Genomic DNA, 144,179 nt, shown 5'->3' on the forward strand with positions numbered 1-144,179 from the left:
GTTGGAACAGACCTTAAAGATCATCTAATTCCAACTTCCCTGCCATGCGCAGGTTCACTTTCCACTAGAGCAGGCTGCTCACTGCTGTTATTTGCAGAACTGCCACCAACGTGGTCGGGAACAGCACTGAGCCCAAAGAATTTCTTCTTGTGCATCTGGATCTGTCGCACTAATCAAAGTACAGAGCAAGGGGTGAGGCTTGCTGTAACACTTATTTATAGCTCCTGCTTGCTCTGGGAAGGACAAGCAGAGAGTAAAATGCGATATATCTGTCCAGTTAGGTAATCGATAACCCTTAGAGGAGGCAAAAAGAGAACACCACCTGGGCTGCTGAGAAAAGGACACAGCGTCTGAGTCTCCAGCAGGCCACCCACAATGAGGTGGGGGCTCTTTGCAGGCCTTCCCCGCTGGCCACCCTCATAGGAGTCATTTGAAGTTTCACATTTAATCATTTTGGACTGTTTAGTGTATGGCAGATTTTGATAAAAAGTTTGATTTCTGACATTCATCATTCATCCCCTCTTATTAAAGTGCTTTTTGGCATATCCTAACAGAAGCAGACTTGACCTGCAGGTCAGATTTTTATGTACCCAAGCCACTACCAAAGATACAGTAATCAGGATAAACTCTCCCCCTGCAATAAAAAAGGCTAGATAAAAGCAGATGTTAATAAAGCAGATGTTTAAAGTCAACATTGAGAAATAACAAACTGTTTCCTCTGTGTTTCTATTATGTAGCTCTCTTTAGTGATTGAAAGTCTACAATTTGAAATGATTAGCAGTGACATAGGAAAAGATATTTCATCACACTATATGAAGATCATCTCGGCAATATTTCTGCTATAGGATTATGAGAAGAGTCTGTTGTCACTGCTTTATGGGTCCTGCAGAGCGTCTAAAGAAAATGTAAGGCGTGTGCTTTAACCATGCTGAGAGTCATGACTCTATGCGGCACATAAACCAGACTCAATTCAACAACATATACCCTTCTGGCTGGATCCCAAAGCTGTTGCTCACTGTCATCACTTCTAGTTGGCCCTACAGCTTAACGTCCATAGTGCCTTTCCATCTGCTGAGAGGAATATAACATGCTGCATTCATTCTGGTTGCTGCTTTCTTTGGTGATACCAATCTGGGGGTCCCCCAACATGAGTGTTTGCCCCCTCAGTTTCTGGGTATACAAGAAAATACATAAGAGAATAACAGGGAGCCCTTGGGTTTGGTGTGGTTTTTGAAATCAGCTACTCCCAGTATAAACAGTTGCTCTACACTCCTCTATCTTGATACCTAGGGATGGAGAGCTTTCAAAAATGCCAGCAGCAGTTTTTCAGGGTGAAAATATGTCTGAGTATTTTCTTAGACGTATGTTCATAGCTCCTTCATTTTGCACAAAGGATTTCACCAGAAGAAGCTTACCTTTCTGCATATTTGCCCGCAGCAAATCAAAGAAGTTACAAATTCGAAGAAACTGCATGCATCAATTTCAAGTACCAGTGAACTTGGAAAGAAATTATTGCTGTGTATAGCCCACTCTCTGTTCTAAGGCAAGGAAAGTACCCTGTGGTCTTGTCTCTGATGTGGATGGCCAGTGGCTCTGTGCCCATTTTTCATCTTCACCATTATGCCAACCCACCTCACCCGGCTTCCGTCAGTTCACTGGGGCAACCTCTGTGAGAAGGTGATCTTCCCTCTAATCTCCTCCCAGGCTCTTTTATTGTCAAGAACCTGCATTGGATATGTGACACCTGGCCTGATTTTAAACATCTTGTAATAGGACACTGTTTTCTAATTCTCTAACTTTCCTGTTCTCTAACCTTTCACTAACATTTCTGTTTTATTTAAATTTTATATTGTGATGCAATACATGAAGATAAAAACTTTATGTTACAAAAATATACCCATGGTGAATGTAACTTGCAAGTGTACACGCAGAAGCATTTTTAGAAACAGGAAGATTTTATAACAGAAGTAGAAAACTAGGGGGAATAAGTTGAGCAAAGCTGAAGCAATATGATCCATAATATTATACTGCACTGACAGGATTGTCTTCTACATGTGTAATGAACAGTTCTTATTGCTAATTACTAGACTATAAGAGGTCATCCTAATATATTCAAATTTAGTACATCAAACAAGGAATGTATCTGCTGCCCTGTAGGGTTTTCTCTGTGGTTATAGGATCAGGTTCTAGCTATTTTATCACTAATTCAAAGGAATGACCTGAGTAAGGTGGATTTCCAATTGTCACTCCATCACAGTCAATCTTTGCAGCTAATAGTTTTCATCTCTAAGACACTGTAGTAAAGTTACAGATAATTACATCTAAGTGTCCCTCTGCAAGGTGTTAGGTGTCTGCCTGTAAATGACAATCAGGAGATACCAGACAAAGCTGGCTGAATTCACTAGGCACATATGATGCAACTCACAGAAAAGTTTGGTCTTGAGTGTTTTTCAAATGTGGAAGGAGGTAATAATTTTCCAGAGAAGAATAAGATACAATAGCTGTGGTATTATGTAAGTAAAAACGGGTTAGTTTCTACTCCCAAAGACATAATGTGCTTGCCATAGTTCTGAGTGAGCCTATTACATATTGTATTACTGAGCACAGACAAGAGCATATTGTTAGGGCATTCACTAGAGCAAGCTGTGTCTCTGAGCGCACTGCTAAAATCTGTAGGAAAAGTTTCCATGCATGAACAAAAACTATCATTTAGCAACTAGAGAACATAATTCTCCCTGCCATGCTTTGAGAAAACTGGATGCAAAATGTTTCAAAATCTGAAAGCCTGTACCTAATGGCCACAGTTTAGGAATATAAAAAAACCATCTCATACTAAAAACAGTGTACAACTTTGAGTCAGCTATGAGAAAAATATGTGTGCATATATTTGTGAAAAAAAAAGAGCACATTTATCAGCAAAATCCTTCAGAAACAGAAATTTAAAGGAATTTCATTATTGAAAACAATTATGTTTTTTAGAAAATGCATTATTCATAAAGAACTCTTACAGGTATATCTACTGTGCTTTAAAAATTTATTTGTAGGACTATATAATGGATATGTGTCTTAGCAAAAAACTGCAAGAAAGGAGAAAAAAAATAATGAACTCTATAAATGGAAATATTGTTTAGAAAAGGGGAATAACAGAGCAGATGACATTACTTCATCAAAGAAACATGATTGCATATTTTAAAGTAACATTTTCTTATTGCTGGCATGGAAAGCAATGCATGTAGGAAGAGGATTACATATGGCAATCTGAGAGCAGAGAAACTTTCTGGTACACAGAATAGGCACACACAGATCGTGTAAGTCTAACGACAGAAGGATCACAGGGTAATGGATATCTCACAGTATCTTTACACTCTTTTTAAAGAACAAATTATAGATTATTAAAAAAAAACCCAAGGAAATTAAGCAAACAGAACTGATATGTATAGAGACTTAACCCTCTGAATTAAGAGGGCTCCATCATTTAGATAGTTTTGAGTCACCGTAACTAGTTGAATTATTTGTGAAATTAGTCACTAAAATCCATGCTAAGGAGGAATCGTGTTTTCCTCTGTTTAGTGTTAATTTTTCTGATGAGGTTGATTTGTTTTTTATGAAAAGCCTGACTGATGCCACCACCTGCTAACTTGGGATCATTGTATCAGATTATTTCCTTCTACCACCTGCTATAGGAAAAGAACTGGAATTCAGCTGAAGTTTTTACATACCGATGACAAGATTGTAACAGTTTCTGTAAACTGTATTTTAATCTAGGAGTTTCCCTGGGAATATTCTGCTAATTTTAGCTAGTTCAAGATACTGAAACTACGAACTAAAAAAAAAAAAAATCAGAATCTGCTTACTTGGGTTTTAAGAAATACGCTTTTCTTACTCATAGTTTAGTTTGGTTCTCTAACAAATCCAAATACTGAATTCATGTTACATCTTTTACTTATTTTTTTTTTTACTCAATTTATAATTGTTTTGTATAGGGTCGCTAGGCAAGATGCCTAGCCATGAGCGATGGCATAATATCCATAATAATAAAATCTCATTATGTATAAATTAGGATGCAGGCTGTCCATGTATTCTAGAAACAGAAACAGGCAGCAACTTCAGAAATTGTTGCAACTACTCTTTTTTGCCTGAATGGTTTCACAGGAATGCAAACATGACAGAGCAGTGTGAAATTTCTCCCTGGGATTTGATGTGTCGAGTCTTAAAAGAAGGGCTACTTTCCAGGTAACTCATTAGATACACTTATCTCCGGTTCCATGTTTTGTAGCAGCAGTTTTCAGGAGGAAATTTGCACATGACTGAAGTACATTTCCCCATAAGCAGGCTGCATGCCACTGAAATTCCTTTAGGCTTCTAGTCAATTCTATGAGTGGGGAATGATCTATAGTTTTACTAAGCATTGAATAAAAGTGCTCAATATTGTCTCAAAGAGTAAGGAAATCATTATGCATATGTGGGAGAGTAACGTTAATATTACAGTGGAACTACTTAGGGCTTCTCTTTCTTTAGTAACAAATGCATTACTGGGTATAGAAACTTAATATTTCTCTGGTTTTAGAAATTAAAATGTTTAAAAGAAGAGGGATCTAGTCTTAGGAAGAAAAACAGGGAATAAAAGTGTGTTGTTGGCTCAAACTCGAAGTACTTTTATTCAAATATTGACTCTCCAAGGTCTTAAAGCAAATGACCTGGTGATTTTGCTTCAGGGCTTAGCAAACAAGGTCTACAACGCAACATCCTTTGCTTGGCAGGAAAGTCTTAGGATTGCCAATAATAGTTATTTGAGTTCTGTTAGTAACATTAAAGTTTGTGTCTCGGGTTACAGAAAGCACAACCAACCTCTCAGAACACTGATTTTAGCCAAATGCCTTGGTTTTGTACCTCTCGCTTGCTGGAAGTGAATTTATAAGTACTATAAGAAGGGGAGCAGTGACATCTCAGGAATACATTGTAAGCTTTTATTAAATCAGTTTTTGAAGCACCGATGGAAGTATTCTTGTACTTCTATAACAAACTCCCACAACTTACACATTTAGTACACTCGGTGACCTGTCCATTCATCAGTCTTACCTTCAAATTTGCCATGACCATAACTATTCAAGGCAAATCCCTTGGGTTCTGATTGGTGCTATATAAAGTTATTACCTTTTTGTTCAGTGGCTGAACCACATTACTATTTTAGTTCCTTTGTTCAGACCAAATCTAAATAACTTTTTCCCAAAACTCCTGACCAACGAATGTAAAAGGGAAAACTGGAAAAGCTTTCACTTTACTGTCATTTCTTTCATGATGCCAAAAGTAAGGCAGAGGAGATTACTCTAGCTATAAAGAAAAGAGTTCTGCCTAATAACCTCGAGCTTAGAGACCTCAACAAGAGCAATGTAGGATCCTTGAATTAATTTTCTGTTGCTGCCTTTATGACATATGAAACCATGCAACAGAAAGCTGATCTAACTGCTATACTGTAACAGGCTTTCCATTAGGGAAATGGAAAGTATGTAATATATAGTAGAACATCATAAAGAAAATGGATAGCAAACGTGCCCAGTTTACCCTACTGTAGAACCACAAGATCAAATCTCCTTTGGAATATATAGGATTAAACAAGGATTTTCTCCTGGATGAATTCTGTAACTGCTGGATAAAACAAATCTTCTTTATTAGTTTTGTAAATCTAAAAGTAAATAAAATTAAAATCATCTAGTGTATTTGGACTTATTTATCAAAATAAAATTTTTCCTGCAATCTCTTTGAAGATGTAATCAATTAGTCTAGTAATGGCACTGCTGATTTCTGCAAAGTCAGCATGTACAATCCACATATCAGGAGACAGCCTTTGAGATTCAATAAAGACAGAGGGGTAATATTTCCAAGCCTTACAGAATAATGGATTCCAACATAGGTTGAAAATATAACTGAAATGGATTAATTTTGGTAGGTTACTTAGTATTATATAAAATGGATTTTAAAAAAGTGTCAAAATAATATGTGACTTATCAAAGAAAAAAAGAATCTCAAGGTTCTTCCACCCATAACTTTGAATGTTGAGTTTATACAGACCTACTACAATAAACTTAGTTCTTTACATATAGCTTTGAATTGCTTTCTCATAGAAGCCCTCATCCAGGCTTTGTCTTGGTGGTCAGTTTGGTATTTTTCTTGTGAATGTTCCAGCTGGGAAAAGTATTGTATGAAGGAAGACTGAAAAACCAAAGTATCTGAAAAAAACCCAGAATGAAGATGGTAGCTTCTGGTGTGCTAATTCAGAGACTATCCACTGGCAGAGAGTTGACAACTCTTTTCCTAGAAGCTTCTTGAAAGATGTGAAGCATATATTGTCTCCAGGAATAGCCTGCTAATGCTATGCATGTTTTCACTCTTCTTTTGTCTTCAGCAACTGCACGGCAAAGCTTATGAATTCTAATATAAGAATAATATTCTAATAATGAATGAAAGTATCTTGCCCAGTGAGATACTACAAAGATCCATGAATTTCTAATGCTCCAGCATTCATATAATACGGCTGGAATGTCAGAACAGTGAAATTAGTACAAAACAAGCTCACATCTTCTCTGAAACACAACACTGCAGTATGAGGATATCTCATGATTCTGGTGTTGTGCTTTAAGCAATGTTTTTTTATTACTTCATGTGGCCACATATAGCAAAGTGGATGAGGTTTGGATGGTCCTGGATCCTTCCAATCTTTGTGCAGCTCACTTGGATAGACATAAACTTTAATACGAAATTTTGGTCTTAAGCTGTTTCATTCCTACTAAGGCAATCACTTCTAGACAGCACAAGATATCACTGAGTAAAAACATATTTGAGTTAACACAATTAAGAGCTATTTCACTTGCTATTAACAATTTGATACTCACATTTTTTGACTGTGGCCTGTGTCTTGCAATGGTAAATTTATATTCTCCTGTTGAGTTATTTCAGGGCACAGCCCAGAGTGGGGCTCTCGAAAAGGCTGGTAGCTAGGAGAGTGTTATGTGAGCCAAATTATCCCCAGCATAACTAACAGGGTTGATATGAGAGATGAATTGGGCCCTATGTCTCTTTACTGTAGGAAATACTTTCTCTTGAGCCAAAGTAGCAGCTGCGCTGTGCTCGTGACTTAAAAAAAAAAATCTTGCATTTTTGGCAGAGTGAGTGCACATGCCTTTGTCTTGACAGTAGAGTAATTCTTATTTTTCTGAATTATTTGTATGAGGACACTTGTACAGCTCAGGTTAGATGCTGTTTTTTTTCTATTGCATTCTTCTTTAAGAGTATGCAGTGACCTACACTTTCCTCTTCCTGAAAGCTGAAATTCCCCTGGCTGATACAACAGATGCACTGTGCTGATGGAGAGCAAATACAGGGTGAAGTTCAGAGTGGGATTCCTGCTCCAGGGTTATCAGAAAGCACAGAGCAGTCTGCCAGCTTCTGTCCAGCAACACTGAGCCACGGTACGTCCACGCCACTTGCACAATACTGTGTGTAACACCTGGTAGCTGGCATATGCCTCTTTGCTTTCCTTCCTAGGGGTTTGTAATGATATCAAAGTGCCTGTCTTCACTTCTATCACAAAGAAGTGACTTTAATAGATTGTAAGCTTCTTAAATGAGTAGCTATGACCGTCTGGTGCATATTTAATTGTTTGCAAATAATACTTTTTGCCGGTAAGTCAGTATTTCATAGACAATACTGCAAAAAATTATTCATAATAAAAATAAACCAGGATGTCTATAAAATCTTTCAGTCTGTTGATAAGCCTATATTTCACATATAAAACTTGGCAAAAGACTTCACATCAAATAATATAGAAGTAATGAACTTTCAGTTACCTTTTATTGAGGGAAGAATAAATGTGCAGACATTAACTTGAATAAGTCACCATTGTTCAAAAACTCTTCTAGCGTGACTGCAGGTAGTAGCATAAAAGTATACATACTGTAGGGAAAAAAACTCCACTTTTTTCAGAAGAGCTTTCGAATCAGCCTAAGAATGAAAACGGTCATTAGATCAAACAGTTGAATCCATTTATAATATGGTTCATAATGCCTATAAGTTTCTACTGGTTTCTATAAAATTTAATTGATTTCACTCCCTTTAAATTCTGTGGGTTCATGGGTTCACCCACAGGGTTACTCTGAGCTGCTCCACTGTACCCTGGTCTCCTCTGGAAATTTACTGCACACACACTAACCTCCTCCTGGGTTCCCTCTAGAGTGATCAGGCTGGTTGAAGAGACAGTCCACTCCAGCTCCACAGAGCGAGGGTGGATGAGACCATGCCAGTGTTAACGTTTCATTTCATCCAAGAGGATTTCCCACAGCATCCATGCTGTCCTCACATCTTCGCCTTTCTTTACACGTTACTCCAATGCTCACAGACCTTCACATCTCAGTATGAGAGAAGATGTTATAACTGTGTTATCTAGCATGGGTTGGTGTTTGTTTTTTCTTTACTTCATACTTGACCAGTGATAGTTGGTTTGGTTTATTTTAAAAATGCCTTTCGTTTGGATCGTATGGTTATTTAGCTCCTATTTTGCTTGGTGACAAGATTGTTATATTTCATTGCAACATATGCACTGTTCTTGTGTATTGTGGGCGTTTCATACCCAGATCTTCCTTTCAGTGGAGCTGCAGCTGGGCTAGTGGCTGGAAAGACACTCTGGGAGGGAAGCCGAGGACCAGGCAGGATGGTGTGGGGTAAGGTGAAAGAGGAGAGAGCAGGGTGGAGGATGGGACAAACAGCATTGAACCTATGTTGGCTTTAAGTTATTTGGAGTATGCTGAGTCCTTGCTGAAAGTCACCGTCTCATACTGTTTTGATGGATGATGCTGAGTTTCATGAGAAAAGCCAAAGCCTCCTGCAGTAGCAGTGGCTGAGCACACAGGAACAGCAGAGCTGCTACAGCGCATGGAGTACCAAATCACCAGCATGCAGCAATCTATCCAGCCATCTCCTTCCAACAGTCCCAGTTTCAGCAGCTGACTGCAGATGGATTTATGCAGGAAGCATGGTGAGGCACATATGGGATGGGTCATAGGACAGGCATTGAGCCAGGCTCGCTGCAAGGCTCAGTGTCTGTGCAAGGCCAGCCTGCTCCAGACAAGAGTAATTTTAATCAACAGGGATGCAAGCCACATTTCACCTGGTGCCATGGGCCAGGTGGCTCCATAACGTGTGTGTATATATATATATGCCACACAAATAACCTCTGGGACCTCTCAGGATAAGCATCAGTAAAAGTGATGAACAAGAGAAGTGACTGCAAACTGGGCAGATTTGTGTAATGGGTTTAGTGTCCTGACAAGAGCAGTAAATAAAGAGCCTGAAGGATTGATTTAAATTATAGTCTACAAGACAGAAAAATGCCAAGACATAATAATAAGGAAGTAAAATACATACTTCATATAGTCCTCTTTTCCAAATAAAATCCATTAATAAGTCTTACCTTTTATAACAATTTCACATACTGAAACATTGCCTTTGTCTTTTCTGAAGAAATGACTTCTACACAGCTACTATTTTCAACTTTGTGTTTTTCAGTGAAAACCAGTTGCAAAAGACCACTTTAAAAAAAAAGGAGGCAAAAACAAGTTAAAGGATTTAATAGCTAATCTGTGGTAGGTTGCACTGGACCTAAAGAAGGCATTAATTAACTATTAAATGTGCATTTTTACAAACGCTATTCTTTTATCTGGTAAGCCTTATCTAATGCAGCATGTTAAGCGTACAATACAAATATTTGAATGATCATGACACAATTACAATTCAGTTTGCCCATGCAATCCTAGCGAAACCCCAAGAAAGGCAAGTGGTTTCAGTGAACACAGAAGATCCTTGTATTTCATTCATTTGCAAAGTAATTGGCATAATATATTTCATTCCGAACATATCTGCTGAAAGAGATAAGTGAAAAGAATAAACAGCGTAAACAGGCGGAATTATTTCACTAATGTAAGAGGCGTTTTAAAGGCAACAGTTTAATAGCAAGCTTTAATGTCAATGCAGATTTAATGAAATCAGAATACATTACATTGCTGAGGACTGCATTTGCAGATGTAAACCGGTATAGTTCCACTACCTTAGCTGGAACTTTATCAGTCTATAACTTCTAGCCTTGAAAAATCGTATCAAATAGTCTTAGTTACTTCTCCTTTCTTCTTTATAGACTAAAACTATTTTCTCCAGATTTTTTTCCCCTATATCTCTAATTCTTTTAGTAGGTCTAATGGTTCTCTTCTCCTCTCTGCTTAGCCTCTTCAGCTTTCCCCAGGGACCTTCTTTTCATTGTTTCATAGAATAATCTTGGCTGGAAGAAACCTCTGGAGGTCATCTAGGCCAACATCCCACTCAAAGCGGGGCTTATTTCAAAGTTAGTCCAGGTTGCTCAGGTTGCTTGTGCAGTTGAGGTTTGAGTATCTATGAGGATGGAGACTGCACAACCTCTGCATCTTGCTCCAGTGCTCAGCAAGCACTCAGAACTTTTTATTCTATTATGTATTTTTGCAGTTGCTCTCCTTTAAAGAGCTTCCATAATTTTCCAGCTTTGTTTAATCCTTGTGCCTGTCTCTAACCTTCTATCTCGTAAAGTTTTAGCAAACATACTATTTCCATACTTTCTCAGTTTTCTGATGCACTTCTATTTCCCCATAATCAAAAGACACTACTTCCTTTGATACACAGGGTTATACTTAGTTCTCACAAGATTCAAACTGATGCCATATGGGTAGGGGTCAAGTTGAATGACCGCAGCTTACTGCTCAAAGCCATTCAGGTAACATGAATACTACTAGAACTGCCTACAACACCCCCTCCTCCCCCCTTATTCTCCTGTGCTGCTGCACAGCCATCCCAACTTGCATTTGAAAATGAGACTTGTGCCTAAAACCTGTAGATCCTCAGCTTCTGAAAGCGTAGTGGCTGCTAAGTAAGAAAAGGTGTTCATTTTGAATTCCTGACATTGCCTGAATCACCACATTCAAGTTTTTAATTATATTCTTTGTCTAGTATGAAAATTTAAAATATAATTTAAAAAAATCACTCAGTTTGCATTGGATTTTTAGCAGTAGTCCCATGGCACTCCCAGGAGCTACTGGAACAACACTGTCAATCTAAATAAATTATATCATTTTTAAATTGCTCTAAATAATCAGACTTTAGACAGTGATGGACCTTCAGTGTTTACTGTAGAAGAGCTGGTGTTCCATTCTGTTGCAGAACACAAAGAGCATAAGGCACATGAGATTTACGAAAAGCAATCTTATTGTGTTAAAATATTCACATTTTGAAGAAAATGTGCCTTCCCTAAAATATTGGAAATATATACATAAATGCATATATAAACTGTGAAAAAAAATAGTCATCTGCTTATATTTGTCTTGACATGATCTACAATGAAGCTTTGTGCTTGAAGTGAGAACACTGAACTTTGACTTCCCTGATACTTAATGCTACTGTTCATTTTTAGAAAAAATAATTTTGCAAATCACAAACAAGTGAAAGATCACATCATAATCAGTGAATACTTGCTTAAGATTAATAATGTAGTACCCATTTATTTCATCACTGATAACTGTTTAAGTTGACTAAGGAAAGATCTTGCTGCACTCTACTCTTTCAATAAGTGACATTCGAAAAAAGAGGTAAATTCTCATTTGCTGGAGAAGACTCAGGCACTTGCAACAGTGGCTCCTCTCAATTTAATTTCTTCCCATTGTTCATGCAATTTACAATAATCAGTAAAATTAAAGCATTCATCCTCAAGCTTTGCTCTGCTGCTATGTGAGCACCCTCTGTGTTAGCTTTCTGCAACGGGACATCTCAGAGTACTGAAAGGAGCTTTGTATCTTTGTGCTTCTGTGACGGTGAGGATGGAGCTCTCTCCACCCACCTCCTATTCTTTCTCTTTGCCCAATGCTTGGAACTGGAGTTTTGCTTACATATCATGATCAGTCTTCTCCAGTGCATGCAGTTTAAAAGAAATGGTTTGGAATTCTTGCTTCTTGTTGGAATATTTTGATATTCATGATATTTGGAGATACAGGCTTTCTGTTTGTTCTCAGTTTACAGAAGTCTTCAGATTTCAAATATTTGTTTCTTGTCAAATAACAGTGCTTATCAGTGGCCCATTTACAGAAAACAGTTTAATATGCGTCTGAGAACTGATCCCTTCAGAGTATTCAAGAAGACAACTCAGTATTCCCAACAAGACTCAATATTCTCAAAATTTAGCTGGATAGCGAATTACTTTGGAACAATCCAGACATCCCTTCTACAATCCTGGACTTTGACAAGGGATATCTGACTTTATTCTAGTGGTGAAGATTCTTCCAATACTATTCACCTTCATTCAAAGCCTGACCAGCTCATTCCTTCATTTCAGGAGAAGAAAACATGTCCTCTGACTCAATTTCTACCTTACAATATTCCTAAAATAACAGGTAAGTCAGATCACAAAACAGTCTTAAAACACAAAAGGCACTTCAAGTTCAAAGACCATCCTTTAGGCTGTTTTGCTTTTGACAGAGTGGTCACTGAGTCCTCTCGTACCCTGATAAGAACAGAGGAAGTGCCTGAATGAGCTCCGTTCCCCCTGTGCACGCCAACCATACAATGTTATCACTTCTCAAGTTGCTCATGCTCTCTTGGCCACCAGCACACTGATGAACAAATTCACTGAATCCAGTACTTGCCAAAGTTATAAACATTTCTGTTTAAACCCTTTATCTTACTTACTTTTTGTTGAGGCAAACAAGAAATCATTGTGAACTTAATAAATAGGACACAAAAGGAATATTTGAAAAAAAGTTGTATACACACTGCACATTTTCGGGAGAGCATTGGTGGCTGGATAGACAGGTCTCACTGCCTGTGTCGACTTAGATCCCCACCTAGCTTAGAATCCTGACTCACCATCGCCATCTACATTGTAGATATTTTCATTTAGACGGATGACGCTGAAAATCATTTCCCCATCTTTAACAGTGATTAGTCATTGACTAAATAGATTCTCCAGCTGGGGAATTTTCTGTGCAAGGCTAGATTCCTGCCCCTTGCCCACTTGCCTGAAGATGTAGGTTTAATCGTAGCTATAAAAACTAGATTTGGGGACCAAACAACAAAAAGTTACATTTCATTAAAACAGTTTCCAGAACTGCCTACTTTTTTTGAAAAGGAACCACTGTACTCGTACAGCAGTTGCCAGAATACAGCCTCCAACCAACCAGTTTTCAGTAAGGCTGCTAATCCAGAAGCTCTGTGTAAGATGCAGGGCTCCCTGAATGCTGGTACAAGCAGTTTTATGAGGACTTTGCCCAGACAGAATAATATAAGTGGGGGACTGAGTGTTAAAGGAAAACAAGTCGGTTGACACCATGGTGTCAGACTCTGCCTTGAGCTCTCGTTCCTTCAAAACTGTCTGTGGAAACATCTTTATCCTGGAGCGGATGTGAAGGGGAATGTGATCTGCGGGAACACATGGGTGACGCTGAACCTGAGGGGACATCTCTGAACCTTCAGAATACCCAGGGAGGTGGTTGAGCTACTGTGCCTGGAAGTATTTAAAAGATGGGTAGATTAAGTGCTTAAGGTTATGATTTAGTAGTGGACAGGTACGATTGGGCTTAATGATCTCAAAAGTCTTTTCCAACCTGGTGATTCTACAGTTTGCCCCCTGTATCAAGAAAGGGATAGAATGTGAAGAGCTGTCTTTGAAGAGTAACCACGAACAGGTTGAAAGCTTGTGGGACAGAATAAAAGACCGAATAGCCAAGAAGAACCTTGTGGTTGGTGTGTACTAGAGGTCACCCTATCGAGGAGAGCTGACTGATGAAGCCTTCTTCCTCCAGGAACAGGAGGCTTTGTGCTCGCAAGCTCTCATCCTGCTCGGGGACTTCAAACACCCTGACATATACTGGAGAAGTAGCACGGCAAGCTGCAGGCAATCCAGGAGTGCATCGAAGATAATTTCTTAGTCCAGCTGAGAGAGATCCCCACCCAAGCGGATGCAATACTAGACCTGATGGTCACTAATGCAAGTGAACTCATCAGTGACATTATGGTCGGTGGCAGCCTGGGCTGCAGTGATCACCCACTGGTGGAGTTCAAGGTCCTGAGGCATATGGGACAGGCGAGGAGAATAGTCAGGACCCTAAATTTCAGGCAAGCAGACTTCCAGCTCTTCAAGGAGCGAGCCAGTAGGAGTCCCTGGGACATGCTCCTCGGGGACAACGGAGCAGAGCAGAACCGGCAAACACGCAACACCACTTTCCAGGGCGCCCAGGAGCTCCGACCCCCCCTCCTCCAGCCCTGCCCGCGGGGGCGGTGCGCGCCGGGGCCGCCTCCGCCATTGGGCAGCGCCTGCCGGGGGGGCCGGGCCGCGGGGCCGCTTTGAAGCGCGGGTGCGGGCGCGGCGCTGGGGGCGCGGGGCGCGGCGCATGGAGGGTCGGCGCGGCGCGGGGCCGGCGCGGGCGGGCGGCGGGCGCTGAGGCGGCGCGGAGCCATGCGGGGGGCGGCGGCGCTGCTGTGCCTGCTGGCCGCCGCCTGGGCGGGTCACCGAGCGCCCCTCACCGCCCAGGAGTCCTCGGCCGAGCGCCTCTCCTCCTACGAGATTGTCACGCCCGTGCGAGTGAACGAGTTCGGGGAAGCCTTCCCTCCCGCGCGTCACTTCAGCAGGAGGAGGAGAAGGAGCTTGGAGCCCGCGGCTTCGCGAGCGCATTACCGGCTCAGCGCCTACGGGCAGGTCTTTCGGCTCAACCTGAGCGCCGATGCGGGCTTCGTGGCCGCCCGTTACCGCGTGGAGCACGCGGGGGCCCCGCGGGAGCCGCCCGGCCCCGACCTGCGCCACTGCTTCTACCGCGGGCACGTCAACGCGCAGGAGGCGCACCGGGCGGTCTTCAGCATCTGCGGGGGCTTGGTAAGAGAGCTGGGTCCTTCCAGAGAGCAGCGGAGCTGGGGAAGGGCTGAGGGAAAGGGGAGCGGCTGAGCGCGCTGGGGTTGCTCAGCCCTGAGGAGACTGAGGGGAGACCTTATTGCTCGCTACAACTACCTGAAAGGAGGATGTAGAGAGGAGAGCGCTGGCCTCTTCTCCCCGGTGACAGGGGGCAGGACAAGGGGGAATGGTCTCAAGGGGAGGTTCAGGCTGGCCATCAGAAAAAAAAAATTCTCAGATAGGGTCATGGGACACTGTCAGAGGTTGCCCAGGAGGTGGTTGAGTCCCCATCCCTGGAGGTATTTAAAAGACAGGTAGATGAGGTGCTCAGGGACATGGCTTAGTGGCAGATAGGAATGGTTGGCCTCGATGATCCAAGAAGTCTTTTCCAACCTGGTGGTTCTGTGATTCTCCGTTTGTGTCCTTCTCCTCCCCGGACGAAGTGTAGTGGGATGCCTTGTCGGCGGAGCTGAGCTGGAAGTTCTTGGGTGTCGCTCCAAGTAGTGGGTCATGAAATGTCTTGGCATTGGCAGTTTGTAGTGGTGATGATACTTTTATTGGTGGGATGGACAAATGCTGCTTTCAAAGGATCTATTGCTGGCCTGTAATAGAATTGGTTGATGTAACTCCTGACGTCAGGAGTTTTTTCTTCATGATGTAACCCTTGATGTCAGGAACGTCATGAAATGTCAACTTAAATTCACAGTAATATTTACAACATATTTTTTACAGTGTGCACATTATCGATATTTATCTTCATCAATTCAGTGAACAGTGATGGGGTAAAGCACCAGGTCGGAGCCATCTTATTTCTTGACACAAAACTGTAAAATTAGCAACACGGAACAAGTGTTTTGATAGACAGTTGCGTGACACTGTTTCTTCATTACCACTTTGGAAAACAGAAGGAATGCTATCAAGAGATAAGCAAAGAATGTATATCATTCATTAGAGTTTTTACTTGCTTGCTCAATTTAGTTCTTAAGAAGCATTTCATAGACACACTGAACCCACTGAAGTTAATAGGAGGCTTCCCATTCCCTTTTAACAGGAACAGGACTAGAAAGCATTGCTGCGCAGCTATTAGAACATGACACACTCCTACAACATCACTGAAAGCAGAGGCAGGAAAATATCAACACTAGTTCTTATCTCATCATCTCAAGTACTATTATTCCTCACTTATATATTCCATCAGGAGGAAAAAACATGCCTGTAAAAAAACACACTAAGCTATTGTTTTGATAAAATTATGCCATTAGTTGTTATCAGTTACATGTTTGTAGCTTTTGTAGTTACTGCATGGTTATAAGTGAGGAATGATAACTGTCTATCAAAATGCTTGTTCTGTGTTGCTATTTGTACAGTTTTGTGTCAAGGAATAAGATGACTCACACCTAGCACTTTACCCCATCACTGTTGATTGAATTGCTGAGGATAAATATCAGTAACATGCACCCTGTAAAAATATGTTGTAAATATTGCTGTGAATTTAAGTTGATATAACATGTTTTTTTCAGTCACTCAGGAAACGAAAGTGCAAGACTTTAATTTTTGGGAATTGAAAAGATCCGGTAGTATTGTAGTCTCTTTCTAGTAGCCTACAGAAAATGGAGTGGAGTTGGATGGATGCATGCAGGAGGGTGTAATGCATATTAAAAGAAGGTGATGTACATGATGGAAAAAAGGATCAGAAATAATTGGCACTTGAGAAAGACACTTCTGTCTAGTGATTGTTCTTGGATATGTGGATGTATGCTACCTTGTCTTTGGGTTGAGGTCTGTGGGCTTGGGATAGTCCTTGGAAATTACTGGAGAATCTAGTGTTTGAAAGCAGTAATTTTGTGTTTATCAAAGTTTTGCCATTTTTGCCTTAGAGCGACCTTCCAGTAACTGAAGGGGGCCTACAAGAAAGCTGGGGAGGGACTTTATACAAAGGTCTGGGGCTAGGGGCAATGGGTATAAACTGGAGAGGGGCAGATTTAGACTAGACATAAGGAGAAATTTCTTCACGATGAGAGTGGTGAGGCACTGGCACAGGTTGCCCAGGGCTGGAGGTGTTCAAGGCCAGGTTGGATGGGGCCTTGGGCAGCCTGATCCAGTGGGAGGTGTCCTTGCCCATGGCAGAAGGGGTTGGAACTAGATGATCTTTAAGGTCCCTTCCAACCCGAACTATTCTATGATTCTGTGACGTTGAGAATAGTATCATAGTCTATATGGGGTAAATCTAAGAAGCTTTAAAACATTCTTTTTCTCATAACTTTTGTTGCCTATTTTAATTCTGTCCCTGGAAACCATTACTTGCATTACTTTAAGGGACTACGTGCGCTGAAAATAATTTTTGCTGAAAAGCATGCACTCACTTCACTTAAAGGTTGTCTCAACTACCTGTTATTTAGCAATTTCCAAACTCTTCAGCACAAGACCCTCCTCTTCTGCGTAATAATTTGAATGTCTCACTTGTCTCTCTCTTTGCTTTGCTGGTTCATTAGCCTGCATCATGAATCCAGAATTCCACTCAGAAATCCTTGAGTGCCTTTAAACTCAGCCTTTGCCTCTTCCAGATGAGCCTTGTGAACTTCCACAGCAGCTTCCATTTGGATTTCATGTCCTCAGCTGTTTCCTGGCTGACACAGTGCCTAGTCTGAGCCACCAGCAAAAACCTTGTTGTCTGGGAATTTGTGGGTCCTTCCGGAGACCTTCTGTCATTGCTCATTTTACGTTTTGCCCCAGTAGACACAGCCCTGCAGAGAGTATGTAACATATCCATTGTGGCTACTTTCCCCTCACTAAAGAAGCTGGTGAGGTTGTCGGAAGGTGAAGCAGATCCTTCCATGGGTGCTGGTGCATGTTTTGTGGGAAATGCCTATTGTTCACAGGGGGGCGAAAAGGTGGTCATAGCCAACTGGTTGCCTGTATCTGCACAGAGTATCCTCCAGCCTTCTGCCTGTGTTCTTCCTCATTCTCATCGATCTAAAGTGTTCACACTCTTCATGTGACTGTGAGGGGAGACAGGTCTTTTTGCATGCAAGAGAAGAATGACTGTGAAAGGAGGGAGATAGAGGCCAGGTGGAATTTTCCTATGAGATCTTTTCCTCCCTGAATGCATTCTCTACTCCCTGTTGGGGCTACCCTCAAAAGTTAATAAGAAGATATTTGTTCTCAAGGTTTTTAAATTGTATAGTTTTGTGCATTCAACAAATGTACATGCAAAAATAAGCTAGTCAGTTATTGCTGTTTTATTGAACAGTACCAGACTTAATAAATGAATGCAATATTTAAGTGGGACTGCTGCCGAGGTAAGATACTGTTTATTGTGAGACACTAGAAACTAGACTAGTGATTCGGTAGCCCTGTATTGTATTTATTTTAAACAAAATCTCTCTTCTTTGTATGATCTCCAGTGCTGAACTTGATCTTTGTGTATGGAAATTGAAATAGAAGAGATTACTTGGAACAATTAGCTGTAATTTTATCGTCCAGCTTTGGATGTATAAGGCAGTTGCTGTAGACCAGTGCTCTGAAAGCTAGGGAGGAAAAAAGGACATTGATTTAGATAGAAAGGTGCAGGAAATTTAGCAGTGGAGTTTTAAAAATTGCTCTGAAGTTGTGCCTGAGTGATCTGAAGTTAAATCGGGTACTTGAGTTCACTTTATCCTATAGGCATCTGTCCTCAAGCTCTGCTCTGCCTCCATTCACAGCTTCACTCCTGCTCACTAAGTTCCTTCTTTTCTTTTTTTGCATTCTCAGGTTGTGTGTGCTGCCCCTCAAGCTTTGCTTTCTCTTTTCACCCTCAGTTAAGCCTTTTTCTGAGTGTGCCAAGAGCATGTACAAACCAGAGTATCCGTGAAGCATTGCTTAATGGCTCCTGACACCCTGTATGCAGTTTTGTTGTGTTACATTTCAGAACATGCCCTGGGTTCAGGGATGCAAATGGCAAAGGGAGGTTAGAAGGTCAGCGGGGAGTCTGTAGTAATTGCAAGGAGGGAGTGTGTAATTAGGGAAGTTTGGGATGCCATCAAAGGCAGAAGGTCATTTGGAGTGATAGCCTGGGTGCCTAGTTGAACATCTGATCACATACAGGGATATTGCTTGCATCTTTAGAGTAATTTTTGAAATTTCACCCTTCATTTCACTTTACTTCCTTAAGTTCTGCTTTTTTTTTCCTACTGCATTGGTCAATTATAGCTTTCTACAAACATAGGAAACAAGATCTGCTGAAGATGTCCCTGGATATGTGTAAGCTAAAGCGACCTCTCAAACATTATCCAGACAGCAAAACCAAGAAAGTGGAAAAAAAAATAAATAAAAAAATAATCATTTAACTTTCAGGAACATGTGCCTTAGAAGTTTATTAGCAAATCCCGGTGAATAGTGTCACCATTTATAACTCGAATGAGCCTTCAGTTCCTAGCAGACCCCTGTCTGAAGAAAGAAGCTTTATTTATATTTGTTTTACTCCTCAATGAATGCTATAAAACCAGGTTGTTTAGTCCCTTGAGGAGCCTGGTATTCTTTTGTGACGGTCAGGAATGTGTTGAGTGATGCTGAGGATTGTTAAAATCAGTTTTTGTGAGCTGGGAGAATGCCTAAGTGCCAGAGGTGGTTTATGTGATCTACTGTGAGAGAGGCAAAGATAAGAAAGGAAGAAATGCTGATCTTTTTGAGTCTGCAGTCTCTGCTTTATGGAGCGATTTCACAGGCTTACTGATGGGCAAAAGTTAGGAGTAGGAAAGTACATATGAATCATTGAATGGAACCACTAGCTATCAGCTCTCGGCAGTCTGGGAAGGTAAAACTGCCTTGTTCTGATGTGGCTTCTGGAGTGTAACAAGGTCTGCGTGACAAATTCCTTCCTTGGGAGCTCTAGGAAGCCCCTTGGTAACTCTCCTTTATTGCATGTCAAGCTTACTTTTGTCTGGAGAATGGCAAGAATATGAACCTAAGTGTGGATCTTCGAAATTGCCACAGTACAAGAGTCTGTGTTTATTTTTTTTTTTTTACTAATATGGGTCAGCAGATCACCTTTCTTAGAGAATTTTGAAAACAATTCTGTCTACTTTTAAAGAGAGTGCAGTGGTTCCTTCTCAGGAAAAAAAACAGGCGATCCTGGAATTTATTTTAATGAAATATAATTTTCAATTGTTTGGTTTAATACCAAACCAAAAAAACCCACAAATAAATCCATACCCCCTCTCCCCACTTGCTAGAAGCTAATGCCAGCATAGCCAGAATCTAGTTTCTTGTGGTGATCTAGCGCACGTGACAGACTCTAGATACTTGCTCCTTAGTTTTGTGTTGCTTAGTGCTAATAATTTCAATTATTTGCTTCCATTACTGCTCTTTGCATTTGTTCTGTCTCACCAGCACAAAATGGTTTCAAGTGCAAGGACTGACTCTGCGAGTAAAAGGTAACATGTTGGGGTTTTTTGACTATTGTGTTTTGTGCTAGGCATCGGGAATTAGACCGATGAAAAGTTCTAGATACAGAATTTTGTACTTGATTGCTTAATTTGTTTTTTTCATTTGATTTTTTTCTTTGCTGCTTTCTTCTCTGATTATTTATTCTTTTGCTCTTGACTAATATGACATAAAATTTTTATCTGATTTACTTTGGTGTGTTTTCTTATTAGCTTTTCCTCAATATACATTCTCAGAATCGGGGCCAATTTTTAAGTATCTCCACTTCTGTGATACTTGATCTTGCATTTTTCAACAATAGTCTATGTTAATGACTGCAGTTGCCTGAAATCTTCCTAGTCTTGCTGTGTTGGTCACAGGATGAATGACATGTATCTCTTAATATTGCTATCTCATGTCTTTTTAGCTTTGTAGGTGTCTTTTTCACATATATCTGGTAGTGGACTGTAACACTTGAATTTATTTGAATATGATCCTGTATCCCAGAGTCAATTTTTGCCTGCTTGCACTATTCATTGCACAGTTTGTTATAAAATAGTAAGACAGTGTAGGTCCCCCCTGCATATGCTACAAAAAAACCTCAAACATGCCTGATACGTTATCCCTATCTCTACTTTTCCTGAAAATATCTCCACAGACGCTATGCTTTTACACAGGGAACAGCAAAGATTGATGAATACAGGTGGTTATGGCAATTGTAAGCTGGGAAAATACATCGGGCTGAAAATTGTGTAGCTGAGGGCTGTCACAGAAAATATCTGTCGGAAGCAGTAGGGTCTGAGTACAGATCTACTTTTCACCAGCAGTTCTGCATGAATTGTCCTTAATGTGGGCACGTTGACTTCTGTTTAACATTTTATGCCAAGGGTGCTCAGCCATCACCGGCCAACTTCTTGCTCACATCCTGTGTCTGGTAGCCGCCTTCTTGGCAGCTGTTTGAGCACATGCTGTTTGCCAGATAAATTGCCCTGATGGCTGCAGCCTCTTCTTAACTACAGCCTTTATAGGAGATCCACAATATCTCTTTCATCATTTTGGGTTTATGTGACACGGGTGAACTTGCTGGAAAGCTGTGGGCAGCCCCAGGAGGTAAAATTATGTACACATATATATGTGTATGTATATACATGCATATATTCATTAAACTTCTAGGAAGTATGCAGAACATACTGTTCATGAATGCAAGTGATTGAGACGTCAGAGGAGGAGAGAGTATAACATATGGCCCTTTGCTATCACTAGATGAACTAAATTACTGAAATGGTGTGCAAAACAGCTCTCTTTTTTGGTCTTAAATAAATGCTTCCAGCCCTAGGTGGCAGTCAGCAGTTGTGGATCCTGGGAAACTTTGTGCTTTTGGGGAGTAGATAGGCTTCCCACATGAGATGATGTATCTGCACTAGTCTCAGTTGCCATTCTGTTTCAGGTGTACTCTTGTGTAGAAAATGGCAAGGTCGTGGTAGCAAATTCAGACACTGATAACAGGCTGTACCTTGTGGGAATAGTCATATTGGCGAAAGTACTCAAAGTAACTTACTTTGTGGTTGACTAAAACAGGTGAAAATCTAGCCATACCTTGCATATACTTGAGTGATAACTGCCTGATGGCATGTATGAGGTTGAAAAGACTTTTTTGAGCTGTTCATCTTCCAGTGAAAGAAGAAAGTGGTTCTGCATGTACTTAAAAACATCAAAGCTAGGAAGTTCTCCTTATACAGAGATAAGTTGCAAATGTACATTTGCTTGACATTTACCGAGACAGACAAGATTATATGATGGAGTTTCTTCTGGTATAGATCCCCTTAGATCTGTGTTCTATACTTAGCTTGATGATTACTTATACGTTAAAACCAAACCCCCTAAAAGCTAAACATCAAAAGCCAACCCTAGAAAAAACCCCAACCAACCAAAAAACCCCCTCTTTATGTATACTTACAATGCATTTCACTAGTTTCAACAGATATAGCTGAATAGCTACTTTTTGGTAATGAAATCTCCGTATATAAATCTATGACAAAAAATGTTAGGTGTAATTTTTATCTGACTTGTCTAGCTTTCTCACTGTGAATTGTGTATAAAGGTAAAAATAAATTGCCTCTCTCTTCCTTCCACTCCAATGAATCTTGCTAATTGCCATGATCCCTCCTCTTTCCAGCTGTCTTTTGAGACTGTTATTAGTCTCTCTGTTACAGTCTTTCAAGTTCTCTGCTATTAGTTGTTAGAAATTGTATTTAGAAACTCCCAGAATACACAGTGGAGCTTATGGGAAAGCTGTAGAGGGGCTCTTTATCAGGAAGGGCAGTGACAGAATGAGGAGTAACGGTTTTAAGCTGAAAAAAAGTGTGATTTAGATTAGATATTAGGAAGAAATTTTTTTTACCGTTAGGGTAATGTGGCACTGGAACAGGTTGTGCAGAGAAGTTGTGGAAGCTCCATCCCTGGAGATGTTCAGTGGCCAGGTTGGATGAGGCTTTGAGCACCTTCGTCTAGTGGGAGATGTCCCTGCCCGTAGCAGAGGGGTTGGAACCAGGTGATCTTTAAGGTCCTTTCCAACACAAACCATTCTATGATTCTATAGCATTTTTACCAGGGTTGAGCCAGATTTACTTGCCAAAACCAGCCTTACAAAGTGATGTTCAGGGTATCTAAGAGCCAGGATTACACTTCCTGCAAGGATGTTCTTTCCCCTATGCGTTATGGAAAATGGGAATACCTTGTGTATGTCTGTTCCTTGGTGAAAGTAAATTGGCAGAGAGGGCACTAGATCCAGCGCTACAGTTACCAGCACAGTTAGATCAAATGCCATCTAAACATACAAATAGGTAAGATCCCTTTAGGAGTTTATATGGAACTTAAATTCCAATCTCGAATATTGTAGTTTTATTTAACAAAGTATTAAATGGCTCTCCATACTGGGACGGTTCTGGGCACAGGTAGGTGCCTCTTGAGTTCTGTTAAAGATGTGATTAAATGTGCTGAAGGTGTGATTGTATCTGCTCATGAAATCTTAACATCACAGAATTTGTAAGAAGATCTAGGTAGATTGTAGTTAAACTTAGGACGAAAGATTATTTCCCCTATAATAAGTTTTTAGCATTTTAGTCTATTTCTTTCTAAGAAGTTCAAAACCAATGTTGTTTTAGTCACTTCAAACAGGTGTTCCACCAGGTAACACTTATGCATTGCTAGATATTTCTTACTTGTTGCTTAGCTACTGTATTATTTATTATTTTATTACTACTTTCTTATTTCTGTAATATTAGCTCTAGTTTAATTAAAACATTAGTTTGCATCCACTACCTTTTACTGTATTTCTAGCTGGATTATTGTCCAGTAGAAATATTTTTCCCAGATGTTGGCAGTATACCACGATCAGATAACCTCTAATACTTTTTTCTTTGGTGAACTAATTATGCTATGCATAAGTCTTTTATTAGAAAAAATAACAGTGGAGCAGGAAGAAAAGGGTGAAGGGCTTCTCACCTGATTCAGAAGAGCTTTCAATCGACTCAAGAGGGAAGGAGAGGAGAAGGGAAGAGAGTAATACAAAAGGAAGGGATTTTGTAATTTACTTTGACCATGAAAGTACTCTTGCTGGTTTCTTGCTGGAAATTACTTGCAGTTTTTTGAGTTTGTGTTAAGAAGTCATATAATGATGGCATAAAATTACTTGAATACATTAGAGGAGCTTACCTGGGAGGGAGCCTGCTGGTTTAGAATCCCATTTTCCAGGCTTCAGTTGTTGTTTTAGCATTTTTCTGAAACTTTTCCAATTTTGCTGTTGGACATATTAAGATTGATTCCACATTTCTGAAACCTGCTTTATATCCTTATGTTTTCCATGTGTTCTATGAGGTTGCCATGATACACAAGGATGTAATTTGTACATGGGCATGGTGCATACTTTAACCATAAATTCTGCAATATTTATTTCTGCTGCTCTTGGAATAGGGCAAATACATTGATTAAGACTCTACAGTTTTAAGCTACTTTAAATCACTAAGACATACCATATATAGCGAGTAGCTGTGTTGATCCATTGAACCTTGATTTAATATAAAATGTCTAACTCATCCAAAGTATTTTAAGTCCAAGAAATAAATTTCCTTTCTCATGTGGGTTTTCTCATAAATTTCTTCAAATCAATGCCTATGCATAGTCCTGGGTTGCACTTGCTCTTTGGGCCACTTATTTATGATGTGCAAGAGACTGTTTTCAATTTTGTAGTCCAGTTCCACTGAAGAGATCTCTTAAATGTACTTTTACCTCTTTATCTGAGAACAGAAATAGAATCTTTCAGGCGATTTCTTGTTACATGATTTGAGAGGCATCTGTATATGATAAGTAAATCCAGTTCATTTCTGATTTCATTTCCTGCAAATGCTTAGGCTCCTGTTTTAGCAACCTCCCTCTGTATATCTAAGTGACTTTGGTTTATTTCGTTTTTCCAAAAGTATTTTTCATTTGGATCTCTCAGACCCTTTCCTTGCGTGCCTAACTCACAGCAATAGCTCTGTTTATATCAGCAGTCTGTCACCTTAACCTGTATCACTTTCATGAATGAAAACCTGTAAAACACACAGTGTAGCTGGTGATTGAGGTTTTTGTACACACATGTATTTGGAAAACGACGACATAACCACGTGTAGCAATGAAAATCCAGCTTTAGTCTTCATAGAAAATTTAAAGGATTGGAACTGATGGCTTCAAGCTCAATGTCTGCTTAGGTTTTAAATGACAAGGAGTATACACCCTTCTTAAGACAGAGCACTGTTTTTTGTCTCTAGAAGCTGAGCACAGTTACTGCTACTTCTGAGTATTTTTTTAAAAGAGAATTGCCTGCCTTTTCCCTCCCTCCTTAAATGACTTCAGTGTGTCTTTCAGCACAGGATTCTGGATTTCAGTTAAAATACACGTATCTGTTTTTACTGAGGTACTTAGACTATAGAGTAATGAAAGTTGAGCCAGAAATGTTGCCAGGCATTTTATATTGTATTCATTGTTAGCCTCAGCTTGGTGTGCAGGTTTCCGACTTGCTTGATGGTCTGGCTTTACAGTAAACTTTTGCTGATATGAAGTTGATTTTTTTCTTTCCCCCAGGAAAAATTGTTCTCCCTTCCAGGTTACCGTTGCTATTTCAGCTGAAAAATCTTGAAAACGCCTTTCTTTGGTGTGAGGCATAGATGTTTAGCAACACAGAGGAGTTGATATACAGTCTGCGTGATTTCCATTGCTAGTGCATAAAAAAAGTGTGGTTAATGGACATCCAGACAAAGAGCAAGACAGGAGTACCACTTTCAAAGTATCAGCAGTCCTAGACTGACTTAGATCAGACGTGGTGCCTCATGTTGACTCCTCCCAATCCTTTGGATAGGGAAATGGTGCATAAATATGGTTGTGAATTCCTAGATAGGATTTTTCCTCTGTAAGCACTTGGTTGTTTAAGTATGGCATCAGAAGTTTGAGTGGAATTTTCGAAGTGATCAAGCTCACTCAAAGACATATGCCTTAGTGATTTTTTTCAATACTTTTTTTTTGTTTGTTTGTGTCTGTGAAATAGTAGAAAAACAAGGAGAAAAACACTTCAATGAAATGTCAGCTTTGAATTCCTGGAACTTGTTTCAAAGAGTTTAAAAAGAATATCAGGTTAGCACTGTTTCTAATCTATTGGCAAAGTGCAATCTTAGAAGAAAAATATTATATAAATGATGTATAGGACAGAAAGCAACAAATTGGCCTAAAATTTGGACAGAGGAAACACTGAATTTCTTGATGGCCTCTGCTTCCATTTGCACAGTTCCCATCCTGTCTTTCTTGATAATATGTATATACTCTTCACTTTTGTGATGTACTTTGTTTCATTAACTCTGTATAGTGATTACCTGTGATACATTGTTTATATGCAAGGTAGTCTGTTAGAAGTTATTCTGTTGGGACAAGTCTCTGAAAGCAAACTTCTCTTTGCTTGACCTTCAAACTTCCATCTGCAGCTTCCACTGAAGTTTCTCTGTCTCACGTGTAAATTTACTTTCATTAATTTCAAAATATTGTCATAAATAGTTATTATTTCAATGAAAACGATTTTCCCATCAGTATTTTTAGTGGAAAATAAATCAATTACTTCTCTTACTTTCAGATGGGCACCTTTAAGACACATGATGGTGAATATTTTTTAGAACCTCTGATGAAAGCGGATGGAGGTGATCATGAAGATGAGCATAACAAACCACATCTTATATACAGGCATGAAGAACTTAAAAAAAAGTATCAGAAATCTCATAAACCTTGTGAAGTTTCAGGTATAGTCATGCTTTAAATTTCACTGTGACTTTTTCAAATATCAGATGTTAAAAAAAGCAAGATTTAATTTTCGTAAATAATATTTGTCTGCAGATTGTTCCATTGGAACCTACACATTTCTTTCATGTGGGCTTGGCAGCCTTGTCTTTTCTGCCAGTGACTAATTCAAATATAGCACAAAATGTGCATTGAAAAAAAAAATCATAATATTGCAAGAACTTCTCTGTGGGTTTACTTTTACAGCTACGTTGTCCCATATGTAAACATTTAAAGAGTAGATTCAAGGGAGTTGTTGTTGCTTACATTTGCAACAGATAATGACATTGCAAGTCTAACAGATAATACAGGACATCTGTCTTTCTTAATAATGGAAGTATCTAATATTACTCACTAATGTAAATTTTTCTCCTTACGAGTTTTTTAACAATTTGTTCATACTACATAATACTTAGTTTTACTTAAAATAAAGGAAAGTGGAGTAGTTTACAAGCATACTGTTGGGATATGTGATGAATTGTGAATATGAAGTTATACTTTCATAGCATCACAATATATAGGTTAATCATTAAGCAGAGTAACTTAGGAGCAAAAATGTATGCAGTGAAAGTGGCCATGAAGGACAAAAAGCTTTATTAATACCATAAAGCAGTGAGTAGAAAGCATCGTGCTTTAGACTAATATGTTTTTTAGTGGAGCAGCACATTTTCAGTAGCTGGCTTTTTTCGTAGTTACGCATGCATCTTTGTAGTTGGAAAATAGCATAATGCAAGAAAGGCACCTGCAGCTACCATCAAAGTACAAAACCTAGACAAAAGAGCAGGATTAGAAAGGATTTATTTGAAATTGTAGGTGTCCACAGACTCATTCTAAACACTAAGATACCATCTGTTTTGGGATATAATGATGTAGAAGCCTTTGAAGATCCTGCCTGAGCAATGAACTTCTTAACCTTTACTATTATACCAGTGCCATTTAAAAAATATTTTCATTGTGTTGGAAACACAGGGTTTTTTTATGCCTTGTGACATAATAAATGCTTTTCTTTTGCTTTTGCTAGAAGCATATGGGCTTCATTTATTTGGCTTCAAAGGAAAAATAAATGAGTAGATATTCACAATAGGAGAAAGTAGCTTATATTTGGTTCAGCGTTGTATTTAGAAAAATCATGGCTAATTAAAATCCTGTGCCTCTCATGAGATTTAAACTTGCATTTATGAATTTTGCACTTCTGGAATGTTTAAGCAAGGCTGAGTGCATAAATATGACTATTTGAAGAAAGGGAAAATAATAAAATTTCAACTGAATTTTCTTAAGGAATATCTGTCTAGAAGCTTGAAAATATAAATTGCAAAAAAAATGGTGCAGCTTGGGTAGCTAGTTTTTTAATTTTGGAAATTTCTTAAAGTATAAATATACTCAGAAATGGTATGTTGAGAATTCTGCTTTTCCAACAAATTGTAATGAAAGGTATTGCTTTCCTTTAGCTCGATTTTAGGAAGCCTGTGCTGACATTGATTGCCGTTGCAGAACAATGTTTGAAAGTTCTTTGTTTGAAAATCAAGCAAGTTTTATTATTCCCGATTCTTCTTTTAAATGATGAATAATATGTACTGAACCAAAGTAGAGGCCTTTCAGTTTGTTTCTTTGGGTTTTTTTTTCTATGCTGTATGTTAGAATTCTATTAATATAAGCAACTTAGTGTGAGGAATAAGTCTCCAAGTATTAAGAATATGGTCATTTTCCCCCTTTTTATTTATTGGAGCAATTACAAATGATGGTGAGCCAGCAACTACTGTCATTTGGGGGGGAGTGAAGTTGCAGAAATGTTCATGCAGAAAACCCTTGTGTTATATTTCTGTCCTTCTAAAGAAAAGATTTGTCTCCTGTAATGCTAGTCTTCCTGGTTATTCATATCCTCTCTTCAAGGAAGTACATAGTAGATCTAGCAATACTTGTGGTCCTGAGAGTTTCTCTTTATCTGGTAAGTGAAACTTGAGAGAGGATATGGAGAGGCATAGCCTTCAGTACATCTTCTCAGTTTGAAATTGGACCATGATAATTGCTTCTAAAATTGTGTAACTGCTCTTTTTCTCACTTTGTATTCATTTCTTCTAAACTAACTCATTGATGAAAATTTAATTGGAAACCCTGATACAAACCTTACTCAAACCAGGACAGGACATCTGCTACATTTCCTCTATCCATAAATCCTATTTCCTTACTACGGGGAAGCTTATCTGATATTGCTATAAGAAGTTTTTGATAAACCTGATAGGTGTTACTCACCTGCTTGTTGATTTCTGGTGTTTATAAACAAGATCAATTTGATTTCTTCTGGTATTGACTTCTTTTTTGGCTGGTTCATAAATTTAGGTCTTCTTTAAACCCTCACTTTAAATATAGATGATGTTTCCCATTTTGCCAGTACTCTGAAATCTCAGACATCTTCTGTGACATAGTAACGATGTTCATATGGGATTGCTTCAGCCAGTTCTCTTCAGTGCATCAAACTCACTCAGTCTGAACACATCTAATATACGTAGCTATTAATGAACAAGTTCCTTTTCAAAGCCAGTCCCCAAATTCTCCCTTCGTTTATTGTTAATGCTGATAGTTTTTGTAATTGTTGTAGCTGTATTTTGTGACTGACTTTTAGACAATTACTCAGGAAACTGTAAGGTGCTTGCTGTTGGCCTGCTGTTTTCTGGCTGTTTTGTGCCCTGACTTTAAAGAGGACAAATTATTGCCCTATCAGAAGGAGCTTAAAGTTCAGATGAGAGCTCTTCCTTTGAAATATGGAATGCGTAGATATAAATCCTCTAAAGCTGAGAGTGACAGAAGTTGGAATCTCTGAATTCTTGACTCAGTGCTATAGTCACTAAGTCATTGAATAAAAGGATTAGGAGACATCCTTTGGCAGCTGCTTTTTAAGAGAAAATACAGCTACCAGAAAAAGAGTGGAGGTTTGTTCTGAGGTGGCTGAAGCCAGTTTAGCTGCTTAAGTTCCGGAGAGTAGTGAGAATTAAGATATGCTTCTCAGTTAAGTATTCTTATGTGGGCTGTTGCTGAGGAGACTCCCTGATTAATGTGTTGATTTTATGTATCGAGCATCAGAAGCCGCTGGTGGATGGACTATGCAGCATAACTGGATGTATTACTGTACTTAGTTTGGAGCTATCTGAGTAGATTCTGTATTTCCTTTAGAACCTGTTCCTACATAATGAATATTAACATAGTTGTCAAGGAAGTCACTGAAGGCTTTTGATGTGTGCTTGCTTATGAAGTAAACTCCATATTCGTATAGCATTACTTAGAGAAATGAAAAAGTCAATAGGGACTCTTGAATTCAGGAGTCAGACCTAGTCTCTGTTATGGTTTGGTTTTATGGGTTCTGTCAGAGTCAAATGTGTGTAAATAATATGTAGTTTGTTTAATTAACTTGCTTCCTTTGTTGCACTGCTTAAACTGTAGTGCTTATCTCCTTCCATCCTGTCTGTTTGGATTATACTGCATTCTAGGAAATGTTAATACTGCTATCTCTTAACTGATTTTTAGCAATGAATCTATATATGATAATGTAGAATACTTGTAATCTGATGTTCCTATTGCAGCCTTCCATGTTTAATATATTTTTTTAATTCTTGCACTGGTTCTCTTGGAAATAAACTCATAAATACAAGTTTGCTTCATATATTTTGGGCAGCCTTTTGCCCATTTTGCTTTCTAAATTTAGAAACAGCATTCAACAGTAAATCTTTTTACTTTACAGAAAAAGACATGAAGAGCACTTTGTTACATCCAACCTTCAGCAGTTTAAATGAAGACAGCAATGTTTTACAGAAGTCTCTCAGTTTAGAATATACTTTAAATAACCTATCTATAAAGGATGATGGCAATCCACATTCCAGGAAAAAACGTTTTCTTTCCTATCCAAGATATGTAGAAGTGATGGTTACAGCTGACACCAAAATGGTTCGTCACCATGGGCAGAACTTACAACACTACATACTAACACTGATGTCAATAGTAAGTAAACTTAACTGAAATTGCTGATAATTATTAATTTCTTTCTGTTCTGTTGTTTTCTCCTCTGCAACTTTCCTGTCTTCTGGTTTGATTGAATTCTGTATTAAAGCAAAGAGATTCTATAAACATAAAAAAAATAGTAGGGACTTCAGATTATGGATTTTTTCAGTTTAATGTGATGAGGTGTGTAGGTGAAATGCTGTGACCTATTTCCTGATTTGCTGTTGTGTTAGAAGAATTCTTAAGCTTCAGTGAGTTAAGCATATGGATTAATTACAGCAGACAGAGGTTAAGACTGAAAAAACGCTTTGTTATAGTAATCATAGTTTTTTGAGTAATATCAAATAAATATGGGTTGGACTTCGAGTTGGCATCGTTTAGCTGAGCTCTGTCTGTGGTGAATTCTTTCTTGAGCCAAGAGTCACTTCTCGTATTGATTAAGGATTCAGTAAAAAGCTCTGTAAAATCAAAAGGGTTGTCTATTGAACCAATTTTTAGGAGAAGGCACACTAGAATATTGTGCATAGTAATTATTTCTAGATTTCTGTCCTTCTGTCTATTCAAGAAGCTTAATTTATATGAAAATGTGTCTAACATCGAGCTTGCAGAATAGCTTTCTAGTTTCCACTGGGATCAAATATTTTGCTTCATAGAAATGTCCGGTGCCATTTAAGATGCCATTGGACATCTGATTGGCATCACCTGCTCCTTCACAAAGGTGTGCAGGTCTCCAGTAGATCGTTTGTTATATCTGCCAGTTCCATGTAGGTGTCTGATGACATATAAGCATATGAATTGATGTGAGATAATGTGTAGTTAAGCAACTGAACTGAGTTCTAATCACTCGAATGTCTAGATCTCCAGTTGATGGCAGTAGAGGTGCTGTCATCTATTACACAGACGTAGACACCAAAATGTAGACGATAGGATTTTCTTTAATTGGTTTATAAGAAAAATAATGAAATTTTAAGGGAGATCAACATACTTTAGTTTGATCAAGTCTTCTGAATTTTTCTGCTGACAGTGGTGTGAGGTTCTGAAAATTCAGGTATTGCAAAAAAAATCAGTATTGAAAGTACAGACTCAGTTTGGAATTCCTTTAGAAACAACTCATCCCAAAAATGCTGTTTTTATGAAGTCACTCTTCTTAATACCAAAATGAAGGTTTGATATTAACAACCAAAATGAAGTAGTCAAAACATTATTTTAAATTTGCAGCTGTTTTTTTACAATGCTTTACAAAAGATGAAATGAAACATTTCTTCTGTAATTTTCATGAGGCACTGTTGTGATTATAGCTAATAAAATTCCTGATGTTCTTAAGAACATTGTTGCTGTGTCGGTAGATGTTGTACGTTTAATCACTGTTCCTTACAGTGCAATGATTGTGTCTTTATTTACATAATTGGACTTGTACTAGATAAATAGGATATGCATTGTTTAATTGCTAGAGAGTCTATACAAACTGTTTTGAAGGTCTAGCATTTAACATATACATGTATGAGTGAAAGAATACCAGTTTGTTGCTAAAAACTTGTTATTTCATTCTTGCATTTACCTTTCTATACTGTAAAACTAGGACTTTGGGCAGTTATGGCTGGCTTTCAGGTAGTGACACACAGTAAAACACTACATCTTTAATGTGAATTTAATATGTTTATCTACTGTGGTATTCAGTAAGATATATAGCTGATATCTTCTGGCAGCTCTTATTCCACATGTACATCTGCTACTTCTGAAGATAATCCTGAAACAAAAGTTTGTTAGAACTTTATTTATAGAAATACTTAGCTTTATGTTCTGCTCTTTAAATGCAGATTTTTTTTAAAAAAAATATAAAATCAGATCTTAATTCTGAAAGATTTTCTTCACAATGCGTTTAACTTCTTCCCCACTGCCCCAAGAATGCATATCTCATCTCATATCCCTCCTCTTTGAAACATTTCAGCAATGTAATAGAATCACAGAATCATAAGTTGTAAGCAACTTTTGGATATAATCTGATCCAACCCTCTAATCACATATTTTATTTGTTTGACAAAGCAATGCATATGAAGACACAGTCTTCAGTCTCTTCTATTCATTCTCCTTCCCATAATAGTTATTTTTCTGTAAGCTAGTAATAAATATGAAAATAGGAAGACAAAGGACTGCCACTCTTTGCTGTGTAATCTGTATTAGTATTCACCAGTATGCAGATGAGTAACTTCTTGACCCACAGCCTATAAGTGTTTGAAATAGAACAATTTTAGTCTTATTTCATTACTCATAAAGGGAAGAAACTATTAAATTTTATCGTTTCTGCCATCATGCAGATAGCTTTGATTGTTAAATTTAACTTGTACTTTTATATGGTTAAGCAACTTCTTCTGTTACAGGAAACTGTCAGCTTGCTGGCATTTTAAATGAATCAAGCATTATACTCTACTCTTATAATCATTATGAAACTTTTAAGGATATTCAGTTTAGGCTTGGATTTTAAAGAAGCCTAACAAGTTGAAGCGTGTGAATTCCATTAAATTTTAATGAAGCTTAAACATCTAGTCCCAGAAGAACCTTTGAAATCTGGACCATTTTTCTTCCTTTTTTTGTTTTTGGTGTCAGCAAAGTCACCAAAGTAGACTTGCTGCTGTAAGATACTGGTTTATGAGTGGAAAATAAGAACTGAAATATGCCACTAAATATTTTTAGGGTTTTAAGTGTCTTGTCACCCATCCAATTCAACCTGAAAAGGCTTAACTCACAGCATGCAAATAATCCCATTGAACTGAAACTGGAATACATTTTCTTATTTATTTAAAATTGCATAAATCTTGGCAAGATAAGTGTTTACAGCATTTACACTATGTCTTGGAAATACTCGTTCTGATTGAAATATGAATTTAAAAGTAGAGTACTTTGCCATATAACTTTATAAAAACTTGTGTTGAAATACAATAGTGTCATTATTTAAAGTGAAATGGTAAATAAAATTATAACGAAGTCTGTGATTGCTTGACTCACAATGTACTTTCTTCTTCCTCTGAGTGTTGCATCAGCAGAGCAGGCAATAAGTGCGCCTTAATAGATTTAGTAGCTGGAGGACTCTGTCATAAGCACATTATGTTGGGACAGTTTGAAGTCCCTAACACAAAGGCTTGATCTTAGCGACTGAAATAATTCATTAAGACACTGGAGTTTACTGTAAAAGTACCAAACCCTCATCAAATTTGGTTCTATGATACATTTTTGAGGTACTGTCCTCATTTTCTGAATCAGGATTCCTGACATCCTTTTAAGAAATATGCTGCTTATATAGTTATTTTCATAGTAAGAAACTTCTTGGTCTGTCCTTAGACTATGCAGCAAGAACTACACTTGTTGCTTATCTTGACATATGGGTATCTGTATGGGCCTGAAAAAACCCTACTGTTTTTTAAATTGTGACTGCTCTTGTGTTACAGCTCCAGGGTGCCTGTATATTAAATGTCATAGTGCCTCACTACATCTTGAGGTCCACCAGTTAATACACAGGTGGAAATTTTACAGTATGTAGGCAGGTACATACTTGCCCATCTTTACTGTTCATAGTGCTATTTACTGCTGTTGTCACCTAAGTGGTGGTGGGCATGGTTGTTGATTAGGTATTTAATCATAGAATGCTTTGGGTTGGAAGGGAGCTTTACAGGTCATCTTGTTTCCCACCCTCCCCCCTGCAGAAGCAGGAGACATGTTCAACTAAATCAGGTTGCTCTCAGCTCCATCCAACCTGACCTTGAATGTTTCCAGCGATGGGGATGCCACTGTCTCTCTGGGCAACTCATTACAGTACCCTCATTGTAAAATCTTTCTTCCTTATATGCGGCCTAAATCTACCATCCCTCCGTTTACAACCATTACTTCTTGTTCTATTATAACAAGCCTTGCTAAAAAGTCTGTCCCTGTCCTTTGTATAGCCCCCCTTTAAGTTTTTGTCTTTGATTTTCTTCTCAGTACAACAGAACTCAAGGTCTGTCCCTATGGTGAAGCCTCAGTATTATTTAATTATACGAAGGTCTTTCTCTGAGCTACAAGGGAATTGTCTCATGTATAAGAAGGAGATGTTTTGCCAAGCAACACCCATACATCTTTATCTTAGTAGCTTCCAACGACTAGAGAAGCCTGACTATGGTTGTACCTTGTGAAATGATATTCTCAGTTAGCTCCTTTCAGATACTGAAGGGAGGATGCTTTTACATCTGAGCTGCGCATGATGCCATTTGATGTGATCAGATTATAGCCTTGGTGCATATTTTCATCAAGAGGTTGTGTATGATGATGACTCATCACCATTTAGAGAGTTACAGCAATATTAAAGGAATATCTTTGCAGCTGTCTCATTTCCAAGGTAAGAAATAAGACAGAGAAGAGATGTTCCTAATATGGTGACTCAGCCTTTAAAAGGAATGTATTCTTTCTTTTTGCTTCCACTAGGGCCCTATAGGGAGTCAGCTGGAACCTCTACTTGGTTAACTTGGGGGATGTTAGATTGGAGAGGACTTGGATGAAGGGACAGGAGATGACCTTAAACTGGTAGGAAAAAGGAGTAACTCTGAGGTCTGTAGGTATACTTGTGCAAATATGCATGAGAATTCTCTGCTGGCATTAGGTTTCACCATTGAAATCACGAATTTGTACAGAAATATGGATGGAGCAAAATAGGAGTAACACCAGCAGAAATAGCACAACTCTTTCTCATTCTTACAGTGAAGCAATAAATGCTGTGATGACTCTTTTTTTCATCTCATGACTTAAGACAATTCTGCTGTCTCACAACATATATGACAGAAGCAGGATATGGCAGTGGAAGAGGTGAAAGAGAAATCTCCCAGATCCTGGATATCTCACAGCCTTTCAGCACTACAAGGATAAATAAGAGATTGTTGGAGCCTGCAAAAGACATGTGAGCCAAGGGATGTGTTTCTTTCAAGGGATGTGAATATTCTCCTGCTACCATGGTTGTGTGTTACAGACAACACAAAAGAAAAAGCAGCCTTGTGATACCATATTTATGAGAAAAGAGCTGAAGAAATCCAATTTGATTTCAATTTTTACTTTTTTTGTTTGGATTTTTACATTTGCTTATCTTCCAGCCTCTATTTGTACTTGCTTGTTTGCTAGCCCCTTTTCTAAACAGGGTATTTTGCCACAATTCGCAGTCTCACTTTAATGGACAGTTAAAACAGGGACATCAATAGAAATTAAACTTTGATGTGACCAAGTTACTTCTAGTCAGCTGGCAGCCACAGCTGTGATGGTGACAAGATCTGACTTAATCCTTGAGAATTTCATGAAGATGAAAGCTGTGCTCCTTCCGCTGAAGGGTAACTAGTTTCATTTAAATATATATTTTTTCCCTTTCTTTTTTTCTGTGTGGTCTGAACTATTTTGTAGTGTGGATGCTGGTTTTAAGAGTGGAAACATCTCTTGAAACTAGTTTCCCTTTGTCTTCGCTGTTGCCTCCTACTCCTGTGAAGCCCAGATTTAGATCACTGTAAAGTAGATCTGGAAATGTTAAAGAAATGGTGTATTCTATCAAATTCCGATCCCATTTCATCATCCTTTTTCATGAACGCTTCCAATAAGAGACCATTGAAAGAGGTATCCGGAAGCACGGAATACTTGATTTTAATTAAAAAAGTAAAGGGATAAGTATCTCATATTCCATATCCTTCATACTTCTGTGCGTTGACCTGTCATTTCAAGTGTAAATTGATGATTTTAGACTGTACAGTTCCCTAGGTAAATCTTCAAGTTTGGTTTGTAGTTTTCAACTCAGGATTTTTCTCTTCACACATGTTCAGACACCCTGTAGAATATATCTTACTTTACTGGTTAGGGCATCTAAATATCAGCACAGAGTCTTGCTCTTTGGGCTTTTGAAAACAGTGGTGGTAAATGAATGTTTTGGAGGTCACGAAAGAGACCATATTTTAACCCAAATATAGGGTTTATGAGAGACTGTATACTTTAGATTCTGGGAATAGCTGCTGGCCTTGGGCATCCAACTGATATGATTTCAGGCCTCAGTAGCCTTTTTGACAGAGGTAGCCAGTTCAGATGGTGCATGAATATGGTGTTGAAGATCCTGCAAAAGATTCTCTTCAGGTATGCAGTGAGGTACAAATTCTATTTAGAAACTCCTGGAACACACAATGGAGCTTACAGGAAAGCTGGGAAGGTGGGCCTCTTTATCAGGGTGTGCAGTGATAGGACAAGGGATAATGGTTTTAAATTGAAAGAGGGGAGATTTGGATTAGAAATTATGAAGAAATTTTTTACTGTGAGAGTGGTAAGGCACTGGAACAAGTTGCCCAGAGAAGCTGTGCTTGCCTCATCCCTGGAGGTGTTCAAGGCCAGGTTGGATGAGGCTTTGAGCACCATCATCTATTGGAAGGTGTCCCTACCCATAGTAGTGGGGCTGGAACTGAATGATCTTTAAGGTCCCTTCCATCCCGGACCATTCTATGATTCTATGATCCATCAACTATGGTAATAACCATAAACAAGAAATGCTAAGTTTTAATCCTGGGAAGGCTCCATCTTAGACTCCTTGCCCAGCTTATTCATGTCACTCAGGATCAGAAATGAGTCTTCCTCTCATATACTATACTACAGAAGGCATTTGAGAAACTGAGGAGTAACATTGCACTGAAGGTTGATAGTCACAGTTTAGGCTCTCGTGGTATTATTTGACGTTAGCTGAAGCTGATTAACATCCCCACCCAATTCTCATTCTCTTTGCTGCTTTCACCTGATAGATGCCCTTGCAGAACTGGATGAATCCTGTGTCTGTTTTTGTCCACTGTGTCAAGTGTCACTACTTCAGACGACCTGCATGCTCTTTACTTGACAGCCAGTGAAATGCAGCTGTTCCCTGAAATTCAGAGCTTTCTGTTCCAAAACGAGACATTAACTAGACTGCTTTGCAAGTTACTTGAAAGATGTTTCTGACCAATCTAGTGGCGTTCTATGATGGAGTTTCTGTGAGAGAGTGACTGCGTCAGTGGATGAGGGAAGAGCTGTGGATGTCATCTAACTTGAATTCTCTAAGACATTGGATACAGTCCCTCACAATGTTCTGGCTGCTAAATTGGAGACGTGAGTTTGATGGGTGGACTGTTAAATGGGTAAGGAATTAGCTGGATGGCCAAGTCCAAGGAGTTATAGTCAGTGGCTCGATGTCCAAGTGTAAACCAGTAATGAGTGGTGTCCCTCAAGAGTCCCGTAAGTAAATACTATTTACTCTCTTTATCAATAACGTAGTGGGATTGAGTGTACCCTCTGCAAGTCTGAAGATCACACCAAGCTGAGTGACTCAGTTGATTTGCTTTAAGGGAAGGATGCTACCTAGACAGGCTTGAGGAAAGGACCCATGTGAGCCTCAGGAAGTTCAACAGGGCCAAGTTAAAGGTCTTGCAGCTGGATTGAGGCAATTCCCAGTATTGATACAGACTAGGAAATGAATGGGTTGACAGCAACTCTGCATAGAAGGGCTTTGGGATACCGGTGGATGAAAAACTGGTCATGAGCCAGCATTGGGTACTTGCAGCCCAGAAGGCCAACCGTATCCTGGGCTGCACCAAAAGAAGCATAGATAGCGGGTTGAGGGAGGTGATTCCTCCCTTCTGCTCTGCTCTCATGAGGCCCTATCTGGAGAACTGCATCTAGCTCTGGGGTCCCTAGTATGAGAAAGACATGTACCTATTAGAGTGAGTCCAGAGGAGGGGCACAAAAATCATCAGAGTGTTGGAATATCTCTTCTATGAGGAAAGGCTGAGAGAGTTGTTCAGCCCAGAGAAGAGAAGGCTCCGGGGAGATCTTATTGCAGCCTTTCAATTTATGAAGAGGGCTCATAAGATTGAGAGAGACTAAGGCCTGCAGTTAGCAGGATGAGGGGTAACAGTTTTGAACTGGAATAGAATGGATTTAGTTTGGATATAAAGAATAAATCTTTTATTATGAGAGTGCTAATACATGTAACAGGTTGTCCACAAGTTGTGGATGAGCCTCATGCTTGGAAGAGTTGAAGGTGAGGTTGGATGGATCTTTGAGCAATGTGATCTAGTGGAAGGTGTCCCTGCTCGTGACCAGGTAAAGTTGGACTGGATGATTGTGTTTAGTGTATTTATATAGCAGTGCCTGTTTCAACATTATAAACTAGACATGAACCTGTCTGGCTTTGCTACCTGTTCCAGGAAAGATCTTTGTTAATGCTATATGCATTATATATGCACGAAATGCATATATGCACGAAATCTTCTTGTATAGGTTTGTGCTCTAACAAATTCTCAGTTATATGTGGCTCTTATATCAGCTTAAGTGCTAGGACAGTGAGTCCTTGGGACAAGCGTCTTCAATTTAAAGCCAAAGATCCTTGCAGAACTCATTTCAGATTCCTCTCTGACATGGTTTTGGAATGCCATATGAACCATCCTCTCTTTCTTCTTTGCTAAAAAAAAATAGAACTTATTTGGACTGGAATTAATCTCCCCTAACCTCGTACATCCGAAAACCTTGTCTCTCTCTGAAGTAAGGGGTAAATAAATGGAATAACTTATATTACTGTCTTGTATGGAAATACCTATATTTAAACATATATCTTCAGATAGGAATGTCTACACAACAGTTCATCCTTTCTCCTTCTCCATTGACTGTTGAAGGAATTTGGACAGCCAGCTTACTTTTAGTTACATGAACTGAGATGTATGTGATAATTGTGTTATGTTATTCTAAGGCGGTAATTCATTGAGGAGCATATGTTGACTGTTTGTGGTCTTTCATGAGGAGGATAAATATCCTCTCCAGGTTTATCAAAGTGGATCAAACTGTAAGAACACATTATAGGCTTGATAATTTCTGGTAGTTTAAAGATAGTTTTGATAGTAGTAAAATGGTAGTTTATTCCATTAAAATTTAGATGAACCCTTCTGCCTATATAGTGGTTGAGCCTTTACAGGCACCTGTTCATTGATAAAGGTATTCTAAATGTGTCTATGCTAAACTGACCTCTTCAGTGAGTGCTTGAGAGATGTTCCTTATTCCCATCTTGAAATAACTGGACACTTGATGGTTAGTAGCCAAGAATGGAGTCCATATGGAAGGAAGCAGACAATAGTTGTGCTGCTCTGAAAGGTGTTGTCCACATGGATTCCAAAACTCAGGCTCCTTCCCTACCCTTATCAAATTTTCTGTTTCTGGCTCATTTATTGATAAAAGAATGAAGGACAACACTGCACATTGTGCTCTCTTCAATTTAGGGAAGGGGAGGATATGAGTCAGTGGGAGCCAGTGCTTTGTCAGTCCCAACTTTATCAGAATTACTGTCTGAGGTACGTAGTATTCATACATAGTAAGGCTGTGGTTTCACAGCAATTTGAGCCAGTTCAAGCGCAGGTTACTTTTGAAAGAAGTCTGTTTTTCTGCACCTTTCCCTCTGTCAGCACCTGTGTGGGAGGGGCTGCACCAGGAATGAGATCATGTTGATTAATATAATGTGATACAAGAAAGGAAAAAAAACTTCTTTGTGCAGCTGAATCTGTTCCTTGATCCTGTAGCCTTGCAGTCTTAGCACATCAGAAGGGAGGAAAGCCAGTACTTCTGCATCTGGTGGCAACTCTTGTGTAGACAAGGCTGTCATTCAACAACTGCTTTAAGCCAAGCTGTAGAATCCATATGGATAGGATGCCTGCAGCTGTTATTGTGAATGCATAAACTGGATAAACTTTTCTACTGCTTTTATGATGTATAACTTCAAAAGTTATACACTTTGGTGTATGGGATTGACTCATGATTTTTACTGTCTGTCTACAAGATTTTATATAAAAAATACCTGTTGAGTATGTGAATATGAACTTTATGAATGAGGAAAAAAACTTTCAATGTGTCATTATATTTCCAATAGAGATTTAAAACTCTGTCTAGCTTCCACGAAAAGCAAGGCCAAAAGCTTATTGTTTCAAAGTTGCTTTCTAAAACCCTCTAATTTTTTAGGTATGGACAAATCCTCTGCATAAACTTGTCTATGACAGTCACAGTGACATTACTTTATTTTATCAATAAACTACGAGTTTTACAGTGTATAATAAGTATACTTTGTACATTAGCATTTCAACGTGGTGTCTAAATGTTTGGAAGTAAATACAAACTTATAGCTATTTTCATATTAAACCCTGCATTTTTTTTCATTTGAGACTCTTTTAGGATAGTTACTTTTTATGTGGAGGTTAGTATTGGAAAACAGCATGTGTGCCTGTTCTGATCTTTTTGTGTATATTAAATACAAGCTATTTTGAGGTAGCATCATAGTTTAAAAACTGGTCAACTATCTTTGATTTGTCACCGTATCCGTGGGTGGAAAGGTACAGACAGAACCATGAGATCTGTGCATAGCGACTTGTTTTTCTTTGATAAATAGTTTGCATATGGAAAAGAGAGAAGTTTTATCAGGTGAGTTTAATATTCTAATCTTCTGACTTTTTTCTCTTTAGGTTGCAGCAATCTATAAAGATTCAAGTATTGGAAATCTTATAAATATAGTTATTGTAAAATTAATTGTAATTCACAATGAACAGGTAGGAAAAATAAATATCGAAAAGATTTCTTTCTAGTAGAAGAAACAAAATACATGAATTGCTGTTATAACGCCTAAGTTTAAAATGTTTTTGGTTTAGATACAAAATGTTTTTTTAACTCAGTTTCTGTTTGGGTTTTTTTGTTAAAATAGGAGACTAAATGTCAAATGTGTGGTTAACTGCAGAGCCTTTATCTTTATTTATGCCTATATTTCCCCATGTCTCTATTAGCACCTCCTGTTAACCTAAATGGACATAAATCCAATAGTATGTGAAAGCTTATGGCATAACTACCTAAAGTGTGGTTATATGCATGGAAACATGACAGGGAAATGACAGCTTTTATAATGGGTTTTGATGGAGGGTTTTCAGCCTTAACAGCTGTAATATTTTAAGATTGTAAGAAGCAGATGCTTTTCATATGCACAGTTTTATATTTATTTATCATTGTCTTCTCATGCTATTTTTTTAAGATTTAACATGTGGTGCATGCTCACATAGATTGATTAAAATAGTGACTTCTCATGACTGATGACTTGTAACTAAATTAAGACCCGAACCTGCAAACAAATCTGTGTGAGTAAACTAATACGGAGTCCTGCTGACTTCCTTTCTGTGCACGGTCATTGTTTTGCAGATTAGGGGCACAAATGAAAAAGCAGTAAGTGGAAGTGCATGATTTTAAAACTCTTATTTGTTTATTTGTGCCATTTCTTGCATAGGAAGGACCAGCTATCACTTTTAACGCAGCTACTACTCTTCGTAATTTTTGCTTATGGCAGCAAGCACAGAACACTTTGGATGATTCTCACCCTTCTCATCATGATACTGCTGTTCTTATCACTAGGTAAAGTATCTGAAATAGCTGTAATTACTCAGTTAGGTGAGACAAATGTTTCAGTTTCTTTTTTACATCATCATTTTTTAGCTATTCCACTGGTATTGTTTATAGGTAACTGAAGTGGATAAAGACACTCTTGCACTTCTCAAACTACTGATTATCAATACTGAAGCAACTACTCAGGTAGTGCTATGTTGGTAGCTACCCATCTGATGAACATTTCATTAAAGATAATGGAAATAAATTAGACTTGGAATTGTTACAAGGAAATTAAGTCTTTGTATGCATATATGATGGGGACAGGCTGTTGTACATATTAGAATCAGATGCAAGTTGCAGTGACAGTCAGCTCCTGATAACCCAGGTGTAATTAGAGCTACCAAAAGCTTACCAATGGAAAACATTTAAATATTAATATATATTCTTCCTGTACACTGCCCTCAGTGAAGGTTCTGATGTTCATTCACTGGCGTATATTCTCTCTTTGCTGTTTTTTGTCATTATTTTGTTCCCCCCAGTGTTCAATTTGGGCACACTCTAGTACTTCAAACTGGTCAATATTTGTCTGGAATTTTATGTTGTTATTTTGGCAGATGGTCCACTACATAAGATGGTTTCAAGTATACTACAGTCTGTATGTTTTTCAGCAGCATTTCATGCTTGATCTACCTTCTGCATTGTAGAGAAAGAATCTAGTATTTGAAATTTTATTCTTTGCAAGCTAGGTAGAAATCAATACTGTGAGCTTAGTCTGGTGAATTTAAATTACTTTTCACTGGAGTGCAAATTGCGTGAATGGACTGTAAGATTAAAAATTAAGAGTCAGACTTGCAGTTGCTGTAATTAGTATAGCAACAGTGAAGTAGTTTAAAATTTGTCTTTTACTGGCTTTAATAATTTTAAATAAATCTTTTCCTTCAAGGGAAGATATCTGCAGAGCTAGAGAGAAGTGTGATACTCTTGGTGAGTTTTTTTTAATTAGTATGATTTTATAACAGAAAATCTTTAAAAGAATTCCACTGTAGGGGGGGGAAATCAATTAGGAGCAAATCAGAAAATAGATGCAAAGTTTAAGTCACACAGACCAAAAAAAAAAAAAGTCAAATTCTCAATGCTGTTCTGCCCTGGCATGTACTTCAGTGCGAAGTGGTTGTTCATTTTATGTAAATTTGCTGCACAGTTGAGGCATGACTTTGAACTCAAGTGCCATAGTGTTTATTTGTAGAGGCACACATAAAAATTAATTCTGTTAAGCTTTTATATAAGGATTCAATTTTGCAGGTTTAGCAGAGCTAGGTACAATGTGTGACCCACTACGCAGCTGTTCTATAAGTGAAGAAAATGGATTGAGTGCCGCTTTTACTATAGCGCATGAGCTTGGACATGTGTAAGTAACTATTTCCCAGCAGGTAAATTTTTGTTTCCTTTTGAATATGACCAATTTCCAGTTATGGACTCTACCTTTCTAAGAGGGCACATTCTGCTGCGTCCTTTTGAGGACAGTTGTTAATTTTGCCCTTTTCAGTGAGCCAACTCTGCCCAGCACCTAGAGGCAGCGAAATTGTGAATTCTGTAGCCTGGCTGGTTGGAATCTTGAACTATGGGAGATACTGGCCATACAGCTGTATTTTGTCCTGTTGTCATATGAACTGGTTTGGACACTGGGACAGGTGTCTTAGTTGTGGAACGTAGTCCTGTTAACTCCAATTGCATTCTAGCCTGACAGGAATTTACCGTTAAGCAAAGACAACTGTTAATATAACGCAGAAATATTCTTCCTTGTGTTTGATCCTTTCAGAATACAATAGAGTTACAGAAAAAGAAATACTTTACACAGAAAAATAAGAGGAGATGACAGCATTTTATTTTATGAAGCATACCTCATCAGTGATGGCAGAAAGGTGTTATACTCTAGCTCCATGAGGCATGCCACAGTATAGGTAATGATGATGTTAGACAGCTCAGTAGCTAGCTTGTTGATTTTCATGTGCCTGGAAGTTCATTTGTCATGGTGCTTCAACTGAAATACAAAATAAGTTTATTGCATAAATATGGTATTGATGTGCTCTGTAGTCTGTTACTGAATAGTAAGAGTTATGATGTGAATACTGGAGTAATACGTTACAGTGTAGCAATGGCCTGTATATTCAGTTGAGGAGAGGCGTTGTTCATTTAAAGTGTCACACTCCCAAAATACTAGAATTTTTCTGGTGAGCTAAAGAACTATGTAATTGTAAAATTCTTACTGTGCCTAGCTATCTATATATACACACAAGGTCCAATGCAAAAAAAAAAACCCCTGAGACTAACCCTATAGCTTGGGAGCCAAGAGTGGAGGAGGAGAGACAAAGAGATGGTTATAAAGCATTTTCTAACCTATCACAGTGAGACAAGGCTCAACCTGATCACTTCACTCAGTACGAGTGGACACAGGTTCAAATATAGATGTCTTCTTGCCTGCGGTTAGAAAATGCCAGTGTGCAAGAGTGAACAGTGGGTTGACGTCAAGATTTCCTGTGAAACCAAAGAAATCGATGATAAACTTTTCAACTATTATCTGAAGCTTATGGTGAAGAGATCCCAAAGATCAAGTTGGTGCGCAAAAGAACCCATTTTCTGTTGGTAGATGATGTGAAACCCAAAATGATGGAGATCCTCAACAGCCTTTCAGAAAATGATCTACGAAATTGCTTTGAACATTGGCAGCATCATATGCAACTGTGTCAGTTCAGAAGGGAGCTATTTTAAAGGTGATCGTGGTCGGTTTTCTTAACTTGTTAAATAAAAAGTTACAGGCACAGTCTGGGTTTTTTTGTGTCAGACCTTGTGTATGTGTCTGTGCATATAATAAGGAGCATTTTGGATAAGGAGAGAATTTTATAGGGTACTCTAAAGATACTTATTGCCATAATGTCAGATAATCATAGTAAGTGAGTCCTACTAAATTTTAAGGCAAAAATAAAGTTAAGTTTGAAAATAAACTGAAAACTCACACATTTGCTGCTACAACAGAGTTTCGATTAACTATTGCTGAATTTGTTTTGGAGTTTGTCTGTTTTACTTTTTAGATTTAATGTGCCTCATGATGACAGTTTCAAGTGTAAAGAAGCTGGAATTAAACATCAATACCATGTGATGGCTCCAACTTTAAATTACCATACAAGTCCATGGACATGGTCAAAATGCAGTCAAAAATATATCACTGAATTTCTTGAGTAAGTATCAATATAATGCTGTGTTTTTTGTGGGGTTTGGGTGGGGTGTTTGGTTTTTTTTTAATCTATTTCATGTCTTTCTGGGAAGTATTTTATAGGTATTTCTTTAATACCAATTTTGTGGTGTTCTTAGGTTTAACCACTGACCTCTAGGGCCTTGGTCCTCCAAAAAAATATATGTTTAAGTCTTTGGAGGATTCGTGACTTTATTAAAGTTGAATTCAACACATGAAGCTAAGATTATTTTTTTGTTTCAATATAGTGGTGTTGGTTATTGAAAATATCTTTACTATGATTTTAGTAGATCAGAATTGAAACTCTGTATTTTCAGAAGTTTTTATTTAAAAAAAAAAGGTGGCAGGTATAATTTAGGCAGTACCCTCTTTTTATCCTGTAAGAATGTGAAAATGAGAAGTGACAGACAGAAAGCAAAAGAACTTAAGCTTTCTGTGGTGGATATAATGCAGAATCCATAAAAAAAAAATAAAAAATTGTGACCTTGTTTATTTTGCTAGTTGTAGTGAAATCACTAGGTAGGCGTGTAGGCATGCAGACCCTTAATTCCACTGAGACATGCATGTGTTAGTGTTGTGCGAGTAAGCTCTCAATGAATTAATAGCGACTTATTCACATTTTGATCCTGTTCTTACAACAGTACTGGTTATGGTGAATGTCTGCTAGACAAACCTAGTGGAAAAATATATGATCTTTCATCTCAGCTGCCTGGGTCAATGTATGATGTCAATAAGCAGTGTGAACTTATGTTTGGTGTTGGATCACAAGTGTGCCCATATCTGGTGAGTAAACAACATGCAAGTCATGCTCAATTTATGCTAAAATAAATGTTGAAAGCTAGGTTTAGAAATGATATCTCGGATCTTCTGGTTTTGGAAGAATTTTGTCCTGAAATATGTCAAAGTTCAGATTCTATTCTGTTGAAGGGGAACGATTTCACTGGAGAGCATTGCAGCTTCATCTGCTAGAAATATATAGAATTCAAAAGTAAGATGAATTAATTTTGAATTGCCCATCTGTGAAGGTGATAATTCCTTTAAAAGATTTAAAGCTGCATAAATTTAGGCTTCCGGAAGCTACTGAAAGAAAATAATTTCAATGCTTTCAACAGATGTTTTCACATTATAGCTCCTATTTTACATTACCAGTATTTCTTATCTGCTTCTTTCAGTACTTTTTAAAAAATTATAACTTGAAAGTTAATATGCGAATACAAATATTTGTTCTAAATGCTTGGTCCAAAGGTTGGATGTAACAGATGATGTTACTGAAGACTGCTTTACACGTTTGTGATCCGTAAATGTTATTTGTCCATTAAGAATCTGTTAACAATTTGAAAAGGAGGCTTTCTTCTTAATTTTCTAGTCAGTGAATTTAAGAATTCTAGTTAAAGTCTTTATCTGGCAACTATACTCAAACTGTGCTGCATAATCTCAAGCATAACCTCTTACATACTTTTTAATTAAATTTTCTACTGAATTAGAAGTAATGGATAACTTCATTTTCTAATGGAATCAGTTTAAATATTCCACATTCCCACCTGGTCTTAAGCAAAATCAATTTTTGTTTTGTTGGGTTTTATTTTATTTGGGTTTCTTTTTTTTGAGTCTTATCTGTGAAAGTGCTAGTGCTAATAGCAAACAGTAAGCCTGTGTAGGATGAGAAAACAATAAATATAATCAAACTAATGTCTAATATTGTGTTTAATGTACAACAAAAATAATCTTGTTTTCTTTTTAGAAACAATGTAAACGCTTGTGGTGCACAAGCACAGAAGGTGTTCACAAGGGTTGTCGTACTCAGCACATGCCTTTGGCTGATGGAACAGTTTGTGGTGTGGGAATGGTAAGCCTTCATTTGTTTCTTGGGACTTGTGTATAACAAAATTGTTCATGTAAATAAAGATCAGTGCTGGCTGTGTGCCAATAACTTACTGCGCCTGTAGCTTACTGATTGTGTGAACAGTAATAGAATGTGATGGAAACGGAAGTACTGGTGGGGGCTATTGAATCTAGAGTTATCAGTGAAGATATGAGGGCTTTAGTTTTGGATTTGTATGTGGTTTGGGAAGTGAAAATTAGGTGCTTGAGTTCTTTGCTGATCTAATCTTTGGTTTCTGTGTCTCACTTCCACCAGCAAAGTAGAAGTATTTTCTTACTTATCAGGGGATTGTGAGAATAAATAGTTAAGAGATTTTTGACATGCCTGTGACAGTGATTATCTTTAGTATGGCTGGTTTATGTTGAGCTGCTTTTAATAGTGCTGTGGGAACCATGATAATTTTTTACCTTTTGATAATTTTATAGATGATTAAAGGTGATTAAAAACTATCTAGTCTAATTGCTATGTGTAGCTGGCTGCTACACTTCACTCAGTTATTACTGAATTTTACCCAATAACTTTTAATCTTTACAGACTGGCTTTTTTTTTTCCTTCTGTTTGGTAAACAGATAGAGGTAAGGAACTTGAAAATACAGTCCTAAGGGAGAACTATTTAGTGAGTGAACTGTCTCAAATGGTTTCTTTCCCTTTTGCCTGATTAGGAAAAGTTATTTGAAGCTTGCAGTGGAAGCTTTCCTTGATTAAATCTTATGCATGCAGCTGGTGTTAGTGTTTATCCCATTTTTCAGTCAGGAAGGAAGTTCATCTTTTATATAAAACTTCATGTTTAATCTTTACATTCAGTTGACTTGATTCTAATTTGCCAACAGCAGAGGACTTCTTTTATAAAAGAACACAAAAACCTATTTTGCGCAATTACTGCAGTGAAACCAGTACTCTGTAGGAAGTGAAGAGCTAATTACAGTCATTACCTCTGAAAGATGTAAGAAAGAACAGCAATTAATCTGATAAATTGTCATCTGTTCTTGTCTAAGGGACGAGCTCCTTTCAAGCTCAGTCAGCAAGTTTCTGTTGACGTTAATAGGAATAGGACATGGTGACTAGTAATTGTAATTAATATTTGCTGGCAAGCTAAATAAATTTATTTGCAGCATTTTTGCTGTGAATAGGGAAAAGATCCCTTTAAGGCATTTGTAATTTTAGTGTCAACTTTTTAAGCTTAGATTTCACAATGAGTTCATTTTCACAGTAATCTTTATTTTTTCTTCAGGTTGTATGTCTAATTAGTGGATCTTGCTCTGTGGCCCTCTCTTTATCTTGACTGTGGCAGTCTTTATCTTTCCTTCCACAAAATGCAAGATGTAAATCTTAGCATATCAGACTCAAGTGAACGAACAAACAACTTTTCCTTAGTGCTTGCATTTCCTAATCTTTTTGCCATATGCCATCTATCAGCATGCACGCACATTGAAAGAGAATTATGTTTGGTGTGTCTCATGGTGCACACGCTTGTGGAGCTCAGCGACTTCTTTGTATAATATTAGAAGGTATGGGTAGCATTTTCTTTAAACATTAAAGGGAAAATGCAGCTTAACATTTCAGTGTCTTTTAGAAAATAAAGAAAATCTTTTCTTGGGAATTTGAACATTTCCTGTATTAATTCTGTAGAGTTAATATTATTGATTATCTAGAATTAATATTACTAAAATCTAAAACTTCGTTCATCCTGGAGTTGCTTAGAAAGATTAATTGCCTGTTGGGCTTCTGCTGAAGTATCTGAAAATTTCTCTTCACCCTCTCTTTTTCCAACAAGCAGAGTCTTTAGGTCTGACAGTAGCCTATAGGTAGCTGTTCTGCTGTGTCTGAGAACAGTTTCTTACTCCATTGATGTTCACGTTGTCATCTCATCACTTCAGGTACTTTTAGGTTGCCGTTTTGGCTTCACAAAGATCCATAGGAAGTCTAAGCTTCTGCCAGCTCTTCTAACACCATGTAAATCTTCCCTGAAGCAGAGGATGAGATCTTTAAATTCTTTGGCATTTGGTGCTTCAGGGACAAAATGGTAGTAGATGTATGGAGACAGACCATATGTAAACATGTACGGGTTTGCAGTGGTGAATTTTTCCAACTCATAGGACTGTTTGTCATTGCTTGAAAGTGTATCTGGTGGAGGTTTTTTGTGAGAGTTATTATTAAATACAAAGGAATGCATTCCTGGATTGTCTTCCTAAATACAATCATATGATAAAAACAGAATATAAAGTTTTTATTGAAATGTTATTTTTTTTGTGTAATGAGGCATAATGGCATGAAAGATATGAAATGGCTAGTGGTTTTTCATGTCTTGTCTCTGTAATCAAAGTTACTATGGGATTATCTTCAGAATTAAGAACAATGCATTTGATTAGGCAGAGGTAGCCTGCTCACTGCATGCCACAGTGAATTTCATATAACAGTTGTAATTTTTGTTCCTATGGTATAAACTCTATGTACAAATGAAGAATATAATAAATCTCAATAAGGGAAGTATTTATATGCTGCATTGAGGACAAAAATACAAGAAGAGACCCCAGGTACTACAGTATATGAGAGTTATTTTCTGTTAGCACAGGCACACAGTGAAATATTTGTCTTTTTGGTCTTAAGTTAAAGCGTTAGTCTTAACATCAAGGAAGTGATGATCTGGCCAGTTTGCTGGATCACTTAAATGGTTATATGACAAGATAGATCTAGGGTTTTTGTTCTGTGTTCTTTTGGTCTTGAAAACCACTTGGGTCATATTCTTAGAGGAAGGCATTCAGGGCTGAAACAATAAGTCCCATGTGCGGGAGTTGGTGTGATGAAGAATTATACGGGCAGGCAATTTTCTTGCCAAGTTAGATTAGGAACTCGGGCAGAACTCAAAGGAGAATCATATTCCTGTTTTGAGAGCAAAATGATTGTTACCATATGAGAGTAAGTATCAATATAATAAAAGAATATACTAATGAGGAAGAAAAAATAGCTTCTATCAATTATTTTATGCAGTAATAAAACCATTGAACAACATCTGACTTTTGTATTGTTCAGATCTATCCAGAAAGACTGCACACATAATTTGTATGTTCAGCAAAATCTATGTTAATTGATAGTTCCTACACTAAATTTGTAACATCGTAAGTCTTGAGAAATTCTATGTGATGTTTACATTAGTTTTAAAAAACAGTGGAGTCCTGGAATGATCTTCTTCGGTGTATCAGAGGTTCTTGAATTTTTTCATGTGTCAAGGACTTTAATTACCAAAACAATTCTAGGCTTTCAGGTAATTCAAAGCTGATTTATGTCACGGAAAGCAGAGAGGCAAAGCCTTAGCTTCAGAAATAACAAGCAATTGAGTTGATATAATCCATTCTGATGATTCTAGTGACTGACCCATGTATGCAGTGCAGGGAAGGATGGAATAAGCCACTCTGTCAGTAGGACTAGACGAATCTCTCTTGACAACAAACTTAATGATTAGTCTAATCCTGAGTCTGCAAACAGTCATCTGAAATAAAAAGTCCTCTCTATTGTGTAAGAGCACTGACCCCACATAGTCCATACTGCTCAGTGTCTTGTCTCCAGATGTGGGCAATCTTTGATACTTTAGAGGGTGTTTGAAGGACAAAGTTGAGGGCATATTATCCACATAGATGTCAATAGGAGACATAATGCTGACATTATAGTATCTTGTAAATATTCTATTTTATTATTTAAACTGTTCCACTGTGCTTTGATCAGATACACCACTTGGGATTTTATAAAGCATACAAGTGAATTAGAATTCCAACTGCCATAAGTTATCAATAGGATTAGTGCTGGTAATTCCTGCTGCTTCTTTGGAAATAGTTACACATGCAGCAATCATAATACTTCCATTGAGGCTTTTTAGTCATGTACTTTTTGAGTAACCACCTAAGTGGATAAATACTTGCAAAGTCAGGGACCTGATAGTAAATACTTAGAAGCAATAGACTGATCATTTGTTTCTTCTGAGGAAAAAAAAAGTTAGTAATTAAAACTTTCCATAAGTAACAGTTTACAGGTATGGAGTGGTGAAGTTTCATAACTGACATGAGCACAGCAGAATAGTTTTGCAACCTTTGTCTTCTTAATAATGTAAATTCCAGCAGGTGAAATGCAAATTGCACCTTTATGTAAGCTTTTAGTTGAAAATAGGTAGTTCTTCAGCAGTAAGGAAATCTGAAGTAATGCAACAATCATTGCAATGTAGTATCGTGATATAAGAATTATTTATTTAAACATCAATTAAAGTTTAACAGTAAATTTAATAAATTAGTAGTAAATATATTTTTGTAAAATATAAATAAATAAAAATATAAAATATTTTACACCTGTTTTTGTATATGTGTAAATCTGAGGTTAAGGATAAATCTGTAGCATCATCTTGCTTTAGAATAACCAAGGGCTTAAATGCTTGAAAAATTATGTTATTTTCCCAAACAATCCCACTAGATTTTTACCTTTTGGGGTATTCAAAACACTCTTGAATTTCTTGGTGGTTTATCATTGTACCTTTTTACTTTTTGTGTCAGCATGAATTTCCACATTAACTTGGAAGAATCTTATACATATAAGATGACTGTAAAGCTGTTTTTGAAGTGCATGAGAACATATCAGGAATTCAAGATTTTGATATTCTTATGTAGTCATTTGAATAAAGGAACAAGACCTAAAGATGTATTCAGCATCCAGTAGCTTTTATAGACAGCAAAGAACTCTATACAGCATTTTTGAAAATAGGACCACTGGGTAAGATATCTTAAAGGAAGCTGAATGTTTTAGAAAATGTCCAGACCCAGATTAAGAGCAGTAAGCTATTATATGTTGTTTTTTCTGTGCCTAAAATATGAAGTAGGTTTTGCTTGACTTACAAATTTTATTTTATTTGTCAACTGTGCAGCACTGTCGCCATGGAATTTGTGTGAGCAGAGAAATGGAGACACGTCCTGTAGATGGAGAATGGGGACCATGGGGACCTTATAGCTCATGTTCAAGAACTTGTGGAGGTGGAATCAAGAGCAGCACCAGGCTGTGTAATAGACCAGAGTATGTTTTAAATTGTTTTACAACAGTGCTTAATGAAGATCTTACAACATAATGCATTGGTTCAAAACAAATTGAAGGCATTGTGGGTTACACAAATTAGTTCAAAGTGCCAATACAGAATCCGCTTATTTCAGCTATGGTTGAAAAGAGAGAAGTCTACAACCTCTAATACACAGATAACTTTGGGATTACTCTTGTCTCATAATTATGTCATTCATATTTATAGATATTTCTAAAGGCTTATTTTGGCAGTCTATTTTTATGTCTAGCTTTACTCTGTATGCTGAAGGTTTCTTTAGACATTGAGATGCTTTCTTTGGAGTAAAGTCTGCAAAAAGAAATGCATATATATATTCCCTGGCAATCATTTTAGTGAAACACTTGATTTGCTTTGATTTAAGTCCCCTTCACACTGTGACCACCAGGAATGCCCACAAGGAACACTGGTTACAGCAGAGTCATTTACAACTTACCTTTACAATGAGAAACTTCTGTTTACTGAATAATTCTATGTGGTTTTCATTTTCTGTAATAAAAGTCAATGAGAACTTTACCCTTAACTTCTCCAGGAGAACCATAGCTGCATCTTGGGTAGTTTCAGGGCTTTTCTAGAAAGTTATGTCATCTTGATATTATCAGTGGGATAAATGAACTTCAAACTACTGCAGGTTATTTTGTTTTCTCTGAGTAAGAGGCAGTAGATTTCCAGTAGATATGTATCTGTCAGTCTGTAGTAACTGGTAGTATCAATATACTATTGATTTATTATTTTTTTCGTCCCCAAGATTATGAATTATTGTGTAGCAGGGTTTATAAAAGTTAGGAAATGTATTTTAGACATTACAGTAAATGGTGTGTTTTCCACAACTTTCCATTTTTATTTCTTTTGATCTCTAAACTGAAACCAGTATTAGGACTACAGATTTTTCAGCTCCTAATTCTGTCTCCTTTCGTTGTCACTCTGTGAAATAATAATTTCAAATTACTGAGGCCGGTGCTGCTTCTGTAATAATAGGGCTGCTGTCTTAGCTAAATTGATAAAACTGTTAAAGGTCATAATGCTTTTCTGCAGGCAGAATAATTATGACTGGAAGAGACATAAAAATGTAACAGACATTATGAACAGCAGTTTCTTGATGACTACATACCTCGACAGTAGCATCTTACACGATCTTTTTATTTTCTTCACTTGGGTATAAATGTATGCACAGCACAACAGAAAATATGAATTTGGGGGGGGAAGTCAGTAGCTATGGCAGAATGCTGCGTTAGGATTTTTTTTCTTTAAATTGGTGGCTCGAGACATTTACAATGAAAAAGAATGATTTTAGAAACTGTGTGTGTTCTGCATTTCCTTGTTTCTTAGACCAAGAAATGGAGGAAAGTACTGTGTTGGCCGCAGGATGAAATTTCGATCGTGTAATACTGATTCATGTCCAAAAGGCAAAAAAGATTTCCGGGAGCAACAGTGCTCTGAATTTGATGGCAAACACTTTAATATCAATGGTCTTACGTCTGCTGTTCGCTGGCTTCCCAAATACAGTGGTAGTAAGTAATTATACATTTTTTCAGTTAATGAAATAAAAATGTTACTTTAATTGAAGTTTTAAAACAAGACAAGAAACCTGTTGGATTTTCTTTCCAGTTTCTATGAAAGATCGCTGTAAACTTTTTTGCCGAGTTTCTGGAACAACTTCCTACTATCAGCTGAAGGACAGAGTTGCTGATGGTACTCCCTGTGGACCAGAAACCAATGACCTCTGTGTTCAAGGCTTATGCAGGGTATTTAAATCTAAACTTATTAATTATTAAAATCAATTTTAACAGATGGTAAAAGTGGATATTAAATATTTATTCTAATAACCACTATTGAAAATATGTGAAGCAAGATGTTTTGAATTTACTGAACTTCATTTTAATCCCTACCAAATTAAAGATCTGGAAATGGAGGTAATTAAGTGAAGAACGTACAGTGTGAGAGTTAATATTGACCAAGTAAGCAGATAGAAAATGATCCAAAATTGACATTAAATGTACATGCTGTGTATTTATTGCTGTAATATTTCTGCTATCAAAGAATTTCAAATGGTAGAAAATCCAAGGGTAGATAGATTATGTATTTATTATTTCATTGCAAAATCAGGAGGGACTAATCCTTGAAACGGATAATTTCAGCATTCTTTACTTAATATCAGTTATGTAAACGCCACAAGATTTTGTTGGGAGAAGCAAGGTGCTATGTTATAACAACTGAAGACTTTTTTTTGTCAAGTTCAGAGTGTTTTGCCAATTGCAGTGAAACAGTCAATTTGGGATAAGGAGAAAATACAGCCTTTTTTATACTGTGGAATCAAGATGAAGAACAAAATGCCAGAAAGTCGTCCTGTTTATCATAATTTTTAAAAAAGGAAGTTTAAGTAAAGATACATAAATGAAAATTGTGCTTATGCCAGTTTGACCAACATTGTGTGTGTGTATTCCTTTGCTTCTTTTGCAGTAATGACAGACTTTAAAAGAATTGATGACCGTGTACACATGCATAGTGCTTTTAGGATTTTAAGACTTCCTAATGTAATTATAATTTGAGTTTTTATACACTATGTTGATTTTCTTTGTACAAAATCTTTTTATACTTTTATGTATTCTTATATGGTTTTTGATGTATTAAGTGTATTTTGATTATACATTCTTAGTACAATAGCACTATTGTGTTTTGACTTTAAATCATGGCACCCAAAAAAACTAAAAGGCTTTTCCTGAATTACCAAGGAAGAGCAGTTACATAGAGTGAATAAGAACATTTTTGGGGAGTGGGAAGCTGGTGTTGTTTTGATTTTTTTCCATTGGGCTGAGTGATGCAGAGCTATTCTATTTTAATATTTATTTTTTTCTAGCAAGCAGGCTGTGATCATGTTTTGAATTCCAAGGCAAGGCGAGACAAATGTGGAATCTGTGGTGGTGATAATTCTTCATGTAAGACTCTTACAGGTACTTTCAACAGTGCTCGTTATGGTATGTTTTGGTTTTGTTTTGTTTTTTTTCTGTTTTTTTTTTTTTTAAACTTGATGCTCATTTCAGTATGGTTTAGAAAAAGCACTTTCGAAGGAAGAAAGCTTCCTGCTTTGCACTTTGCTTTCGCTTGTCTGACACCATGCAGCTGAAGGACTTACTCCAATATCTCCTTTCGATTATGTAATGGGATAGCAAGAAGTCTGTGGTGTGAGCAGCTGAGGAGGTTCCTTTTTTCCTAGAGGGGAAATGATAGCCTGTGAATTGTGAGCCTTCTCTTTCCAGAGAACATGGGCAGCAACATTTGTATGTTCCTCTTCATTGGCATGTGGTGAATGAAAAACTTCTGACTAACCCTGGTAATTTCTATTTCTTTCTCTTAGTTTCTCTAATAGAATAACCGATAGTTCTTCTATATGTATTCCTTTCTGGGAAATACGGAGAGGCTATTGTATGCGTTCAGCAGTGCAGTTTCATAGTTAGAGCATAGTTCATAAGGACGGAAGTCTTCATGTTATATCTGATTCCTAAAGGCTCTTTCATGCTGCATCACTGGTTAAGAGAAAACACAGGCAAAGTGAAAATGATACCTGGAGAACTGCCAAATAGGATCTTCATGGAACAAAGGAATTGCTGGTTGAAGAGGAAAATGTGCCCAGTATCCTGTTGAAATTTTTTTCCTGGTAGAGGGCTTGCAGCAAGCAAAAGTGCTAAAAATCTTAAAGGTTGGATACAGCTACCATTCCCATAGAGACACAAGTAACTTTACTTGTGTCTGTCCTGAGAAATTGGAAGAAGACACAACCAGCTATTAGAGACTGGATTTCTGAACATGCGGTCAAAGCACTGGAGGAAAAGAATGTATTGTTTTGGTAATTCTGGAGTGTAAAGGACTGCCAGTTGTTTTGTTTTCCACCACTATGAAAGATTTTTTTGCTTATTGGTAGCACAGGAATTCTGTTACAAATATGTTTGATAGAAGTGACCATTACATTAAAACTGCCATTTATACAATTATGGTTAGCAGTATTCCCCACTGCTGTTTATCAGCTTTCATTGTCACAGACATATTTGCTTCCAAATGAAGCTGGAGGAAAAAAACCACATTTTGGGATGAGGAAAACCTTGATTTGTTATGTTGGTTTTATACTGAGTGTTTCAAATTATGTTTGAATTCTTGGAATTCTAGCATATAAAAGATTATACTGAATAATAGTACTGGACAGTGTGTTTAAATATTTAGGATTATCACTCGAGTGTGCACAGGTAGGAGTGCAGCAATGCAAACAAGAGGTTGTAGCTAGCTGATCGCTACAGCATCAGTGTCTGTATGGGGGCCTATGACATCTCAAGGCTAATGACTTAAAACATCGTCTGAGGAAATGTTCTTCTTCAAAAAAATTCTTAGGATCACAAGATAAGTAAGCCAAAGTCTAAATGCTTCATCTTTTTCTTTTAACTTCACCTAGTGCCTTGCCTTACCAACATAAGTCATTTTGTTAAGGCAGAATTTTGAATTAGACAATAGCAACCCGTGGTACATGCTTATATTCATAGAGTTATAAAATTGTCATTAAGAGTTTAAGCAGTAGTGAAACCATCTTCAGAAATTCATTACTTGAAATACTAATTTACTTAGCTCCCAATATAGTAAATGGTAATCTAATTGTGTACACATAATTATTATTATTGCGTCAAATTAGAGTATCTGAGGATTTCCTGGAAAACGGTGATTCTTGGTGCCTCTCAGTGCCTTAGTATGGGATGTATTCTCCTGTGTATCCTTCACAACATACTACGTGGTTTTGTTTATAGTTTCCTCCCATATTTTGTCTTGTGTAATGCTACTACCACAAAGTCTTGGGCAACTGAGATGAGGGCCTTTGAGTGTGTTTTGGGTTTCTTTTCAATATGTTGAAAGATTGACTGAACGTTGTGTTTATACAGAGCATGCAGCATGTCAAGTTTGCAGTTGCAGTGCTGCCCCCAGCTGGTAAATCTGATGGACTTCTGATAAGTTTAAATGTTCATTTAAATGCACGACACGGTTATAATAGATTAAAAGCACCGTGAAGTTAATGAATTATGAAATTGAAAAGGGTATTTAGATTCAAATTTTTACCCACAGTTAGTCACTCACCTCTAAAGTTAAATCACGGCAAGACTGTTAAACACAGATGAATAAGTGGAAAACTTAGCAGATGTTATATTAATGCTTCAGATTGCATGTTTGTGCTTATGATTTGTTTCCAATGTTTTCCATACTCAGATTTCTTAGACATAAGAATCTTTTTGAATTTTTGATCTAGCATCCATGAGAAACAGCTTTTTTTTCTTTGTTTGCTTTAGCCTGTACTTATGTGCAGAGTGACAGTTCTAAAACGTAGAGCTCAATGCATCTTATTTTGTTAACTTACAACAAGGCTACCATAATAGTAGTTGAAGGTATTAGAAGAAATATAACTCATTTGTGAAGCATTTGTATTTTGAAGGGAGCACACTAGGGTAGCATTTTCAGTAGGAGAATGTGGGTCAAGCATGGTTAGTTTACTAGATCCATCTACCTATGTGAATGGCCTGCAATACTGCAATATTTGAGTATTTAGGACTCGTTCTCTAGAGTGCTGTCATACAATACTTTTGCGAGACAGAGAAAAACTAACCCAATTGTGTAACCAGAGAGTGGGGGTATTCGTAATAAGTAAATTTGTATAAGAGTTTTGTGGTTAAATTGTGAGTAGCCACAGTGTTTCTTGAGTCTTACTTGATATACTGGACTGCTTCCTAGCGTTGCGTGGCTCTGTGGAGACTTTCGGTAGATTGAACTCAAGTTATTGGTTAAGTATTGAACTCATTTCTGAACACAGGAATGAATTTTAATGCGATGTGAAAATAGAAGTTGAGTTCAAATGATTAAAAAAAAGAACAACAAAGCAAAACATAACAACAATAATTTAATATACATGAAGATATTCACATTTCCTTCCTAAAACATGAGGTCATTCAGCATAAGGTCACTGGTGCACTGTAGGTTTTTGTCAATAAAACTAGTTAAAAGTATGTTCATACTTACTAGTATTTGACTATTTTATATATATATAATTAATTTGTGAAAATTTACATTGCAGGTTACAATGTTGTAGTAAATATTCCCAGAGGAGCAACAAACATTGATATTCAGCAGCACAGCTACTCAGGGAAACCAGAAGATGACAACTACCTTGGTAAAAGACTCCTATGTATAGCATTGATGGATAGTTTTTCTGCTCTTGCCAGAGATCTGCTCTAGATGTATATTATCCAAAGTCTGATAAAGTTTTTAGAGCAAATATCTCACAGGACACACATCCTTCAGTCCCTGATGCTAGCTGCCATTTCAAATGTAGTAGTGCCTGAATAGTATACCTTTACTAAAAATTTTACTTTATTATTGTCATTTAATTTTTGTTATTAATCTTGATTATTGTAAATAGATCATTATTTTAAATTATTAGTATTATAAATGCTTAATTATTTAGTTTATTTTTACTTCAAAATTTACTTCTAAAAGCCACTTAACTAAAAGTAGCTCTTGCAAATACAAGGATGGGGGCTGTAGAATAGGTCAGAAAAACCAATAATTATTGCTTCCTTCCACAGTTGCAAAACTTAACCAAATCTAAAAGTGGTGATTGCAGCCAACCCTTCAGCGGAACAAATATTTTTAAAGTAGTGTTGTTTAATGTAGAGAAAATCCATGACAACTGCTTAGGTGAAAGTTACTGACAGTTAGGATTGAATTCATACGTTAGAAACTGTTTGGGAAAACTTGAAAGTATTACACATGCACTAACATAAAGCTAAGTGTTGATAAGAAGATATATTATTACGAGTTTTTATTGGTAGAACCTTTTAATTTAATAGATGCTTTATTTCCAATATTTTATTTTACTTGTAGCTTTATCTGATATTCATGGAAATTTTATCTTGAATGGAAATTTTGTTGTAAGCATGTCAAAAAGAGAAATCAATATACAAGGAGCCATTTTTGAGTACAGTGGTTCAAACAGTACGATAGAACGAATTAACAGCACTGATAGAGTCGAAGAAGAGCTAACCTTACAGGTGCATGTTTACTTTTTTCATAAGTTTGAAAATTTGCTACATGATCGTTATGTTCATAATTTTATGTTCAAATTCACTGAAAAACAGGTATTGTTTTATTTCAATTAAGGTTTTGTGTGTAGGGAATTTATACAGCCCTGATGTGCGTTATTCATTCAATATCCCAATAGAAGACAGAAGCGATCTGTTTACGTGGAATCCTTATGGACCCTGGCAAGACTGCAGCAGGATGTGCCAAGGTAACGTGAATTCTTTTGTCACCAGAACCGAAGACCCAGTGGCGTTTAGGAAGGGACTGGTGTTAAGTACTCAGGTTTTTCACCCTGGCTTGTAGGAAGGAGACTCAGCACTCTCAGTAGACCTTAGATGTACAGAGGCTTTAAGGGCAGAACGGATTCTGGTTTTGGTTTGCTGTTTTCAGTATTTATGTATTATATTTCTATATTCAAAATTACAGTTGTATTCCTTTCTTTTGTAGCCATAGTAGTGATTTATAAAAAAAAGGAAGGTAAATCGAGTACAGTGCCTCCTCAGAAAAAAGTATTGTTTATCTACTAATATGTATTAGGCTTTGTTATATCCTATTTCCAGATGATCACAGATGTGTCTAGTTAATCTTTCATATATCTATACATATATATATATATGTATGTATATATTTGGGTATTTTGGTTATCTGCTACATAAAGTGAATGTATTTAAAGATATATTTTATGATTGTTAAAGTGTTATTCTATAGGCCATTCCAGCGTAAAAATAAAACGACGGTATCTATGAAGAGCGTGTGTGTGTGTATATATATATATAAAGTGTATGTACACAAGTTTTTTTTGATAGATACTCTTAGTAGTAGGAGCTAGAAATGCTTGTAGATACGTTATGGTGAGTTTCTTCTGGTTTTGAGTCAAGCTTTAGGCATGCCATATGTGCTAGAGAAGCAGAGATCCGTCAAGGGTGGTACATCTCCCAGCACTCCAGATCTTTTAGATACCCTGTGACCAAATTTTCTACTTCCTTAAGGAAGAGGATCACAACCTCTAGATTAACACGGTGGTTTGAAAATTTGGTAATTAGCAAAGGAGAGATGTGATGTGTTTGGAATACTTCGCCTGAGAAGTAAATGAACTGTTGCACTTCTGCAGTTTCCATGAAGTTGATATCCTCATGAGACCATTGCGGTACAGCTGGGAGATGGCAGGGATGACTGGAACAATATTGTTCTCTACCTGGAATGTAGTCAGCTGCTCAAAGCAGCATGTTTGTGAGGAATCTGTTGTATGCAACAATTAGTGTTAACAGGGTATTTCAGTTAAATTCCTAAGTGGTTAATGGAATGTATTACTGCAAAAAGACACTCTTATTTTAGCCCTTTATTTGCCTTTTGTTTTTGTTTTTGTTTCTTTTTAAGGTGTTCGAAGAAGAAGGATGATATGCATACGTAAAAGTGATCATGTGATAGTGTCTGATCAGAGATGTGAACTTATACCTGCTGTGCCAGATGTCTTTGAGAAATGTAATACCGAGTGTGAATTAAGGTAAAAAGAGGTTCCTAAATGGTGAAGCTATTCTGAACTTACATATTCTTGTTATTAGAGTTTGAAACAAAGTAATTAAGATTGCTTTATCCTCTGCCCCTCCACCCCTATCTTCCTTATCCCTCTTGTCATTTCCTTTTTTCATCAAATCTATTGGTATATTGGATTTATACATTATGTTTACACCTCTAAATCTAAATAGAGCTAGTGTACTTCTCTGGTTTTTATTGGTAAAATACAAAGTCTTTTTTAGGATTATGAATCTGTTCTATATATCCTGGTGCAAAAACTTGTATTGCTGAACAGAATACTTTTTTTCACCTGACTTGTATCCGCACCTAGAACTAATCTGAAGCAGACTTGGTTTTGCACTCCAAGAAAGCCTACACTGAAATATTCAGAAGATGAACAGTTAGAATTCTAGGTCATGTTTTTCAATGTCACCTAGGAGATTAAGACAAAAGATCCTTTATAGTAAAAAAAATGTTTTTAAGCTTATGAGTCAAATTCTTTTGTGTTGCTTTGAAAATTCCAGTCATGAGATAGATTTTTATCTGCTCCCTAAAATGCAGATCTGTATTTACATGACAGTCGGTGATATGTTCTGGGTGCTTTATTCGCTGTGGTTTTGTTTTTTAAAACGTTGTTAGCTTTCTATAACAGTTTATCCTCGTAGGTGGCACAACTTTGGCAAAAGTGACTGCACATCAAAGTGTGGCCCAGGGTATCGGTCTATAGAGATCCACTGCATGAAGTACTCTATTTCTAAAGGACTCAGTGTTCCAGTGGATGATAAGTACTGTGCTGATCAGCAGAAACCACCAACCAGAGAGCCCTGTCATGGTGACTGTATGTCAACAAGTTGGCACTACACAGAATGGTCAGAGGTACAAATTCAAAACCTTATAGTTGTACCATTATAGTTCTGGTTAGCGTTCATATCAAATTTTTATCAATTTATATCAATTTTTTTTAGTTTAAGTAACTAAAAGAAAATAACACTTGACAAATGCGAATTTGTAGGAGGAGTTATAACTAATCTTTATATTTTGGCAACTTCCTCGTATTTTTGAAAGGGTGGCTAAATTGTTGGCGGCTTAGTTTTGGAAGTCAGCAGAGAAGATCTGTTGCTTACAGGTGTATATTTTATTTACAGTCTTAATAATTTAGTTCTGAGAAAAAGAATAAGTACAATTCCAGCTTGAATCCTCATTAGAGTTTTGTCTTGGAACTACTGAACAAAGTACCAGATTTCTGTCATGTGAACCCATTAGCAGTCTGTGAATTAAATGTAGGATACGTTTGTCTAGCACAATGATTAATGTCTTTCACCTTTATACTGACAATGTATTTTGACTTGGTTTTGTGTTGTGTTTTCTGTCTGATAATATTATCTATACACCACAGTGTTCCAGGAGCTGTGAAAGAGGTGTCAGAACCAGAGAAGCTTTTTGTATGAACAGTTTGGGTCGTCATCTTCCAGACAGAGAATGCCAAGAGCTTCCAAGAGTTGTAACACAGAGTTGTAATGAATTCTTATGCCCAAGCTGGTCTGTTAGTGAGTGGAGTGAGGTAATGAACCACATAACACTTAAGACAACTTTAGTCCTGGTCATGAATGTTAGCATAAGCTGCTTTAAATGTTTGGTATTTATTTGGGCCATTTTGGGGTAGACGATACTAACCATTTGGAAGTCCTAGGATTTGGCTTGTATACATCCCAGATGTACAAATAACATGAGAACTTCTGAAAAACACACCTAGAATTTATTTTGCTCTGAAATTTCATTATGTTAAGAGGAGATAGTGAAGCTGCTTAAAGTACATCTGTCTACAGTAACAGGCATACCTGCCTTTTTTTAATGAAGCAATGAGAACCATCCAGGCAACAAAATTATATCCGTTTTTATAGACTACATAGCTATAAAAGATTCACCAATAGTTTAACCATTTTTCTTGTGAAAGCTGTGATATGTGCACTCATATTTTAATGGAAATAAATTATCTGTACATTGCTCTTGTAGTCTTGTAGCTTTAAAAACTTCATAATGATTCGTTTGTATTAGCATTTGGGTTGATGTTTACAGGAAATGGAGAGTTATTAATAGAGATATTCTTGGTGGACTACATACATTCTTGAAATATTGTTGTTATTTATGTGATCTTTAAAATCCAACAAATTACTAAAAGAAAATGAAGTCATTAATGCAGATTCATGTCTTTACAAAATTGATGACTAATAATTTTACAGTGTCCTGTGACATGTGGCAAAGGAATGAAGCATCGTCAAGTGTGGTGCCATCTTAATGATGAACAACTGAGAGATGATTTCTGTAATCCAGATGATCGACCAGAATCAATAATACCATGTGAACTTCATGAATGTGCATCTTGGCAAGTAGGGCCTTGGGGATCAGTGAGTACATAAAAATTCCTGGCTTCTTGATTCCTGGTTCAGGCTCTGAATGATCACAAACTAATACCTTTTACGCATTTAATAGAATGATAGACTGTTTAGGGTTGGAAGGGACTTTAAAGATCATCTAGTTCCAACCCTCCCGCCGTAGGCAGAGACACTTCCCATCAGACCAGGCTGCCCAAGGCCCCATCCAACCTGGCCTTGAACACCTCCAGGGATGGGGCAGCCACAATTTCCCTGGGCAACCTGTGCCATTGCCTCACCATTCTCTTGGTGAAGAAATTCCTCATGTCCAGTCTAAATCTGCCCCTCTCCAGTTTATACCCATTGTCCCTGGTCCTGTCACTACAAGGTTTTGTGAACAGTCCCTCCCCAGCATTCTTGTAGCCCCTTCAGGTGCTGGAAAGTTGGTATAAGGTCTCCTCAGAGCCTTCTCTTCTCCAGGCTAAACAACTCTAACTCTCTCAGCCTGTCCTCATATGGGAGGTGCTGGATCCTAGGCAGTTACTTTAGTTGAATTGATTTGTATGTTTATTTGCTCCTATTGGCCACCTAATTGGTAATTTAGGAACAACCACGTATAAGTTAAATGCCCAAAATAGTCATTGACCCAATAGTATCAAAGATGCTTTTACACAAAGGTGTTTTTTTAATTAAGATCATAGAGGTGTGTATGCTAATAATAGCCGGCCAAAAAAATAGTATTTTTTTGTTATGTTTTGTTTTGACCTTCTGTGATAAAAGATCTGCTATCTCTTTATGTGAAAGTGCTGTTGAAAAATATGTGCCTGTTTGAAATGATGCTCATCTAATGTATACCAGAGTGGTTTCAAAATTCTGAGGGGGGGGAGAAAAAATTAGCTTGCAACAGAAAACTTTGTCTTTGTCACCAAATAGATGAGAAGTAATTAAGAAATATTAAAGTACTCAATTTCATAGAGGTTTCATAAGATCAAGTTACTTAAGCCAACAGAGCTGTTGGATTATTCTGTGTTTCTTGGATGCTAGTGAGAATTCATAACTGAAGAGCAAATTATATTTATTCTTTTACATATAACAAGTTGGTAAAATACAGGATAAATACATCTTTGGAAATTGAGTGTATAGAACTTTTGTATAGAACTATTCTCATGTAATGAAATAAAAAAAAAAATTCAGTCCCATGATATAATTCTTCTGAATAAAAAAAATACTGTGTATGGCCTTGCTGGAATAGCTTTTACGAGCATTTTATCAATCCATGTCACTGGAGTAGCACTTTCCATTGCAGTTTTTCCACTCTACCCTCTGGTAATAGCTATTGACAGCCTGGGTTTTTACCAGTATTTGTGCTTGAACCACAACATTTATAGGTTGGGATTTATGTAGTAATATTTTCAGGCATCTAACATTTTAGGTGCCTTTGGGTGTGCTCTTAGCAAATTCTGTAGTGAAGGGAACGATATTTAACTGCTGCAGTTAGTGATTCATTTGGAAGCTACTCCTTACTCCCTCCCACACATACTTTCTCTACCCCAGTTTTTATTGCTGAGCATGACATTACATAGCATGGATTGTCCCTTTGATCAGTTCAGGTCAGCTGTCCTGGCTATGTTCCCTGCCAGTCTCCTGCCCTCCAGTCTACTCACTGCAGGGGGCAGAAGGGACAAAAAGAAAAAGCCTTTATTCTACACAAGCACTGTTCAGCAATAGACAAAATATTGGTGTTTTATGGACAATGTTTAAGCACTCTGTGGGCTGCCATGAAGAAAGTTAACACCATCTCAGTAGTCATTCATTCTAGAATGAGTTTTAAAGTAGAAAATGTAATTAAAAATTAAATTTGTTTATAAATAGTGCCATTTCATGTGCATGAAATTGACTTTTAACAGTGTACTGTAACATGTGGACGTGGATACCAGATGCGTGCAGTCAAATGTGTTACTGGGACTTACAGAGTTATTTTGGATGATGACAGGGAATGTAATGCTGCTACTCGTCCCAGAGACAACCAAGTAAGTTAAAAAATACCTTTCTGTTAATTATATTTTTCGGTTAGAAGCATCTAAATGCAAGTGTTGTCTGCTGACTCTTTGAGGGAATTTGCAGGAAATGAGTTCTAAAAGGAGAAAAAAATACTGACGCTATCTGTTTTTTTTCCTGAACTTCAAATTTGGCCTGGGGAGTTAGAGTAAAAGAAGAGTAATTTGGAGATTGGAGGTTTATGAATTCGATATATGCTTGAAGAGGTGCAGAGGCCTTTGATTATTTGTGATGTGGGAGGTCCAGCAAGTGGAATGCTACGGGGAGGCTGCTTCCCATGATGTTTAGTAATAGCAACTAACTGTCTTGGTATTCTCTAAAATTCTGCTCACATATAGTTCTTAAAAGAATGATATGGAAAAAAGCTTTAGTTGTTTTAATAATACTAATTCAGAACTGTGTAGACATGTATTCTGATTTAATATGATATTGATATGGTTTTCCTTCTTGTCTCAGTTTACTTTATTTTTCAGAAGAAATGTTTTTAATACAGTTAGTGGGTTTACGTTTAACTAAAAGGAGCTGCTATCTTAGGTGCTGTGTATTAGTATGTTGATCTGATCACCAGATTGATACATCTCATTTTTATCCAGCTAAGCTGGTAATCACATACCTTCTTGAAGGCTTACTCTGCTTCTTGTCTCAAGGAGAAGAGGGGGAAAAAAAAGGATTCTGTAATCCAGAGTGAATCCATCACAAGTTACCAGCCTTCTGATGGCTTCTTTAATAAGATTTGAAAACATAAAAGCAGAGTAATTGATATAAATTTATTTCCACTTACAGGTGAAAACACTGAGTTTGAGTATGCTTTGTATTTTGAATTGTGGTACCACTTTGACTGTTGACTGAAACTGGGCAATTTTGTGTAGCTGAAGGCATAAAGGACAGGACGGCACAGCCACTGTCCTCACTCAGTTCTCCAGTACTGCGTGTGACTATGAAACAGGACATAGTAATGTCTATGCTTGCTGCTTCCAGCAAGTTACCCAACACAGTTCTTTCTCAAAGTGCAAATATTATTATTATTGCTAGTACAGTTTTAATGTCAAACAAATTTTCTTTGCTTCGATTTGAAGTGAAACAAACCAAAATAATTCAGTGAAAGACCTTTGAATAATGCCATGAAAAAGTTAGATGGTAGTTACTTGTTAATTAATGCTTTTAAAAATAAACCTAAATGGTTTATTGTAATGATAGGAGCCATTTGCTTTACATTTGGTTTTTCAAAACATATATTTTTAAAGCTATTTTTTTCTCTTATACCCGCAGGAATGTGAATTGCCCTCTTGTCCAGAAAATACAAAGTTATGGACTACGCTGCTTCCTCTTGTTCAAGTGGGGAAGGTGACTCAATGGAGATATGGATCATGGACCCCAGTATGTAATGCAATGGTGGTCATGTCTTGCAGAGCAGTGTTGTGTTCCTTCACCCTTTTTTTTCATAAAGCTCTCAATCTATTTTTCAGACTGAAATCTGCTTGGCCTAGATTTTAAAGGGATTCTAAAATTGTTTTTAAGAACCTGTTTCTTAAGTAGGAGAGAGACAATCCCAACAAATTCTGTGTTCTTTAAATCTAGCCAGGGAAAATAAGGAGGGGGAAAAAACAGGATTCTGGGACCTGGATTATGAACAAAATAGATTTCAAATGATTGAGAGTGTGTAAGGAAGTGCTTTTTTTTAAAAAATAATTGTTCCGTTTCCGAGTGTGGAGACATCTTTCATTGTAAAATATGGTTTAAGTATTTTATGTGAATAGCAATATTAAACTATTTGGGTCTTTAAAGGTAAAATTTTACATAATTTGTAAAATAAGCTTTATAAATTTTTTCTACATAAACTATTTAAGGGAAGAGTTTTTGATTTTGAATGTGCTGAAAATTAGTTCTAGTTGACAGATGTGAAAATATAAAATTATCTATGAAAATGTGGATGTGTCTTTTGATCCCTTGATAAATACAACTACATCCTTGCACAACTATTTTAACTAAATAGCCCTAAAGAGTGCATAGACTGAGGCTATTCAGAAACTCTTCACTAAATCCACCTTGAACTTCTTAGCTATAAAAGCGTCAGAAGGGGCTCAATGGAATATGCTAATGTAAACTAGAATGGCACATGGATTGTGAATATCAGTTTTTATTTTATCAGTTGATGTAAATATTGCATCACTGTATAATAAATAAAACGTTCTGAAAGTTACTCTTTAAGGTTTCTCTTGTTAATAAGTTTTAAATTGCTTTTGCAGCTGCATAATGATTCCATGCTATCATTGAAATTCTGCCTGTTCAGATACACTGAGTTGTTTCACAAGAATTAAGGCTGTGCAAATCAGTTCCAACCTAAATGGAGTTCTTAAGGCCTGGATCATAGAATAGTTCGGGTTGGAAGGGACCTTAAATATCATCCAGTTCCACCTCCCCCACCATGGGCAGGGACACCTCCCACCAGACCAGGCTGCCCAAGGCCCCATCCAACCTGGCCTTGAACATCTCTAGGGATGGGGCAGCCACAATTTCCTTGGGCAACCTGTGCCAGTGCCTCACCGTTCTCTTAGTGAAGAAATTCCTCCTTATGTCCGGTCTAAACCTGCCCCTCTCCAGTTTATACCCATTGCCCCTAAATCATCCAGCAATATTTCGCTTTTTCTCCTGAATGCATCAGTGTGAGATGGAATCTGGTTCTTGGTGTTTAATTCTAAAGTTGAGGTGATACTAAGCTGTGTTAGTATTTTAGATGCTTGCGTGATCTTGTTTTGGTCTCGTGAAGTGCGATGAGCTTGGATTGTTCTCTGACAGTGCTCTGCGTCCTGTGGGAAGGGTGATCGTGCTCGCTATGTGAGTTGTAGAGATGCATATGGAGGAATAGCAGATGATTCTTTCTGTGCTCATTTACCACGACCAGCCGAAATTTCAAGCTGCTTTAGCCCATGTGGAGAGTGGCAAGTTGGAAATTGGTCCCCTGTAAGTATTAATCATAACTTTTTTTTAATGGGTTAGAAATTGGGACTTAATATTTTGTGCAAGTGTGATTACTGAAATTGTATCCCTTGAAAAAAATCAAGTATATTTTTCTTATTGTCAAAGTAAATACCTTTGTTTATTAATTATCGATGTTCTGTTACAAATATTGGGTTTATTTTTGGTCAGTGCACAGTTACGTGTGATAGTGGAATAGTCACAAGGCAAGTTATCTGTATCAACTACCACCAACAAATCAACGAGAATTACTGTGATCCTGAAGGCCGACCTTCTAAAGAACAAGAATGTAATATGCCACCGTGTCCACCGGTTTATCGTGATATTTTGAAAATACATGACCAGCCAAGCCATTTTCCAGAAATAGGTTACGTTCCAATACACCATCCACAAGACAATATAAACCAGCGGAACCGTCCCTCTGTGGGGGGATATCAATGGAGAACTGGACCCTGGGGAGCAGTAAGATTATTTATTTTTTAAATATATTAATACGCTAACGTTTTTTGAAATGTTATTGCAGTACAGATTTGATCAAAAGTGAAACATTTATTTTAAAACTTCTTCTTATCATTGTTATTAAATAAAAATGTAATTTTTCTACAATTAAAACTTTAAGATCATTCTAAATAGCTGTAATTTTTATTTGCGAATTTCAGTTTTGAAACATTCAAAATAATAATTAAGTTGTTTTAACCAACATTTTTTACATTTTTCTGATACATGATGATACGTATATTTACATGTTTTGGTAGTGCTCTAGTACATGTGCAGGTGGATTTCACCGTCGAGTTGTAGTATGTCAAGATGAGGAAGGAAGAAGCGCTAGTTATTGTGATGAAGCAACAAAACCTCCAGAGTCAACACACTGTGATTCTGGACCCTGCCCGCGGTGGAACTATGGGAACTGGGGAGAAGTAAGATAATTTCAGTTTCAAAGGGAAATGTTATTTACCACATGAGCTTTGAAATAATAACAAATACTTGACTGTGAGGGGAAGTGAACACCGGTTTTTTACATGTTTTAAAGGAATGAGTTTCAACCTGTTTTTCTAAACTTTCTTTGATCAAATCCAGAACTCTAGTGTAAACATACATAGAGTAAATATTCATCCAGAAGAAGTAAGTATTATGTGAGACTAAGGATGTACAACATGTAATTGAGCATTGCAGTAGCACTTTGAATCTTGAGACATACAAAATTGTCTGTTACAAAAAGATTAATTGTATGCAGTAAAATATCAGTGTAATAGCTAGTCTAACAAAATGAGCACTAGAAGCTCTAAAGAAATGTTATTACATCAAATTTCATAGGTACTGCCTAGGAGATCTGCAAGTAGTAGTTTCTACTAGGTTGTAGTTACAAATTAGAAGTATTAAGATAGGATCATGCATCTAAAAGTTGTACCTGAGTTGGAATGTTTGGTGAAACATTATACATTGTTGGACAAAGAGTGGTTTCTCTGTGCCATGTAATGTCATATCTTGACTGTGCATTCTTGCTCAGCCACTACAGAAAGAGTTAAAGCTGGTTAGTTTGGCAGTCATTCTAAACTGGCCTCTTATGATTCCTGCCCTCTTTTCTTATTCTTGATGGATAAATGTCTGGAGTTGGGAAAAGAAGAAAAGTTGTTTGAATAACTATTTAGTTTTTCTTCTTTCTCCCTCATTTTGGCCCTGTCTAGCCATTTAGTTCTCAAGGCCAGTCTGAGTGTTGTTATTTTTCTGTCTGTAGCTGCAAACTGCTGCAGGTTTTGTCTGATTTTTTTTTTTTTTTTTTGTCGAGGGAATATGAAAATAAATATACTGAATAATATGTACTGATTATTGATATTTCTGTTTGTTTTAATGATAAGTGGTGACTCTTAACAAAAGTATTGCATGTAAAATTCTGTTTTTCAGTGTACTCAAACTTGTGGAGCTGGAATAAAGACAAGACTGGTGATTTGTCAGCTTCCTACTGGCCAAATATTGGGTGATCAAAACTGTGAAATTCTAGACAAGCCACCTAACATGGCACAATGTAATGTGCATTCTTGCCCTGGTGAGGTTTCATGGCATCGGGGACCATGGAAATCGGTACGATAGCATTCACTGTTAATTTATGCTTTCTTTTTCTTTCTGTCAGTCTTTCCTCTTGCCTTTTTAAAAGTGTATTGTTATTTTATTTGATAACAGTGAAACAATAATGCATGTGGAATGTAGTCTGTGTAGTTTTATTAAACAATTGTTCCTGCAGTCATTGAATTAAATGGGAAACAGCCATTTATTCAGTGGGAACAGTATCATGCTCTGTAAAATATCATATTGAATATTTTGAAAATTACCAGATATCATCGTAGTTGATAGCACTACCTAATAGGTTGTTCTATTTTGAAGGGTTATGATTTGATCTGTGTTTAAATTTAAAAGGAGATGCTGTAATTTATACTATTATCTACATATTTATATTTGTAAAAAAAAAAAAAAAAGCCGGTTAGTGCATAGTTTTTTTTCTTATAGCATATTGAAGTATGAAAGAACTTGCATACATGTATATTACACTCTGTCATCAAACATTTTACTTCTTATTACGTGTACATTTGTGTATAAAAGTTTATATTTGTGGTTTTAAAACAGTGACTAATGAAAGCTGTCTATGTATAATTATGTATGTAACTATACCATGTTATTGTCTACATGTCACTGTCTAATATGTAAAAATGCCTACTGTAATCACTATTAATCTTTAAAATTGCCACTGACAGATTATTAACATACTAAAGTAATCTTAGCAAGCTCTACAATATAGAGTACATTATATTTCCCAAGCTCTTAATTTGACAACAATATTTATTGTTGTGCTCAGTTCTAAGGAGAATAATGGCTGTCAAAGCAGGCTGGATCCAATTCTGTTTCCATTTAAATTAGTTAAAAACCTGTCATTAACATCCCTGGGAGATGGACTAAGACAACAGTTCTATAAATATATATTTTCAGCTGATAAAAATGATGTAATTTGGTTCCTTGAATTAACAAGGAAACACTTTTTAACTGTTCTCCAATTTTGACTTTTAATAATTTATTACTGTTTATATAATCTATTCTACTTTATTGAACGTACACTTCAGAATGAAAATTTGAATTACTAATTTACCACAGTTCTCTCTTCCGCTGTGCAAAAAAGTTTTGGGTCTGCGTTTAATAGGCATTGGAGTATCCTTTTTAGCCATTGGCCAAATAATTAGCAGTGACTTGCTAATGTTTAATTAATGTATGTACATCAGATGCTGAGAAGACAGCCAGGGTGTTCAGCACACAGTTGCCTTTGAACTCAGTGTTTGTTTTCCTCTTAGATTGAAAGTTATTCACAGCCTGTTCCTCTGTTCCTTCCTTGAGTGATGCAGTTTGTCCTACATTAATAGATTACCTAAAAGCTATTGTTATGTATCATAGAAGTAACATATGGCTTAGTTTTGCAAAAATTTTCATCTTGGTTTACATCTCAATTGACATAAAAAGCCATTTTAATCCTTCAAAACCTAAGTTTAGAATGGAATCTAGTTGTCAGAGTGTCTGTGGCCACTGTTTTATATATGATTGTTGGCTCTCTGGTTATTGAGTAATAGCTTTAATTTCATCACAATGTCACATGGTGTGCAGAAACAAACAGCAGGCTCGAGAAGTAAAAGCAGGTTCACATATTAAATATGCTGTCACTTTTTAGTAATTTAACTAGTTTGAATGCTGCCCACACACAAACTTCAGTTATTTTTTGTTGCTGAGCACAATTTATTCACTGAGAATGACTATTGTGAAAGAGCACTGAAAGCTTTAGTCACAGAAACACTTGTTGTAGCCTAGCACAAATGGGATTGTATAGTCTGCACTTGTGGGTGGTTGACTAGTGATGTGATAGTTAGGCAGAGTTGTGATGTATTGCCAATTTTATGTCTTTCTGTCCTACAGTGTGCGCCCTAATGTAGGGGACTGTTAGTGAGTGGACAGTCTCTGAAGACTGGAGGCATCAAACATGCCACATTTACACTTATTCCCTTCTCTTTAAAGGTAGCAAGAACCAGATGAAACACTCTTCATATTTGTGATAAAATATTGAGTAATATTTGTGTCTGAACAACAATGCACTACACTTTTATATCTACTAATGAGATTCCAGTGTCAGAAGTTCAGTAGAAATTGAAAGGCGAGACTTCCCACAAGTAGTGTCACTTGCCATAATAGATTCTACTGTCTTTTACTTCTGGCGTGCATGGCACAAAGGTAGTACATGGAGAGCATGAGTAGAAGGATAGGAATTTCTAAGTGATTGCTCTACCTGGAAGCTTGACCTCCTTGAATACTGGCCCTGTCTGTGGCCTAGCCATTTCAGAAATGGGTATCAAAATTGCTTAGAAGACCCTTTCCCCATTCTGATATAGCTTTGTCTAAACCATTTCTGAACTAAAAGAAGACAGAGAGGACATTATCGGTGCTATAAATATCTAAATGTTGAGTGTCAAAAGGATGGGGCTAGACTCTTTTCAGCGGTGCCCAGCAACAGGACAAGGGGCAGTGGGCGCAAACTGGAGCACCAGAAGTTCCACCTGAACATAAGGTAAATCATCTTTACTGTGAGGGTGGCAGAGCACAGGAACAGAATGCTCAGGTTGTGGAATCTTTCTCGAGATATTAAAAACCAACTTGGACATGTTCCTGTGCAACCTGCTGTAGGTGGAACGCACTTCAGCAGGTGGGTTGGACTAGATGATCTCCAGAGGTCCCTTCCAACCCCTTAACCTGTGTGTTTCTGTCAGAGGGTTTGCTCACTGATTACTCCAGCTTTTACACAGCCAGATAGTTTCCTCTTCAATTTTAGATTCCAGCAGAAATAGATTCAGAACAAGTCAAATTAGCTAAGAGTAGTTCAGAATCCTGAGTCCAGAACCTGATCCACCATGTAGGATTATTCTATATTATCAGTTTTCAGTCCACAGTGGGGCAGTTGTTAGAAAGGCTCTGTTTATGATTTAAAGTGACAATTCTGATTGATGCTTTTTGCAGTTTAGCGGCTATAAGCTGTTACACTTTTATAGTGTCTGTCAGTAACAGAGCTGGCTGTTACAAAATTTAAAGTCTGTGCACTCCTCTGTTGCTGGTTTCTGCGCTTGTCCAAAGGGATGGACACTCCAGGACACTTTCTCAGAAATATTATGCGTACTCTGAGACTCTGAGTCTTTGAAACATTAATTCAATCCAGAATTTTCATATAATGGTATCTGAGCCAGAAACATGCTCTGAAGTTTTTCAGATGGCTAGGAAATACATACTGTAACTTGAATTTGTTTTATCTGGAGGTCACTGAGACACCTCAACAGTGAACTTCCTAGAATGTAGCTTACATCTTCCACCCTCTTGTGCAAGTTTCTGAGGGAATTTTCGTTATTAAGAACTGAATCATGCTCATATTTTTGTTTCCCTGCCTTTTTATCAAAAGGTGAAGGAAATGGAGTGAGTTCACACCTAGTCTCTGTCTGTATCTTGAGGGACTCTGCCTTGTCTTCAAAGAATACCGCCATCAATTGTTTATTTAAATGAGGTTGATGAATATTACACAAACTTTCCTAAATTCAGATGTTTTAAGTTTTCATTCCCTAATTGGCATGTATCTAAGTACACTATCTCTTTTTTGTATACAAAAATTACAATACAGTTGTATATATTTATACATACATATATATATATTTAAAATGTATTTATAAGTTAAATAATACATAGGTAAATATAGCTGCTTACTTTGGAGTTCCACCACCAGTAATTCTGGCCCATGTATCTTGGATATTTTTCTTTTAGACTACTCTAGTTTCATTGGTGAAGGGATTGAGGCAATGATCCAAAATTTCATGAAACAATGAATAAATTACAAGCTAAAGAGTATGGGAACCATATGTCACATTATATAATGTCAAGAAAAATTCCATAGCGTTCTGACAGCTGGCTAAGAGTACTTTGCCCTAGTATAGATTTTTATTGTATTCCTTCTTTCTACAGTTCATTATTGAGTTTTTGTGCTTAGTCCATGCAGTAAGACTTAAGGTTTATTGTATTGGTTTTCATCAGAGTGGCTCAGATTTTCTGACCCTAATAACAAGAAGTTCTCTTTTACTTAAAGCATGAAAAGAGAGAGTATTACAAATTTGCAAAGATATCATAAGATTTTTAAAACTGAACCATAATGACAAGATTTAACAACGTTGTGCTGAAAGACTTTTATAATGATCTGTCTTAATCAAGAATGATGCTTTATTGCTTTCTGTACTAAGCTTTTTTCCTCTAAAGAGTATTTCCCATATCCACATGCTTTAGTATTCCCAGCTAAACAACTGTCTGTTACCTGACAAAAAGTTATGTGGGAATACAATCAAATCAGCCATTAATGAGATTAATGGTTGTGTTTAGATACAACAGCTCTTCAGATACATGGTGTAGATACATGTACTAGCTTGCAAAGCTTTCATGTATAGCTTTGTTGCTAAACTCTACCGGTTACAGTTCAGAGTATGGCAAAGTAAAGGTCCATGTTGAGGCTTTTGTTTTCTGTCAGATTTTCTTGAAAACGTCTACGTTAGGAATCTGTTTCAATACTAATGAGAGACAATTTATGCTTGCTGTTGTGAGTTAACTGTAGTGCTGTCATTAGCACTTTCCTACATTTATCTTTCATGTTGGACTTCATGCTCTTTTACTTCACTTTTATATTGTGATTTGATATAAGATACATCCAGTTCTTTTCATGGTTAGGAGTAAGATTTTACCATATATCAGTTGTGAAGTCAGATAACTGCAGAATTCTTTTCTTAATGACTTCAACGTTTTTAAGATTTTTCTGTAGTTAAAGGGACTGAAGATTAAAAGTGGACAGACAACTTTCCCAATAATAGTATTTGTGCAGAGTGCTTTTACACTGTTCTAACACAATTAAAAGAACAACATACTGACAACATAGTAGTCATGTCAATTGTATTTTGTTAGTCAAGAAATCGAGTGTCACAGACAAGTGTTTCACTGACTGTTCAAATTATATTAAAAGAGTCCTACACAAGTACTGTTTAAGAATGATGGTTTTTCTGAGTTCTTTGGAAACAGTCTAAAACTGATTGTGCTGAGGTAACTTTATGGTCAGTGATAGAGACAAGATTTGATCCTTACAGAAGATAGTTATATTTTGTCTGAAATGTTGATAAAATATTTTTTTTCTTTTCTTTAGTTTTAGGATTTTTACATAGTTTCACAGGTATCACTAATGATTTCAGAGGAAATAGGTATAAAAAGAGTGGATCAGCTCATCTTCTAAGTTAACTTTAAGTAGCCAGAAACATCTTACTGCTGTTTCTTACTGCCCTTCAAATAAATACTATAATATTATTTTAAGTGGCTGTTGATCTAGTACTTTAGTTTTCTTTTTAGTTGCTCCAGAATCATTTCAGGGTAGTTCTGTCTTTGCACTAGTGGAAGAAATCTGTTATTGCTTTTAACAAATATAAACTTATTTTTTAAGAATTGACATCCAAGTCCTCTCCCACTGTTGTTACTGCCAGACATCCCATTGACTTCTGCAGGAATGGAAGCAGCCCAGACTTGAAAATAGTTATTTGTTGTCATTTTAATGCAAAAAATCTTGCTATGTATGATAAGTGCCTTCATTCACTTTTTCTAATGTGTAAAAAGTATTTATATCTTTAAAGATAATCTTTTATATTAAAAGGGAATTCAGAATCAGTGAACTTGGTTTTCAAAACCAGCTCCAGTCATTTACCTCTACTTCTGCTGCTGCCCAATGTCAAACTTCAGAATACCTCATTACCAATACAGCACATTTATTTAATGTGAAAATGGCTGAAATGTTAATGTTAGCACATGCTGTTCATTTTTTAAAACTTTGGAAATGGGGGTGCCTTTTCAGAGATAACTGATAACATGTGTCACTACCTGAAAAATGTCGTAAACCAGACTTGGGATAGTGGATTTCATTTAGGGTAATTATGATAAAAATGAGAGAGAATATTTTTTCCAAAATTCAAATACAAATATTCGTGTATTGTCCATCAAGTTTAGAGGAAATTTCTCCGTTTTGGTGCTATGTTGCCTGTATAGCTTGAAATAATAAATAAGTTATAATGTATGTGTGATAATTTAATTTAATGACTGACTTGTGTCTCAAATACAGTTTCATTTTAACCCTTCTTTTGTATGCATGTTATGTGGCTTTGTGTTTATATTTAATGTGTCATTTATTAAGGAATGCTTATGTTTAAACTCCTTAAAAAACTAAAAAATAAAAAAGGGGGGGATGGGAACTAACCACTTTTGCTGAAAGTGAGGATTTTTTACCATTGAATAATCCTTGTATTGCAATGAGCTTCATATGATATTTTAATGACAGTGTTTTCATGGGGGGAGCTCTTATCCTTGAACATGAAAGAATGTATAAACATTGTTACTGATAAATGCAGCTGTTGACACTGTTGGACAACTGGACTGGAATAGGTAGTTGGCACACAACCTTTGATGATAAAGCTTAAAGATACGAGCTATTGAACACTTTGCTGGAGCTATAATTTTAGGGCCTAGTCCTGCTTCCACTTAGTCAGTGACAAAAGACATGGAAAAAATGAGGATTGTAACATAATGCTGTAGTCAGCCTCAAAGACATAACCTAATTTTTTACATTCCTAGAACACTTTTGCATGAGAAGGTTTGCAGAACTTTCAGACTCTCTGTTTAGAAAGAGGACAAGTAAGAGGGGAACAAATTTAAAAAAATAAATAAAACTAGGATATCATGGAAGGGGGGAAAAAACCAAATGGCCCTTACTACCGTTCCTAGATATATATATAGCCAGTTCATGAGAGTGAAATAAATACAAAGCTACTGATGTATTTATTTCTTTTTTTGCAGCATTAGAACTTTCAGAAAAGCTGAAGGGCTCTGGGTAGTCAAATCTATGTGAAAATCATTCTGAGCTGGCTGTATATATGTAGCAGTTTTGAAAACCCATCACAACTCATAAATGTTGGTTCAGAATAATTTTGAGGCCCAAATTTAGAAATTATCAAACATATATTAAAGTATTAGCATTTCCTAATATTTATGAAGGTTAGTACGCTAATATTTTGCTTACCTGGCATAGGTTAGGAAATGAACAAAATATTCCGTAATTCTCTGTTACGGAAGCTCCTAGTCCTTCTTGTGGAAACTGGTAATTGTGGGAGACTGGTGGCTCCACTGAGACAGGCTGCTGCATTGATCAATATGTGCTACTATGCATCCATGTAGACCCTTTTCACTTCAGTCAGAGCAGGATTGGACACGTAAATGTCCTGCTGAATCAGTCCTTGAGAAGCTCGCATGCATGCTCACATTTATACACGTGACTGTAGTGTTGGAAAGATTGGTCTGTAAGTAAATTTGGAAATATATGGAAGAGTGGCTTGCGTTGAAAACTGACTGGAATTGAACGTGTGAAGGTAGGTAAAATGTCCTACTTATTATCTAAAATATACTCAAAAACGTATTTTCATGCCCTATTAATATTGAAAAATGTGTTCTTTTTCTTAATTCTTTAGCTGATATTTAGTTAAGTGCCATAGAAAGAATTGTAATTTTGTATGCATCTAAAAAGTTTGAAAAATTTCTTACAATACCATATCGTTCCAGTATATATTGCTTTGTATTTCCAGTTGTTTGTAGAGTTCAAGTACATGACCTTAGTTTTTAATCAAATGAAAAAATGACATTTATAGACAGACACAGAGCTCATGTATTTGCTATTCCTTTAATTTCTGAGCGGCTGTTTTGCTGCTGCTAATCAGAATTGCAGTTGTGATCCAGTGTTTCTTCTGCCCTTGTTCAGTTTTTTGCAAACTCAGCTAAAACTAATTGGTGTACTGTATTGTCTAGTTACTTTTGTAATTGGCTAATTGAAGGGACCGTATCTCTGAAGATAAAAAAAGAAGAATCCATAAAATTAAGTTTTAAATTGTGAAAAGTATATAAATAAATGCTTTTTCTGTGCAACCCCTTTGATTGTATAAGCTTCCACGCCAGAGACCCTCCAGCATGTTAAAAATATGGTCCTGCTTTTACTGTGAAGACCTATGAATAAAATGTCACACTCAAGGGGGAGCATTACTTTTCAGTGAGGATGCAGATTATGTCATTCCCATGCATTTGTTCAGTTTTCCTGAGCTTCACAGGTCTGTTAAGTGGCATCTGGTTGTTGGGAGCAACAGTGAATTAGCTTTGGGTTGCTGTTTGGTTTTGGTGGAGGTTGTGAATGTAACTGCTGGATGGACACAGACAAATCTGTTCTCCATTTGGAAAACATGTCCAGAAATGTATCCATTTATTGGAAACACAAAAAAAAAGCCCTTCATGTCTTTAGCTCACACCAGATTTCTCTGAGGACTCGTGCCCATTTGTGCTACCTTTCTTTCTTGATGCTTCCACTTTACTCACTGTTTGTCTCCAATGCTGCTGCTGCCCATGTGCAATTCCTTAAAGGTATTACTAGTCTTATGTGACTGTGGAATGAAGGACAAGACTTGCTGAAGTCTGACCAAGTCAGCAATTTGATGTCTGCAATGATGTAATGGTGAAAGTGCCCGTACCAAGTACTTTCTAGGAGGTATCAAAGAAAAAGCAGGGTTGCTGTTCAGCATTGTAAGTTTGACATGAATTTGTACTTGAAGATTCAGATTTTCAGAAAGACCTAGTGAGGGTCTAGCTCTGTTCCTGTTTGCTGCTGGTTTCAGAAGGAGAGGTAAGGCAGAATTGTCTGATGGGTTTTGAGGGTTTGGTTTTGGGTTTTTTCTTGGTATTGTTTTTTTTATAAATTTTTATTATTTTTTTAATTTACCACTGTTCTTGTATTTTTAGATGTGATTTGCATCAGCCATTTGTTCTATATATCATTGAACGGAAAAATGATAAAAGTTAGGTGCATGTACCAGATATGTTGTTGCAGGAATGCTGGCTGAGCAATGTAGTTTCTGTTCCCTCCCTCCCAGCAATTAATAAGCTGATCATGTTTCTCATTCTTTTAATATGTACTGTTATTAATTACAGTGAGAACGTTGCTTGAGTGAAGGCTGATGGTGAAGTTCTTAGCAGCGGTATGTGCAGACCCTACAGTGACACTTAAGACCTCCCCGTGAGGTAGCATAGCCTGCCAAATGGCTGCTGAAAGGAGGCAGAAATACCTATTGTTTTTCTGATTCTCAGATGGTAACCAGATGCAGTGGATTCGAATCAAGAGCAAGTAAGGCAGGAAGAGTAACTATAAAATTCATTTTTTACTGTAATTGAGAGATGAAAGGGAGCCTATAAAGGAAGTGTTAAATGAGATACCAAATGTGATACGTCATTAGTGGTAAACATGTTAGTCATTAACTCATGAAATTGTGATCATTAGTTTCAAGTTTTCAAAAACACCAAGCACAAGGCTTGGTTTTACACCTTACTAATGCTGTCATGTAGCATGTGCCCACCACCGGTAGATGGTTCTCTTCGATTATTGTTGTGCCTAATAAAGAGCGCTTCTTCCAGGGAAGCTGAAACCTGAAAGAAAGTAACATGTGGGGGGACAGATTATGACAACTGAGTCCGGTTTTGGACTTTGACTCAATTATTCATGTTTAAGTCCAATAAAGTATAATACTCATTTTCTGTGAAGAATTGCCCTCTTTTTCTAGATGTCCTTGTATTTCTGCCACTGTTCTGTTCATTTTATTTTCATCTTCTTCCACTGTGCCACACAAACTTCTATTGACACCCACACTAATATCTCCATAATCTGTGTGGAACAGCACATGGAATGCAACCTAATTGTTCTCTAATGCCTTGGATTATACTCTTCTCCCTGTATGCCATGTTGACTTAATCTTGTCCAAAGTTTGAGTCAAATTTTGTTTGTTGTTATAAAATTTAGACTTGAATATTGCTAGTCCAGTTTTTCCTTTATGAATTTTGTGCTTAGTACTTGTTAGGCTTCACAGTGAACTTTTATGAAAGTTTTTTTTTTATTTATTAGTTCTCAGCTGCACTAAAATTTGAGATTTTTACCTGACATGAGGCTTTTTCACTTATTATAGCAGCAGAGTACTAGAGTCAACTCCATTCAAATAAGGCAACCCTTTTCTTTTGAAACAAAAAGGATAGAACTTTGTCTAGAGACAACATTTTGAACAAGTTGTTTTTTCAACAAGTTGAAAATTTCTTCACTTATTTACTTATCGAAATTAAGACTCATTCATACTTCTAAGTTTTTAGCAAAAAATAGCAAATGTGGGAAGAGTAGCTATGTGATATGTGAAGTATGATCAGTCACTTACAGAAAGAAGTTTCTAAGTTTCCTGTTCTTTAATAGGGACACATGAAGTGGCACCTGTGAAATACAGTTCTTTGGGCACTGAATTTTTATTTGAGCATGCCCTTGAAAAGGACTTGGATATAACTGAATATATACCAGGATCTGAAGATATATGTAGTGTAAAAGCCAAATCCTACAGTTGCTAAAGTAATGTTGCAACTGTTTTGGCAGTCCTGTTGTTCTTCTGTTATTGTAATAAATATAAGCTTGTTTGAAGACTTAATTGCACTATGTGTTATGAAGGTAAAACAAAGAAGGTTGCTCACTTGAGTTTATGATCTCGTTCAGATGTATGTGGGCAGGTTGGAAATACATGGCACAGGGTGGCCTGGCCTGGCTGAGTATCTTGGGAGGTGTGGAGCTGAGCATGGTTACAGCCTGTTTCTCAAATGCTCTGTAGCAGCCATCAAAAAGGGTGCCAGGCTTTGGGCAGTGATGGGCAGGATGTTGGTGTTCAGTCATGAGCGGGAAAGATGACAGGGCTTTAAAAGGAGGACTTGGTCATCTGTTTTAGTTCTGTTAAGCCTGATGTAATGGGTAGTGCTTTGAGATGTCAGAGACACAGGCTAAATTAAAAGACATTCACAAATCTAGCTAGAATAAATAAATGAAATTCTATGGAAAGTCATTAAGTGGAATTTCAAGAGTTCTGGGTTTGATTTTTCAAACAACTGCAAAGAATATTTTTTTTCATCTGCCATCCAGGCAGATTCCTGTTTTTTTTTTCGAGAGGTCTCCATCTTTAAGGCGACTGCCAGCTGCACAGGACAAAAAACATCAGTCAATGTGATGGCAACTTTAAATACTGTGAAATTCCTCTGTAACATATTCGGTAGAATTTGAGTTCTGCAGGCATGAAGTCAACTTAACCATCAGGACAGATCTTGAAGGTCTGACTTCAGTATTGTTTGCTTTAATCAGATATCTTTATTTTTAAAAGGAATACATTAACACTCCTATTAGAAGCCATATATATATATCCTCTCGTAGCAGTTTTATCTTCATCTTATCCACATCAATCCTAAAATGTCTTTCATCCCCTTTATCTGTTCTTCATTCCTACTTTTTCTATGTATGTATATGTACATAATTTCTCATTTATGTACATGATTTCTCATTTATGCTCACCTAATAAATAGATACGCTTCAGCAAACTTCAAAAATAGTTATTCAGGAGTTTTCTGTTATTCTTCAGATAAAAGTTGAAACAAAATTATTACCTTAAAAAGAATCCAACAAAAGCTACCTTGTTATGGAGCATACCAGACTCAGTCTGATCAGAAACCTGTGTGCAGGTTAGTGACCTCAAAAGAGTCACTCATATTTTATGAGGTAATGTGGTTGTGGAATCATGGGCCATTCAAGCTTAGCAAGAAATCAGAAAGGACTTCAGGCATCTCTAACAAGTTCATGGGGAATTCAGTCTTGGACATCTAATCCAAATTCGTAGTTTTGTGGGTGGTGGTAGTTGCAATAGCTAAAAATTGTGACTTTTTTTGTGTCATACAACTAGTCATCTGCACTGTGAAGTCTCACTGTAGAGCTTGAACAGAAGACTATCCGCATTCTTGACCTCTCTCTGCTTAAAGCCTATGAAAGAACAACAGATAAACATCATGATTACCTGTTTGTCTTAGAGAGATGTGATTGGAGCATTCATTGCAGGGTTGTCTGTACCTGGTTTGGTTTTCAGATGTGCTACAGTACCTCATGGTACACTTTGCAAGTGGTTTTGACAAGTAGAGCAGTAGAAACATGGAGATTTGTGCTGTGTCACTGACCCCAGGTGTCCCTCTGTCAGTGTCATGGGAGCCAAAGCTGTGCTGTGGGCTAACTTTGCAAAGTGTTTTAGGGATGATGCTTGTGTTGCATCTTACTGAAACACAAGGAGTGTGGATTTCTCATCTTTCACATTTTGATACAGAAGCCAGAATCAATGGGTGCAATATTTCCTCATGCACAGGCAACAGACGGGGAGGAATTTGCAGTAACTGTGGATGTTACTTGAAATAGTCTACAAGTGGAGATCACAGAGCAGAAATTCATCAGCTTGAGAGAAAGGGATCTGTAGGAACTCATTGGTCTCAGCTGGCTCTGCATTTGGCTACTGGAAATAGTCTTGCTTGATTTTAAAAAAAAAAAAAAAAATAAAAAAAAATAATTAAAAAATGCCCCTGACCTTAGAGATCCAGTCAAATTATGTGGTGGGAATAGTGGGAATATCATCTAGGTAGTGTTTAGCTCAGAGGGTAGCATTGCAGCCCTAGTGGAAATATGGTTACCTGTAGGAGGGAAGTGTGTTTATTATTATTTTGCATCAAAGATCTCATGACGTTTGCAGTATGACTGCAAATATTTCTGCGGGAAGTAGTTTTCACTCTAGATCTTATCTTCCAAATGCCATCTACAACTCTGCAAAGTGGGAAGGCCACAAAGAACTTGAACAGAGAAGAAAGACCCTGGGCATATTCTTGTTGGGTATATGCTTTTTTTTGTGGCATGTTTTAACTCTAGTGCTCGGTTGATACATAGCATACAGTCGTGGATACCTCCTTGTACAAAACACGGGGGGCAGCTGCAATGTTCAGAGGACAGCAACATCATCGGTAAGAGACTTGGCCGAAGTGACAAATGAGAAAAAGTGAGGGTGGCTGTGTTTCAACACCAAGCCTTTATTAGAATGGACTGAATGAGGTGTTCTTCCAACGCATAATTAGTGGTTACAAAGAGGTAAGTGTTTGAGTCTGCTAAGGGTACAATGAGAAATAGCCCTCTTATTTAACTTGAACAGTAAGAGAGACTGTCGTGAAATTCTAAGATGCTTTTCTATAAGGATGGTTATACAGTGCAAGAATGCATGCAGGGAAGGCTGCAATGTCCCTGTCATCGAAGACAAGACTAACAAACAGGAATGGTCCAATATACCTGATCTAAATGCTGAGCAGCATGATGGACTGGATGAAGTCTGAGTCTTCCTTAGCTTAGCCTGTCTCCCTTCCATTGCTATAACTGCAAAAGCACATTTCGAGGTTTGGCAAAACAGACATACAAACTGCAGCTGCAAGGAGGACTTGATCAAATCAAGACAGTGACTTGAAAATATCTTCAGCGTAACTTCTGTAGTTAACGTAGTTCATATAGTTAACATGATCTATTGTAACTTAGATGTTACAATAAATCATACATATCTCTTGGAGTTCAATCCACTCTCTCAGGAGCAATGGAATGTTTGGTCTTCTGTAACCATGGTCTTTTTCTGAGTGCTCTAGTTAATGGCACAAGTGTTCGTACTTGTTTAAGTGAACAATTACTAACTCTGAATCAAAGAACTCAATAGGACCTAATTACAGAGTCTGTTTCTTCTTGACAGTAGTCTACATTGTTAAAGGAAAGAACAACTTCTTGAAAACTTCTAGCTGGAAAATGCCTATTTCATGCTCAAGCATTGCAAGAACTCCTGGGGAGATGCAGCTAATGGGGAGATGTCAGGCACAAGAAGAGCTAGTTCTGATAGGACAATTTAAAAGTTCAAAAACTCTGAACTATGTAATTCTCCAAGTAGTGTTTTACTAGCATCTTGCACAGCAATGGTCCTGGTCTAGTTGTAGCATAGTTTTAAAAGAGACCAAACTGATTTTTTTTGCCAACCAGAGATAGTCAAAATAATTTGTCAGACACTCAAGCAACTCCTGTGTTCAACCCGCTAGGTTTGTAATTACTGTGATCCATAGTATAAATTTGTCTTTTTTTTTTTTCTTTTCACACTGATATTCCTGTCCAGTCAGGGAAAAGAAAGAAGACAGAAGAAAAAACCTTTTAATATTTCTAATAAGTTTTATTTTTTTCAGTGCTATTTTTGAGGCTTAACCCCTGTAGACAGTTAAGTCCCACAGAGCTGCTGGCCCAGTGCCCTCTGGTGGGATGGAGTAGAGAATCAGAAATATAGAAGAGACATTCAAGGGTTAAGATTAAGTCATTTTATTATAATAGGTAAAGCAAAAGCTGTGGCAGCACGGAATGCAAAATAAGGAATTCATTCATTACCTTCCATCAACAGCGGGAGGCAAGTGTCTCACACAGAAGTGTTACTTGGGAAAACAAAAGCCATCACTCCAGATTTCCCCCTTTCCTCTTTCTTCCCTCAGCTTTTATTGCTGAACACAATGTCATGTGGTCAGTAGGGGTCAGCTGTCCTGGCTGTCCCCTCTCCAAACCTCTTGTGCACCCCAGGCTACTCACTGGTGGGGCAGCACGGGGACCAGAAGAGTCCTTGATGCTGTATAAAATAAATTAAAAAAAAAAAAAAAATCCATGTATTATCAGCACTGCTTTAGTCACAAATCTAAAACCTTGCACCACACTAGCTACTATGAGGAGAATTACCTCTATCCTAGGCAAAACCAGTACAATTACAGCACTATTTTTAGACACAGTGACTTATTTTTTAAACAGTTAATATGAATACAAAGAGAAACTGCTCTATGCTTTGCCTTTACTGGTCTGTTTTTCAGTATTCATAAACCTACAGAGTAACCAGCTAAGCTACTGAAAATGTTCCCTTGAAAGAAAAGGCTGAGAAAATTTAGAACAAAATCCACCAAACAGTCCAAAGGCTTCAACTTTTCAATGAAACAATATCAATAGCAAAAGAATCAAAACACTTTTAATGAATATCAGCACGTCAGCTGCAGGAAGATGAATTTGGTAGGAATTGATGGTGGCACATCTGTCTGTGCCACAGAAAGCATGAGGAGGTCTATCAGGCCGATCCTCACAAAGCTTTATTACTGTGGAAAAAAACCCCAAACAGATGAATCCTAGTTACCAGTGTTATGGAATGACTTTGAACAATAGTAATCAAGTCCAGCTTTTTGCTGTAGTTTTATGTTTTTGAAACGCTCTGACATATGGGAAATATTACTTTAGCCAACTTTGAGACGAGTGCTAGAATTTCTATGTGAAATGGTTATAGGATTTTTTTTTTCAAAGACATATTCACATTTATTTTGAGCTTTAAAGTTCTTATGGATTTTTCTTCTTTCTACACGTGCAGTCTGCAGAAAGTGTATGCAAAATGTACACTCCATAAGCCTCCAGTTGTGTGGAATGTCATACAAGTGAAGCCACGTTATAGATGTGTTGAGCCATAAAGACTGTGTTGTTCTTGACCATGTCCAGGTTTGAATGGAAGGAGCTCCAGCAGCAAGGAGTTAAGTGCAGTTGTACTTTCCCCTGCCAGGAGAGTTAAGCCTTGGGAAGATCACTTCCAGAGCATGTCACAGAGTAGAGGAGGCACCAAGCAGTGAGAAGACCATATTCCACAGACAGTGTGAAATAATGCATTAGGATCTCGAAGAAGGAGCACAAGCTTATAAAGGACAAAATCCAGCTTTGTAAGGAGTGTGCTCTAGTCTAGGTGCGCAGAAAGGACAGGTCTCAAAGTGAAAGTGCACTGAAAGTGCAGCTAGAGGTAGATGCAATACATCCTATAAGCTATGTTTAGATACCTCTAGCCGCTTGGGAGTCCCACTCAGAGATATTCTATGAAGCCTTTATTTTTCACTCAAAGAACTGAGCAGGAGCTATGCTTTGCCCTTACAGAAAAGTTAGGAGGCATCCCCCACTTTATATTATTTAAAACTTTTGATTCAGTATTTGAGAGACTTGGTTTCCTTCCCTTCGTATTCATTGTCTGTGCTGGAGGACAGGCAACCCTTATTCCCTTGTCAGGAACCTCCAATGAGAAGCCGCATAGACAGGAGCAGTCTTTCTTTTCTTTTCTGAAGGTGGGCCACTGTCTAGTAAAGAAAACAGCTGGCCTGCCTGCATCTGATGCTAAGGTACTCTGGGAGAAAATGGTCCCTTTAAGAACTATTTTTATGAATTACCGAAGGAATTAAGCAGTAGTATGTCCAATTTCAAAAGAATACTTTACCTACAGAGTAATATACACTCTTAAATGTTCCCTTTAAGAAGGACGTAAATTATCTACATCCAGGGTGAGTGCATTAGATTTTTCATACATTAAATAATAAAACATTAAGAGCATGTCCATGTCTTAGGTTGTACTATAAATCTTATCTATATTTTTCTAAAAAATTGAAAATAATTCCTACCTGCAGATTTCAATTCTTTCATTTGTATTTCTGCATTTTACATTAAGATAACAATAGGTTTCTACTACCTTGAGTCAAAACTAAACATTATGTAAGCGAAAGAAAGCTTAAATAACGTTTGAAGTATCTGTTCATAAATAGATGTTCTGTTTTTAACACCCAAAGTGATATTTTCTTTTTTGAAGTCTTGCTTCAGCTTCCTCTCTAATATAGTTGGAAAAAATATGGATTCTCTTAATTCTTGTATAATTGTACCCTAATGAAAAAATTCAATAGGACATCTTTATGAAAGAACTGCAAATAATCTCTTTATGTACAGGCATTGCATTATAACTGCTAAAAATACCTTACTGTTGTAACAGGCTTACTTAACACATGTTCTTTTAAAGACAAAAATTGAAGATAAAAACAGCACAGATGGTAAATACTAGATTAGGCCTTTTAAACATGAAAAGTCAGTCAGTTGTGTCTAGACCAATTAAGAAAAATAGAAACAACCCAAAAATCGCAGAGCCACTACTAACGTGTGGAAGTAAACAGGTAATGTAGTATCTAGTTGGTGGAGATATTATTGAAAGATATTTGAAAGACTGAGACTTAGGGCAGAAGATTTCTTTACATATTGTCTTGCTATTAGCCGCCTTCCAAATATATCTGCACTGGCTATAAGACAAATATATGTGTGTGTATATATACTGAAAAGTGTTGTCTTGATACTGAACATTGAGAGCAAGGTGAAATTAAAGAGGGAGACTATTCTGTGCTGTGTTAGCCTCACCTAGTGAATTGGAGACTACTTAGGACAACTTCTTTAGCTGCAGTTCTCAATCTGGAATGATACCCCCAGAAGATGATTATATGTTTACGTATATAAGGGCTCTACCTGACATCCCTCTGGAGCCTCATTTATTCTAAGGAGGGGCACATGACATTTTCCTAACACATGATAGGAGGAGATTGAGGAACGTTGTACTGCACTTCACTTTCGAGGTACTGGACAATAAAAAGGAAGAATCTTCAGAGTTTAGGGGTCCTTTACTTCTACGTTTTATGATTGAAATTCCTGAAGGAAACTCTAACTGAGGCTAGAATTAGTTATCAAGATAACATCAGTATTTTAGTTTCCATATGTATGTTATCTTATCTGCTTGGATAATTGAATCCTCTGAATTCAGAGCTGAGTTTTCTGAAAGGCTTTTATAATGACACGGGTTGCCAAGATTTAGGTTTTCTGACCTACATTTTTTTTATAGATAAAAAGAAAGAAAGAATTTAGTTTTGGGTAACTTTTGCACTAGGAAGTATTTCCTGAATAGTTCTAAATTAACGAAATAAATTGTAAGACTACATGAACAGTTTTATGATAATGATAAATTGCAAGATTTTGAAAGAAAAATTATGTACTTTAGGAACATTCTTATTTACTGGAATGGTATAGGAGACATATAAAAGCAAGCAGTGGCCAAATCAATACTCTATGTTTTTGCAAATATAATTATAGTTGCAAAAGAGGAACATGCTATCCATTGCATTGTGTGATAAATTTATTGCTTTATTCTGCAAATGTTCCATTTTAAATAAATTGGCAGTTTCAATTAACCATTTAAGATTACACATATAAATGTTTAAGAACACACAAAAGTCCCTTTGGTATTGAAAGCAGGCAAGAGATTCTGTTTAACAAAGGGTAGTTACTGTTATTGTAAAAAATGTTTCTTTCTATCAAATTAATTTATTACAGTAGATTGTTCTATAATTTAAAAGCCTTTCTGTTTTTCTCATGCAAGTATTTGACAGGTTGTTTTGGTGTTTGGGGTTTTTTTGCAAGTATTTCCAGCTACTGGAAGTTGTATGTTCTGAACTTCATTGCTGGAAAATAGAAGATGTATGTATTTAAATGTACTTAATTACATTTATGTGTAATTCTGGTGACATAGACAACAATGTAAGACAAAAGGAAGGGAAATGTCTTATGTGCGTTGGAAAAAAGTGTATATTTAAGTCCTTTTCACATCCACTTAGAAATTATATTTTGATTTGAGTATTGATTCTCTATCTAATGTGTGAGAAATCATAGAATCATAGAATAGTTTGAGTTGGAAGGGACTTTAAAGATCATCCAGTTCCAATCCCTCTGCCACGGACAGGGACATATCCCACCAGATCAGGCTGCCCAAGGCCCCATCCAACCTGGCCTTGAACACCTCCAGGGATGGGGCATCCACAACTTCCCTGGACAACCTGTGCCAGTGCCTCACCACTCTCATCATGAAGAAATTCCTCCTAATGTCCAGTCTAAATCTGCCCCTCTCCAGTTTATACCCATTGCCTCCAGTCCTATCCCCACAAGCCTTTGTGAATAGCCCCTTTCCAGCTTGCTTGTAGCCCCTTCAGGTACTGGAAGGTCTCTATGAGATCTCCTCTCTTCTCCAGGCTGAACAAGCCTAACTCTCTTAGCCTGTCCTCGTAGGGAAGGTGGTCCAGCCCTCCGATCACCTTTGTAGCCCTCCTCTGGACCCATTCCAACAGCTCCGTATCCTTCTTATGTTGAAGATTCCAGAACTGGACACAATACTCCAGATGAAGTCTCACAAGAGAGAAACAGAGAGGCAAAATCACTTCCCTCGCCCTGTTGGCCACACTCCTTTTGATGCAGCCCAGGACACGGTTGACCTTCTGGGCTGCGAACACACATTTCCGGCTCATGTTGAGCTTCTTATCGACCAGCACCCGCAAATCCTTCTCTGTAGGGCTGCTCTCAATCACATCATCCCCCATCGTGTACTGAAAAAGGGGATTGCCCCGACCCACATGTAGGACCTTACACTTGGCCTTGTTGAACCTCATGAGGTTCTCACAGGCCCACTTCTCCAGTCTGTCCAGGTCTCTCTGGATGATATCCTCTCCTTCCAGTGTGGCAACTACAGCACTCAGCTTGGTGTCATCTGCAAACTTGCTGAGGGTGCACTCAATCTCACTGTCAATATCATTGATAAAGATATTGAACAGCACCAGTGCTGTTTAATAGGCTTGGAAACAAAAAGGTGATAGCGCATTTTCTTGCGGGATTGATAGCTTGATATTACAATCCCCTGCATGGATACAGATGGCTGAGCTCAGGTATTTGTCAATGACGATATGAATGAATGAACGAGACAGGAGATGTTTGTGGTTACTGAGCAGTAACACTCAGTATGAGAGAGCTTACACAGAAATTTCAGATAAGTATGGTAGACATTCTGTCATAATAAAGAAACTTTATATAGAGAGTCCGTTTTGGGTGAAGCCACAGCTTCTTTTGCTTTTCTTATTACTTTGAGATTTTTCGTAAAGTAATGAAATACACTTCTCTTTTCAGTGTTCTGTTTCCTGTGGAAAAGGACTGAAGTTTCGTGATGTGCGTTGCTTTAATAGCTTCCAAGCTGAAATAGAGGAAGGAAACTGCAGACATTTAAAAAAGCCTCGGACATACAAAATATGTAGAGCTGGAAGATGTCCTGCTTGGAAGGCCAGCAGATGGAAAGAGGTATGTAAAATCTGCTGTAATTATGTTCTCTACAAGAAGACAAGACAATGTTCCTGGCACTGTGCTTCAATGGAAGTAATTGTTAGGAATCTTTTTTTTTTATATGAACATCACAATTAAGTCTACAGATTAATAAGCAGTTCAGTATATTATCTTTTTCTTTCTTTTAAAAGAAATTGAAAGTAAACATCTGTGAAAACTGCGAGTATTTGGTAATCTGACCCTTATATTAGATATACCTTGCAAAATCAAGGTAATCATAAATTTTTAAGGTTTATGTCTTACCTTCAATGATTAATTCAGTAATTCCACTGTGATTGCTGTCATAGTCTGAATATTGTAGCGAAGCCAATTCTGTGGCGGAAAGACAAGAAAAGTGACTGTGTGCACAATACTGGCTTTTCCCCTGGTTTGATCTCATGAACGATCTCTCGCCTTATTGTGAAATTTTGTGCAACTAAGCACATAGCAATATTTTATCTTTTACTTATTCTTTCAAAATATAGTTCTCAACATTTGACAAAGACGCATTGCCACTCTTCACAAGTTGGCCACGCTCAACAGAGCAATACCTGCTCCATGGTTAGGCTTGAGTCTTTAGGATTTAGAACCTAATCATGCTTCCGACTAAGATGAAAGGGGGCTTCTGTCCCAGCAAGCCTTACTGCTGTGGTGGAATACCTTTGGCCCAGAGGGAGCATAGATGGCATATGGCAGAAAGGATTTGAACCTTTTAACCTTAGTACTACCTGCAAAGTAAGAGAACTATCCTCAAAATACTACACCATTTGCAAGATTTTTCAATCTGAAATACTGAGATTTTTTCTTTCGGTTTAATGTTTGCATTTTAAAACAACAGACCAGACCATTAGTCTCTAATAAAGGAATGATGTAAACTCAGAACTGTTTACTCTTGCTTGTTTTACATATTCCTGTAGTGATTGCTCCTACTGTGAATTAATATAAGCAGAAAGAACGGTTTAGGTGTCTCAGATACATTTACCATATTTCTTAAAAATTTTATTTGTAGTTTCACATCTTTTTTGTAATCTTTTTTTTCAGATACAGTGAAACACTTGTATGGTAGAGGCAATGAAGTTTATTTTTAAATAATATACTAAGAACGTGTAATAATGGCAATGGTACCACCTTCTGGGTACTATCTCATTTCATACTGACATGCCTAATTTTGATCAATTTTTAGTGTTCTGTATCATGTGGAGTGGGAGTTGAGCAAAGAGATGTCTACTGTGAGCTGAAGGGCCTGGGTCAAGTGACTGAAGCAATGTGTAATCCTGGTACCCAGCCTGCTAGCAAGAGGCATTGCTGGCTGCCTGCCTGCAGGCAGTACCAGTGGCTGGAAGGTGAATGGGAAGATGTAAGTAAAGCTTTCAACTTTTACGACGTAATTGGATGATGTCACGAGTTGTCTCTGTTTTTTGGTTGTGTTTTTTGTTTTGTATTGTTTTCACATTTGGATACATTTCTGAAAGCTCTTAGGGTGCAGAATAATAAGTGACCATGCTGGATATTCTGCAAGCTTGCAAAACTGAAGAGTGACCAAAAAAAGTCAAAGGCTTTGTTTACTCTTTTGTAAAGGACTCATTTGTGTACAAGTATAATCAAAAGCTCTGGTGGAGCTGTGAGCAGGGACTGTATAATTTGTATCATTTCCATACAAAGTTCTTTATATATCACATAAAATATTTAATAAAACCTCATTATGAAAACCCCACTTTGTAAGAATAGAAATACAGATAAAATGTCATGTGGAAGTAAAAACCCCAGAGGTAAAAATTGGACAACTTTTTTTTTCAAGAATCTTTATGGAAGACTGACCAGGAAAGAAAAGAAGCAAAATAAAACTCAGCATTCTCCTACCCAAAAAGCATTTTCATACTCAAGAGTATCTAAGGATACCCTGAGAAGAGAACTGTCATTATTAAAGATGTAGTAACTATTTTCTACATGCTAAAAATGGAATAATTTTTATACCCGTGTACCTGAACACACAAACATATACAAAGTGAGTGAGACAGAGAATCAAAAGTTATGTGTAATACCTGAAATGCTGTACAGAAGTGTCTTTTATTGTGATGTTAGACAAAACCCAGTTTATGTACTTGTGGCATTTTAGTAATCTGCCCTGTTAAGTTTCCTAGGGCAACCTCCTTGAAGCCCTGAATATGAAGACTCAAAAGCCTCAGGGACACAATGCTGTAGAAGTGGTTACTGTTAAAATATATATCATTTGTTGGTGCTCTGCAAAACCTGGATTGTATTCATGCAGTTTGGACATATATATTCCTCTGTTAAGCTGTACTCAGGGAAAGCTGATGATGTATGTTTCTTCAAAGCGTTCTCTTCTCATAAGAAGCTCTTAAAATCAGAAATTAGTGGAAATGATTCAAAATGTTCTTTTAGCACAAATATACACTTTGAGAGGATGAGGGTGAATTTCTTTCTTGTCAAACATTTGCATGTTCCAGCTGGGTACTTGGAGCTCTTAGCTGCAAATGCATTGTGTTTCACTACTTCTTCCGGCTAATCCATAACTCCTTCCACATGGATACTGCTGTTTGCTTGAAATTACTGTGTTTGATTGCCTTCTCTCACCAGATTAGTATATAACCCTGTTCATCTAGTATTAATGTACAAGTTCCAGTGTTTATGTATCTGTATTCCACTCCTGGTTCAATACATCCTCCACTGATCTTGCAATATTTTGCCCATCTGTCTCAGCCCTGAGTGCTTGTGTGTCAGTTCCTTGCCTCACCAGCCACAGCATAACAGAAATTTCTACACCAAACATTTCTCCAGCTTGCAGCTGGGAGGATGGGCATCAGCAACAGCAGTATTCTCCTACCAAATATGCATTTTGGTACTAAAGAAAAGCATATTTATAAGACTAATACATAAAGCATAATGAAGAGTATCCTTCTGCCTGTTCCCGTTATCTCATGGCTTGGTTATTCCTGATGTGCCTACTACTGTGGACTGTTCCATACCATTAAAGAAACAGGTGTTTCTGTAAATTACAGCAGTCAACTGTATCCACATTCCATCCCTGATCGAAGTCCAGAGCAATGAAGTTACCAAGAGGATGGATCCTCACAGTGACACGTAGTGGGATGATAGACAATGAGAGTAAGGTGAAACCAGGGAGGTTCAAAGCAGGGAGGATATTATGAAAAGCTGCTTCTCTGTAAGGAAAATTCAGGCAGCTGAATGGGCTGTCCAGGGAATTTGCGCAGCCTCCATTCTTTTGATCTTTTCAAGGCCTCTCTTGATAAAGTTAGAGGTTTCCTTTAGTAAAGCTGTTTACCATACAGTGTCCGGTTTTTGCACTTCAAGTTGCCTATTTGAGCCAATAATAACAAAATTTAAACAACAGGCTTGATCAGACCTTGATGAATCTTCTAACTGACTGTTGTTGGGTCCAAATTAGTATGGTTAGGTTCAGGTCTGCCTGTAGTAAGTGGAGTTATGGACTATTTGCTCTGCTGAGACTGGAGTTTGCATGTTTGAGCTTGCTTTCTTTATCACAGCAAACAAGTTAAAACACCCATATAAACCATCCATATTGATTCTATGATTATTATAGACTTAATTGGGAACGGCAAATGTCCAATATGAGTTGTAACAGGAATTTTTACATAACATTTGATTGTTTGAATAAGACGTATCCTGAAACCAAAGTATTTCTACGCTGAGTTTTCCTAAACTAATTCAGCTTTGCCCAGTTACAGGTTTTCCTTCTTTGTTTAGTTTTAATTCTGTTTAATAACTGCAATTCTGAAATCTTGTTATAAAAGAAAAGTGCTACAAGATCTGTTGTACTTAATTTCTGAAGTAGAAAACAAACTGCTTCGTATCTGGGGACATGCTGTTGACATGTATTACTTAGCCTGTACCTCCACTTTTCTGGATTCTGGTGGCAGCAAGCGTATTTTCCTTTCCTGGCAGAACCACAATGACTTTCCATCCCACAAGTTTGCCACAGGAGGAAATGGGAGGGTACTGGGAGTAAATGCACAGGCTCAACAGACATCTGCTGCCCAAAGCTGACACTGGCTTCATTAATAGGGAGTTTTGTTTTCTTTTGTTTTATCAGTGTAATATGATGTACAGGGATTATTTTTGTCTTGTTTTCAAGCCCAACTTATTTCTTTCATAGCTCACTTAAATCCTTTTTTCACTCAACTTATCTTGGCCTGACATTTTCTCCTCAGTCCCACCAAGCGGTTAGGGTGTCACGTCATTATACACTGTTGGTTTTTAGCTGATTAGATGTACCTGAACTTTGAAAACAATGTAAAGAACTTTGATTCAGTGACTGATTCAGTCCAATGCTCATGACAGATGTCACAAAAGTTGTTGTTGTCTAGGTTTTACTGGTGTGTGGCAATTGCCAAATAACCTTCTTCTGTACATGGCTACTTTAAGTACAAACACTGTGACTGTTTTTCTCATACTCAGTGCTTGGCATCATATAGAAGAAAGGAAGTACACCGGAAGGTTAAATGTGTGGATGAAAACCAGCTCCAAGTGGATGACATTTTCTGTGATCCTGCCACAAAGCCTCTATCAACAAAAAAATGCAGGATAACTCCCTCCAAATACGTTGTGCTTACAGGAGACCTGTCACAGGTAAACTAATTATACTGCTAGCACTTCTTTTATATAACTTTATATTTAAGAATGTTGCATTGCTGTAAAATATACATTACATGCAAAGCAAAAAAAAAAATGTATTTTTTTATTTGAACGTGAGCGCCTGAACTTTCTCCGCATTGAACCTTCTAATCAGCCATGAATTATTTTAGTGACTGGAATCAGTCTTCTGGTCACCCCTGACTGGGACCTATGAACACCAGCTAGAGGACAGTTGTGGTCCTTATAGCAGGATTCCTTTCCTGGTTCCAGGAAACTCCCCTGCAAGCTGAAACAATAATATTTTCCTTGATTTCAGTGAAGCGGTGGATTAGTGCCTTGTTTCCCCTACACACCTGCACTATCTACCTGTGCGTGTCTGTGGACTGCAGCTGAGGTAGAACTGCTCTGAGAGCTCCGAGAGCGGAGCAGCATGGTCCTTGCCATCTCCTTACAAGAATAACTATTGCATATCCTCACTTTTGCACATGAATGTATAATACCAGCCCCGAGGCAGCACACATTGGATTAAGTCTTTTGCCAAAGCGAGGATCAGAGCTGATTTATCCGTAATTGCAATGCTGCGGAAAGGTTTGGTTTCACAGAAATAATGCCTGTGCTTGGGGATTTTATTTTAGTGCTCAGACAGCTGTGGGTTTCATTACCAGCAGAGAATCACGTACTGTGTTGGAATCCATTCTCTTCAAAATCAGTATGCCCATGGCCTTCGAACTGTAGCATACCAGGAATGCCCGGTAGGGCCATCCCCATACAACTATAACTGTAATCTCAAAGGATGTTCACAAGCAGCTAGCTGGAGAGTGGGGAAGTGGACCAAGGTGAGTACAGACGTGCAAGCTGATTTTTGATAGCTGCCTCAAACACAAATGTCAACACTAATTTGCTGATGTAATTATGTTAATTATTTACTACCTTCTAAACTCTTGATGGCTATCCACATCTAGTGCTCAGTGTCTTGCGGAGTTGGGGTAAAGGAAAGAACCGTAGAATGTATGACTGAAAATGGCTTATCCAGTAACTTATGCCTGCCGCATTTAAAACCAGATGCCAGAAAGATCTGCCGTGAGGAAGAATGTAAGTGACAGCTGCAATTTTCAGTTGAGCTTAATGTTTTCCCAGGTTATTTATACAAAGCTATAAATATATTTGAAGCACAATTATGCAAAAGTAAGTCATAAAACTAAGCTCTGTTCATGAAGTATTAATATGATTCAATCATTCATTTGAAGGTGAAATTCTTACCACCTGCAAAGATATCCAGATTAAAAAAGGGATTAGAAAGGATGGTGAATACCTACTTAACATCAAGGGAAGGATACTAAAGGTACTCTTAATATTTATGAGTTTTTATAAGCCTATATTCTTGTGAAATAATACCCTTCTAATAAAGATTTTTCTAAATTTTGTCTTGCAGATTTACTGCTCAGACATGCACTTAGAGAATCCCAAAGAATATTTGACGTTGCTAAAAGGTGAAGCAGACAACTTCTCTGAAGTATATGGATTCAGGTACAAAGGTGGTTTTGTAACTGTAACACATTTATGTCATCCGAAATAAAAGAATAAAATAATACCTTCTGTGAGAACAAATGAGCAGAATTTTTTTTTTCCCTTGATTTTCTGTTTTGAATATTGAGGCATATGAACACACATGCCAAAATATGGATACTTCCAGGACAAAATCATGTTAATTGCACTAAATTATTACAAAAAAATTCTATTTTGACTTAGGAGAAATAGCATTGAAATTGGTGTTTTAGATAAGCCAAGATTAATAGCTGGGCTGTTGTCATTTTTATGGGGTGTTTTTTTGCACCACAGTGCAATGCAATTATTTTTCACATTTTTCTATATTATGGAAAAATGTCAAAAGGAAAACTAAATCTTTGCTGTTTTCTAGGCTACAAAATCCATATGAGTGTCCTTTCAATGGAAGCAGAAAGCAAGACTGTGCCTGTCGAAATGATTACCTTGCAGCTGGTTTCACGGTTTTTAGCAAAATAAGATTTGATGTAGCTTCCATGCAAATTAAAAGTAAGCATTTTGGCAATTTTAGCTAATGTGAGTGTTCTTTTGAAATTGCACATGGTTGTGATTATGAAATTACTGTTTTGACCCACTTATGGATCCAATTATACTGGGTTTTGGCAAACAAAATTATTATTTCCTTTAGGAATTAAATGAGAATTTCAAAGAATGAAAAAAAAAAAAAATGGAGAAACCACCACTACTTCTCTTGTTAGTTCGTCCCAAGTGGTCAAGTGCCATCTTACAGATTCATATTTTATATGTGAACTAGCTCCACTTCCTAAGGTTTTATTCCCATTATTCCGTTTGGTTTTAGTCCCTGTCCTGTTTTTCTTGGGAAAGTCTTCCTATCTCATAGATAGCCCCTTCTCAGACTTTGGTAGACATACTAAACAGACAAGGAATCTTGCAGCACTTTAAAGCCCCTTCCTGAAGGTCACAAGAGGGCTGACAACCATCTCAAGTGGAGTTGCATTCAAGTGCAGATCTCCCTGCCCTTCATCCCTCCCCTATTCCAGAAAAAAATCTGGGCTTGTAGGTTGGACTGAGATTACATACAACCAAAATGGGTGATTTAAAACATAGTTGCTAAAAAAACAAACTGAGACACACAAACACCCTTCCTCAAACAAACAAAAATCCCACCCAAACCAAACACCACCACCATCATGTTAATGCCTTTTCTCACTCTTCACCTGACCTTCTAAAGCAGCAGTTTTAGCGTTTGGTAATTTTCTGTTTTCTAGCCACAGATTTTCTTTTTGCTCAGACTATACTTGGGAGAGCAGTTCCATTTGCTACAGCTGGAGATTGCTACAGTGCTGCCAGATGTCCACAGGTATTTATGATTTCTTCTGCCCTGAAATGTGTGTGTAAGGAGAGGGGGGGAAATCTATATGACTGGTTTAGAGCTGCAAGGTTCTAAACTGATCTTGTGTTCTGTTCTTGGGTGGATTAGTGGTAAGTAGTTTTCTTACTCCTTTTTGTCCTGCTACATCGTCTTTTTTTACTTTTCTGGTTTTTCCTCAAATTGTTTACTCCACACCTTCCCTCTAGGCTTCATGTCTGTATAATCAGCTTTCTACATATTTCAAGTATTGCCCTCCCTCACTGCAGACATATATCCATATCCTTTGTTTCCCCTAATTCCTTCTCAATTTTTATTTTCCTCCAGCAACTTTCCTTTTCTATAATCTTGCAGAATTTTTCTTCTTTTCTGTTTCTTTTCTGACTCTTCATAGCTTTGAAGACTACCAGACAAAATCAATCCTGTTTAGCAGTATCATTTCAAATTTATACGTCCATTGGTCTGTCTATATCAGTGTTTTAGTTTGGATGGAATGCTGCTTTTTTAAGTGACTCTCTGTATTGTCCCAATTTATTGGTTTTTGGTTCATATCACAGAGAAGTCTTGAAAGGCATGAATGGGGTTATTTCTGAATAGAAATAAATGAAGCTATGATCTCCAGAAGACGGATCTTAATGCAACCTAACTGCTAATGCGGATTTAGTCTGTGGGACTAGATGAGAGCTAGTCCAAAGTGAAACCCTGATCTGTGTGCTGTATACAGACATTGGGCTGTCTGAGGTTTCACTCTGAGATCACTTTTTGACCTTACAGATCTGCTCATACTGCAGTGTCCTTACTAATGCAGACATAGCCCTGGTCTGAACTAGCCACCTAGGCTGCCTTTGGAGTCACTGGCAGAAATGAGATTCCCTAGAAAACAGTTCAATCTTGCTGTTTTCCTAGAAAACAGCCAATCTTACCCTGTTAAATGCTTTAGGTCAATTATCCTCCGGAAGTGCATACTTATATATGCTCCCTGGTTACAAGGGTGTTAAAACAGATTAGCTCAGACTTGTATGGAGGTGAATCCCTGTTGTCTATCTATCTTAGGTGTTTAAACTCAGACTATGTGGGTGGACACAGTCAAAGGGAGATAGAGAATATTATGTACGATTTTGGTACAAATGAGCTGCCCAAGTTAGGCAGACTTAACTCCTGACAAGAAAACAGTTAGAGTTCATTATGGCATTGGATACTTTCAAACCGCAAATTCTTTGGGCTTAATATGTTATACATCTATTTGTAATCCGTAACTTCTTTTGGGAAGTGCTTCTGCTTACATGCTTATGCACTGACTCGTTTCTATCTGCAAGATCTGCACTGAAGCTGGCGTTTTAATGCATTAGAAAGGCCTCCATTCCTGCCCTTTCAGGATTTCTTTTGTCGATTAAAATTCCATATGTATGAAGGAGGCTAAAGTAATTTGAATTGTCTGACATTAGTTCTGTATTCAGACTCTGCAGACAAATGCTACTGATCAGCTGATGCACAAGTGCTACTTCTTACTGCAGAATAACGCGTTTATATATCTGCCCTGGGTGTCCAAGAAAAGGGTACAATGCAGCGTAACTAACCCAGGTTAAGTACACACCTTTGAATACTTAAGATCTGGATATACATTAAGTGATATGTGCAGACATGCCAATGTAAATTGTTTTAGTGTTTTAAACTCTATCAGCTCTGTATTTTACCTCTTTTATTTTTTCTTTTCCCCTCCTTAGGGGCAGTTCAGCATTAACTTGGCTGGTACAGGTCTGAGATTATCCAGTAAAGTTAGGTGGATTGCTCAGGGCAACTACGCAACTGCTGACATACACAAATCCCACGTAAGTTGGTGTTGCTTTCCTTTACCTGCTCTTGTGGCTTGGAATATTTTGCCTCTAGAGGTGCAAGTGAAAGCTAAATGTGAATCAGAAGTAGTACACAAGGTCTCTGACCCACCCAAGTGTCCTTCCAGATGTTATGTGAAATCTAGGCCTGATAATTTAAAGATCTCATACCATGTTTAATGATACTACCCAGAATACAATCCAATTATTAAAAGTTTCGAAAATACAGAGTAATACTTCTTTTAAAAAATAAACAACCCCCCCCACCCATCCCCAATTTTGTTAAAGATACCCTGCTACAGACGATCCGTACAGATTTGTTGCCTCCAACTTGAACTGTATGGGAAACCAAAAGACTGGTTAAACAAGAACTTTGAATATGCACAGTTTGAGACCGCATTGATGGTAAGCCAGGAAAGAAGGTATACAGCAATGCTGATAAAGGATCTCTGTCCCTTTTTGCTGATTTGATGCTGTCTCTTGATTTAGTATTTGTAGGTAAAATTTGTCAAAAGACCTATTGTATGCAAATCTCAAGAAGATTTTTGTACAACTGTGATTTCAATTGCTTTTCTAGACTGACTGTTCTTTTTGTCTAATTCCCAGGATGGTACTAAAATATATGGAAGATGCGGAGGATTTTGTGGAAAATGTATTCCTAGCACAATTACTGGTCTCCAACTTCAAATACAATGAGAACTCTGATGTGGTAAAAACATCAAAGCAGGGACATCCGCCATTCAGGTGCAAATTGTAGGTGCTGTGTATATATGTATACCTTTAATTCTTTCATCTCTGTAATGCTCGTTACTGTAATGCTCACTACTAAGAACTCCTCTTTTCTTCAGTGTTTGTTCAGGGATGTATTATCTGTTAGTGGACTAGCGAGTGCATAAATCACAATCATAAGCCTTCAGGTTTTAATGGAGAGGTGTTCATTCAATGCACAGTATATATTAGCAAGCAAATTGCACTGAGGTTACTACTATGGGTAACACCCTAAACTGTACCATAATTGTAACACTTTACCTGCAGCAGATTCAGTGCAATTTTTTATGCATTATTTAATAAAATTGATACTCTACTGATTTTCTTGGTCAACTGTACTAAAATATAAAAAGGAAAGAGTTATTGCTATATAGAGAAGACAGGTAATATTTCAAAATACTTTCATTTTGTGAAACCTTTCAGGAAATGTCTGACAACAATTTACAGAAGAAAAGTTTATAAACAAAGTACTTGAGATGGTTTCTGTAGATCTATGTGTTCTCTGTCAGTAAAACACTTTTCCCCATCCCTTTAATTGTATTCTTTGCGGTGCTTAAAAACTAGCAGTAATCCTGAGAAGTGTGGTTTAACCTCTGTAATCTCTATAGCACACGTTAAACATCTAGACTTAGTTTTGCTGTGGTTATAGGAAAAGAAAATAAGAAAACAAATTGCCTGGAAATCTGAATTTAAATCCCTGCCTCTTACCCAAATATGCTATAAAAGCAGTATATTCTGTTTACTGTAGCATCTTACATGTGATTGTATGAATATGCATTTACTTAAAGACTTTCCATATACATCTTACTCCTTTATATACTGTCCGATGGCATATTAGTGAAAGTTGTAGTGTGTGTCCCTCTCATATTATGATTCAGCATTATTTTCAGTAACCTTAGTGAAAACTCTGGGTAGAGGCAGCATCAAGCCCCACAGTGTGTTTAGTGTCCATCTTCGGCTCAGTTTAATTTTTCAGTGGTTGTAAATACAGTTCTAACATCTCCTAGTTAAAAATTATTTCTTCCAGAAAAGCATATGAAAGAGTTAACAAGGTTTAAAAAAGATCTAGCTCTTTGATTTGTTGTTTTGTATTACTTTACAGTCCAAAACTGCAGAAATATATGCACTTCAGGGCTTACTCTCAGGTATTCAGAATAAAACTTTCTACATGCACAATATCGTACCTTATATACCAGATAGCCAGTAAAATTGGTAGATCAAATGGCAGCTATATCATATTTTTACCCACTAAGTTAGCCATGAATTAGATATATGTATTGATTAAAAATAATAACGTACCACAGAAGTGTAAGCAGCTACTTTTTAGATAACACATGTAGGTAATTATTTTGTGATCTCTGCATCAGAAATGTGTCTTTGCACTATGTGCCCTGTATTAGTTGTAAACATTAAGAATACAAAAAAAATTATTTTCCTAAAAATGTTTACATTTATGATTAAAATCTTATAATTTATAAAGTATTTATATAATAAATATGCTTGTGTGAATAGTACCAGAGTACTTTTGCATTTTTTTATTAATGCTTTGTACAAAATGTTGCAAAACCACTTTACATGTTCATGCACAGAAGAACTACAGTCTTAATAGTGCTTCACAGTGATATACATAGACTTATACTGCAGTAAGTGCCACACAAGCAGGTTATGGTCACACAAATATTTCCCACAAAAGTAAATCCTATTTCAAAAGATACAAACTCCACATCTGTGTGCTCTTTCCAGTCATCCCCCCATGCTCACCTACACATTTTTTGGAAGGCTGACCTGTAAATCGCTCTCTGAAATAGTGTAGAAATCTGAAATAATCTTTCTCCTCCCTGTGCTAAACTCGGATCAATTCATTTGTAGTCTGGTCCCTTGACCCTTCTCCTTTGGCAGAAAGGGAACTGCAGGCCATGTCCATTCCTAAGAGGACCATTCTCTTTTTAGCCCTGAAACTCCATTTCAAGGCTAGGAAGCACTCAGCTCTGCTGCCACAGAATTGCTCTGAAGATCTACTACAAAACAAAGTGATTTTTAAGCCAGTATTCAACAAAGTATGATTTTTATTGGCTAATATTAGTATTCTTGAGTAAAGATATATTTTCTATAATCAGAGCGAACCCTGTGGCCCAATGACAACTTCTGCATAAAAAACCAGTGTTGTATTGTAGTTTTTTACATCTTTTCATTCTTTTCTCCTTACTTTGGAATTCTAGCCTTAGGGTAGGGAGAAAGTACTTATGTGTTCTGGCACTTTGTGAATTCCTTCTGTTAGAATTTCGATTTTGTTGAGAAAAAGGGCTTAATCACCCCTTTTCAACTTACTAACTTTTAATCCTGAAGGTAATTTCAGGAAAACGTGAACCTGATGATCTGCTCTGATGATTTTGGAGACATGATGTTGCTGACGTTGCGAAAGATTCAAGCAATAAAATGAGAACCGTGGGCTGTACTTGTAGTACGATGCTTCCATCTCCTTTAGTGATATTGCTGTGGGTTTCCATTGCACTGGGCAGCTGAGATTCATGGTGGACCAGTGGGGTGCTCCATGAGAGTGGTGTGAGCTCCACCTCGTGGGTCTGCATGTGCCAATCTGCCCACAGCTAATCACAGTCACGCAGCTCTCCAGTTCTGGTTGATGTTTAGGAAATGAAATGCTGAATTGTCCCATCATTATTTTACACAGAAAAATAACAGTAATAGTTTAAGATGATTGTAAGGATACTTTGCTAGATGTCTTCTAGGACATTTTCAATCCCATCAATGACAGCATCAAATATTAGGTGACACAACTGTGCTTACTTGCTTGGGTGTATGCATGTAGACACACATTTGGTGCTTGTCGGAAAACTGAATGATGAAGATGGATTAGATGTACAAAACCTTATTGCTCTCATTTATCTGACAAAATGTCACTTGCTGTGCTATGAAATGATACACTGGCATGTGGCAGTACCTGTGACATCTCTTGATGAAGATATCATCTAGGTGTCTTCTACCTGTATTTCCTCTAAGGTGATATCTGGGAGGTAGCAGTGGAGCTGGAAGCCCTGGATCTGGTTTTACTATCCGGTCTCCATCCTCGCTGAATTCATGGTGGCGTGGTATGCTGCGCCACTGTCCCTGTAGACAGGAGCAGGCATTTGATCCAGGGCACACACAAGTTGTGCAATCAGCTAGTCCCACATTCATGGGAAGAGTTATGACTGTGTGCTCCAAGCATAAATGTGTCTATATGCAGGTTTCTGATAGATGGTTGTGTATTTTTCTTATTAACTGAAAGACTATGATATTTAAGACATCATAAAATCCCAGAGAAATTCAGAATCTGAATAAAATATTACTATCTGGCCAGTGCTGTCTGTGTCTTGCAGGGCTTTAAGAAAGATTAGTGAAGAGTGTGAGGAGTCAGTTTTTATTGTTTCCATAAAAAACAAATAGATTCCTGAAAACTGATGTTTTGTGGCTGTTGAAACTAAACTAGAATTAAAAGTGGAACAGAAATATGCTGTAATATTTTAACCTTAACTTAAAAAGTAGAGAGCAGGGAAATTATGTGCAAGAATAGTATTCAAGCAAGATAATTGAATATTGAAATGTGAAATTAATATAAAAATTAGCATATTATATATATATAAACATTGCAGTTGAGTTTTTATAGTAATCCATGTTGGCCTTATTTATAAGTTAAAACCATTTCCAGCTGCACTCCAAAGAAGCCCAGAGGAACTTTTTCCAAAAATTAACTTTCATGATACAATACACTTCCATATTTCTAGTGTTGTAGATGTGTTTCATGAGCCACGAAAGGCCAAAGGCTGCATTTAGATACCTTTATACTTACTCATATACTGAATGTGGTGTCCACTCACTCAACACAAGTAGGAGTGGAAACTGGTGTAGCAGAATGTTCTGTAAGAGTGACAACCCTGGGGAAGCATTTTAATCCTGTGGACTAGTTCATGGTCTCTCTTGTAAGGCTTGCTTTGCTGCCTTGCAGTACTTGGCCACCTTTTCTTGAGCCTTTATGATTTTTTAAGACCATCTCATTGCATCTATGCATTTAAAAAAACTTTGAGAGGGGCCTCAACAGCCTCTCTCTCTCTCTGGTCTGGTTCGGAAATAGGTTGAACTGATCGTATAAAAAGTAAGGTATTGCTTTTAAAGTGCATTCCTTCTTCATGATACTGGCTTCCCTTCAGACAGAACAGGAAATGTGACTATGGCAGGGGAAAATTACCTGCGTTTTATTCAAACAGAACAATAACCTATCTGACTTGCAGTTGAATCTGACATTTAATCTTCACATCCACATAAGGTGGTTTGCTTTTGGACAATTAAGTTTATTTTGCAATACCTTAGCTTGAGAGGCTTTTCTGGGCTTTGTTTATCCTAGATTTAGAGAAGCAATCTGTGCTCTGTTTCTGATAAATTTCTCCTTGTGTTCAGTTATGACAGATATTTCTTTGAATTGACTGTATAAAAATACTGTAGCAGCAGAGCAGAGCAAAGATCTAACTGTATTTATGTGTATATTCTGCCTTTAAACATGAACAGCTGTGCATACATTCATCTGTCTCATGTCTGACTCTGTGCTGCCATCCAGAACCTTTTCCTTTTTAATAAACATTTCCTTCTTTAATCTGTGTGTGTGTTTTATCTCTGTTCTTGCAACAAAATTCTCTTGTCCACATAGGTTTTTTAAATCTTATTTGTATAATTAAACAAAGCATGCAACGGGGAGAACCTGCACTATAAATGGTAGAGAACTACTCTCAGAGTCGCTGAAATCAAATAAGCGATTTCTGCCTTGCATACCATTACTATTTTGTTTTGGAAAGCAAACCTCCACATTTATGAATACTGAAAGACTCTTTTTGAAATCCCTGTATGGTTTTATTTTACAGTCTGATTTACAGAAGCAAGGAACATTCAAGGAGAGCTCATGAATTTTCTCTATGCAAAAGGCTAGCGTGATTGATAGCAGAGCAGCAGCACATATTTATGCTGGGTGGGATGAAATCCTTTTTTGCACTTCAGTTGTCTCTGTTGGTCATTCATTGATCATGCTAATGACACTCAGGGTCAGTTCATCATTCAACAGGAGTTTGTTGATGTTCTTCTGGAAGTTGGAAAAATTAAAAATGATTGCACTGAAAACAAATTGAAATTTGTGCTTGTAAAATCAGGTGGTAGAAAGCTTCATTTTACTGCTTTGTATTTAAAATGTCTTGCAGAAAGGGTTGCTATAAAAACATTTACTTAACACCTCAATAAAGAAAACAGCAGCCTTGCTAATATTTGTGTTCCTTGAAAGTCTGCAACTCAGACGGGGCTAAGAAAGCGGCCTCTACCGGCCCCTTTCATCAGATTTTACAAGGTATTGAACTAAAATCTTTTGCCTTTCAATTCTTGTTTTCTGTCTCAGGTTTATTACTACTCTTGGTAGAAAAGTAACACTGTCCCCAGTTCCTTAACTAATTTTCTGCTTGTAACTGCTGAGAGAGAAAGCAAAATGAGGGGAGTAAATTCATAGTTGTTACCTCAAAGGGAAAATGCGCAACCTGTGTGCAGACATAAAAGCAGTACTAGAAAGTGCACAGTAAAAAAAAAAAAAAAAATTATTTTGCGCCTAGAATCCTCTCTTCCATGCTAGGATTAGAGATGTATTGCTGCTATTTCTTATGTGGCTGGGAATACTTTTGGTATTATGCTGCCATATATTTACTCAGAGGGATTATTTTGAAATGAATCTATGGAGAATGCAGATAGACAAGCGTAAAAGGGGGAGATTTTCTTCGCGTTGGAAGCACACCCTCCTGCAATGTGTTTGCCTGGCCAGATGTCGACAGCATTGCTTCATACGAAATTGGACATTCAGAATATTTTCAAAGCAGTGAAGGAAGTGAATGCTGGAGCACTGTTTCCAGCAGTAACTTACACCCTAATTAGGCAGAGGGACAGGGAGGGCTTTATCTCTAAAATGGAAACAAGCTTCTGGCTACCTGAAAACCTTACCAAGCCCAGAAGTAAAGGAACTCCCATCACTGTTATTAGCACTGTGCTGTTATTGCCATAATTAGCTATATACAAGCTTTAAGAATCACTAAACTTTAATAAAAATATATATCTACAGGCAATTCTGTGTTGTCCAGTGTTTTTTTCCCTTTGTGTGTTTTGTTCTGTGCACTCCAAACATTTCATGTCTTTCAGATGAGCCTGGCTTTTCTAACCAAAACCACATTTTTATGGAGAAATTTCTTCTTTCTGCTTTATGCACTGAAAAAAGTGAGGTATCATATTTTAATGTTATTGCCCTAGAAACACACATTCAAGAAAACATCTATATGAATATTTCCACACCCACCCCGTATACACTCCTCATCAAGACAGTGGCATTTTCCATGTCAAAAGGCAGAAATTGGAACAAGCATACGAAGCTACTTGGCAACCTAATGTGCTACATTACAAAAAAAATTTATATGAATCAGTGTGACCACTGTTTGGTGCAATAAAAGCTTTCTGGCCCTGATCCCACAAGTCACCATACCAGGGTGTATTTCTAACCCTTCACTGTATCCTGATAATACACAAGTAATTCTGTACTGGCGCATGGATCTAGTGTGGGGATCAAGTTCCCCGTTCTTGCGACCTCAGGCTGTGGGTTTTTTTGGATGCTTGTTCCTGCCTATATGTCTTCCTTTAGCATTTTGTTCAAGACAAAGCATCTGATTATTTTTCAGACTACACTACTACTAATAGGAATACAAGAGAAGCGGTGTAATGCAGTAACTCTCATAGTGTATTTTTAATCAGGAGTTGCTATTCAAAATTTCTGTTTTCTTACAAATTTTGCCAGATAAAATTCCTATAGCCACACAAGAATCAGTCACAGTGGAAGCAGAAATTTCATGCAAATTTGAGAGCGTATTTTGCTTTATAGGTCTATCTAGTTGTATGTTTTTTCACTGCTAATTCACACTGCCTTTACCATATGATCCAAAGCTAAATGAAGTTATGAGTGCCATGCCAACTAGGAGCTAAAAATATCAGAATATTAGATATAAGAACATTGAAATGATCTCTTGTCATGCAAGAGACAGGCTGTCATGCCTACATAGCTGCAACTAACAGATGATAGTCCTAAACATAGATTTTCTTCCTCAAAAGAACGTGGTCCTAAGTACTGAATTGCATAACATGTCAAAGAATCTCCCTTGCATTTATAAAACCCCTGCTTGTTTGTCTGGGAGGTGATACAGTTTTCCTCACTCACCTTGTTGATCCATCCGTGCTCCAGTGATAGTGCACTGATGCTTTGTCATCAAGAAAGGGCTCCTTTGTGAGCCACAACGGAGAAAGCTGCTCCTTTCAGCATGGCTTCAGTGGTCAGTGCAGAGCTCATGCCTTGGCATCACCCAGAGGCAAAGCGGTAACTGGTTCCCCAGAAGCACTGGCCTTGTCAGTCTCATACTCAAGCCCTATTTCTTTCTGCAGGAGTCATCGAGGAGCTCAGGTGTCCTGTGTGCAGCTGTGGCTCACGTGACAAGGCAGGGCATCTTTGAGGCTCTGCACTCGGGTGTCTGTGATAACTTGCTCAGGAGAGTTCTCCTTCTGTCCTGCTTGTTTTTAGACTGTTAGAAATTGTCAGACAAGTCTAATATGAAAGATGTCTTCTTCAAATCTCTCCCTGTTTGATTTATGGTTCCTATTACCGGTAACAAATTTCACAAGTTGAGAAAAGGAAGGTCAAAGAAAACACACCTGTCCTGATGAACATGACTGGCAAACTGGTAACAGCAGACTAGAAGAGGCCAAGGTACTCAAGAACATTATTGCCTCATTCTTAACTGGCCACCTTTCTACATCTCTTCAGTGCAGGGACTGGGGGAGCAAAGTGCCTCCTGCTGTAAGAAAAGATCAGGTTTGTGATCACCTGTGGAACCTGAACATAGATAGATCTATGGTACCTGAGGAGATGCACTCCACAGTCCTGAAGGAACTGACTGATGTAGTTGTCACTTTCCATGATATTTGAAAAGTCATGTCAGTGACGTGGGGTAAACATTGCACCCATTTTTTAAAAGAGTGGAAAAGTGAGGGGTGGAAAACATTGCACCCATTTTTAAAAAGGGTGGAAAAGAGGGCCCTGGAACTATCGACCTGTCAGCCTCACTTCTGTGCCTAGGAAAATTATGGAACTCATAGAAGCCATGCAAAAGCACATGGGACGTGATTTGAGGCAGCCAGCATGGCTTCACCAAGGGTAAGTCTTGCCTGACCAGCCTAGTGGCTTTCTATGATGGAGTGACTACATGAGTGGACAAGGGAAAAGCTATGGTGTCACCCATCTGGACTTCTGTGCTTTGACACTGTCTTCCACGATATCCTCTCAATTGGAGTGGTATGGATTTGAGGGATGTACTGTTTGGTGGATAAAGAATTGGTTGGATGGTCACATCAAGAAGTCAATTTCTCAATGACTTCATTGTGCAGATGGAGATTGGTGGCAAGAGGTGTCCCTCAGGGGTACATATTGAGACCAGTACTCTTTAATGTCTTCACTAGTAACACAGACCCACTGCCTCTCCTTCCTCACCTATCCCTCCTAAAGTTTACAGCCAACCGTAGCAGCACTCCAGTTGTGCAGGTCATCCCACCACACTTCCATGATGGCTATTATATTGTAGTCTTCTTGCCTTACAATCACTTCTAGTTCCTCTTGTTTATTGCCCACGTCATATGCATTGCTGTAGATGCACCTCGGCTGGGCTGTTGATCCTGCTGCACTCCTAAGGGGAATAGACTTAATTCCTAAGTGACCGCTCACTAGATTTTCTAACCCATCAGTAATCTTTACATCTGTGCTGCCATTTGTGCTATCCTCTGCTTCCTCAAAGGTGACAGACCAAGGGTCCTCGCCAGCATACCATTCCTCAGACACTGGAATGCCATTCACCAGCTTATCTCTATCAAACCTGGTTTTGTCCTCCTCCCCCTTCACATCTAGTTTAAAGCTCTATTAATGAGCCCCACTAACTTCTTCATAGTTGCCTTTTTTAGGCTCCTTGGGGACAAGTGAACCCCATCCTTGGACAGCAAGCCTGGTGCTGGATAGGCCAACGCATGATCAAAGAACCCAAAGTTTTGCTCCTCACACCAGGTTCAAACCCAGGTATTTATTTCTGGGCTCTTCCTATTCCTTCCTTCGTCATTTCCAGTAGTTGGAATGACAGAGGAGAACACTACCTGTGCTCCCAATCCCTTCCATTTGTCCCAAGGCCTTGAAGTCCCTTTTAATTGCCCTCAGGTTTCTTGTCTGGATTTCATTACTACCTACTTGGAAAATCAATAGTGGATGATAATCTGTGGGCCTGATCAGAGCTGAAAGTTTTCTTTCTACATCTCTAACCAAGGCCCCAGGTAGGCAGCAGACTTCCCTATGTAATGCGTCTCATTTGCAGATTGGGCCTTCTGTTCCCTTCAGAAGAGAGTCCTCTATGACAACAGCCTGTCTTTTCTTCTTAACGGAGGCCATTTATGATGGATGATTTATTGTTTCTTAACCTAGGGAACGTTTCTAGGTTGTGAGACCCACCAACCTCATTGAGGTTTGGTTTCACTTGCAGAGCTTCATGTCTATTGTGCAAGGGAACCTGTGAGGCTGAGATTGGCACAGGGGAGACACGAGAAGGATGATACTCACTTGAGGAAAACATCCTGAATATTTAAGAGGTTGCAAAAGAGACTGTAACTCTGGCAGATTTTGAGGGAGGGGAAATTTGTGGCTTAGAATAACATAAGCTGGCGCCAGCTCCTCTACTTTTATTCCAGGAGAAATTTTATTAACAGTTGGGAAATACAATCTGACTCCAGATTCCTCTATCATGAACCTCTTGGACACAATGTCCTCAGCTAACACAGCAGCAGGAAAGCTGGCTGTGAGGGGGGTTGCTGTGACACCTCTCTTAGAAGCTCACGGCAGGATGTGTTTGTTTGCTGCAAATCTGTTTTGCTGTGCCGAGTGCTGTACAGTGGCCCTGGAAAGAGTGTGCTCTGTATTTTGGTGGAGGTGGGCAGGAAGGGAGGGGGGCTACGACAGCTCTGCAAACAGGAGTCTGGAGCAGCGCGCTTACCCAGACAGCCTCTTGCCGCTTTGCAGCTCTCCAACCGACTTGCACTGGTTCAGGGTGGAAACCCAGGACAGAAGTTCACAAGTCAGGACTGAGGAACATCTGGTTCACATTTAGCCGGAAAAGTTTGCATCAGACACCAACAACTTGGGCCAATGGAGAGAAGGAGTGTATTTCTCAAGCATCTTCAGGCTAGGCACGGTTTCTGAAATTGAAGTAATAAATTAGAACTTAAGGAAACCATTTGAAATCAGATGGCTGAAACAGAGACTTTTTCTGAGAAGACATAACTCTGTTAGCAATCTGATTTCTCTTTGCCCTTTGTTGTGCTAACTCTTCTAAGAATCTGCATGCAGCCTGTGAGAGAAACGTTTCGCCTGCAAACAGGAAAGTTTTCTCAGCAGCACGGTGAAAACTGCTGGAGCTCTAAAATGATCATTTTACAGTATTGTGTGTACTGACAAAAGTGTAATACTTAGAACAATCACTTCCTAAGCATTTTCCTCAGCACATATCGAACCCACAAGATGGAATCGGGAGCACACCAGATGTTACCCTAATGTCCCACAAGATGGTGACAAAAGAATTTTAATTACACAACACTTTGATTTGTGGTACACAGACTTAGTGATTCGAAATATTTTCTTACTATGAGTTGCACTGAACTCTGCTTATATAACATACTTTAGACATATTTTAATAGCTTGCTCGTTTGGCAGAGGTTCATTCTTTTAAGTACTTTGTTGAGTAAGTTATAAATTAACTTCAGGACTACACAGCAAGTTTCAGTCCTCCCACATTAGGAATCACAAGTTGCCTAGATGCTAAGGAAAAGCAGTTTTATTGCTTCTGATCTATCCCTTTGCCAGACTACTTCCCCTCACACCCCCTGATTTTTTGTGTGAGGTCTCATGGTCTGTAGACTCTTCCGTTTCTGAATTAAGCATGAAAAAAATGGCTCAGTTAATTAAGCATGAGAAAGATGGCCACTGTAGAGCTGATACATGCTGTCCAGAGGCAAGGCTGAGAGCAAGCATGGCAAGGAAGAATGGAGGACCCAGAAGCACAGAAAGTCTGGAAATCATCTCCCTTGTCTTTAGCCCCCAAATACTTTCTTTTTCTTTTAATATTTCCTTTAAATTTTTTTTGACGATGATGGATTTGGGCTATTCGTTTCTTTGGGCAACAAAGTTGAGAAACTGAAAGGACCTTGAACTGCAGAATTTGCCTTTAGGAAATTGTGCCCTCAAATGGCACTGGAGATGGAGAAAGCATCCCACATTACAAACTACATGATTTTTAGGGGTAAATGTATTGTCCAATATTAGAAACAGTTGTTTCCCTGGGTCCTATTGTTTTAGAAACAATAAAGGCAACAAAGCCCTTTTTTTTTATCCTTTCAAGAGACAATAGAAACACTCTGTGAACACTAATTCTTTCTTCATTTCAGTGAAGGCAGGAGTTCATTTTCATAGACTGAATGGCTCCAGCCACTCAGGTGCCTGAAAAATGTTTTACAGAAAATCCACTCCTACCTGTAGCTGTGGGTTTCTATCAATAGGTGGCAAGATCAGACTAGTTCTTTGGCGAAGACGTAGAGATTTATTTCAGTGACTTGAAAGCCAGATTTTCAAAAGTATTTTAGATGTTTAATTCCCAGTGATTTAAATATGAATTTACCATCTAAATATGTTTGATTTCTGCCCAGAAATACCACTTTAAAATTGCTTATGCATTCAGAAGACAATGTGAGATGCAAATCTTGTGTGATAAATCACGGCTGTGCAGCGACGCCCGGCTTGTTCTGAACAAGCTCGTTTGGCTATCAGATGTACTATGCCCATGTGAGCATGACAGCCCGCCCAGGAAAATCAGGCATGTACTTAAATTGCCTTCAAAATCTCACCTCCCGCCCTCAGCACTGCAAATACATTTGCTGTGAATTTCTTTCCTATGGATTTTGCCCAGGACCAACAAAGGCCAATTGCAAAGCACTTGTAATTTTCAATACTTGCATATGACATTCAGTCAGATTTATTGTGGCAATGTTTAGCTTCTATTCTGGGAGATGGGATATACCCAGTTGGAAAAGCACACTTTGATGGCAGTGTAAATGGTAGCAAGTGAGATGGTGTGAACTCAAGGGACAGTCCTGTCCTCAGCAGCAGTAGCTTAGTCACACTTAGTGGAACTTACACTTTTCCCATGTTAATTCTGATTCTAAGAGTTGTTCTCCCTGTCTCCATCTCTCCCTCCCTCTCTGTGTCTCTTTCTTCAAATGCCATATAATCTCCACTCCAGACCTGCTCTGCAGCAAATCCCCAGTCAGGTGGATCTTCATGGACATTGTTCCACACCTCCATTGTTGCCTCATGCTGCATTTGACACCTGGCAGTGGAGGAAACTCTGCCCTTCCCTGCCAACACAGACACACTGGATGAGTTCCTGCTGTCTACACCCTTTTTTTGCTGGTTTTTACATATAAGCAAAGCAAATGATTACAAGCACAACCACACTTGTCTGGAAGTGAGCTAATTGCACTTGTATAATTTTCATATAAGAAACTAGATGCCTAAACTCATGTTCAGCATATAAATATACATGACCTAATTTTAAGCATCTGCCATTCCCATGGCCTTTTCAGACATTATTCAAATGTGCAGCCCTTGGCACCTAACTGGGAAAGTTTTAGCTTATATTTCCAGAGGTCTATAAGAAAGCTCATTTGTATATCATTATTCTAAAGGCATAAACACAGTCTTCTGAAAGTAGGCATCTGGGCTTGCCACCAGTCCTGGGCAAAACATCAGAGTTACTGATAGAGTTCTCTTCACAGCCTAATGCTAACAGCCATGCTAGTTGATATTTTATGGAAAACAACTCATTGACTCATTTACTATCTTTATCCAAGCTATTTTAACAAGGATGTTTTAACAAAGTAAGGTTGGTTGTTATAGGTTTTAAGAATGGTAAAATTTATTTAGGCTTCTGCAAGGAATTTAACACAATCATTACTTTGTTTTTTTTTAATTAGCAGAAGCAACAAAAATGTAACTATAGAAAAGAAAATATAGTCAGACTACTATTTCTCTTGTCAGACCCAACAGGAACTGGTTCTTGTCCCTATTCAGCAATGATGGAGAAAATTATTAAGCTATGAACAAAAAGTGCCACTGAAAATGTGGAGCCCCACCACTCCATTCTTAGCTGGCTTTCCAACTAGAACAGGTTGATCAGGATCTCCTCATAAAGTTGAGTACTGAAAATCTACAGCAATAAAGTCTCCGGACATCATCTTCCAGTGTTTGACTGCCCTCATAGCAGGGAAAAAAAATGATGTCTTACTATCTAACTGGAATTTTCTGTCTTGCAGTTTGTGTCTGCTGCCTTATACGTTTCCAGAAAGAGTTCTTCTTCTCTACATCCTCATTAATTTTTTGTAGACAGCAATAAGATACCCCCCAAAACCATATCTTCTCTGGACTGAACAAACCTGGCACTCCCAGTCTGTCTTTATATGCCTTGTGCTGCAGCCCCTGACAGCTTTGTGGCCCTCCACTGAACTTGCTCTATTTTGTCAATGTCTTTCTTGCACTGGAGAGAGCAGAAATTAGAAGAAGTATACCAAACCTGGTTTCACAAGTGCTGAGTATAAAGGAATTTGTTATCTGCAAAACCTCATCCTGTTGTCCAGGTTTTTAATAAATGTTGAACTGTATTGGCTTTGGTGTCAATCCGTGAGGATGCCACTATTAACCAAACACCAGATGGACATTGCTCTGCTGCTCACCATCTTTAGTCTTGATGGTCACCATCCACCTAGCCAATTCCACCTATTCTAAATCCAAATCTCTTGCCCATATCTCACTGGTTTGGGTATAAGGAGACTGTAGAAAACCTTCCTTAAGTCAAAGTAGATACTAAGTCCTGCTCTCCTCTTGTTTGACTGCCAGCTATCTCATGACGGAGGGCTATCAGGTTGGTCATTGCCTCTGGCAAACCCACTCTGACTTTTCCCAAGTACTTTCCCATCTTTTATGCCCTTGCAAATGGCTTCCAGGAGAATTTTGTCCATTAACTTTCTGGGACCCAGGGGATATTTTGTCTTTAGCCTCAGAATAAAATGAAAGTCTGAATATTTCTCTACAATGGAAACAACTCCTGATGCTCCCGTCCAACTTTTTCATAAATGATCTGGATAATGGGATTGAGAGCACGCCCATTAAGTTTGCTGATGACACTAAACTGGTGGTGAGGTGGACATGTCAGAAGGGAGAACTGTCTCTGTCTTATAGACAGACCCAAATAATCTGGAAGAGTGCACTAGCAAGAGCAATATGAATATTAACAAATACAAGGTCCTGCGTGTGCAAAGAAATAACCAAATATTCCAGTACAAGCTAGGATCTGTGTGGCTTGGACACAGCCTTACTGAAAAGGACATGGGGATTCTGGTGAACAACAGGCAATGTTTGATCCTGGGCTGCATCCATGAAGGCGTTACTAGCAGAGTTACAGCCATGGTCATCCCACTCTACTTAGCGCTTATCAGGTCGTTCCTGAGTACTGTGTCCAGGTCTGATCCCTACAATTAAAAAAAGATTCAAGCAGACAGGATAGGGCCCGAAAAATGTTCACAAAGAAGATGAAGGAGCTGAAGGACCTGCCCTTTGAGGAAAGACTGAAGGAGTTAGGCATCTTCTCCTTTAAGAACAGACTACTGCTTGGAGGTCCCTGCAGAGCCTCTAGAGAGAAGTGACAACTCTGGAGGGACCTCATCACAGTCTTCCAGTACTTAAGAGGCAGCTACAAAGAGGATGGAGGCTCTCTCTTCACAAAGAGCCACGTAGAGAAGACAAGAGATAACAGGTGCACGTTGCAGCAAGTTCATCTTGATATAAGGAAGAAAGTTTTTACAGTGAGAACAATCATTCACTTTAATAATCTCCCCAGGATGTGGTAGAGTCCTCAACACTGGAGATTTTCAAGATGCAATTGAACAGATGATAGATCATCTCACCTAGTGTCTCTTTTCCTCAAAAGTTTGGATCAGATAATCTTTGGAGGTCCCTTCCAACCTGGGCTGTCCTATGGTTCTGTGATTCTAATTTACAGGCACTAAGAGAGTGTGTGTTTTGTAATTACTCAATGTATGCATTTTTAAGACAATTATGGAGTTAGATTGGATCCGAGTCAGGAAAAGACATGAATGGCAAGAGTTCTGTGTCCCTGCTTTATCCCAAAATGTGGCCAAGTATTTTGTGACCATCGTTCCTTTCCCCCATGCAGACAAGGTGTTCACTTCTAGCAGATGTTATTCCTGATACCAGTTTCTGTCAGCACAGGCCTTCTCAAACTGGAAATTGCTAATTAGAGCAGAAGTGTAGGACAACTACTACAGCCTGTGTGTGTGTATGGAGTCACTTTTGCAAGCCAACATGCAACCACAGCCCCCAAACCCATGAAGCAATAGCAAGGGTGGCAGCCGCAGGCTGAGGAATGGCATGTCTCCACACACCATGGCCTCTGGGGGAGGCGCAGCAGTGGAAAAAGTGGTTCACACCACTCCACTGCATTTCACAGCCTGGTGAAACGATCCATCTCCTCCTCACTGGCTGGCAGGCAGGGTGTGAAATGCAGCTCTCTCTGCTCTGCAGCACTCAGCGTACCGGGACAGGGACTGCAGGCACAGGAAGGGAAGGAGCAGAGCAGTGGGAAGCTGTGACCTCTCTGTCTCTACAGGATCTGGCAGAGCAGAAGACCCGGCATGGTGTGGCAATGCCATTCCCTCTGTGCCATCAAAACTGAGCTCTGTCATCACTTCTGTTGCCTCCCTCGCCTCTCTTCTAAAGAAAAAGTCTGCTTTCTGAAATTTCTGGAGCAAGATGTTCTCTAAAAGCTGCCTTTTGCTGATTCCGCCCTGAAAACACAAAATGTTGTGCATTTGGGAACATGCATGAAGAAGGAAAACTCAGTGCTGGATTAAAGCCATTTTTTGGCAAAAGATAAAAGACAGTCATTCTCTTGCACACACAGAAGAACAGGAAGAAAAGCTCTCGAGGGCACAACCAATTACAGCTCATATCTCTTCTGGGCTGTAGGAGATAGTCACTGGCACGGGCCCTGCAGGGGTGCAAACCCAAAAGGGGTTTACAAAAACAAATCCTCATGTGGCATATACCTTGTACACCAGTATAGCCCACAGTAATTTTTAGAACAGGGGGAAGAAGACTAATATATGATGATACGCAAGCACAACGAATATTTTTCTCTTAATTGAATTTCCTCTGGCCTTCTGTAGTCAACTGACAGAAACAAAGGCTCTGCTGTTTCATACTGTTCATAAAAAGTTCAAGATTTTCACAAATTTGACTCAGTCCCAACTAGGACAAAAATAATCTTTATACATAGCTTTATGTATAAATGCAGATACAGAAAGGAAATTCTAAAAATATTTCATTTGGAAAATTGAACGTCCAACATGAAATGGGGATCTGCTTATGGTGTATGGTCTTGTCGATTCTACTGCTGCTGGAAGTGACTGTAAAACCAGACAGAGTATGGATAGCAACCTCAGAGAGAAATCCCACCGGAACTAACCCTGAAAAGTCACCAGACTTTCCTTGACAGACATGACAGTGTGCGTTTTATTAGTTATGAGGTGAAAGACAGTGTGAATGCAAATATTTGCAGCTAGCTCAGACTTAAATATTTGTTCTGTTATCAGATGATCACTGCCAGGTCAGTATGACAGCCATGTAAATCCAGACTAACATGAACAATAGAGACCTGTGATGTGATCATGTAGGAAAGCTCTGTGTTGACTTGATTTGGTTATACAAAACACTGGGACAAGCGGTGGGATTGTTCTGCAGAAATACATGCATATAATGTTGGAGAAGCTGGGCTGAAAAGCAATGACTTGAGAGCCATCCCCATCCAGCGCACTCTTTGGGTGTGTTAGAAGCTGAATTGTGACTCCCATGTCCCTTAGGCTCCTGCCAGACTCCAAAGAATCCTCTGCCAACAAAAGAGGAAAAGGACAACAAATACTTAATAGATATTCCAGATCCACATGGGCAGCTTTTAGGAGGATGCTAGTCTCAGCATCCTCTCTGCAGTGCACTTACTGGGAGGCAGCAACATGAGCTCTGGACTAACAACACCTCTTGGTGGTGCCAGCCAAGTAAGCCAAAATCCCAGTCTGCTCACAAATGTTTCGGAAGAGGGAGACTAGGAGTAGCCAGTGATTTGTCATGAGTTAACTGATGTGAGACACACCAGGGTTTGCAACGTAGAGAGGAAACGGCCTGTCAAAGCAACATAAAAAATAGCTGAAATCTTCTGCATAAATGTTACCATCAATTACTCCACTTTCAGGCCAAAGTCTGAGGGCAGACACAGTATTTCAGTCACTTCTCTGAATGTTTGCACCAGAGAAATCGCAAAAACTGTGCAAGTTATACAAACTTGTTAGATCGTTATACCATGAATGTGGCTGGCTGTAAAGGATGTTCTTTTGTTGTCTTTAGGACCCCTGTGGCTGCAACGTTGGTGCAGTCTACTGACGTTAAATTCAGCTGGGGCTATAGAACCCTGAGTAGACCTGCAGAGCACTAACACACCGCTCATGGTTCCGTTTGCCTGCCATGTCTAAACCTTTGAGGCTTTTCCAGTGCTTTAGGCTATAGCCAAAATGTAGTTCAAGGTTGTGCAATATTGTTCTCCATCTCTGGCCAATTCTCTCCCGCTCCCCATTCACCCCATTCTCAAGCCTGATGCAAATGCATTGCTTATTTATTTTAACGTTACCTTCAGTTTACCTTCTTAAATTTTCATTTCTGGCCTCATTTCAGATTTTCATGATCCAAGGTGGTACGTGAATGCGGACAGGGATGCAGCAGAAACTGAAAGCCTGGCTTAGTAGCTCCGACCCATCTCACCCAAGGGGGCCTGAGAAGCTGTTTTGGATTTTAGGAGCCCAGGAATCCCTGGCCTAAGTGGCAGAGCTGCAGTAATAAATTTAAAATACCCAACAATTTTAATCTGCAACAAAGGCAAGTTAAGAGACAAGTTAGATTAGAAGGCTGAATCTTGTTCAACTGTTCTTGAGATCTGGGGCAATGATTTGAGCCACACATCTGATTATAGAAATTTTAATGTTGCTTGTAACTAAGCTAAATCTGCACAGTACTTGGTACCTCAGTATCTACAAAGGACAATCTCTGTATTACAAGCCTGGGCAGCTGGTATGGGCTGAGGAGCCCGAGGGGACTGAAGTTTTTTGCAGTTACAGGGAAGAGAGAGATGATAGATTAATTAACAGCCTGGTTTCTGGTGAGCAGACCCTTCTAAAGGCTGAGGACATGTGCCTGAACAGACATTTTAAAAGCAACCTGAGCCGTGCAATGCTTGACAGCTCCTCTCACCCACATCACCCCTGCTCTGCAGGGCAGGACCAATTCAATCAGCCCAAACAGGGATGCCACGGCTCTGTCAGTGGCTTCAGACATGCCTTTATCCCAAGGAAGAGCTTGCAAAACCTCATTTATTCAAATTTTCACTAGTTATTATTGACACTTAGTATACGCATGCTTCAAACTCTGCTGGACATGGCACCTCTGTGCACCACTTTTCATCTGATCACCCCAGAGCATGGCAAAAGTTGTGGAATTCAGAGAGATTGTTGGAAAAAATAATTGGCTGAGCAGTATAGAAAGAAGAATTGAGAAGATGGTGACAGTATTACCTTTTCTTTTTTTTTTTTTCTGTTTTTCTAAATATTGTGGGGTATGTTGTGGAAAAATTTTAGCCATCTGACTAACGGATATTAGTAAAGTGGAGACTGTGTTAAAAATAAAGTGCCAGGTTGTCCTCTGCAGAAAGTTAATAAAAAGAAGGAAGTGAAAGACTGCTCATTATTTTTAATGACTTTGCTTTCCAGCAGAGTGCCTGTATCTCCCTGCCTTTACATTCTGCCTTGTTTCAGTTCATTATGGCACATTCAACTGCTCCGGAGAATGATGGCTTTGTTCTAAAGCATTGAATTTATCAAGAGGCCTCTGGCCCAGCCTGACCAGGCTGTTAATCATAGCTCTGCTGCCAGGAAGAGGATGCTGAGAAGAGCCCGGTGCATGGCAAGTCCAGCCTGGATGGTTGGGAGTTCTTTGTCAGCGAGCGACACGCTGGGTGCTAGCGCTGCTGAACGCCATGTGCAAAGCTGTCATCAGAGTCTATTAACCAGTGCTTAGTGACTCCCTGAATGTTTTCTATATGCACATTTCTACATTTGTCTCTCTTACTGGCTCTACCTGACATGGACATCTTATTCCCTGTCAACGGATATTTCCTTTATTAACTTTAAAATATAGCACACATTTTGCAGTTCAGAATATGAAGATTCCTGTGTGTGCAATTCAGATCATAGTACCAAGCAAAGCACCCAGAGTATTCAGATAAATCTGCAAACTCCTTGCGGGAAGCAGACAGCAAGTAGAAAAGCTAAAAGCAGAAGCTGTATTTCCAGGTTTGACAACCAATAGAATTCTCAGCAGTCTTGCTTGGAAAATTCAGTGCTGTGATTCTCTTAATCTAAAACTTTTATGCTGTGTTTTAACTCTTTGCATAATTCAAGGCCCACAATGCATCCAGGTTTTTTTTTTAACACTACAGTTACATTGACTTGTTTGGAAACAAGATGAGCATTTTCTAGGACCTAGTGGAACCTTCTAAAAGGGGTCCACAGCCATACCTCAGGGTCTTTCCAGCATTTTTTCTTACAGCTCCTCTCAAACTTATTTGCCAGCAGATTTTGTTGTCATGCACTGCCTTCTCTTCGTACTTATTAATGGTTGTAGCCCTGCAGGAAAGCCTGTACCATGCATCTCATAGGTAACATGAGTCCAGAAGTCCTAAATGCCACAGAGAAGACACTGGGCAGCAGCAGAGAATGCAGGGAGACCCTGAACTGCTGTGCTCACTGCTGGAGTGTCTCCCTGGTTCTTTCTTTTCTGTAGCTACTGCTTCTGGTCTCAACTGCCACTCCCGGAGGGATGGAGGCTTGTGGGAAACTGCAGTCAGGCAATTCGTAACCCGAAGGGCTTTCCAGTGCCAATGACACTCTGTTGGGACAACGGCCCTCAAGATCAGCCTAGCCAACAGGAGGAGGATCTGGTTTTCCTGGGGTTGGAGCAAGGGTTGGATGGATGGCAAGGGGCTAGTGCTGATCCTTTGAACTCTGGGCACAGCTGACTGGCTGATATTTTGAATTTGCTTACCTCTTAATACTAAGGCCAAAACTCATTTATATTGGCAAACCACGTTTTTTATCTGTCTTAATATAGGAAATGAGAACTGTGACCAGAAATGCAGTCCTCTTCTCTAAACACTGGCATATTGGTGTTCAGAGAAAAAAAAAAGGACTCCACCATGATTCTTACCAGCTGCCTAAGGAGTGGAATGAGAGCTTCAGCCAGGGTGGAAAATGATCCCATTCCTGCACGCAAATTCAGCAAGAAGTCACACAGAGCTTTTTGGGGGGCAGAATGTGGTGTTTGTTTGCTTTCCAGGTCTATGAGACACTAAACTTGGCTGTACCCTGACAAGATGCTACAAAACACTCTTCTAGCATTAAGTTAATGAGAGAAATATTTGACACATGCCTATTGACAATTTAATTAGACAGAAGGGATTCACTGGATTGCAGGAAATACAAAAGGAAGGAAATCAAAACTTTCAGGCAGATCATTTAAGGGTCCTCATCCTGGAAGAGAGAGGGATTTACTGGTTTCATTTCCCCAAGGCTAATCCTGCTCTAATTGACTTATTTTTGGAGTTTGAAGGAAAACAATCCATGACAGCACAGCCAGTGAAGGCGCGATTGCAGCTGCTGGCAAGCAACACAAGGGGAGTCAATAGGTTGCAGCATGCGAAATGATGTGGGATGGCATGGGTCATGTGTGGATCTCAGTGGCACAGGAGCCCTAGATGGGCACACTGGTGACCATTACGTTATGAACAGGGAGCATTGAGAATAGGCTCATGGTTCTTTTTGACTCAGTGGTTTCAAGTGCATTGGTCTTCCATGAGAAAAACCTCAACCTCTTTCTAAACACAGAACAGATAACCAGGGATTACATGTTAAAAAAAAAAAAAGACAGCAGGATAGCTGTAGCTAGTTTATGAACTACAAAATACAAACTACATATTTACAAACCAAACTCAGGACAACAAAGTCCTGGTTTTGTGAGAGGTGATGCAATGCGCACAGTGTGACAGAGCTTAAAGGACAAAGATACTTCAAAATGCAGTAGGTCTGGAAGCAAGCAAAGGCTGAAGTGATTTGCATTTTTCAGCATTGGGAAAATCTGTTGAGCTTTCCATTAACATGGGAAAATTGTTTTGAATCCCTCGTTTGCATAATTAAAATGCAGAGCTAGAAAGGAATTCAAATTTGGGCTAAATTACACTGAGGAAACTACGTTCAGTTTTGATCATGTTGCTTGACAAGTACTTTTTGGTATTAGAAATGCACTGAAGATATACTACTACTGAAAAAGAACTATGAAACTATTATGGAATGCCTGAGGGATACAATTCATTATCCAGATAAACTTTCAAATAAGCGGACATAAATGCATGCTAAATTACAATAAAATTCCTGTGGAATTACATATTTCTTCCATAACAGACCAGGTGATCTCATCTCATGAATGTTACTATTGTGGCTACTACGGTTCTCCAGGGAAGTTCGGAAGACACAGTGAGCTTCAGGTATGATTAGATAGTACAAGTTAAATTGAAGAAACCAAACACAGGATAGGAAAATACAGGAAACAGTACAACTGTCTAGAAAAATACCTTCTGCCTCTTCAGATAAACTTTATTCTAAGATGTATTTTCCTGCCTAAAACCAGTTGGAAGTGCCTTTCTCCAGAAGGACTTAAAGGGAATGAGCAAGTGTTGAAACAGGTGACTACATGAAGATCCCATCAGATATTTAATAGCTGTGGTTTGGCAAGGAAGGCGTAAAATTCTGGTATCTTCTGTTGGACCAGGTTTTCTGAGGCTTTGGGCCAGGCTTTTCAATCAAGGATTTTGTTTGAGTGTTTCCAAGGGAAAACTGGTAAAAAAGAATAGCCTGAGATTATCAGACCAGAGGTGTTTTACATTGCTTGAGTACGTGTACACGCAGGCAATAGGCACTGCTAAGTAAGGGAAAAGCTCATTGGACAGCAAGGAGCCAAGGGACATCACTCAAGTTTGCAGATTCACCTGGCATACAGCCATGAGGAGATAAAAAAATTAGAAATACTCTTCTCTGAATACAGCATGTTGCAGACAGGAGAATGAGAAGTGTCATCCAGCTGAGTGCAGGGGCTCATTTCACTCCTCCGGTTCAAGTTGAGAACGCTCCTGCCAGCACTTTGTGTCTGTCTGGCAACTGGGTCGAGTGTTCAATCTGTAGTTTGTCAGGGAGAGCATGCAATTCTGACATCTGCTCCAGATCCATGTTTTCTTATTGTACAGAAAAAGAAACACCTGTACATTTTAGTAAAGCACTCTGAAGTTAGAAAATGTCAGAAATTCTAAAAATCCTTCAATACTTTGGCCTTGCTGCAGAGTTTTTCATGTGGAAGAACCAGCTGTTGTACCACATAATAAAGTCAAAAACAAAAATAAACACTGGTGGTAAAGGCAAGGGAAAAGCTCTCAGAGAAATTGACGCATTTCTCACCTATTAGGACATTTCCTTGATTTTAAGCATAATTTACTCTGTTTCAGCCACATGGTTTCAGCACATTTCCTTTGCAACTTCTGTAATTCTTTCTGGCAGAGATCCGAGGTAATATAGTGTAGTCTCATCTGGGAACAGTATCCTAGGAAAGCAAAAATATTCCAAAGCTGTAAAGAAAATAAAAATAATAAGTTAGCATTGAAGGGTATGAATGAAAAAAAAAAGCTGACTAGATCAGAGACAAATGAACCCACTCACCTGGTAATGTGGGCAACATAGGTGATGAGGATGTGCCAGCCCACCCTGCATGCCAGCAGGCCTGGAAGAGATGTCCTTCCTCCAACCTCTGGGACTCATCAAACCCCATTCCTGGTGGGTTCATGTTTCATGGCTGACTGACTTTTTAACTCAATTATAATAGGCGCGAGGCATGAACTCTCTCCTCAATGAATCCACACAGGAGAGAGAAACTGTGACTGAGCCGTCAATTATTTGGACGTTAATAAGGCAAAGCCCTGAACTGAGCTTTCTGCAGAGCAGGGTCTACGAAGTGCTACAGGATCCTTTATTTCACCAGGAGAGGACTCCAGCACAAACAAAGCACACAATCTCGGTCACTGGCCAGCTCTGGGGCGTCAGCAGGGGCTGAACACCAAACAAACACCATGAGTACACCTACAGCGTCTTGTACAAAGCTGAGTGGGATCTCAAACCCCAACAGGCGGACAGATTCATGCAGTGCAGTACTGTTCCCTGCAAAGATACTAGCCAAGGTCCCGAAGCAGCGTGACCACATCACTATAGCATCCTGCCTGGCCTAATTAAAGAAATGGAGCCAATTAGGAGAGGCACAGTGCCATATTGATTAGATGGTAGAGACACAGCCCTGACATCTAGACGTGCTAGCAGGATAACATAGCACTTGGCTCACATGTTACCCAGATAAATCAGAGCCTTTATTCCCTGTAACTGTCAGCATGGCACTGCTTGCAAGCACTGCCTTCACAGGAACTTTAATGCTGCATTGTGTTTGTTTCTCTTTAATATTACCCAGAACCCAACAGTCATCTCCCTGTTTTGCAGGCACAGTTCCTGAAATAAGATTAACTTTGTCTCCAGGGGTCACTTTCCAGCCAGCAAACCAAAAGCCGTGCAGGAGAACAAATACAAGCAAAGAGAGAGAAAAAAAGCAGGCTGTGTTGCAGACCTTCAATTTATGACATGAAAACCTTTCAGGGCTCTTTACCGGGAAATATATAAACCCACGGATTAGGATTTTCATGTTCAAGCCCTCCATGTTCATCTGACAGTGAGGAGCTGGTGGTTTCCCAGCTGTGTCTGGGAACATACAGATCATTGTGTGGATCCATTTCCCCACAGATCCTACCCCTCAGCCTTCTCTGTCCAGACCCAGCCTGCAGCACAGCACCCTGACAGCAGCCCTGCTAGCTTGGCAAGTGTCCTGAAAATGACAGCATAGCTACAGTAAATATGGATGGATCTCTCCTCTGGTAGTTCTTTTTTGTGGCCTTGATTTGCCATTCCATTCTTATCACCTAGGACGTTTCAAAAGGGCAGACGTATTTTCTTTTCCTGAATTGTTCTGGAGGGGCTCTGAGAATGTTAATATTTATGGGTCTGACTAGCTGGGAAATTACTTTTTCATATCAAGGCATAACCATTTTGAAGATCCTGTTTCAAGGAAAAGTGAATCCCAATGTTCAAGCGGGGCTGAGAAAGAAAGAGAATATTTTATTAGCTATGATCTCTCTGATCAAAGCAATAGCAAAAGCATTTCTCTGTCTGCAGAGAAAACAATGAAGAATGTGGAGTAGGCAGAAAATCTAGTGCTCATTCACTAGTATGTGTGCCTGCACTTCTGAACCCCCTTCCCACCAAAAAAAACCCAAACAGTGCAGCCTTTGGGTCTGCAAGCATATGTACACATCTGCATTTATCAGGTTGTGAACATCTCTATTTTATTCCATTTCAGTCTGTAAATAAACGCAAATGAACTGATGAAGCAGAATTACTTTATTCTGCTTTTCCTCTATGGAAAAGATGATGGAGCTGTTTTACTTGAGAGGAGACGAGAGGGGGCACTCATGCTTTTCCTGCAAGAGGGCTTTTGATTTACACTAAGTAGGAAATGTATCTGAGAGTGTCCTCGTTGGAAAAGGTTACAGGAAAAATACCAAATTAAAGTAATGCCATAAAGAAGCAGAAAAGTTGTCAGAAAAGGAAAGAACAAAAATGGAGGTGCGTGGGTAATGTTCGAAGAAATCCTAGTGATCCGTGCTGGGAGGCCTGATTGAAAAATCTGCTTAGGTGGGAGGATGAGGTGTTGCAGGAGGTGGAAGCAAAGCTCCTGTGGGGGTGAAAGAAATGCTGGGTCTGATGTGTAGTCCATAGCAATGAGCTAACGCTGGCCTCAGGCCCCTTGCAAGGTTTTAAATTTTCAGAGTAATAAAAGGGGCTAAGGGCTGAGAATAGCTGAAAGAGATACACCTTGAAGGGCAGTCCTCGTTTTACTAATGAAACAGTTTGGGCTGCCTACACAGGGTCACTCAGGAAAGTTAAATAAATCAATCAACTAAAGGTGTGAAGTCAATTTATATAAGTTATAGCATGTTAAACCTCGGTGTGAATAGTTTCATTCAGGGTAAATAGCCTTAGATTACTACAGCTTAATCTTCTAGATTACCAGAAACAAAATATGTTTTGATAGCAAAGTAAAACAAGGTGGAGGGAGAACTAACATCCAGTTAGTAAATTAGTCCTGCATCTATGTTCTGTCTTTGTTTCGAGCAACAGAAAACCCAAAGTTACTCCAACAGAAAAATAAAGTCTGTCATGCATTATAAGTATCACCTAAGAGTCTTAGCTGCAAAAGGCTGTAAGGAGCAGAAAGTGTGTTACAGCAACTAAGTTCGAACCTCACATTGTTTGTTGTGCCATTGTGAGTTCCTTTTGCTTTCTGTGTTGCTCTGTGGGCACCCCAGCTGGAACTGAACCGTCTTCCTCCTGCAGACAGCAAAGTCAATTAAATATGAATTAACTTTTAACTAACACAATTTAACTAAATTATCAGACAGTGATATTATCAGAAACATAACTAATTCTTTTATTAAAAACTACATTAATTTCCTCAGTTAAGTGAAACATCAATCAGTCAAAAACTCTGCCTACCTCAGTAAGATTCCTCTCTCTTCTCTTAGGTTGCTATCAGGTTCTCCTCAATATTTTCTCTTTGTATCAGTAACATGAGTGATGTTTGTGTCCTTTTTGTAGGTTTCCTGCTTGATTCTAGCATCATCCCACGTTCTTCAATAAGTTTACTCTGCTGTATGAACAAAGAACTTCTGATGCTACAACTAAATAAATTAAACAAAAATAAGAGATTTGTCTGAGATCAGCAAGTGCTTGTGGACACTAGTTTATGAAGTGTACCTTCTTCGCAAGGAAACCTGAATCATAAATACCTTCTGAAAATCATCAGCTCCCCAGCAGAACTTGCAGAACTGCTCATGAAAACTAAGATTGGGATTTTCTAAGGAAGTGATTTTCGCTAGTCACTTCAGACACCTTGCACCAAATCACTACCTGAGGATGAAATTGGATTAGACGAGGAAATATTGTACAGTGTAGATGTCATAACATTATAAGTCTGATTTTTTTTTAAATGATAGCCATATGTGAATGGATTTTCCATTGAAGTACTCTGTCATTGAAAATAAAGTCCTACTGCAGCCTTTTCCCTAGAACACCCTGCCCTCAAATGCATTAACATCCTTAAGGGTCACGTTTTCCCTTTGGAAAATATCAGGCTTGCCTTAGTAAATTTGTGACCTATTTTAACAAGATAGGTTTGGAAGTGTAACTCTAAATTGAGTGTTACTCAGTTTCCACAACTCTTGAAAGAAAGTCCACAGGAATGTGAAGGTGGGATGAGGAACCTGATGAGAAAATGAAAGCATTGTGCTAACACTTAGGGCATTCACTTTTAAAAAAAAAGAGATGAACTCCTGCTTGGGTAGAAAAGGCAGGCTGAAATTAGATTACTGAACACTAAAAATGTAGCCTAAAAGGTTACAGAACCTCAAGCTCTATGACCCTATCCCCTGGTTTGGAGGCAATGTGTATTCTTTGTTTAGCATTCACTGTGTAAGGCTGATTAGACACCCTGTATAAAACTAAGATATTACTAGCTACATGGATCATTAAGGAAACCATAAACAGTATATAAAATAAGAATCATGTGATGGTTTTGTCTAGCCTTTTCCACAGTCTAAGGAGAAAACTGTTCTCTCCTTAATTAAACCTTTTCCTCCCTGTAAGGTTGTAGAAGTGTTTAGCAATATATAGCATTTATGAAGTAGAGAACAACTGGGTAAAGGCCTATAGACTCCACTGTACCACAAAATTAATTATTTTTAAATTTTAAAATAATTAAAAGTTATTTTTCCAACCTTTTCCTCTAACAGTTTTGTACTGTCTTCGTATTCACTGTTCTAAACTCCCATTGTCCCAAATGCAGAGTGAGTGACAGCAGAAAGATTGTTTTCTATTACAAGGAAATTTATTTAAAGTTTATTGGTAAATGATTTATTTAGACATTTTAACAGTGAATTTGCTCCTGGATTCAGAGAAAACTTGCCCAATACAGGAGCCAATCTGGAAAGAATTCTTCAAAAAGCTCTACGATCAACTCTGAGGCATTTGTCTCATCTGTAAAAGATGCTGAGGAAAAGGCCACCCTACACTAAGCAGTAAAGAGGCTTTTTCTGGGGAAAAGAAATTGCATTTTCTGCAACATATCCGAGGGTTGAGATTAAGCAATGGAAACAGGACCAAACCAGAAGTCTCAAGTCTGAAGTTATTTTCCTTATCCCTATAACTACCTGCGAGAGAGCCATAAAATTGCTACGTATTTTATTTATTTATTTGTTTTAGAACCGTCAGTTATTCTTTAAACCAAAGAGGCATTACAAACGCTCATAGCCTACAGAGAGACTCATCTAGGATTTATATACCTGCTTCCAGGTGACCTGCATTCTAAGATCCTTTCTTCAACACTTGTGAAGATTTTCCTTTTACGTTTTCACTCAGTCACAGCCCTCCTGGTCTTCAAGGTATCATTGTTTGCTCTGTCAACCCCGTAACACCCGAGCTAGGTTCTCAGTGTCACAAACCCTCTGATTTGCCCAGTGTCTGCTTGAAAAGCTACCAGAAGCACAGGTGCAGCACAGCATTCCCCAGCCTTCCCTGGGAGCTGGTGAGTGAACGCAGTCGTGCTTGTCCTCTCACGGCTCTCTGCCTCTGGCTACCTGTCTCTCCCTGTACCTTTTCCCTCTTCCTGCCAGCTCAATCCCTTTGCTTCAAGAGTAAGACAAGGGGGTTTGCAGAAGATCATGAAGGTGCCCAAGAGTTGTAGGCCCTATGACCACAAGTCCTTCAGCTGTAGCAACAAGCAGAACCACAGGAACTTCCAAGAAGAGGGAGATCAAAACTATACAGCGGGGAGGTAACACAAAGAGGTATCTGAAACCCTTTATAGAATAGCTAAAATGACTGTTTAGGAGAGGAGAAAGCATTTTCCCTGGGAAATATTTCATGTTAAATCCCAAAAAACTCACAGGCAACCAACTGGGGGAGGACCATGGAAAGTCTTGCAACATACTGTGAATTACTTGCTTTCAGGCAAAGCTTAGCATTACTCAATTCCTTCCAGCATCAGACTATGTAACAGTCTCCTTAGAGCTTAAATTTATGTCCACACGTTTTTGTACTGTCCTACAAATTAGACTCATTTTAATAAATTGAAATATAGGGAATAAGAAAGACACAATTAAACCTCTGAGAATAAGACAAATGCCTTCAATAGAGAGAAATCTATGCATGTATTTGCCCATAAACAACAGAAGGAAATCCTTAATACTGCATTTAATGTTTTAAAAGCTATTGGGAAAGCAGACCGTGAAGGGTGAGGGCAAAATGTTCAATCTCCTTAAGCAGCAGCTGAAACAGGCTCTAAATTAATCAGGATTCTTAGAAACTCTAATAAGAACAGACTGATGAAAAACAGCTGCATCCCATCCCTATAAAAACCTTCAAAAAGAAGAGAATTAAGTGATAATGTTGGTGGAAGGCCATATCATCACAAGATGGTCTCCTGCTGCTATAAAATACCAGAGCAAAACCAAATACTTTTTTCAAGAGGAGATAATTATGATGAATCTCAGTCCTGTTTTCAGTTCCTGGACCTGATTTTCACTCTACAGTGTGGTACTACAGCTCTTATTTGGGAAGACTTTAAATGGTACTGAGCACTGAGAGTGAGAGCATCCAGTTACAAATGTTTATGAAATGTGGTATTCAAAACATCTCCTCTGCCCACACTATAGATATTTGCATGAGAAGAAGCATGTGTATCCAAAGTAAGGCTTTGTAAAGCATGGGAATAAAAAGGAAAAAAGAAATATTTGCTCACCATTAAGTGTTGAATGTCTTCAGTACCTTAGACTCAATAAAGTTAACTTACAGCTCAGTATTGGTGAAGGAGAAAGTATCCCACAGAGAGGCAGGATATAAGTTCATGTCTCTCAGGAAACCAGTTATCTGTGCAAAGAGTCATTTACGGAATAGTAAGAGAGGATATTAACCACTTTTAGTAATATTTCAGCAAAAAATAATGTATTAGTTTGGTGAGATTAATGAAGCAAAGAGATGATATTGTGCAAAACCAGTAGTTTAAGGAAAGAAGGAAAAATTACTCTTTCCAGGATTCTTCCAAAAATGTACATTGATTTTTTTGGCAGAAAGGCAGTTGGCTCTCCCCTTGCTCTGTGTGATGCTGAGTGTCCCCCATGACAGACAGTTATGTAGCCCACAAAGGAGATGCTGCCTCCACACATGTAGTTCCTGGCCTCCATGGGTTTGCAATAGTTTTTCCCTAGAACTCTGTAGGATCTGAGCAAAACTGATGGCCAGCAAATGCAAAATCTTCCTTACTGAAAAGACACTTATGGCATCAGCTCTATGGATTTAAGTACCTGAATACTGAGGTCTGTGTTTCATCTCTAAAAGGGCTTTTTGTTACTGTGTGAAAATATTTTTGTGGGGGACTTTTCATCTCATTTTTACTGGAACTAATTTCTTAATTTTTGTTGTCATCAGTTTCTGTGGTTTTAGGATTGTCTTAATGTTTTTAGCTACACTGAACACCTCGTGAATAAAGATTTCAGGGCTCTCATGTGGAAATGTACTATTGCAGCAGAGTTGTTGCTTCTCCTGTAACCCAAGTCGTCATGAAAGGAAATGACTCCTGGGTAGGAGACATTACATACAAACTATAGGCATTCATCTAAACATTCCTAGAGAAGCTCAGTTATTTCTCTCTGAGCTAATTGTATGACAAAGGTCAATCTCACAATCCATTATCTGCACAACAAACGGAGGCTCTAAACCTCTGTAAATTTTTTGCTTGCATCGACAGCGTGGAGAGGCAAACTGAGGTACAAGCACTACAGAGGGGTCATCAAGTACATGCCTACCCCCATGGTGAGCTGCTGTAACTGCTTCAGCGTAAGGTCTCGGCTTCCTCTGCTCCCTGCCTCACTAAACATTGAACCCTGGAAAAAATGCTTTATAATGCAACTCTATTTAGTAATGATGAACCATTCTGAGGACCCTGTAAGAGTGATAAACATGTTTGTTGTAATTGAGGTAGGGTGGTATTTGTAGTGTGATAGAACGATGAAAACAGCCCCGATTAACAACAACTCTCATCTCTTGCTCTGACAGCCCCTTTCTCAAAGCACCAATATTACCCACTTAGAAAATGGATTTATGCCAACATTTGAAGCATTTCTTCTTTCAGCACACCAGATGGTACTAAAAATTCAAAATATTTCCTACAACAGCTGTATCTCTGACAACAAAATTAATACAAGCTGAAATTCCGCTGTTGCGTGTAGGCCATAATGACCAGTCTCCAGAGTTTCGTGTCTAATGTAACAAGGCATTTTATAGTTAAAAAATTAGATCTGATCAACTCAGTATTGCGTCAATCATGTGACTCTGTCTGGGTTTTCAAAACCAGATGCAAAATTTAGTGCCTTTATAGTTTAACAGCTGGTCTGATAAGAATGTAAAATACACCTTTCCCTAGAGCTATAATAAATGTGTTAACACTTTCTTACAACAAACCCTTTCCTACAACTCATCATTTTCTTGCCTCAAGCTCCGTCTTTATGTATTTGATGACATAAATCTTTTAAGCAGGTTTTGACCAGAAGCTAACTTCCCTTAGTCTCTGATATCTGGACAATAATATGTGGGGTTTTTTTTCTTTGGTGGTTAAAGAGGAGGAGGGAGGAGGGGGAATGATTTCAATTCAGACAAAACAAAAAATGCAGATGATGTTGCTTGCAATTTCCATCTCCTTAACACAAATGCATACAGTAGGGTATATTTAATGATCTATTTGTTAGATTCTTAGCTAAGTCATTAGATATAAAGCCATGCAGCTCTCAAAGTTAGTATTTTAAAAAGTGTGGTAGCTTTGGCATGCCCTGAACAATGAGCAATAAGAGCAGGAAACACAAAAGGAAACCTCAAGCCAAATAATTTGCCCATCAAAAGGATGTAACATTCAAGCAATGTAACGAACACAATTCTGTTAACTGTATATATCTCTACATATACATGAACATTCTTGATGCTAACATGTGAATATCTGCTAAAAAGTTCAATTACCTCACAGTGCTGTGAAGCAAGAAATGACTGAACATTTTTTGTAGAAAGGGAGGATGATCTGCTGTTATTGATGCTGGACTCATCCTACAGAGTGACAATGTTTTGTCCCTCCCCTATCACAGACATGTGAGACACTGAGACACCTTGACAGGGAGATTTACAGCCCAAAATTGTCTAAGGTCTGAGGCACACGGGGGCTCTATCATGGGAACAGACAATAAAACCTCAGGACCTCAGTTCTGTTCATCCTTTTTCCAGTCAGACCTTGCCTGTGGTAGGTGAACATCACCTTCCCCACCTCTGTGCGTCTATCTTTGCTCTCTGCCAAGTGCAAATCCCTGCTTTCCTACCGGCACCTTCCCTGCGTGTTACTCCTGTCACCTTCCCACAGTGCAATTCCCACCGTCATCTGAAGGATACCCTTTCTTCTGCATAAATATGGTCTTGTACGAGGCATCTGGCATTGAAATGATGTGATTGGCACGGTGCTGTCATGCTGGACATGGAGCTGATGAGCGAATGGCAGATATAGTACTAGAGCTATTTTTAACTTATCTTCCTTTTGCACAGCTGCAATGCTGTCATATTAGTTCAGCATATTTGACAATTAACAAAGAACGAAAAGTACAGATTTTTACAGTATTGACACAGCTTGTTAATATTTAAAAAAATACTACCAAAATAATTTTGCAATGTTCTTTAAAGCTTTTTAGTCCCTGCTCTCAGCTGCATTAAAGCCACAGGCCTGAAGAGGAATGAAGGACTATAAATTAGATGGAGGTGGAGAAATAAGACAGCTCACATCACTCGGAGCTCCCTGCAGGTACCTCCTGAAGTCTACATACTGCCCTGTGACCTTGCAAGAACAAGATGCAATAAGAAGGTGTGCCATGGCTGCACTCAATGACTGATGAAGGTTTCTTATTGCAACCACCATGTAAAGACGGAATTAATGTTAGTATTAATTTTGTTTTACTCAATATGAGTGCTCCCATTTAAAATTTTTAAGCAATGTATTCTTACACTAAGTGTGGCTAGTTCTAAATTATACTGTTATTGTTCCCCTTCAAAACAAATACTCTGTTGAAATTGATGTTCGGAGAGGTGTCAGGCAAATGTGTGCGACCTTAGTAGACATGAACAGATGATTTTACTCTAGGTAAATCTCTAGATTATTTTATGTAGAAATCTGAATTGTTTATCTAGACATCTGATTTTATCTAGAGGGCTCTAAAGATCACAAGGGGGGGTGGCTTTCTGCCTCTCCTCAAATACAGTGCATCCCCACACCCAGTTGAATTTCAAGATGAAAAATATGGATGACTTCCATGCCTTGGTGATCACCTGTGCAGGATCAGGAGAAGAACAGGCTTCTCTGTTTTACACTGAAGACTGAGATGATCTTGGAGGCTTAGAGTTATCCTTGTTTTCCTCTTCTTTCCCACTCTTTCAGGGCCACACAACTCACTGGCTGGTAGCCAGACAAGAGCTGACCCACTGTGAAGGCAAGAACCCCTTTTAATTCTGGTGGAGTAATTTTAAAGCTAAATAGGGTTTTAAGCACTATTGTGTTATTTTGCATTTGGCCAAGATTTACTTAAAGTTATTTATTTCCATTTGCAAAAGCCCATCTCACTCTCACACACAAATCCCTGTTAATGACACATATCTGTAACTCACTAGAATATAAAGTGATGGTCATGTTGTTAGTTAAGTCCCACCATCGCTGCTTATTTAGAGCCAAACAAACTCCTCAGCCTTCCAACCCTGACTCTACCTCCTGCTTTGGTGGTGCCTGCTAAGGAAGTAGGATCTGATCATCAGCAGAGGGCCGTGTGGACAGCAAGCTCTGCTAAACTTCAGCCAATAGCTATGGGACAGAAATTTCCTCTGAAACCACTTTTCAGTTCTATCTATTTCATGCCAGTGCAGGGCCAAAGAGCTTAAAATGGGAAGTGCCAGTGCTTTAAGTTGATGCATTTTGTTTTGCCCAGGAATGAATGACAGCTGAGAGAGGTTAAACGTTTTAAAGTTATGTTTTAACATCCTTCTTATTAAGACTCCCTTCTCAATTGCATACGCACTTGGACAAAACCAGAGTAAATCAGGTGATGTATTGGGCCAAGGTTCTGGACTCACTATTTGATTACAGTCTTGGAAACCAAAGCCTTCCTTAAAATTACTTCCTTCTTCTGCGCTAGCTCTGCTAGCCAAGATGAAATGCTATGTATTTAAGTGATTCCTAGAAGACCACCTGCACTTCCCGAAGTCTGTCCCTCTAAGTCCTTTTCCCAGCCACAGCACATACATAATCACTATGGCTAACTGATTATTCTGAAAGCGTGTGTGATTCCCAACCTGTCAGATTTTTGTGGTTTGAGATGCTGACATACATCTCCAAGCTGAACACTTTGAGCTGTAGGTTAAAGCACATAAAGGAAAACAGGGTGACTTTAGTACACCTGTTCTCCATCCATCCACCAAGAACACAGTCTTTAAAGATTCAAGACAAATTCACTGTAAACTCCCAGAGGTAAAAGGCAATGAAGTCAGTCACTCTGCAATATTTTATCTGCCGCTAATATATTGCAATGTTGAAGGAAAGCTGACACCAGGAAAGATTACACAAGCATCCCAGGAAAGAGCTTAGGAAGCAGTGAACACCGCCTATACACTTTTAGTGCATTACTAGCACATTTAGTCACTTGCCCTTCATCAAAAAGATTTATGATGCCTGATAACAGAACAGTATTGCAAAGAGAGTGTGCTGCAGGAATGCTATCCTTGTGGTGGCATGCAATGACATCGCTGGAATAAATGATCTTGCTCCCTCACTGCAGCAAGCAGTGACAATCTTTCTGAGCACTCTGTTTACTGAAAGAGAGCTGGGCTGCAGATCAGTGTGCACTGCATCTGGTGAGCAGTGTGGAGACTCCAAGCCCCATCTCCTTCTTCTGCAAGGCGACTGAGGCACCAGCTTTACCCAGTTATTTACTGATTTGCCCTGAGGAGTTCATGACCTCTGTCATTCTGCTGTCCTTGGTGTCTTAAGGTCCAGTTTTAACCTGAGACTTTCTCTTATAGTCCTCATGTATTTTTGTGTTCCTCTTAGTCTAAAATCCATTTTATCAGAACCAGAGAGCAACTTCATGTACTTAAGATGTCTTCATACAACCACAGCAGCCACAGAGATGTAAACTGCAGACAGCACTGTGTCCACCTGTATCCTTCTGGCTTACTGCTGGCTGTTTGTTGCTAGTTTTTGTTTTAGTAATGAATGTATTCTTGCTTTTACTGTTTACTCTGTCACATTTTGTACCAAACCTGGCACTCACTGTCTCCAAAGCCAGGATTCATTCTCAGCAGTGGCACAGCATGAAATCTTTTTCTCTGTATAACCAGAATTACATCAACAAAGTTCTGTTTGTAGAAAACAACGTGCCAGCTGGGATGGATGCAAGGTATGTGCACGGCCAGTTAAGAACTACACAGGAGTGAAATATCTTTTCAAAACTGCTGAAGTGAGAGGTAGTTGCATTTCTATGGTGATTTGAACAGGCTGAAAGACAAGAATATTATCCTGGCAACTGGTTGGAAAAAACAGCAGTATCACTGGTCATGTACCACTGTTCCCCCCAGATGGAAAATCTGCCTGGGAAAGGTGCTTTCACAACACAGCATATCTTAGTCAGAGTAGCAGTTTACCTCAGACAGTGCCTCATGTTCCCTTGTAGCAAGTTAAGTTGTCATGACAGAGGTTCACACTCTCCAGAGCATTTTTGTCGTATTCTTCTATTTCTCATCCTAATGCAGTACAGTTCATTCCTGTTTTAAGTACATTTTTGTCCTGGGATTGTCTTTGTCATGACTATGCCTAAAAAAGTCCTTGAGCCTTGCTCCTCAATAGTCACAGTACTACCTCTCAAGTACCTTTAGTTCCCTGCAGTGACCTTGAGGTGTCCTTAGCCTAGATAATGTGATTGCACAAGTGATGGATATTTGTAGGTCAGTTTGTGTGAGGATTTGGAAGGCAGAGTCTATTCTTATCTCTGTTGCTTTGTTTAGTGGGTCACCTTGAAGGGGTCCCTTCCTGTTCTTTGCTTCAGTCTCCTCAAATTAAGAAGACATACTTAATATCTCTTGATGAGAAGCAATTAGGTAAGCCATAACACAATTTCCCTTCCTAGTTATCTTGGCAGACAGCTTTCTGCCAAGAGAATGCTCAATCCGTGTGCTGTCATGCTTGCAGATACACTGAGGTACTGTTTATTTTCTTTCTTCTTAGCCTGCCCTTTATACTTTCTGGGCAAAATCCTTGTGTCTCTTACTCCTTATAAAAATAGGCTGTAAGACCTTGTCCTTCCTAAGTCTCATCATACCTACCCTTGGTAGACAAACACATTCTTTACCAAAAAATTTAGCATGAGGGTTATAATTTATAAAATAGTTTCTAATAGATGATTGATATTTGAAGGTATATGATATTCGAAGCAATTTGAAGTAAGTGATGGCACCCAGGCTCTGTGAAAGACTGTCACAATTCTATCCGACTGTAGACTGCACAGGAGAAACAGATCTTGACAGAGCAACTATTAGCATTCTATACCTTTCTGGAACATTTTTTGGAAGAACCTCCAAACATCTGCCAGGACTACGCGCAACACCTCCACACTCTGGAGCATGAGTTCTGCTAGTGGTGAGTGTGTGTTCAGGGTACCTTGCAGGGCCTACTTAAGAAGTCCTGTGTATCTGGGATATGACAATGTTGTTTATGAGCTGCATAGTCAATCTGTCATGTACGATGGCAATGTGTCTGGAACTTCTGGAAATCTGGCAACTCCATTAGTATTATTTCTCTTTCTCCTTCTCTTTGCATGGCCCGATATCTTTAATAGGCCAAAAAGTTCCTTCTTTCAAAGAAGTTTCTTGATAGAGGAGAAAAGTAGGCACATCTGGGGGAAAATGCATAAATGTTTTGGTTGAAGACCAACATGAAGTCCAGTAATTCTAATCCCCCTTTACCTACTCCTTCTCGCTAACCTTCATGTGATTTTTTTTCCCTGAAGCACATAGACACCCTCCTCCTGCCCTCTCCCTGGAGTTTTCTCATCTCCAGTTAGTTTCTGTTTTGTTGGCTTATGATGCACAAGAGAGAAGCTCTCTCTGTGAAGGCATGTGCCTTTGTTCCTCCTTTTTGCCCAAAGCTGCCTCGATTTTTAAACCACTGCTCTATCACCTCTGCCCCTTTGTTCTCCTGCTTAGGGATTTTCCACTCCTCACCTTCCTGCTGATAAAGTTAATCAAACTAATTTTCCCACTCAGTCACCTCCCTTATCACAGTCGCTCTTTGGCCAGAGCCCAATGGATATGGTTTATGAGCTCTGCTGTTTTTTCTGTAGCTTTTTCTAGCCAGGGTGAGTGATGTGTCTTAGGGCCTGTGTCAGCTCCTGGCTGATTCACAGCGCCTTGAGACAAATAACAAATACATTTTGAACCATTTGGGGAAATAACTGGAATTCATAAATACAAAGAATTTTGTCATCAGGAAAAGATCCAAGATCTTTCTGTTTTGCTTTGAAACTCTCTATCTAGTGCCTAGCTGCCCATGTGCAAGTGATGACCATAATTTGGTTCAGCTTCTGTGTCAATGATCATAAAAAGTAGAAATCATAGTTTGGCCTGCCTTATCCTTGTTTGTGGTGCAGTGTAGATGTTTTGAAGAAGCAGAATGGGGATGCATGTGAGAATCAGCTTGAAATGGTCTCTGGCTGCTAAGGCAGATATTTAATCTGATCTGCCTCCCAAGGCCCCTCGGCAGTCAGTGGAAAAGCCCATGGCCCTTCAGTGCCCAGTGGCTGCGAGAGCCAAGGCAATTGGCACAGACCAGGTGCTCAACCCCAGATGGACTCAACTTAGGGGTTTTCTGACCCATTGAGTCAGAAATATTTGCTATCACTCTTCCTATTGCTGTTACTGCTCCAGCATCATTTGTATTTTTAACACCAAGCACAATGTGTAAGGGGGCCAACAGCAGCATTTTGAGTAATCTGTCAGCTAAACAGAGGGTACCACAAGCAGGTGAGTGGATCCTGATCAAGGTCACTACTTATCGCTGTCATTTGATTTCATGTCACTGAGTTTAACTAAGCCTTCCCAGTGAGGTCCTGCTCTCCAGGCCTTAGCTGTCAGAGTTAGAGACCTTTAAGGAGATCCTCACAGCTCAGTGCCAGGAAAAATCCCCCCAAATCCAAGGTCTGCGTGGTGTATGAAGCTCTCCCAAACGGATTTCTTTTGCATATTACTCCTAGTGCAAGGTGGTAACCCAGCATTTCATTTGCCCTGCTGGGCCAAAAAAAAAAAAAGAAACAAGTTTTGTTCTGCTGCACTGGAAACACTTTTTAAAAGCTTGCTAGATTTGGAAAACAGGTGCAAAGAATCAAAGGGCAGATCCTGCTCTGAACTCCCATGCCCCATCCCCATGCTTGCCCTTGGCCTCTTAGCTATGCGTCCCTTGCACCAGGTCTGGACTTGGATGAAGCCTTTCATTAGTTGATTTAACTCACTAAAGTGGCAGAAAACTAATCTCAGAAGGAGGAAAGGGAAGTAAATGATAGTCTGAGGTCTCAGTGAGGCCATTTGGCTCAGCAGGACATCTGGAAGGTACCAGGGCTGAGGAAGGGAGCTGCAGGAGGGTTGTGGTGAGGACAGAGGGTAGTGAAGCCTGCCTTCCCCCTGCACAGCAAGCTGTGTGCCAGCCCAGAGGCTTATACAACTCTTCTCCCAAGCAGCCTAATCCCTGTAATGTCAGGCTCCTATACTCAAGGCAAAACCATGTGAACCCATCCTCTCCCTGGGAATTCGACCAAGTGTGAATGCCACACTGGGGATTTCCTGTAGCCCAGAGACTTGATAATTAGTTTAATTAGGATATCAATTTATGATCTTTTTGCTAGTGAAAATCTGGTTGATATAATGTTAGCTTTTGATATGCAAAAATGCTTTTGAAACTCTACCTCACTCTGGGTGGCCCAGAAAGCGCTATCATTTCGCTGTCAATAGATAATTCATTCATAATACACACATGTATTCCTACTTGACAAATGCTGATGGAAAATGTTAAATTATCTCTGAGGCTATGGATTCATATGAATTTTTTTCCGATGATAGTGATGGGGTGACATGCTTTTCAGACTCCTTCCAACCCCAAACCATCAGATCACTTCATGACCTCCTGATGGACCCACAAATATTTCATTCAGCCTAGAGAGGGTGCATGAAGACAGGGACAGCAACAAAGACAGTGGCAGGGAGAGGCAGGGAATATTCTCCTTACACTAATATGGGGACAAACATAACGTGAAACTAAAGCTTGAGTTTAAATACATGAGTCTGAATGACTAAATGATCCTATGACATATAACCCCAGAGATACCTAATAAACAGGCATTATGGTGGTAAAAAGATAAATCTCACCTGCAATTTCACACTGATGCTAAATATGATAGCTAGCAAGGTGAACTTCTGAGTTATGGAAGATACCGGCATAGCAAAAAAGGGAAGGCTGCCTGCACTGAGGCACAATGTGGTGTTGTCAGCATCCTTCTGTGTTTAAAAGGCCCCAGTATCTCCATAAATAGTATTTACTAGTATGATAGTGAGGATGACAGTGTTTCAGAGGGATTTCCACTGATTTCATATCATTTTAAATAATGCTCAAACTATCTCTTCACCATTTGTTTCAGTATTTTCAGCTATTCTGATTTAGTTTAACCTGATTTTCTGCAGAGCCAAAAAAATTTCCCACTTTCATTTCATTTGGACTGATTTGCTTATGGGGCACATTTGTTTCCATTTCAATTATGACCCTGTTAAAATCCAAACATTTTCTAGGTTTTAAAAATCTGCTTTGGACAGCACAACATTCTTAAATTAATATTTGCCAGCTACATACTTTTCATGTTATTGCACCAATAATCTAGATGGCTGAGCCTGATTTCACCACCTCTAATTTGCTTAGGAAAACTGCTGTTAGTGACTTCCCAGATCATTTGCTGTTTTGCCAGGTTGTCGGTTCATCTTCTTGTTCAAAACTCTGCCTTTAACAAATACATTTCTATTTCAGACTGGTTTACTGGGCAGCTTGCAAAGCACCTTATGTCAGCAGTGTTGGTCCACTTCCATAGTTAACCTTGCCCTTCTGTATCAGCATCAGAAGAGACCTGACACAACAGAGCGTGGTTGTGGACGTAGGGCCCCATACTTTCTTTAGATGATTGGTACCACACACTGATGCCCACTTTAGGAAGAAGGAGGCATAGCTCGGAAGTGCTGCTGTACAAGGCTGAGGGAAGAGGAAGGCAAATGATGCCTTGAGGAGCTAGCTGTCCACTATCAATTCCACTGTAGCACCTATGCCTTCTTACCTGCCCTTTCTTTACAGATATTATCTGAGGAGGGAGCACAGCAATAAGGAACTGCATCCAAATTCTCCCTCAGAAATATCTTTGGTCACATCAAAAATTCCCTGTTGCCCCTGGCCCCATGGTAGTGGTAGTGTCAAGTATTGCCAGCCCCAGGTTAGCTTTGGTAGTAGTCAGGAGCAGCGTTATGAACTCCCTCAGAATTAAGGGCTTTCCAGGTGGTGAGTGGAGATGTATGCCATGTTAAGAAGCAGAGGACCAGATATCTAAGCTGGTGGGAGGAACATTTTGTTCTGCACTGATGCAAAACAGGAATTTTAGACAGCTGGAGACATTTCTGCATCTCAGTCTGGATGATGGCCAGTTTAGACATGAAACTGGTGCCAGTGAAGAGATGAATGAATTGCAGTAGCTTTCTTAATCCTCCCTATATGGCAACTTACAGGAAGGTGCAGGCCAGCCTCGTTCTTGGTGGTGCGAGAGAGAAACTGGTCTAAATCAAAAGGCTTCCTTTCTACTCAACTTATCTTCAGCTGTGAACCTCCAATGTGAAAGGTGCAACAAAGTAGAACCCAAAGAAGACCTACGAAAAGGAAAAGTAGCACTTCAAAAGCAATCCAGAGACAGAGTTAACTTCAAAAGGGAACCCTGGAGTAAGAAACACTTCAAAGGGGAAAGCTTCCCTAGGGATCTTGTTGCAAATTATCTTAAAGTAGGTCCTACCATCAAACAGATATAATTAGTTTTATTCCTACTGCTGCTGTCATGAAATCCTGTCCATTCAAAACACCCTGAACATTTCATGTCATGGAGGAGCACTTGCTGAAAGATACTCAGGGCTTTTTGTGTAGTCAGTATCGCGCAACTATGGGCAACAAGCTACTGGAAGTGCCTGCTCACCAAAGCTTGCCAAAGCTCAGAAAGGTCTCCCAGAGCAGGTCTGTCCCATATTATACAAATTAGGCTCATTTACTTCCTGTCTTTTCACAGCTGACTTGAACACTTTAAATGAAATTTCTTGCTGCAGCAAAAGCCAGTGTAATTTTTCCAGCCTCTCATGTGTTTTCAGGCACTTTGTGTAGCCTGATTTGAGCCCTCTAAAGCTGCATATATATTTTTTTTTTCATCTGCTTCTTTGCCTCTAGGGATAAGCCAATCTAAACTCCACGAGCTGCACGTACTGCCAATTAATTGTACATCTCACAGTCAGTGTAATTAAAATAATAAGAACGTGGTCTGATCCTCCCATTTTCCTTTATATTTTTCTTATAATTTTCTTCCTTCTCATTGTTTTGCTCCCTTCATCTTCCATACATCTCTTTCCATGAGCTTGTTCTCACGACAGGGTAACATACTCACCCCAGATCTTGTGGCTGCAGTTGCACCCTCCCTCGGCCAGCATCCGTGTTAGCTGCCTGGTCCTGTCACTAACACTAATGCTAATTTTAAAATGTCTGTTTCCTTTTAGAAGTCCAAACTTTATTATACTCTCTAAAGAAACTACCATGGTAAATAGGGTTGTGTTAGCAATGTAGGTTAAGTACAAATGTCAACTTCTAAAAAGAGGTGTATCAGAATTGTTAAATTTCAAAGTTCCTACAGCCTAACTTTAACTTCCCTTAGTTCTCAGCACTCTGCTTCCTCAATACTCTCCTAGAGATCTCCAGAGATTAGTTAATTTTTTCATTCTCTTGAGAACTATTTAGCACTTTTGGATTAATTAAAATGAGCTTCTTTTGAAACTGCACCGTATCTGTTCAATAGCTACTAAGGTATATTATTCTATTTTACTTAAATTGAAAAAAGAACCAATATATATCATAATGGTGTTAGATAAAGCACATATCACTTGAAGGCTTTTGTATAGACATCTGTAATGCTGACTCATTTCTTTCTTTTCTCATTTCCCATGAGACCGTGTCTCTTACTCAACATGCGTTTTTCTGGTATCTCAACTTTAGAAAGGTAGTTTGAATCTCCCTGGATAGCACCAACATTGTTACCCTAACTCAGGCAGAGTTGATTCCTTACTCCTTACTTTGAGTTTCTTGCCCCCCAAAGTCAGGCAAGGTTGTATATGTTTTGGAACAGGAGAAAGGAATGAAATAAGCTAATATTTTTTTCAGATTTTCTACCAAACTCCACTATTTAATGACCCAGCTTGAAGTTTTAGTGGCATTTTTCTCCTTCTAGCAGACATGCTCTTACACTGTATTTTTGGTGCCTAATTTCCATACTTTGCATTGAACAATCTTATTTCAGCAAATCTTCCTCTGGATTAGTGGTGGGATTAAACTTGTCTTTGAAGACAATGTAAACATCAAAGTACTTTTTATGTGCAAAAAAGATAACCTTCCCTAGACCTCTCAAGTGCACCGATTTTCTGGATTTCAGCAGCCTGTGCTGTTAGGCTTATGGAGAAACAGCTACTATGAGTGCAGGGGTCATTCAAGCGTGTGCAATAGCTATACCATGGGACACGTCAGACCTGCTGTCCTCTGACTTGCCAGTGCTGGTAAGACAGCTTCCCTCAAATTAAGAAAGCTACTTGGCCTTGTCAGAGTATGTTAAAATGTGTTCTGTGAAAATCTTTATTTAAGATTTTTTAATATCAACACTGTTGTGGTTGAGACTTGTTTGAAATTTGTCTCTTAGCAACAACAGAGTTATTTACAGTAAAGCACATCTGAATTGCGATGAAAGAACTTCACCTGACTTCAGAAAGTAAAATACAGACAACTTGTGTTTACAAGGCAAGCCATTACAGACAAATGCCTTGGTGATAACAGTTTATGGAACATCCATATGCACTGTTGGCATTTGAAAGGTGATTAAACAGAATGCAGTTTCTGATATCTGAGCTGCTTTTACTGCGGTATTTGCAAAAAGAAAGATACCTCATAAAACTAAACTTGGGATTTATAACAGTTGATTTATGTGAAAAACAGAAGCCAAGCCATACTCTTTATTAAAATGAAGTTCAAGCTCTAAAACCATTAAAAAATAATTGTGTATTTCAGTAGGTATTTAGACTGCTGTGGAGCAGCCTGACAAAATAGTTAAGCCTGAGGCTGCTATTCTGAGCTAGAAAGAAAGTAAAACAAATTTGCACCATTCTTCGCCACCTCCTATCTGCTGGGCTGTAGCTGTGCAGGTTGTAGTCCCTTGTTCGTTTTACATGGATTAATTATATATTCATAGTAAATAACTTGGGTAGAAGCCAGTAGGAAACTGTAGCTGGGATGACAGCTCTCACCTCAGATAAGAGAGACCTGGGCACTAATGATTGTTCCAATTAGTACATCTGCCTTTATTACAAAGTAATAAATCTGTGTGTCTCCTGTGCTTCAGGCGAATGCTCTAAACCTTCAAATAATGGGTCTTATGTATCAGGGAAGAGGAGTAGTCTTCCATACTGGAAGACCAATTCAGGGTGCTCTGAGTTGCCCACTACAGAGAGAATGAGCATGATATACCTCTAACAGGCATCAGTCTGAGGTAGGGAGCCACTCGGCTTCTCAATGTTGTCACATCTTCAGGCAATTTCGTTATGTGCAGCAGCAGAAAATTCAGACTCTGGGATT

The 144,179-nt window shown here is 38.4% G+C and overlaps 1 protein-coding gene across 10 annotated transcripts; it reads left to right on the forward strand.

Moving 5' to 3' along the window:
* The first annotated feature begins 14,514 nt into the window (after positions 1 to 14,514).
* ADAMTS20 (ADAM metallopeptidase with thrombospondin type 1 motif 20) lies at positions 14,515 to 101,932 on the forward strand. Of its 10 annotated transcripts, none has more exons than XR_008448153.1 (38): positions 14,515 to 14,929; positions 26,502 to 26,664; positions 30,435 to 30,691; positions 41,200 to 41,283; positions 42,006 to 42,130; positions 43,047 to 43,087; positions 43,406 to 43,511; positions 45,193 to 45,339; positions 45,995 to 46,136; positions 47,095 to 47,199; positions 52,139 to 52,284; positions 53,651 to 53,832; positions 53,930 to 54,066; positions 55,179 to 55,296; positions 58,422 to 58,517; positions 59,231 to 59,397; positions 59,507 to 59,636; positions 60,806 to 60,932; positions 61,609 to 61,819; positions 62,340 to 62,504; positions 63,184 to 63,348; positions 65,223 to 65,345; positions 66,643 to 66,750; positions 68,170 to 68,334; positions 68,521 to 68,811; positions 69,105 to 69,266; positions 70,252 to 70,428; positions 90,230 to 90,397; positions 91,602 to 91,775; positions 94,877 to 95,047; positions 95,689 to 95,889; positions 96,016 to 96,145; positions 96,301 to 96,395; positions 96,486 to 96,580; positions 96,972 to 97,105; positions 97,869 to 97,937; positions 99,671 to 99,775; positions 100,385 to 101,932. XR_008448153.1 is itself a non-coding variant. In XM_054056067.1 (38 exons), exons 1-38 carry the CDS (start codon positions 14,516 to 14,518, stop codon positions 100,472 to 100,474), a joined length of 5,709 nt encoding a protein of 1,902 aa, XP_053912042.1. In that variant the 5' UTR covers position 14,515; the 3' UTR covers positions 100,475 to 101,932. The 10 variants fall into 10 exon arrangements, 9 of the variants coding, with proteins under 9 accessions (XP_053912042.1, XP_053912043.1, XP_053912044.1 ...); XM_054056067.1 differs by having other exon boundaries at positions 97,846 to 97,937; XM_054056068.1 differs by having other exon boundaries at positions 55,179 to 55,272; positions 97,846 to 97,937.
* The last annotated feature ends 42,247 nt before the right edge of the window (positions 101,933 to 144,179 follow it).

The sequence above is a fragment of the Cuculus canorus genome, chromosome 1 (genome assembly GCF_017976375.1).
Source record: "Cuculus canorus isolate bCucCan1 chromosome 1, bCucCan1.pri, whole genome shotgun sequence".
NCBI lineage: Eukaryota > Metazoa > Chordata > Aves > Cuculiformes > Cuculidae > Cuculus > Cuculus canorus.

Excerpts from the sequence above, each read along its gene's own strand:
- ADAMTS20 (XM_054056067.1), top strand. The coding sequence starts at position 14,516 with ATGCGGGGGGCGGCGGCGCTGCTGTGCCTGCTGGCCGCCGCCTGGGCG. Across the intron at positions 14,930-26,501 it reads TCAGCATCTGCGGGGGCTTG|ATGGGCACCTTTAAGACACA; the intron begins GTAAGAGAGCTG and ends TCTTACTTTCAG. Across the intron at positions 58,518-59,230 it reads AGAAGATGACAACTACCTTG|CTTTATCTGATATTCATGGA; the intron begins GTAAAAGACTCC and ends TTTTACTTGTAG.